Source organism: Dipteris shenzhenensis, chromosome 17, assembly GCF_047967505.1.
Source record: "Dipteris shenzhenensis isolate YYH24624 ecotype China chromosome 17, Dip_SZ_1.0, whole genome shotgun sequence".
Classification (NCBI taxonomy): Eukaryota; Viridiplantae; Streptophyta; class Polypodiopsida; order Gleicheniales; family Dipteridaceae; genus Dipteris; species Dipteris shenzhenensis.
In genome coordinates, this window is record NC_141612.1 from 16,916,746 (window position 1) to 17,060,924 (window position 144,179).

The 144,179-nt window shown below is 44.5% G+C and overlaps 2 protein-coding genes across 2 annotated transcripts in view; one reads left to right on the top strand and one right to left on the bottom strand.

The window, feature by feature from the left end:
• Nucleotides 1-12,527, top strand: part of LOC147891758 (protein CYTOSOLIC ABA RECEPTOR KINASE 7-like) — a 16,032-nt gene extending 3,505 nt beyond the window's left edge. The window contains exons 6-8 of the mRNA XM_087388998.1: nucleotides 338-470; nucleotides 575-661; nucleotides 12,020-12,527. Of these exons, the coding sequence (XP_087245124.1) occupies nucleotides 338-470; nucleotides 575-661; nucleotides 12,020-12,151 (352 nt within the window). The 3' untranslated portion in view covers nucleotides 12,152-12,527. The remainder of the gene's footprint in view (nucleotides 1-337; nucleotides 471-574; nucleotides 662-12,019) is intronic.
• Nucleotides 12,528-35,317: 22,790 nt separating this feature from the next.
• Nucleotides 35,318-113,613, bottom strand: LOC147891759 (SH3 domain-containing protein). Its single transcript, XM_087388445.1, has 11 exons — nucleotides 113,391-113,613; nucleotides 113,011-113,130; nucleotides 85,823-85,945; nucleotides 85,636-85,705; nucleotides 85,380-85,528; nucleotides 83,871-83,972; nucleotides 83,562-83,762; nucleotides 57,528-57,590; nucleotides 57,207-57,365; nucleotides 40,061-40,135; nucleotides 35,318-35,707 (listed from the first exon to the last, which is right to left on the bottom strand). Exons 2-11 carry the CDS (start codon nucleotides 113,068-113,070, stop codon nucleotides 35,582-35,584), a joined length of 1,128 nt encoding a protein of 375 aa, XP_087244571.1. The 5' UTR covers nucleotides 113,071-113,130; nucleotides 113,391-113,613; the 3' UTR covers nucleotides 35,318-35,581.
• Between the last annotated feature and the right edge of the window lie 30,566 nt (nucleotides 113,614-144,179).

Sequence of the window (144,179 nt, forward strand, 5' to 3'; positions counted from 1 at the left end):
TGCTGTTTGTACTCTGCCTAATATTTGCTCATAGAGTGTTGAGATTGCTCGAATGGTGTCCCAATTGTGCCCAAATGCTGTGTATGTGAAGGGATGTGCTTGGTGTAGGTTGTGAAGTGGACAAGGTAAATAACAAGTAGGTATCGTCAGCTCCGAGGGGTGGCGGTGGGATGGAGGAGTTTGTGATGCGAAAGCAAAGGCAAGGGATCCCATTAAAGTTAATGATAGGAAAGCTGCTAGGGCCTGATTGTATGGTGTCAGTTTGAGAACTCTTTTTGCATGGGTGTTGCGGTGTTTAGTATCTAACTTAAGTTCACCTGCATGATGTGCTTGTCAGGTATGCAATGACAGGGCAGCTTACACAGAAGAGTGATGTATACAGTTTTGGGGTGGTATTGTTAGAGCTTCTTACCGGAAGGAAACCTGTGGACCACACGATGCCTCGTGGACAACAGAGCTTGGTCACTTGGGTGAGGTTAAATCTTGGTGCTTCTGTTAATCAGGGCACTTGTTTTTTATGCCAGCGCAGGGCTATGCTACCATGAATAATATCTAAGTTTTGTCTTTGTTCTAGGCTACCCCTCGACTCAGTGAAGACAAAGTGAAGCAATGTGTGGACCCCAAGCTTAAGTCAGATTATCCTCCGAAGGCAGTTGCCAAGGTAATTTAATAAGGCCTGTGAAGATTTGTGACTTTGTGACATGCCTTGTAAAGGACTGAAGGGGCTGGCTAGTGGCTCTGCAGCAAAGAGAGTTTTGTCTAGATACAAAATTAAAAGTCACATTTTTTAATTTAATAGAAGATTTGTTTGATTTCAGGTAACGTGACATCGCTTATATATTAATTTGGGGATATTGGTGACAAATAGGACATGAAAGTTCATTATTGATTTTAAAGCATGTCATTGAAGGGTGGTTAAGATAGGCCATTGTGGTCTTGACAGATCAAAAGAATGGGGTCATTGTAAAAACTATAGGAAGAAAATTCTCTTTACATTTTAAAAAGCGATAGGCTGTGTGCATTTTTCTTGTATCATTCGGGATTCTGGAGCACTTGTCCTGAAGCTTGATGAATACAAAGGAATTATCTTTTGAATGAGGATTTTACCTGATTCTAGAGCTAGGGGATTGATTATGGAAGCAGTTATGCAAGCTACATTGATGTAGAAAGTGGAAGGTCTCTAATGTAAATGGATGGACTTATCTCTCAAGGAATAAGTACATGCCATTAGCTGGAATTGAGGGCAGGACATTTATTGCAGAAACAGTAAGGTAGAGATAACAACTATCAAGTACCCGTTGGAAGGGAGGGAGTGCAAGTTGTGCCTTCGAGAGGCACCAGCCATGGAGCTTGGGAGCCACAAACCTTGGTTACAAGCATGTGAGTGTCAAGGGAATGTGTGTGGGATATTCGGCTTAAAGCATGGGCATGAGAGCCAATGGTTGCTCATAAAACTGCTTAACTGTCCTGGAAATACATGTGGCAACCTACCATTGGTCTAGAGGAGACCCCATTAGTGAGTGTCTTCTACAAAAGCCGTTTTCTGGGAGTAGCATCTACATCAGTTGTAAGGTTTGTTTCTAGACGCAAAAGACATGGCTTTGTTTGATTGTCTGGAACAGTAGCCATCCATAGTGTGGCTGAATGTGAAACGGCTGCTGGATGTTATGTCAAACAATGTCATGCCCCACCTGTGAGCTCCCAAATGCAGACAGCCTGCATGATTCGTGGCATACTCTTGTCACGGATTGGCGCTGCCAAGTGGGCAGCACGTGCACTGCCACGTGCGCAGTATATCAGTCTACCACATGGACAGATCCAGATGCACGGATGGCTGATGTATGGGTGGCACATTGGCTGCTATATGGCAGCACTATAGGCTGAGTTGTGGGTGGCAGATCAGTGCAGATCTCGCTGCCACATGGCCAGCAAGCATGCCTATCCTTATATAGGTTGGATGAAAGGGCCGGGAGGGGGTATAGGGGGGCTATAAAGGCATAGAAGCCCTGGAAGAGACCCAATCCAGGTGCTGGTAGGGTTGTGGGGGCTAGGCAGAGTTTAGAGCCAGTCCTACGTACTAGGTTGGACAGCCTGCTTAAGTTGGACACCTAAGGGGGGAGGTCAGCCAGCTCTTCCTTATGTGAAGGGGATCTTATGCCCTATCTCTCAAGCCATGTAGAGCCACTGAAGCCTTACCAGAAGGCATGCAGCAGCCAGCAAGTAGCAGGAGGCAGTGATGCTCAGTTTTGCTCATAGATAGGAGCCCTTGGCTGTGGCCAGCCCTCTGGCTGCCTATGCCGGAACAGATAACGTCTTGAGATCTTACAATGTAACATCAAATGCGAATCACTCCGTGTGCTTGTATCTATAGAGAAAGAAAGAAAGAAAGATTTATTAACATCTGCTGAAGGCCAAAAAAATCTGTGCGACTAAAGAAAACCTAGTCGAATTATGGAGATACACCATCCATGGGGGACTGTGGGTGTCTAGCACACCACTCGAAAACTATTCATGAAAATGAAAATGAAAAAAATCTAGAAACGGATGGGCAAGATTTGGAGGGAGCTCCGGTCCCGTGTCTTTGGAACATATTAGAGATGTGTCGCTGACATCTTTGACTCCTCTATGGGATAGAGTCATGGGTGACATGAAGTAGCTTGGCATCGATATGCTGCAATGAGAGTACCTCAAATGGAGCAGGTGTTCATAGGGTTTGTGTCTAGTCTCCTGTTGACTAAGCATATTTGAAGATCGGGGTCTCAATCTTGATGTTTCCCTATTCAAAAGTTTGTGTTGACGAGGCCCGTGATCCATGGTATGTCTCATGAGTCTAGACCTAAATTGTGTGACCTCATGTGCAATAATTGTGGTGCCTCATGTGCAATAATTGTGGTGCATCTTTTTGATTTGGGTAGTCAAAGAATATGGTCGTGTATGTGTATCCCTTGTTGGAAAAGGCGGCAGATCGCCAAGTGTCACCTCCGTGTTGCACCAGGTGTGGGGGTCCCAATCCCAGCCCCATAGCCACGCAGTGCCTCCCCTTCACCCAAAAAGAGCCAGTTGGGATGAAGGGGAGGGGTTGTACCCTTATTTATATCCGAGGTGCACCAATGTTGGATTCGTCCCAAAGCTTTCTGCCATGTGTTGATTACACACACCAAGGGCCTTTTTATCCCTTTAATTCCATTGAGTCATCTGTGAGACTTCATCTGTGACAAATGAAGTCTGGCTATGTGTATGGAGGTATTATCGCATCCTCTTGAAAGTCCAGGATGCATGTCCGTTGTGGGAGATATAATAGCCAAAGAGTGTGTGAGATGTGTTGTACAAGGGGATCTATTAGTGGTTTGATGTGAGTGCCACGTGTCACCATGGGACTTATCCCATATGCACTTGGTGCTAGTATGTGTGTGTGTAGCCTAAAAAAACTTGTACTTCACTTGTCATCATTTGATGACGATGATGATGAATGAATCAGAGCCTTTCATGATATTTACATTTGAGTATCACTTTTCCTCTCTCTCTCTCTCTCTCTCTCTCACCATATTTCTAACATGGTATCAGAGTAGGTCAGCCCTGCCCTAACTCGCCTTGCCATGTCATCATCTTCTCCGACCTAACCCTAATTTTGCTCAGCTTCTTCTTGTGCAGCCGCCTCTAGCTGTCTCTTCCTCTCAGCTCATTTCCGTGTCATTCATCCTCCTCCATAGCCAACCACCTCTCCATTTCTTGCTGCCTTCATAGCCTTTTCACTTTTGTTTTCTACCTTTACAGCCTGTTGCCGCCTCCTTCACATCTTGTTGTCACGGGGACGTGAAGTTATGAACCGTGACTAACTTTGGCTTAGGGGGCTAGCCCAGGGGAAGCGACACTTCCCATAAGTCCCTAGGTGCACACACTAGGCCTACTTGCTAGGGGCAAGGCAAGGTTTAGAGGGGTCTTAAAGTTAGGCCTAAGGAAACCAATGTTACATTGGTCAGAAGGGTTAGGATTTAAGTGTGAGGGGCATTGGTTTGTGTGGGTTAGAGCATTAATGAGGGGGCCACGTGGCAGCCCCTCATGCATACCTACCCCCTTCCTCTCCTTCCAAAGCACAAGGTACGGGCTTTTGGACGGTGTGGGGCTTCTCTCTCATTTTCACACATCCCAAGGTTGTTGTATGGCCGATTACACGTACCCTAAGGTCATCTTGCCATCACGCTCTCTCAGGCTCATTCTCCAAGGCTTCTGTATGGCTGTATGGAAAGATGCACACATTTCTAGGCTGATTGTACGGCCTTTCAAGGTTGTACGGGATGATTCCCTGCTATACGGACATACGGATCAGGTTGGCATGTATCGTGAGGTCTAGTATGGGCTGGAAGGAATAGGTTGTGCGCATTCCAAGGCTCATAATTGTTGCACAGGTCTTTGCACGAGTTCCAGGGTATTTTGGCTGTTCGTACGGACTGTTGGCACGTACTTCAACGTCATATGCTGGCTGTACGGACTGCTACCCATCATTCAAAGCTCATTCCTTTGCTATACGGTTCAATTGCACGTACATTGATGTCCCTTGTTGGCTGTTTGGTCTCATTCTCTTGCACGAGATCATCTTCAGCTCTCTCTCTCTCTCTCTCTCTCTCTCGCCCGTGATCCTCCTGCACTCTCTCTCTGATTCCAGCCCTTCTCTCTCTTCCTTTCTCTCTCCAAGCTGCCTTTTTCCTCCTATTGTCTCTTGCTTGCTGGGATCTGCTGTTCTGGAGGTGTTTTGGAGTTGGATTGAAGTCATTTTGGAAGCTTGTTGTTGCTCCTTTATAGTTGGTCATGGACAAACGGTGAACGCCTTAGCTTTGCCTTGGCACGTGGGTACTAGTGTGTGCACTAGGATGGAATGCAAGTTATAGCCAAGGTTTGGCTTGGATAGTGGAATTGCCTGTGGGGCGGAGCACAAGGGTGAGCCCTTGTTGTATGTACCAATTTCATTCTTAAGGGGCGCCACGAGTTTGGGGCTAGTGTGGTGTCTTGTACTTGGTTTCATTGAGCAGGGACACTCTAGCCTCCATCCAGTTATTTCTCAAATTGTTTCTAAGTGGTATTGCTTAAAGTTAAGTGGTTGGAAATGATGCAATGTGGCTGTGATTAATGAATATGCAATGCAAGTTATGGTCTACTACCCTTTAGGAAACTGAAGGCCTGGTCGGCGCTTCCTTCAGGTCGCATCTGCACATGTGGAGGTTTTCAATGCCAAAAACAGCCTTTTATTGCTGCTGCTGTGTAGTCGATCACACTTGATAGCATTTTCTGCAGTACTTGAAGGCCTTTGAAGGCATTTTCGAGCAGTTTTTTGGTTTCCAGCATATCTACATCAGCTGTCTTTCACATTGGTGACCAGTGTCACAAGAAACGTTTCTAGTTTTTGACAGGTGTTTTGCCTAGAAACGTGGTAGAAATTGCAGTTTTCCATAAATTATATATACTTTATAAATATTTACCTCCAGATTCTCTCTCTCTCTCTCTCTCTCTCTCTCTCAAAAGAGCTCTCAAATTCACTGTTACAAAGAGAGGATAGAGAGAAATAGAGAGGCTGGAGAGGGTAGAGCGATGGAGAGGCTCCGAGAGTTCGAGCGACTATACCAGCTATGGTAGAGGGAATAAGAAGGGCAAGTAGAGGGTTTAGTAAGGGAGGGTTGTCTTGTTGGAAAGGTCACCTCCCCATCTGTAAGCCCCCAAATGAGGAGAGCGTGGGGGAGGGAGACCTAGGGCAGGATGTGCCCAAAGAGAGATTACCTGGATGTGTGGATCTGGGACAGATCTGGAGCATTCATGGTTGGTGGGGTATCCCAAGGATGAAAGATTGCATCAGGAGCAACTCATGTGCAGGAAGATGGCGGGGACACAGTGTCTTGGATTAGGCCTGGCATGAGGCACTCAGTGGACTGCAGCAGGACCCTATGAAAGGCGCGCTGACATCCGCATGTGTATGGAGCAGGGTACAAAGCTGTACGGATCTGTACGGGCTGCTGCAGGATAGTGTACGGAAGAGGTACGGTTAGGACAAGGCGCCGGCAAAAGGGCTGCAGCAAGGCGCAGTATAGTGGGGGTCTATGGGCAGGTCTATGGCCTGCAAGCAGGGCTGGCAGGTGGCAGGACAGCAGCAGCAAAGGGGCTGGACCCTGCATGGAACAAAGGGCCAGCAAAGGGCCCTAAATAGGGCTGGATAGGCAGCCAACCAGCCAACCAACTGGTCGGTTGGTTAGGGCTGCTACAGACCAGCCAGTCAGCCCATTTAGGGCTGGCTGGTCGGTTGGTTCAAGGGGGCCTTATATTATCACATTGAATACAAAATTGGGTGTCCTTATTAAAAAAAGAGAGTGTATGCTCTTTCCATCCAATCCGAATATCGTGGGTTTTAAACCACTCTATTACGATTAACAAGTCCACATGTTCCAAGTGCATGACATAGCACGTAAGAGCAGCTGTGTAGTCTTGAATCCGGATAGAAAGTGCTTTAATCTTGAGGTATCGTGGACAACCCCATCCTCTGCACAAGTTTGTAATTAACAAAATTGTGAGAGCTGCTCGGGTCAAAGAGAATGTGAACTCTTTGGTCCCTTACTTCTTCATAAACTTGGAAATGGTCATGGGAACCAAATAACGAGTTATTAAAAGTGCAATTACAAGAAAGTGGGCAGGTAATGACATTTACAGAAATACCTGTCATCAAAACTTAATTAGTTCCCTTAGCTTTGGTACGTGGACTAGCATGGAGCTTCGGTCCCGGCGCTTGCATCTGGTTCTTGCGCTTAGGACAATCATTCCGAGTGTGGCCCTGCTCCTCGCATATGAAGCAACGTCCTTCTTTCTTTAACTTCAATGTGCGGAGGAAATGGGCGTGATCATTCTTCGTCTGAGTTGAGTTCTTCTTGGAGGCGTTGTCTATAGACTTCGACTCCCTGGTATCAGTGGTAGACTGGAAGAACTTCCTCTTGTTCTTCCCACTCGTATCGGCAATGGTGGTTCCCTTCGCGTTGGCCATGGTATCATCATAGATGCGCGCATAATTCATGGCCTCTTGCAAAGTTATACACTTGTTCTTCTTAATCTGAAGCTTGTATGAGTCAAGAAAACCATCTACAAAGAAACCTAACAAGGTCACTGGATCCATCTTTGTAGCTTTGGTTTGCAAATCCCGAAACCTCTGAAGATAAAGCTCAAAAGTCAAATTCAGCTTGGACATATCGAGGGCTTTGAGCTTGCCTACGATATTGTAATCTTCCTCCTTCTTTAGAAACTCTTTCCTTAAGACCTCTTCGAATTCTATCCATGTTACAGGCTTGGGTCAGAGTTCCTTCCACCATAATAAAGTCTTCCCTGACATATACCTTGCTGCAAGCTGCATCTTCTTTCATTTGGGTAAGGGTGAAAGTGGAAGTGTACTTGCCACTTGTGCAACCGAGTGTCGACCACCTCCTTGGTATGAGACTTATGATCTCTGGGAAAAGGATCTGGAGTGATATTCGAACCTAGCACTGAAGCCAAAGCATCCACATGCGTGAGTGTCTGAACAGTACTAGTCAAAAGTGAGAGTGAAGTCTGAATCCCTTGGAGTTGTTGTGTCAACCCCGTTTGATTCGTATTACCTCGCTTGAACTTTTTTGAGCAGTGTTGAATTCACTGAAGGCAGTCTTCGTAATCAAATCGTCGTAGAGGCCTTGGTCATCATCGGCATGGTAGTTCATATCTTGATCACCCATAGCGAGCCCGGGGTCTACGAAATCAAACATATCTGAAATTTGATTTGATGAAGGAAGTAAACTGAGAGAAGAGAAGCAACATGTGGGACTGGAGCAGAAGGAAAGCTAGCCAGATAGGAGATGACGAAAGAGAAGAGAGGTTGGCCAATGGAAAGAGGTACGAAGCTGACGATCAGCCCAAGTCAGTGAACCTAGATACACCCGTTGGTGGCTGTGTCGTACGGACGTCTGTTGTAGGCCGTACCAAGTGACGGAATCCGCAATAAAGGCATGGAGAGGTCTTTACGTGCGCACAATCATAAGCTGGGCTAGAGTTGTGGTTTCTTCAGGCTATAAAGTGGAAGGTACATCTTTTAGAAAGCTCAGCTTTCTAAGAAAACCCTCCCTCCTAAACTTGGAGGGGTGGTGCTTTTTTTAGCATCTAGCCTCCTCGAAACAGCAGCCTTGCCGTGATCCCGCTCCACCCTATTACGCACCCCTCTACACTCTCCTGCATGGCGCCACCTAACCTCTGCATAGCCCCGACCGTACACGGGATCACCTAGGGTTCCCCTCAACCCATCGCTTGCGTAGTGGCTCCTCTCGCGCCTCTCCTACAACTCTCTCCAAGCTACACACCTCTCACTCTCTCTCACCTAACCTCTCTTATGAGCCTCGAATTCACGCTCTCTCTCTTCTTCCCTCCTTTCCCTATTCTAAACCACAACCCTTAACAATGAACCAATCAAGCACTTGCAGGGCAATGAACATGAAATTCGAAATTGAGGCATACTTGGAGAGAAATTCGTCTAGATTTCTCGTAACAAAGATTCCTATCTCAGGAGGTGGCTTTGATACCAACTGACACGACTCCAACACTCCTGAAACCTCTTATCTGCATGCAAACACAAGAACACACCAAACGTGAGGAAACTGAGCATGCTGCTCACCACCCAACTGCGACATCTACGGGATATGATTCCGAATTAGGAGTGTGCCATTCGAGCCACGATTTTTGGCTATCGGCACGAACTCCCAACCAGATCCTAACCAGCCTGGTGTCCCATACCACCAGGTGGCACTGTGGAGCCTGGGATCTGTTGCTAGGCTCCATGAGAACTGAACATCTCGGCCCCTTATATAGACTTGGGTCTCATGTGCCAAAAATAGCGAAGACCTCTAATTGGCTTGTACCCTTGCCACGCAACCCGAGAATCAAGCCTGCCTAGCCCTAAGCCTCCCCAGGCTACCTGAGCTAGTCTTGTGTACCCAGTACACGTCAGATACCAATCCGTGCACATGACACCCCTGCCTCTTTTGTAGCCCATGTGTTGCCCTCTGCGATGGAGTGTGGGTTGCGTGGGTCTTCTCCGCTCAAACCTCCCAACACATATCACAATTATCAGTGTAGATGAGCATGCCCATTATATGTGGATCTAACTCAATAGGCCACCATCCATTTATGTATATATCATAGATCGTAGCTTGCTACTTCCGTCCACGGACATGTGATTATGCCTCGATAGCATCTGGATTGGACAGATTTCACCTTTCGTGGCACAATATAGACGACATCCAAAGATACATGCAGGCAAGGTCCTACTTATGGGCGACTTCAATGCTAGGACCACGGATGTTAGAAACATGGTGAGAGAGAGAGAGATAGGCTAGGGAGAGAAAAAGTGATTCTCAAATGTAAACACTATGAAAGGCCCTCATTCATTGATCATCATCATCAAATGAGACAAGTGGAGCACAAGCCTTTATAGGTTACACACACACATACTAGCACCAAGTGCATATGGAATAAGTCTCATGGAGACACGTGGCACTCACACATGAAACCACTACTAGATCTCCTAGTACAACACATCTCACACACTCTTTGGCTATGATATCTCCAACACCCCCCTTCAGAGCAAAGAGTGCGAGACCCAACACACAAGGAGTAGACCGATCCCCCTCCACCACAATACTGCAAAGAGCAAGACCAACTATCTGACACCTCCCGTGTGATAGACTTCTCAGTCAACTTGCGACTGCAACCCACAGCAGAGTACCTCTTATTGACTCATATTAGAATCATTGCAGAGGGACAATTCTGTTGGAATGGCCACCTCCCCATTTGTGAGCCCCCAAATGAGGAGTGCATCGGGGGGTGGACCATAGGTGGAATGGCTTGCCACAGGGACAGCATCGTGGCTGTCATGTGGGCAGGGAACTCATCGTGGAGAGGGGGCTGCCACATGGGCAGCACCTCACAGGGACAAGACAGCCAGAGGCTGCCACATGAGAAGCACACGGGCTGCCATGTGGGCAGCTGTCAAGGCTGTGAAGAACCAGCCTTCTCGAGAATGCAATGTGTGCAATGCATGCAGAATTTGAATGCCGATTGGCCCTCCAATGGGGAAGAGCACCCTCGTGAGAGTACTTGTTTCTATTTTTGACCTACATGCAAGGGTGGGAGAGAGATGGTGGATGAATGCAAGGTGAATGAAGAATGCTACGTGAGATTCACAATGAAAGGGTGATACCCTTTCATTAATGTCCCTTGAAATCACTCAAGTTCCATCTTCCCATTTACACCTACCCTTGCCTATGACCCACGCATCTACCATTCAATGCACCTTAATGCACCCTTCCCTTCCTATTGCCCCTAGGACCTAGACACGTGTGCACATTTTTATTAATAGAATAAGTATCACATGTCCAAATTTGATGCTGTCTGAAGCAGTGGCTCCAGCTCGACTAGTCCTATCTACTGAGATATCCAACCGCCATAACAAATCGGTTGGTGTCCATCATAATACATATACATGTTACACCATTGGCGGATAATATATAATAATGTTTTACTGATTTCTCTTGTCATGACAAAGGCAGGGCCAGTGGGCTGACAGAGATGCAGCATGACGTGAATGTACGGGCTGGAACAGGCCCCCTTTCAGAGGCACAGAGGAGGCGGAACAGAGCTGGCACATGGCGCTGCCTGTTTCTCCAGCAAGGGTTTTGCAGTTCCTGAATCCTCAGAGATGAACGATTCAGGACAGAGGTGAGTTGCTTATAGTCTCGAGACTCGCAGCCTCTCAGTTGGCATATATGCTAATCTGCAGAGCTGTATTCAGAAGCCCCACTCAAATCTGTTAAAGATTAAAGGTCTTCTTACACTGACACTGAATCGTAACGGCCTTTACCCCTATGTTCCCTTGTTTCGAATATGCCTCTCTCTTGGCTCTGGTGCGTCTTGGTATGTATTACAAGATTTCCCCCCTGGAGAGTCTCAGCAAAGTTACCTGGTGAGGACGACAAGGTTCCATACTTATTCTAGAAGGCGATAGACAAAGCACTGGTTGTGCCTCAAGGAGTAGGGGGGCAGGGGGGGTCCCTCTAGATGGTAACCTTGCCATCTCCGTAGACTGCCCATCGCCCTCTCCCTTAATCCTCCGTTACCTCTTGAAACCCTCCTTCCTTTATTTGGATCTGCATTATGTCCTCATTGATGAAGATTGAGATCCCCTTCAGATTTGCTGGGGGGGGGGGTTTCCCTCTAGATGGTAACCTTGCCATCTCTGTAGACTGCCCATTGCCTTTCTCCCTTAACCCTCCGTCACGTCTTGATACCCTCCTTCCTTTATTTGGATCTGCATTATGTCCTCATTGATGAAGATTGAGATCCCCTTCAGATTTGCTCGTTTCTCTCGAGGCTGTCCTGTGGGCTGATTGTATCTTTTTCGTATCTACAATTCTAAGGCTTCAGGCTTTGTTTGTTCTCTGGGTGTCCTTTTCGAAAGTCTATAGAGAGAGAACATGTGAGATGAAGAGAGAGTACACATAGGTGTACAACTAAACAATCTTATATATATTTTTGTATCGTTAGGTTTAGTTTGGTATAGGGTCTCAGATGGCCAAATCAAGTGATAACCGCCACATGTAAAGAGGGTCTAAAACTTGGTTATTTTGGAGCAGTTTTGTGCAGTCCTTGGGACATTTGCACAAGCTGTTGCCTTTCGAGTTTCCTTCACCTCGGATCTCTCTCTAATACCTTGAAATTCATTAATGTGCAATGTGCGACAGTGCTTTTTTTGAAACCTTTATTTCTTTTACCAACTTTCCATACGAACTTCTGCATGATGGTGGGAAGCCTCAATATTGCCCTAATCTTTGGGGGGGGAAATGGAGTAGCAAGAGTTCCATGCTAGGGACATTTGGAGGTGCATATATAGTGCTCTGACAGTGAAAGTTGTGAATGCATAGTACTGCTTTTTGTTAGAACATAACTTAATGCAGTGTTTTCTGCTTTTCAGATGGCAGCTGTTGCAGCTCTTTGTGTACAGTATGAGGCAGAGTTTCGTCCAAACATGAGTATTGTTGTGAAGGCATTGCAACCTTTGTTGACTCCAAAACCAAATCCTGCGGCTGTTGAACCTCAGATGTAATGTTGAGGTTAAAGGATCTGCAACATTAAATGTCCACCAATTTTGTAAGCTGTTTTCGTCAGCAAATAGATGTACTATCTCCTGTCAGAGTGGACTTCGGGTGGTTGATGATTTGTTACATTTTGGGATTTTTAATATGAGCTATGTAAGCATCACAATGTATTTCAAAGTCAGCTTGTGTAACATCAAGGTAGAGGTGTCCAGAGCATAAGGGACGTTAATTGCAGGATGATTGTTGAGATCCTGGATATTCTTGTAAGATAATTTCTTTGCACGCACGTGACCTTGGTACGACAGGGTCCCATTTTTTAATGATGAATAGCAGATTTTTGTTTGTTTGCTTATAGAGTACTTAATTCCTTTGTCTATATTTCTTTTGAAGCTGTAGAGGTTTCTGAACATTTTTCTTTCCAGCTTTTGAGGATTGGTGAAGAGAGCATCAGATTTTACTGATAGCTCACAAGGCCCATGGATATGCATATAAATATCGTGGAAATCATATCGTGAGAAAATTCTACCTTCAAAAGACATATGCAAGAACTCCCTGCTTGTACTATATCTGCTCCTCGAATTGTGATGAAGCACAGGCTGCAAATGAAGGCAGCACGCCTGGGCTGATACAGATTACCTTGATGACCTTTTTTCTGTTATTGTTTCACAGAAACTGAGTTTCGCATGAATATAATATAATTCAGATAAGCCTCAAGGGGATACACTATGTTTAATGCTAGAATTGTTGATATAAGGCCCAATGAGAATATTCTTTGTTTTTTTGGGGGTGGGGTGCTACTTCCATGCTGCTGCCCTCTGCAGAGCCTTGGTATATTATGTCCGATTTTTAAAGTGTACTGGCTTTTCCTCAAATTCTTTAGACTTTGCCTTCATTGTTTAGAGTAACTTTTTTGAGAAATCAACTTGCAAGCACAATTCTTGTAGAGACTTCGGCTTCATTGTTAAGAGCAACCTTTTGATAAATCACAACTTGCAAGCACTGGTTATCTAATTTTGGCTTATAATATTTATCCAGTAGCTAGTCTGCAGTAAGAAAGACCCGAGAGTGGAAGACCCTTGGATACATGAGCTTAGCCAGTGGCTAACTTGCATTGAGAGACCCTAGAGGGTGAGGTCGTGGAAGACTCTAGCATGATAATTGACTATCAGGCTGAATGCACGGTTTTTTAAGAGGTTGGAATGAGTGTTTGGACAGTGATATTGACCAGAGCATGGCATGGCTATTCCTATTGAGCTAATATGGGGCCTTTCCTTGAAATAGAGAGGACATGTTGCTGGGCAAGGTCAGGTGATGGACTGGACTTGTGATACTTAGTGAAGCAGTGGAGGATACTAGTGTTGAGTTGTTGGAATGAGTGTTTGGACAGCGATGTTGACCAGAGCATGGCATGGCTATTCCTGTTGAGCTAATATGGGGCCTTTCCTTGAAATAGAGAGGACATGTTGCTGGGCAAGGTCAGGTGATGGACTGGACTTGTGACACTTACTGAAGCAGTGGAGGATACTTCTGTTGGGTTGTGTTAGTGGCTCACATGTCCATGTGAAGTTTGGAACTTGGACGTGATATCATTGACACGTAGTATTAAGCCGGCCTCCTTAAAGATGATCGAAGGGAGAGGAAGAGACATGTGGCATGATGGAGGGCTACATGGTTACCAGATGGCCCAATCCAGTTCTCATCAAGTGTGAAATGTGACGTGATATGTCAGTATCAAAGTCTGCGCTGTTAAAGATGACTGGAGAAGACTTGCAATCCCCTTCCTATCTGGTGATTTTCTTACCAGTTGAGATTGATCAAGAAATTATCCAGTTCAGAGATTACATAGGGTGCAATTTTTTAGTAAACCATACTATAAAAATGTGACGTATATTTGATGGTGAAATGGTTTGTGGAAGGAGAGAGGAAGTTAAATGGCTTTTGGAAGGAGAGAAGAAGTCTATGACGTTGAGGTTTTGCTTCCATTGCGTGAAATCAAGTTTTGCAGAAACAATTTAAGGTAGTGCCTGAGCAAGTCCTATGGTCAAGCTCTGGTTTTCTTCGTGTACTCCATCAGTGAGTCTCCATCCTGTCTCTTACTCCCACCTGTTACCTCCATGTGCAGCCTCCTTGACAGGGCCTCCTTGTCCTTGTACTCGTGGGCGTGCCCTGGCTCCTCGTGTTGGCTTATATCCCATGATCCTTTTCTTTCTTCCACTCCTCTTCCCTTGGGTGGCATCAAGGGATGTTCTCGCCTTTTTTTGAGAGTCTTTTCAGCATTTCCCTTTTCTTGTAGCCCGAATTGTTGCACAATTTCCCCCCTCTTGTTCTTCCCTTAAGTGACTATCCAGAATTGTAACCTCTTGGCAGGTTGGTAGTATTATTTCTCTCTTTAAGAGAGAAAAAGGGGGGTGGGGGGGGCGGGGGGGTGGTTTATAGTGACTTGTGGATGTGGATGCAAGGCTAGTATTTATGGCTGCTTTGTTGACTCCAAAACCGTTCTTTTGAGGGTAAATAACCAAATTCAAAGCATCACAATTTATTGGCAAGGAGTTTTTATCCCAGCTCATCTTGATACAGTCTAATAGAGCTCCTACTTGTGCTTTAGGAGAGCCTAATGCATTTGGATTGCACTTGACATTTGTTGTTTCTTTGTACCATGGCTTCATGGTGAGTGACAAGAAAGTCCAAGCATTTCATGTAACCCTTTTGGGTGTCTCTAATTGCTTGCATCATGTATATGGTATATGAATTTTTGTGCTCTTGGTGCTCATTTGTCATCATCATCATGGAGGCACCCATGGCAAAAGCAGCCTTGATGGTCTCTACAGTGGAGGATGCTATGTTGAAGGTTGGAGTTGGGAGGACTTGGATGCTGTCTCACTAGGATAACTATGGAGACTACGAATGGAGGTGAGTGCCCCTAGGGTGTTAAGATATTATATGTTAGGTTAATAAGTTTGGCCACTTGGCCAAGGAATCACTTTGGTCCATAGGGTCCTCGAAGAGTAGAGGATAGAGCTCGTCCACAAGCTGGCTTGCCGGAGAGAAGGATCTTGTGGATACGAGTCTCATGTGGCACGAGAGGCCCTCGACATGTTGGATACCTTGACCGTTTCCACTTCAAAGGTGTTTGTTCCTCAAGCTTTTCCTTAAGTTGAGCTATTTTATCCTTCTTTGGGTTCTCATGTGCTAGAGGCAACTTATCCTTCCTTAGTTGTAGTTGAGCCCTCTAAAAGTGCCCTTCCTAGAATAGACCCTTCAGCATCACCCCTTGACATACATAAAGCTTTCTCCTTCCTCGTACTTTAACATGACACGACCCCAATTTATTATTTCAAAGGATCAAACATGTATGAAAAGAAAAAAAATTTGTCATTGGGAAAAACTATATTTAAAGGTTGGTATGGGGAAAAACACTCTCAGTAAAACGTCGCTATGGGAAAGTGTCTTAGAGTCACTATATAACGACCTTTTACAAGTCTAGCAAATGTCGCTATATACCAACATTTTATCAATGTCGATATATAGTGATCTTTATAAAACGTTGGTATATAGCGACACATTTTTAAACCCGCTTTGCTTATTGATGATTAGTGCCTCGCGTGCGCTAAACGTCGGCACTTAACCGTCGGAATAAGGCACGTGTGTAGTAGTGGTTACTCTAGTTTTGTTCATTAGCTCTGCATCTAGTTTATGTCGGCTTGGAGGCTATCGAGAATGCAGACCCATGGGCTAAATTTGTCGGGCTTCCTTAATCTTTGCTTGACATTGACCAAGTTAGTGATCCTACATAGTCTTTGTGTCTTGGTCCTTGGATGCACATGGATGTTTCATTGAATTACCTCAATGGCTTTGAGACCATCTTTGCATCCCTCAACTAGGGAAGGGTAAATTGATTGGGGTATAGCTTACACTACCTATTGCATTGGCTTCATGTTCTTCGCTTCCAGTGCAAATTTGTGGATCTTGTTTATGTTTGACCTATACGACCTTGTCTTTACAGATGATTATAATGAGTGGGATCATGGTGTGATTGGACGCTCTGGCCTCATGGCGTAGGAGGCTACCCTTGGTGTATGGAGTCGAGGGATATGGGGTTAGTGCTCATCACACTTGGGTTAAATGTAGTCACGCTTCTTGTTGCCTCAGCAATGACACCGACTACTCTTCCTCTAGTAGCCTCGGTAAGAACGCTGACTACTCTCCCTCTGAATGTCATCCTTAGTAGATGCGATATGTTCATTGGGATTTCCAATAGTTTATTTTGGTTCTCTCTTGTCTACCTTCCTTTCAAACACCCTTATAAGCATATCATATATGTATTTAGGACTTTGGAGAGTCCCTCGTCCACACTCTCTTCTAATATACTTCTCAGCAAAGAGTCATTTTGGGTTCCTCTTGTTTGCTTCATGAGTTTTGTCATTGTGAGCTTCATGCACGATATCCATGATTTTGGTTGGTAGTAGTGAAAATATTGTGGTCGGGCTTATATGTGGGCGGTGGATATCTTGAGTGCATGTTTTCCACATGATTCATAGGTGGTCACCTTCTCCCAAGCTAAGGCCCCTTGAATCTAAACTCTTTTGCAGAGCAGTTTTATACCCGAGTAGAAATATTGGATTGTTGTTGGAGACTACCAAATGTTCAAATTTGCCATGCAGGCTAAAGGAGACTCATTCTTAGAGAACCCTTTGTTAATGGAGAAAGGATGATGGGAACACTTCATCTTTTCCATCCGAGGAAGGGAACTCTAGTGTGAGTAGGATTTTGTTGCATCAAGAAACCATTAATTTTTACCTTTGGCACATATGGACTCTATGTTAGAGATTGGGTGTTATGGCATGAAGGCATCTTAGCAAGGAAAAATCATGTCTAAAAACTCACCTACCAAGGTAGCCTTGTGGGAGATCATGAGATCTCTAGCTGAATTTACCATGATGAGGAGGGGAGGTCTGGAAAGTCGTCCATGAAGATTTGGGCCTTAGAGAAATCTCCACAAGATGGCTAGGCTTTGTGAATGTTAGAGGCTACGAAGTTTGTGATTTTTGTCAAGCACTATGCCTTGTTCTCATTGCTCATTAGTCAAGGGACATCAAATACAAAGAGCAATGCAACATTGGTTCCGATAATCAATAGCAGTAGTATAGGCCTCATATCTTGTATCTTGGGCATCTCATTAATACATGCTCCTTTGTCTCCACCTCATGCATGTCACATAGAGTGCATAGCTTCAAGTCCTAGTTGTATCATGTGGTTGCAATCTCATGCCCTAACTTGATTTGAACCTCATGCCCCAACTTGATTTGAACCGGTTGACCCATGGCTATGCTATGTATACACATGTGATGTGGATTTGTAAATATTCAAGTGCCTGATGAAGCCTTCCTAAAGTGGTTGTGGTGTGGGTTTATGACCCTTTGAAGAGGAGGGAATATTCTTGTGGTTGTGATGGGGATTTATGACAAAAAAAAAGCTATTGGTACGCCAAGAGAACATAAAAAAAGGGATTTTAGATTCACCTGCTTGGAAAAACTATTGCTCCAACTTCACTAATGATGGATGCCCTTTGGTCATGCTACTTGGGTTGTTAGTTTTGTGATGAATGTGCTAGCTCTATAAAGATTTAGCCCTAGTGTACATAGGATCTGATGATCTCATCAACCCTTGCTATAGTTGGGCCTCATTGGTCAATGAGTCGTGAGGAGCCTTGCATGAGAGGTTCATCTTTAGAACGAGTGTTCGTTGAGAAGAGAATACCTTTAAGGATCTAAACGAGTATGGTCTGATAGATTCTAAACATGTTTCATAGTAGCTGCTGTTTCTTCAAGGGTTTGTGAGGTTTCGATGAGCTTTGCATGAAGGAGTGTTGTGGCTCATGAAAGATTCTTGAGAGCTTGCTGAGGGCACGAGACGTCTTGTGAGCTCTTGTCTGGTCGAGACTAAGAGGCAACTAGTGGTTATATTGATGGACGTTGTGAACAAAGACAAGGCTTCGGCTTCGGTGATCAAGTTCAACAGACGGAACTACTCCACTTGGCAACTGTCTCCCAGACTTTGGTACATGCAGAAGCGTGTATGGGGTATAGTATCTGGTATGAAAAGAAAGCAAAGGCTTGCGGAGGCAAACACTCATAAAATTTTGGCATGGGAGTAGAGAAATTAACGGCCGTTGTTGGAATGATGGGGCAAGGACTAGGATTCGGATATTTCCATCATAGACAGTAACAGAGAACTGTCAGATCCTGGAAACTTTATTTGAATTCCGTGTGAAGCATTCAAAGGCTACCATGAAGCAAGATCTATTTGGTTTGTAGATGAACGAGTTTGAGAGCCCGGGAACATATTTCAATCGGATGCAAAGCATCGCTCAAATAGCTTCAAGAGCTTGGATGGAGAATTGAAGACGAGGATAAGAAAGCAATACTTTTAAAGAGTTTACCCTCTAGGTATGCTAAAATTGGCAGGATTTTGAGGCTAGATGATGATATGAATTTTTTAGACTGCGTTGAACTTCTGCTTAATGAAGAAAAAAGAGAGGACCCCATATTTTTTCAATGCTAGTTGTGGCTACTGCAATAAGTCTGGCCACAACGAGGAACACTATTGCAAGAAATAGAGAGCCGAGCGAGGTAAATGTCTGAACAGTTCGAAAGATAAGGCTTTTGAGGAATCATGATCAAACGCATCAACTGACATAGCTGTTTTTGTGGAAGACGACTGGGCGCTTTAGGGCTCTTATGGTGCATGTTTGCACTCGTCTTGAGCTGTTATCTTAGTTAGCTCTTTTGTTATCTTTAGCTCTTATGATAGTGTTTCTTGCACGAGTCTTGAGCTGTTATCTTAGTTAATCTTTTCTTGAGCATAGCAATTGTTAGTAGGCTTTTTTTCTTCCATTGTTTCTTTCCTCCCCATATGGTTCAAGGGGGGATTGTTGGATAAAAGACCCTCATGGGGACTTTCTTATGGCACGTTGGACTCCTTGATGTAGCAGTTTGGATATGATTGGTCCATGCAATTCAAGACATGGTGATTGGCTATCTTGGTGATTATCCAGTTGTAAAATTTCATCGCCTACTTGTTTCGAATTCTTGTTATTGAGTTGTTGATTGCATGAGAATTTGGATCATCATTATACATGGGTAAACATGTACTTGATTGTTTAGAATTGTCATGAGAGCTCTAAATTTCTAACAACCAAAAGAGGCCAGCTTGTCAATATAAATCCCAAAAAGTGTATGAGATGGAGGTAATCCTTTTTTCTTTGCAATGGTGATGTTAGTTACTTAGAGTGATATAGATTTGCTTGTGAGTACCTAGATGACATCAAGAGCTCAAAGTCATGAGAGGAGATATGAAGGCGATAAAAAATCCACAACATAGGTATTTGTTTCCCTATATCGAGCTTTGTCTATGAAAGCTCTAAGTGAAAGTAGGGGTCGATGTGGAACGTTCCCATCTAAAAATCTTCTTGGTCAATCATTTGCATGTTTGCTTGCTAGTATAGTCAATGATGTGTATCCTTGAGTGCTTATGCTTACAACTTTGCCAACCACACTTACTTGCATTAGTGGGGTCCCTTGTATTGTTGATTCCAAGAAGTGGGAAAGCTTTTGCAAAAGCTCATTAAAAGAGATTGGTGACAATTGGAGAAAGCATTTCCAAACGTGGATCAGGAGGATTGCTTGAAGGCTTTCATGATCCTTGTGACAAAACTGGAGTACCTCAGGATCGATGGAGCGCTCTAAGGTGGATGGAACCTATGTGGAGACATGATGAAGAGAATGCTCATGACATGTACCTCAAGTCAATTAGATTCCAAGATAGATCAGCTTGGACTCATATATAGAATCTTGAGTGAGTGTGCATCTCTCTCTACTCAACAATACATGATAGGCCTCTTATATAAGGAGTGCCCTTAGAATAGTCAATCCTTTATGGGATCCTCTGATCCACATCTCTACATCATGTAGTCCACATCTTAGGGTGGCTACTTGAATTCTTTCTATACAATACCTTTGTCTCTAATATATGCTCATGGCACCACAACTCTCAACACCTCCCCTTGGTGCCATGATCCTTTGGCTACTGCAAGGTGGTCAGATGTGAGTTTACATTCCATCACCTCCCCTTAGTGCATGCATTGCTACTTAAGGTGGTTAAGTGTGGTTTTTATATGTCCATATCTCCTCTGAGTGCTTTCATAGCTACTCTCAGGTGGTCAGGTTTGATTTACAAACATATGGGCTGAAGGTGGCAAGGTTTTGCTTCTCAATACTTGATGTCGATGGCGTTCTCTTCTTTGCTTGATGTAGCTTGATGCATGATGCTTTGTTATTCCATGTGTCTTAATGCTTTATGTGTGGATTCCATGTTCTGTGCTATGGTCATCTCATGCACTTGTGCTTTTGGCATGCTTATGACAACGATGTGTGCATTCATGCTTTGATTTGTCATTTGTTGTAAAAGTCTTACCAATTGATTTCTTTCAATATTGGTAGTGTCTAATTGCATACAATGATTCTGAATTGACAGACGCGTAGAGCTAAAAAAAGTGAACACTTTTTCTTTTTGGAGCGCGTGCAAAGTTTATATGGATTGGAAGTTACGGCTTGTCGAAGTTTTTGTTCAAACTGTGCTTAACAAGAAGCTGTGTGCTTAAAAGGAACATGCTGAGGTGGCATTTGACACATGTCACTCCATTGACCATTGTCAGTTTACATAACCAGGGTTTGGGTGAGGTGGCTTCAGCTGACGTGACCGGTGATGTGGTTGCCATGTGTCAATTTGGTCTTAACCATAAGACTGACCAAACCCGAGGTGGCTTGACTCGACCATGATCCAACCCTATCTACTAGTGACCACACCTTGGCTAACCAAGGTTAACTGTACTTAACCAAAGTAAAGACTTATCCTGCCACGTGTCAATCTTTGGGGACCTTAGGAAACTTTGTAGATGGAGCTTACTAAACTGCGTCGTCATCGTCGGAGCTTTCTACTGTGTTACATAGTTTGATTGCTTCGCTGCTGTCGGCTATGGAGCCGCTGGGACGACGGAGAGGCTTATGGAGCCGCTTTGGTGCCGCGCATTGGAGGCACAGTTTCGGGTTGCTGTTGGTAGATGGGTTGAATGGCTACGAGACTTTGTAGATATTGCTACTGTTGGATTATATTGTGAGGCTGGAGTCGCTGAGGCATTGGCGCTACTTTCTTGAGGAGCCAGACATGGGCGAGGGAGGCGTCCGGTTGTTTGGACAAGGAGCTGCTGGGTAGTCAAGCTTGCTGGATGCGCCTGCTGTAGGTACTAGGCCCACATGGCTGGTTGACTCGCGTGGATACGGCGCTTCTTTATTGGGATGGAGACCTTCGTTGCCAGAGCTGGCCACCAAGTAGGAGCCGATTAGAACTGCCGTTTTGGATTTGCGTATGTTGAGACTGCAAGTCGGCTCGTGAAGGGAAGGAGAGGCGGTGTGTGCTTTGTGTGTGAGGCACTGTGGGAGCCTGAGCGTCTGCCGTTTGCTAGAGCATTGTCTGCTTGGTTGTGTGGTTGGCCAATGGCTGCAGGCGGCTCGTAGACGCTTGCTGAAGGTCAATGGAAGAGCTTAGAGTCAGCCGTAGGCTCCACGTTCTGTATCATTGCAGAGAGTCAAGGATGAAGAGGTCGTTCTAGACTTGAGGATGAGCCGCCTTGTGTGGCTAGTGCTAGATGTAGGAGTTGCAGGAGCTGCAGTCCTGCTTGCTTGTTGAAGCTTGATGCTTGCGGAGCACTCAGGCAATGACGGAAATCTATGACAAAAATATATCTCTCTCTCATTGAATCTCCCAAGAAGCACTCAAAGAACTCGCTTTTCCAAAATTCTCTCAAAGAGATCTCTTTCTCTCAACTGAAATCTAAGAACAATACAAGGAATCACTCAATCTCACATAGACTGAAATTTCTCTTAGAATGAACGAAAATTTTCTATCAAAGGATGGATGAAGATATCTCACTGGAAGTGGACTCTTACAGAGAACACTCAAGAGAACTCTCAATCTCACAATCTATCTCGCACTCTCAAGAATCGCAATGCCTCAGTGGAAGGCAAGGGAGCTCTGATATCATGACAAAACTGGAGGGCCTCAGGATCGATGGAGTGCTCTAAGGTGGATGGAATCTATGTGGAGACATGATGAAGAGAATTCTCATGACATATACCTCAGAGAGTGCCCTTAGAATAGTCAACACTTGTGGGATCCTCTAATCCACATCTCTACATCATGTAGTCCACATCCTAGGGTGGCTACTTTAATTCTTTCCTATACCATACCTTTGCCTCTAATATGTGCTCATGGCACCACAACTCTCAACACACCTTGTCCTTGCCATGTTGTAATTACTTAATGGCATCTCTTTCAGTGTGCTCTTGTGATGCAAAAGGGTACATCTAGTCAGGAAGGGGATATTCTTTGGGTTGGGTGTTGGTTAGGGAAGCCATAGGGTAGGTTAGAAGGTGTTAGCATCGGCTTTCCAAAGAATGGCTATTGTAATAGGGCATGGTGATCTCTTTTCTAAGAGTCTCCCCCATTAAGAGTTCTACTTGTATTGTAGAAGGAAATTTTGTTTTGTGCGTCACACTAAGCATTGGTTCATTTTCTAGTCTATGGTAGTACTTGTAAAGGGTTGGTACGAGAGTGTTCTAGATGAAGGATATGTGTGTCTTATAAGGATTTAAATAATGAGATTAAAATGACATAGTCTACTACATTGTGACTACCTCTATGTGGGATTCATGTATACCCCCTATTATCCTAGCATCAACATAGATTGGTATATGCAATGATCTTGTGAGTAGTGCACATTTTGAGTAATTTTCTCATACTATGTATACGACTGTGGCTTTGGTGGGTATACCTTTTGAGCTACATTTAACTCCTCTACTCCAATCTCTGTCTGTGGAAGCAAGATGCAATTAGTATTCTTTCTGGGATATCTCTCATTTTGACATTCAGGGCCCCAAGTAGTAGGACCTTTCGTTGATGTGCACATTTCAGGATGTCCTCATAAACTGCAAAAAATCATTGTATCTATTCCCTTCCCATGAAATTCATGACAGTGTGAAATATTCGTGAGGGACAGTAGCATGCTGAGAGAGAGAGAGAGAGAGAGAGAGAGAGAGAGAGAGAGAGAGAGAGTTGCATCATCTGTATGGTGGGGGTTTTCTATTCTATATGCAATAGACAATGAACCAGTGTTATGCTCATCGTTGTCTTCCAAAACCACATGGGTCATTGTTTGCTTGGGTGTAGCCATTTTTGGTAGAAAGGCATCTTGCATGACCCATAAATTATGCATTGCTCAATGGAATTTGAAAAACTTTGTCTTCAAGTTGTAGTACACATTCTAATAATGAGACCAAAAAAATATGGAATAGAGATTTGGAACAAGACCGTTAAAGCATTACAATTACTGTGTTGCATGTGAAGCATGCATCTTGAAGAGTATAGAATATAACAATTTATTCAAAAACATAAAATTTTTGTTCTACACATACATGCAATCAAGTAATCATTTGAAAGGACTCAAAAAGGGCCTCATAAAGGAATTCATTAAGTGGTTAATCCTTACGGGGAAAAGTGATGGTAAGAGGAGAATTGTAGGTGCATTGAAGCCCATTAGATTTAATGTGGATGGTGGAGATGCGTGGAGTAGGCATCTGATGGCATGTGATTGACACCTCTTCTAGACCCTAGATCCTTCTTTTTCATAAGGGCATGTGATTGATGCCACCCCTAGAGCGTTGAATCACAATTAGATCCAATGGCTCCCCTATAACAAGGTATTAGCTCCATAGAGGCCATGTGACAACTGCGTGTACTCCACCTGATCATAGGGGATCTCAAATTTGATGGCGTGCACCACGTGCCATTTTAAATCCATTTGATTAGCTTTCCATTGCACAGTAAGCGTGCTCCATCACCCAATGCCAAATTACAACCGTTATATCTTCATAAGATCTAATAGCCCATAGCCGTGCCTTTGAAGCATGCCAGAGCATCAATTCTCCATTGGATCAACATCCAATGGTGCACATGGAGTGCCGATCTTAATCCATGATCACCATTTCATTCAACGGCTCAAGTTCCCCTTTGCCCAGTGCCTCAATGTGATCATTAGAACTCATTGAGATCTAATGGCTCTCTTTCATACCCCCAACTGCCAGCATGTTTTACTAAGGAGACCTCCTTTTTGCACCATTGGATCATATCAAATCCAACCACGTCTAGAAAGCCATGTATCCTCTAAGGGTTAGCAAATTTACTGTGGTGATTTGCATAACTTGGAGTGGGGACCAGTCCCTTCCACTTATGAGGAGGAAAAAACCCTCCATTCTTTTAATGCTTGAGCTTCCTCATTGGTTGAGAGCTTAATCACGTTTGTTAAGGCCTTAATACAAGGGGCCCTTTTCAAGCCCAAAATTCCCCTAACGTTTTTACATAACATATCAATATTTTGATAGGGTTCTAGAAATTAATAGATGTGTAATTAGCAGCACTTGTCTCGTGGTCCCATGCTAATAATATTGAGTCCCATGCAGTTTCTTTATTGCTAGCCTAGTTGAAATTTACACTGGAAAGTGATGATTTGTGTGTGCCAATATCCTTTTGTTAGCATTATAAGGGAGCTCATAGAGGAAAAGAACACACAATAAAGTCTAGTCATCATAATCCTTTGTCCTTTATCTCTTAGAGTTTTCACTTACAATTTTGATTAATCCACTTTTTAAAACTCTTTCTCAAAGACTATTTCAAATTATTTTAACATTGCCTACCCATTCATTGAAGGATTCTCAAAGGTTTAATAGATTTCAATTCACACCTGTTCAAATGCACTCAAAGGAATTAAAGATCAAATGCACTCAAAGGAATAAAAGATCAAAGTGAAAGGCTACATTTATCCTCATTTGAAAGTTTGTCATACTTTTGGTTTCAAATACCTTTAAAGCATCTCATCTCCCAGTTTGAGCTAACCGATTCCAAGTCCTAAATGGTTTCGAGAGTCTAGACACAAAATGCAGTCACTTATGCATGCATCTCTTATTCATAACAAGCATCCATGGACCATGCACTTTACTTGGCCCCCTTTGTTTGATGTTTGGACCCTTTTGATAGTGTAATTGAAATTTCCCTTCCAATGTGTCTCGTTACAAATTTTAGTGCGCTCAATATAAGGACAGTCCAAATTACAACATCTCAAATATCCTGCATATCTACTTATTTGGACTATTCCATTGAAAGAGTCCTGTGTACTTGTGGAGTAAAGTGTCCAAACATGGCCATCAGACTTTTGGTCCATGCCAACCATTGGAGATCCATGAGGAGAAGGTGGGAGCTCAAATACAACATAACCATTGTACATTATTGGAAACTCCCCAACACCTCTTATGTACTTTCAACACTTAAGAAAGTAACATGCAAAGCACTATGGAGTGGTAGGCTCTCAAGCAAGCTGAGCACACTCACCGTGTTCTTTGATTTGTGAAGTGTGATTTGTTGTTGAAGGGTGACTAAGGAGAAACTGCACCAGACTTTGGCTCCATCTTGAACCCAGAATCTTCACCAACAAGTGCCATTGGTTGATGAATGATCCCAACATCCTCCTTTTTAGTCTCCTCTTGAAGAACAATGTTGCCATCTTGTAGCCCAAAGAAGTCTTAGTGAAACTTAGCAAAAAAGAGGCACCATCCTAGCAACTAGCTGCCCTCATCTCCTTGTCCTTATGATTAAAGCACTCGCCCATCTCTATCAGTAGAGTATTTTTGCATATCTCCTTGTACCTCTTTGCTATCTAAGAGTCACTCTATTACTCTCACTAAGTCTTGCCCAATCTCTAACTCTTATTAAAGTCTCACACTCTTTCATTTACTCCCACTCCCACTCCCACTCCCACACAACATACTCCAAAAACTCACAATCCCTTACTAACTATTAGTAAAGTCTTGCTCCCTATAACCCTATGTCTCTCACTAAGTCTCTTTGCACCACAAGTCACTAAGTCTCCCTCCCTCTCACTCTCCCTTGCTTACTAAGTCACTTAGTAAAGTCTCGATCCCTCTAACACTACCTCGCTATAACACTCCCTTGATCTCAAACTCTCTCAAACTTAGACTCTCTCTAACTCTCTCTCACTGCCTTGTATTTTCCACTCTTCTCATGCACCGTTCCTTTCACGCATCCTCTTACGCTCCCTCTTCCTCTTCAAGTCTCTCCAAAACTCATGATTCCTCTCCATAGATCACGCTCCCGCTTCCTCTGCATCATTCACTCTTCCTCTCCAAAGCTCACATTTCCTCTCAATCCCTCACCAGACTCACAGTCCCTCTTCCTCTCCTCACTCTCCATGCATCCTCTCATGCTCCCTCTTCCCCCCACTCACTCACTCATACTCGTCTTTCTGCTTAGATATTCCCTGCCCTCTCATCTTAACTCACTCTTCTCTGCTCGCTCTCATTGACCCTGATCCCCATTCTCCCACAATCTAGACTCCATCCATCGGAACTTGATGATGCACCCTCCAACCCATCATTTTGATCGTTTTCTTGGTGTAGGATTCCTCCAATAGCTCGGCTTGCTTGGTGCACCTTCCTCACATCGCTCAACTAGCAATCCCTCCCTCTACTCGCTAGGCTTGTTCATTGCATCTTCTCCATTTTCACAAGCTAGGTGAATCTCTCATAGATGTCTATTTCTACACTTCTTAATGGTATTTTTCATGAATCTAGGAAAGGCAAATAACCTCAAAAACTTAGCAAATACCTCCCCAAGAAGACCACGACATTGCGGGCTTTTGGCAGGCCTATTTGCTCAGTTTTCTAGCATGTAGCAAAATTGTCTACCATGACACTCTAATGAATTTTTTTTGTATTATGTGGGCGCTTGAGCTGGATAGGGAGAGCCAATACGAGGAAAACAAACTCCAAGAAAACAAAAAAACAGGAGAAAATGGGTCTCTAAGGAGGCCGCGAATAGCTTGGCTCGCTTGGTACACCTTCCTCACATCACTCAATGGAAAGCCCTCCCTTTGCTTGCTAGTCTTATTCATTGCATCTTGTCCATTTCCACAAGCTAGGTGAGTCTCTCACAAATGTCTATTTCTACACTTCTTCTTGGTATTTTTCATCTAGGAAAGACAAACAACCTCAAAAACTCAGCAAATACCTCCCCAAGAAGAACATGATGTCGCGGGCTTCTTTCAAGCCTATTTGCTCAGTTTTTTTGCATGTAGCAAGCTTGTCAGCTAGGACACTCTAATGTTTTTTTTTGGTATTGTGTAGGCACTTGAGGTGGATAAGGAGAGCCAATGCTAGGAAAGAGAAGTCCAAGAAAACAAAAAAAAGGAGCAATTGGGTCTCCAAGGAGGCCGTGATATCGCGGCCTCTTTAGAGACCCACTTGCCTTTTTCTTTTGCCCTTTTTTTGGATATGATTAAGACTGTATTGATCTATTTTTAAACGGAAGGATCTGTCAAATAGGCACCCAAAAATTTTCATACAGGTATCCAAGGAGGCCGCAATGTCATGGTCTCCTTTTAAATCGATTTGGCATTTTGTTTTCCCATTTGAGGTATGGGTCTAAAACATACATTTTACCAAAGAACAAATAAATAATCTCTTTTGTTGTGATAATGTCAAGGTTATGAAGCAAGAGATGAGAAGATGGGGTCTTTGGGAAGACATAAGGAGTGCCTTTGAATGGGCCAAAAAAAGGGCAAACAAGTCTCCAGAGAGGTCACGATGTCGCACCCTCTGAGGAGTGGTGTTTGGCCAGTTTTTTCGCCCATTCAAAGGATGACCCAAAAGCCCCAAAAAATGCCAAAAGGGGCTTGAAAGTCCTCCTAGGAGTGCTATTCGACCATTTTTTTCCCCATTGAAAGGCTATGCCAAATGCCAAGAAAAAATGGCAAAAAATGGCTTGAAGGACGCTGCGATGTTGCGGAGTGTTGTTTGGCTTTTTTTTTTGCCCATTCGAAGGCTAAGCCAAAAGCCCAGAAAAATGCCAAAAGGGGTCTTAAAGGCGGCTGCAATGTCACAAACTCCTGAGGGTGCTGCTCACCCATTTTCTGACCCATTCAAAGGCTATGCTAAATGCCAAGAAAAAATGGAGAAAGCGGGCTTGAAGGAGGTAGCGATGTACGGCCTCTTAGGAGTGCTATTTGGCCATTTTTTTGCCCATTCAAAGGCTAAGCCAAAATCCCAGAAAAATAGCAAAAGGAGGCTTGCAAGAGGCCGCAATGTTGCACCCCCTTGGGGGTGCTACTCAACCATATTTTTTTCCCATTCAAAGGCTGTGCCAAATGCCAACAAAAAATGGAGAATGGGGGCTTGTAGGAGGCCATGATGTCATGGCCTCCTAGGAGTGTTGTTTGGCCATTTTTTTGCCCATTAAAAGGCTGAGCCAAAATCCAAAAAAAAAGGCAAAATGGGGTTTGAAGGAGGCTACGATGTCACAGCCTCTTGGGAGAGTTGCTCGGGCTTTTTTTTTTCCCATTCAAAGGATGTGCCAAATGTTATGAAAAAATGGAGAAAGGGGGCTTGAAGAAGGCCGCGATGTTGCGGCTTCCTGCGAGTACTGTTTGGCCTTTTTTTTGCCCATTCAAAGGTTGAGCCAAATGCCTAGAAAAATCGAGAAAGAGGGATTGAAGAAGGCCGCAATGTCATAGCATCCTAGGAGTGCTATATGGCCATTTTTTTGGGCGATCATTGGTCATGCAATAAAACAAGAACAAAAAATTTAGTTGGCAACTAGCTTGTTATGTGTTTGCAATCTATGTGTTCAGGGAGCAGCCTCCTAGGAGTATTGTTTTACAATATTTATGGCCATTTGCTTGACTTGAAAGAGCTGGATTTAGCCTCTAAATTTCTTCGGAACTCTTCCTTAGATCCATTTTTGGTGGCTTGGAAGATGCAGAATTAACAAGGTTAAGGCAGATTTGAAATCCTTAAAAGAAAGTGAATGGAGGGACCAAGGAGATCGTGATATCGGGGTCTCTTAATAGCCCAAGTTGGACATTACTTTGACCACCTAACAGGATCATACTTTGTGCAGAAAGGGCCTCCTTAAATTCTAATAAAGTGCCAAAAACTTAAGCAAATTAGGTGTGAAGGAGGCCGCGATGTCATGGGCACTTGTATGCCCTGTTGCAAAGAAATTTGCATCTCAAATTTATTATCTAAATCAACTTCAAAACATCTCAAATTTACCATTTTAATGGCATTGTGAAGATTTGTTTATTTCTTGTGGTTGTTTGTGTCAGTGTTCCTCTAGATGATACGGGGGAGAGTACAACTCCTCCACCTAAAACAAGGGGGAAGGGTAAAGAGAAATTAGTATCACCTCCTAGGAAGAAAGAGAGAGGAAACTGAAGTAGACAGTCTAGCCTAATACTATTGAGGGTGAAGTAGATTTGGGAGTTGAGATGCCTGCGAACACAGAGGATACTACAGATCTTCATGACACTGAGGGTGGAGGAGATGAGGTTGATTCAGTAGTTGAGGATATAGACTTGGATCTTGTTAGTGGGGGAGATATCATTTCAAAGTGTAGGATCCTTAGCTCAGACGAGTGTCCTAGGATCCCTCTTTGTAGACTCATCACTTATGCTAGAGTGAGAGGTTTAAGGAGTGATGTGGCTACACTAACGAGTGCATTTCAGTATGATGGGTATCTCCCCGAAAAGGGAGCATTCATTATATTCATTTGCACGAGGAGTGGGGAGTAGATGGTGGTTTCTCCAACAAAAAGATACTCTTGGTCTCCAATGTTGAGAGAGCAATGGCATGTTCAAAAAAGAATTGGAGCAGATGCCAAATTTGCATTATCTATGTAATACGATCTTCTATGTGTGGGAAGGAAACCACATGACAATGGCATGGATGTCTGTCATTGAGGAGTCTTACAAGGAAACAAGGGCAAGACACATGCGTGTTATGTGCACACTGATAAACCCATGGAAGACATCTGGGATTGCCCTACTGGGGTGAGCTTGCAAAGGATGAATTCGTAAGACTCAAATTATTGTTGCCTATTTTTTCATGATTTGTTTTACCTTTTTACATAAACTACTCTTGGAATTGGATTGATGCAGATTGAATGAACATGTCATAAAACCGAGTTTTAGGAAGGTTCTCATTAATGCCAACAACATTTGCGAATGTGACACTCATGAATTTATGAGCACATTGACCTCATAGGAACATCAAGTCATTATTAATGCCAGGAACAAGGAGGTGAAGGGAACTGTGGGATGGTATCCTCTTAGTAGAGGGTATGTGGCACGTCTAGTTTTCCGAGTAAACAAGCTACTTGTGCCTCCTTTGGTTTGAGTTTGTTTTGTTTTTGGGTACATACCAACCACTACAATAACTTGGTTTGAGTTTGTTTTGTTTTGGGTATGAACCAACCAATACAATAACTTGGAATTATACTTTGTTTTTTGTGTATGAGCTCACATAATCTCTCCTACTTCCATCAAATATAGGTTGAATTCAACACATATGTGAAGAGATCACCTGAAAAAATTACAAGTACAGCTCCTACTGAGGAGAGGGCTGCTACAGAAAAAAAGAAATTGATGGGATTCAATGAAAATTTTCTGATCGCATGGGAAGAGTAGGTGAACTTTTCCTCGTGAAAATGTCAGCATTTCAGACTTTTTCTATTAGTGCTCTTATTGTAAACTTAATCGGGCATAGGTCTTGAATTGTCTCGATCCACAATTAGGGGATGTTTTGAAAACAAAACTCTTTTCATTGAATTTCAAGGGAGCACACAGGGTGATTACACTACAAAAAATTAAGAGTATTGCCCTCGCACCCCTACAAGTAGAAAAAAAATTGAATACCTGTCATTGTTTGAAGCGAGTTCCATCATAAGGAACATGTACTCGATGCCTACTTCTGACTTTCCATATAGAGGGTGAGTTTATGAAACCTATGTATTTCGTCTTCCACTTTCATGCTTGGAATATTGGTTTATGCTTTATTTCTTGGTTTGTTTAAAAATTAAGATGGTTGGCTCAAGAGGTATTTCTAGATAAAGATCAAGAATCACACAATAGTAGTGCTTAATGAATTATAGGCTGTGGCAAACATTGTCCACCTTTTTGCCCTGCCTTGAGAATATCCTCTAAGCTAGTATTACGATGACATTAAACTAGAGGGAAGGAAACACATGTTCACATCCCTTAAGATAAGGGAGTCTAGTCAGTTGCGGGTGTTTCAAATAATGAGAATCTTGTTGCAAAAAAAAAAAAGCTTGACCAAGCAACACATAGGGTAGTCTTCGGGTACAAACCAATTTCACTAATACAGTGTCAGATCCAGGGGGGAGGAGGGGCTGAGAATAGTATTGTGGAACTACAATGGTACCTTTTGGTCCAACCCTAGTGTTTTCTTGGCAACATGCATCGACAGAGACATGATCTTCTACACCGAGACCCATGAAACCCTAGAAAGAGGGCTACCGAACGATAGTGATAAGATATATCTGGGAATCAGCCCACAGGAAGGAGAAGAGAGGAGATAGTGGAGTACAGGGGTCGGGAGGTGTGGCTGTCCTTTTTAGAGCACATCTAAGACCACTCATATCTGTGATCCGGAGAGAGGAGCATACACAACATATGTGGGTGTGAGTTTAGCTACCAGATACATGCCCGATTTTCATTGCAGTGTGTTACTTTCCCCCAAACACATCATCTTATGTGCAAGAAGTCACCACTAACAAGCACATCCCATATGAGACTATTCATGATGACATCACATAGCTTTTTAGATGGACACTCTTCTCCTTGGTGACTTCAATGCATGTACTGAGAATAGATAAGTTGGCCTGCTAGATTTTGATGAGGATACCCTCATAGTACCAAAGATGGATGCAACAGAGCTGGGGATTGTGAGGCAGTCGACAGATGTAGATGCACCAATGATAGCATATGGGAGGCATCTACTCGAGTTGGGGGCTATCAATGACTTGATCATATAAAGCGGGCTCCGGAGATGGCCATCATTTGGTGGGCTCAGTTATTTCCCACATGGCAGGGGGAGAAGTACAGTGGACTACCTGTTGGGTCCACTAGCCTTTGCCCCACGGATACACGATTTGATTGTGGCTTCTCCTCCACTTGGCGCAGACCACTCATACCTTGTCTTCTATATATCTGCCGCCATGCCAGCCATGAGGAGGGACCCCCCACCACCCACTCGCTTTTGGATCCATTTTGACTATGGTCTTGACCCAGCTTCTGAGCTTCAAGTCTTACTTGGAGAGGGCATGGACCTCGCACATGCATCAGAATGATACAGGACGCTACCACCAGATCCTTCCCCACAACTTGATTTGCACGTGTCCCAAATGGGAAGATGCCCCAGAACCCTTGGTTTGACAACGAGTGCAAAGAGATGAGAGCCCATCTCACACGTGAGCGAACGCTGGGACATTTGACTTCACCAGAGACACAGCGGATGGCATAAGAAGCAAGCTTTCCTCATACACAAGATGGATGAGGTGATTGGATCCTTTTGCGGAGGATATCCTACCACGGGATGGGGGATCTCGCCCATCCCCACAGCAGTCTGGCATACACGTATGCATGCTCTCTCTATGATGTCCTGGGTCAAGCACCACCTGATATGTCCTCTATGCCTAGACCCACTATGTGTCACTTGTTTTCTGCATAGAAGGTGCGAGCTGCTCTTCTCCGACTTCATAACCGGAGATCACCAGATCATGAGGGACTACACACTGAGCACTTTGCACATGGATAGGAGGTCTTGACCTCGATCCTAGCACAAATATTCAACCATGCCATATGCCATGGCTTTCCATCTACTTGAAGCACCACCACCATAGTACTGATACACAAGGCAGGTGATTCCATGGACACTGGGAACTCACACACTCTTATGATTAGCCACACCCTAGCTAAGATATATGGGTCAGTACACAGAGGGAGCTCTTGGGCAGGCACGTTTTTGGAGACATCACTCCACCCTGGACCACATTTTCACCTTGAGGGCTATCATTGAGGAGGTAAAGTCGAGGCATCACAAAGTCTCACTTGCTTTGAAGACTTTCGTAAGGCATTTGATACTGTCCCACATTCTCGCCTAATCAAGAGGCTAGAGGAGTTGCAACTCCCATAGATCATGATTTGGGGGGTCATGAGTCTATATGAGTCCGTTAGAGGGAGGGTACATGCCCCAAGAGGTCTATCAAACTGGGTTGAAGCACTATCAGAGTGAAACAAGGTCCAGTGAAGGCTTCATAAGGAGTCATACCTTGTATCGCTTTGGTAGGAAGCCGATGTAGTCATGAGGAACTAAGCACTATCAGAGTGAAACAAGGTTGCCTCCTCTCACCGACTCTCTTTGGGCTCTTTATGCATATTGCTGTGCAAATCCTTTTGCAACTAGTCTAGCTTTGTATCTTTGAATACTTCCATCTGGATTGTACTTCACTTTGTAGTGCAAAAACAAAACATAACTCATACAAGCCACTAAGGGCTGAAGCAAAGATATCAGAAGAGTATCAGGTGCTCAGAGCTAACACTCCTAGTACATGCCCAAGCTCCATATATACAAGTAACCTGGTGGCACTCTGATGAGATGTGAGGACCTCTCGTATGTGTCTACTGAGCGCTCTCTCGATGCGATGGAGGGTGATATCAATCTCTAGATCCAATGGACTACATCAAGGGTGGCGCCTCATCTCTGGCGGTCACCTCTGAGAAGGGTTGAAATAGATCGAACCTCGACCGTGCGTGCTTTAGTCCCTCCCCGTGTCGCATGCGGAGTGCATGTCTCGTCTAGCAACATCGTGGCGGAGACTCCCACTGCTAATCCATGATGCTCTCACCTCATCAAGCTCCTCTCCCTCAACACCATCCAATTTGGAGAGAGAAACCACTAGAGTATTAGAACTACCTCTGGAAGATAGTGAGAGGGGGACCAAAACGGACTCGTCAAACTTAGCACCAACGATTCCCTTCCTAAACGCCTTCCCTCACTAAATCCATAGCCACTACCAACTAAGATCATCTCTTTTATTCTCAATCCTCAACAAACCAACATATTTCAATCCACAAACAACATACACAAGCCAAATCACTCGAATAGTTGGCTAATGGGACGACCACCTATCGAGAACCTCTCCCCCCTAAGTTTGGGTACTCTCCTGTAGGCGACAAGGTGGTGCCTCTGTTTAATTTTCTCATCTCAGACATCAACATCGAGTACGGATGCTCACTCTATTGGCCCCACCTCTATGGCTTTTATTGTATCTAATGTTTTGTCTCATAGACCCTTCGATCTTCAAAAACGTCAATAAAATTTCTCTCATATCCAATGCCTTCCCAAAGCAACCTACTATGTCAAAACCTAGAATAACACTTTCTAGTAGACAATACATTGTGATTTTTACATATGCTATTTGTTGTTGGAATCACAGTTGATAACTTGACTAAGCTAAATCAAACTCTCAAAGCTCTACCAACAATGAGCAAGCTGCAATCACACCAAGCATGCGATCAATAGGTCAACAACAAAGCCCTTTTGGAGAGCAATGATAGAAATTCATTGCTTTTCAAGGCAATTTGTTGATCACACATTGGCAACGCTTCTCAAGCAAGCAAGACAATCTTAGCAATTTTTAATGTTAGTCGTAGGGCTTACAAGTAGACGAAGATTAGAATAATTGAGGTGCATGAGATGATAGTATCAAGAATCTTCCCACTTACAATGTGATAAAGGATCCGCCCTAGCCTATATTTTTATTTAAGTATTACTACCCTCACATATCTTGCCCTCCTACACTAAAGGTCTAAACTTGCAAATCAAAAAAGGTCCCATAGGTTAACCTTCTCTTTGATTTCATCTCGAGCTTGTCACCTAAAACTATGGCTCAATGATGAAGTCCATCTTCCTCGACCCCAATCTAATTACACATGTGCATGATCGGATTTAACTCCATGCTTACCTTGCATGGCATTGGATATGCAATTAACAAGCTATACAATATACAATGTTAACTTGCAACAAGGTCATCTCCAAAGGCAAAGCCTCATGCAAACTAGTTTATAGAATTTCCACAAACGAATCAGACAAATTTATAGAGTAAGGAATGCAGCTTTACACAATGAAAATTATTGTAACATCAACACCTTATGGACTGTAATGTTCAAGAAGCCACCACCTCATATTAGCCCGGCATGCTTCTGTTATTACAATGATACAATGTCCCTTACATCCAAGAAGATTAAGTCAATAATATATTAACGAAGAAGATGACAAAATTTGAGAGCATAAGAAACTCCAGTCAACCACCTGACTACAAATAATACCAGCCCATAAGCTACTAAGGACAAGCTATGTGAGACTACAATATCAAGGCATTCTTAATGAATAAAACCATTACAGAAGTGAGCCAGTCTCGACTACTTTGCTTGCAGGAGCCCGTTGCCGCCTCTCTACATGTGTAGTTGGGAACCAACCACATTTACCTTTGCTTTCTCCCTCTGACCAGCCAGTGGTGGAAACCTGAAACTATACACTTCAGATCTCTCTCTCTCTCTCTCTCTCTCTCTCTATATATATATATATATATATATGTGCGTGTGTGTGTGCGTGCACACATACATACATTGAGATTGATTATATATATATGCACGCCCACATAGATATATAAGATATCAATATTGGGTTTGGGAAGGGGGGGAGGGCGAGGGGGGGTTCGCAGTCCACGCGCGCGCATGCATGTAAGTATCGTGCACACGCATGCGCGCACGCTTTTCAGTCAGTACCAAGGAAAGCTTGCAAGCTTGAGACAGAACACAGAACAAGGCCACACTGGGGGACAATCAAAGGAATGGCTGTGTGTACTCTTCAGTCGACTCTCAGTGGAGCCAAGTTAACACGTCCTTCTCGAGTGAGCAGCATGAGACAGATTTAGTCACATCCTAGTGGTCATGAAAATTTCCTTCTAGAGCAAGGTCATACGAATGCTATGGACACACACATTCCCCAGGTCATGGGCAGTAGAAAAAAAGACCTCAAGCAGCTTGATATCAACAGCATGCATCCCAACAGTGGTTACCGATAGGCTGCTTTCAGACCAAATTTCCTTTTTGCTACCATTGTAATGCTGTCTTTGATACGTAGGTCATATTGGGCCTCAAGCAAACCTTAACACGACGATGATCATCATCACCACAGAAATCATAGAAAGACACAAGCATAATTCACACCCATGGGAGGTTAGGAGCATGCCTTCATTTTTCTCTTCCAAACAATTGTTGAAAACAAAAAAGATAGAAACCATACCTTACAAAGCTGAAAATAGAAAAGAGTAGGTTACAACTTAAACAAATTTGCCAGGAAAAAATTCCAACCCCACTCCCAAGGCAGGAACTTTTGGAGTGTAAACTTTGAAAGAACATAAAGCAGGTTCAGATCCTCGTAACATCTACCATGCTCTAGGCTAATCATGTACTGAGATGCCAGGTCTGCAGCTACTTCTATGCACGTGTAGAGGCTGCATTTACAGCAAGAATCGAGTTCCAAAAATTACATACAAGAGAGGATATCTGCCTACTTCTCCAGGACTACAAGATGATTGCAAGGAGCTGCCAGCTGTAGTTTGTCTGCGACCTATTCTTGCTGTGTTTCCAAGATCCTCAGAAGATACTATCCCCTTTCAAGTATCCTTTCAAGATTCCCAAAAAACAACACAATGGCGCCAAACAACAAAACTTCGAACACGAGGAACGCACCTTCAAACATTTTTGAGAACTTTGGAACATGTTTGTGGGAGTTCCAGACAAGGTGAACATCCCGGATGTTTGGACTGCTAGAAACGCACGTCCCCCCATTTCAAACGAGGGAGCACCATCCCCTAGTAACTATGCTGCCCCGTGAAACATTTTTGAGAACTTCGGAACATGTTTTTTGGAGTTCCAGACAAAGTGTGCGTTCCCAATGTTTGGACTGCTGGAAACACACGTTCCCCTATTTAAGATTGGGGAGTACCATTCCCTAATAACTATGCTGCCCCGTGCACCATCTCCCCTCTTTTAACGGACTTCTAGAAAATTGACATGATTTCAAGCACATGCAAATAGTTTTATGGAGTGTCCATTTAGTCCCACAACCCTAGTCGTCAAGTTCTACAGAGGCCTTATGCATGACCTATACAATTGCTAGCAAACCATATATGAGATGCAAGCTGAGAATCAAAACAAACCGGATAGAGTTCACATCCATGTTCCTCCTCCCTCCCTCTTAGAAGCTATGAAGAAGAAAGGAGGGCTGTAGAGAGAGATGACACCGTAAGGTGGAGTGGGATGGACAAGGAGGCACGAGGAGAGTTAAGGAGGACGAGGTAGGAGACTATAGAAGAGTAATGTGGCATGGGTGCGATGGGGGGTCGAACAGAGGATCAAGCAATAGACGATGCATTGGGTTGAGAGGTGAAGAGACTTGGGGATCCACAGGGAGAACTAGCCTCTTTGTGCTCGTTTCCAAAGAGTGTATTGTCTATCTTGCCAAGGAGTGAAAGGTAGATGCTCTGTAGGCTCCTTGCCAAGATCCCATAGTTCCAGCATCTATATATCTACTCCTATGTAGGAGCTTTTGGAGGAGCCACCTTTGTACATCCTGGCTTGCACTCGTTGCCCCATTCAAGCCCACTTCCATGCGTTTTTCGTTGCATACTTTCTTATCTTCCGTTCTTGAGCCAAAATTCAAACATTTTCTTGTGGATCTACTCCATGGTCAAGGGCCATTGTTGTTGAAAGACACACTGCAAGATGTGGTAAACTTGGGACTGACGTGTCGATGCTCCCCCTATTCTATTGAAATGCAATACCTATGAATTAGAGACAAGCCTCGTGCCGTCTCTTTGTAACAAAGGCACTGCCAAGAAGACGTGCTAGTGCTACCTCATCACACTCACAAAGACCTCCCAGCCTTGTAAATGGAGTGAGTGGTGAAGGGGCTAATGGAAACTAAGGAGAAAGAAAAAAGGGGGAGTACAAAGCGAGAACGGAGGAAAAGAGAAGAGAGGAAGCAGCAAGAACCCATGGGCTTCCCCGAGGAGCTAGGATTGATGAAGAAAGAGGTCCATAAGGTGCTAAATGACCCAGCAAAGAAATGGCGCAAGGGCGGGCGGCAGCCCCAGTCCAAACCAGGTCATGAAAAGCAGTCCCAAGGATGACTTTTGAGAGCAGGTGACACTAGCGAAGGTACACGAGTAAACCCAACTGCCCAAGGAAAAAAAATCCGGGGCAAGTGTACGAGACAAGGGTAGCTACTAAGTGACGAGTAATTGGTGGCTACTAGGTGATGAGCAAGTGGCTGATCAAGAAACTGGCCCAAAAACCCAAGCTAGTGAGGTGCAAATAGAGTGGCAAGAAGCAAGAGCGAGGGAAACCAAGAAGGGAACGCGATAGAAGAGGAATCCTGGACAGAACAGACGAGGAAAAAGGGACAACGGCATGTGCTTAAAGCTGTGGCGGGAAAAGAAAGAGCCAAGAAAAGGCTGGTGATGCTGAAACCACTACACAAGCAGCAAGAAAAGGACGGGGCAAAAGAAGGTGGGGGGGGAGTGGGCAGGTAGAGGAGCAAGCAAAAATATGCCCTGAGAAGGAGTTGAAATGGGCTGCGTCAGGGGTGGTGAGGGGCTAAAGGGAGCTCAATTGAGTACACATGCATAAATGGTATAAGTAAGAACACAACGCGCGTGCACACAGGCACCAACAAAGGGCACCTAAACCTCACCATAAATGTGGCACCTTGGAGCCCTTTGTCCAAGATAGATTGGATTAGGTTTTATCCTAAATTCAAGGCACGTAAATGATCCAAGCTATCGAGATAAAACCTAATCCTTGAAAATGGGAACTAGTCCACCCCCCATTTACCCTTTCTGTCTATTAAGGGACCAGAGGAAAAAGAAATAATAGTAGGAAAAGGAAAGGAATGTGACAACCCTAGACCTCAGATCCGGCCTTAAACAGCCTCCATCAAAGTAAAAACAAGCCACATACAACAAAGCACAGCATCTCAAACTAACCGCCAAACAATAGAACTCCAAGATGTCACCAAGAAAATTTGTCATACTCTAATAGACCCACAATCCCACAAAACAACACAAAAGCCTTGAGCTGACTTGCCAACCTACCTTGCTAGAAAACATTATCCGAATTTGATCAACAAGACCATGATCAATCCCTATTGCCCATATAGGCTCAAGCTCCTATGAATGTTTTTGCACTCTCCTTTCCAGTAGGATCAAATGGATTCACCTCAATTCTTAGGCATAGGGCCTTTCATCCTTTGCAAAAACTCTCTACCTTTAGGATATCACTAGCCTCAGGGTAAGCTACTAGCAACCCAATGTTAAGTAGGCATTGTAACAGGTGAGAGGGACGGGAGTGTGGAATTCAAATGGAGCTGGTAGGGGAAAGGGGAGGACATATTCCTAGGAAGCTTGTGGATGATAGGATCATATTATAAAGCTGGGAACATTACACACCATAAAACCAGTCAGCCTCAAACACATGCTTCAGTGAAAATATGTCTTTCCAAAGGAGCTTTGTTTCTTCTCACCTACATCCCATAAAAACAATTCATTGAATAGCTACAACACTCGTTCATGTCCATCTTCAATTCATTGCATATTCTGATAATGATACTAATAAAGGAGATACAGAAGCCTCAAATAACTTAAAAAAACAAAGAGCTGAAAAATGACAATGCAACAGGAGTAATTTCATTAGAATCTATAAACAATGGGCTCAAACAACACTAAAAATTTTCTTTTAGAAAACGCTTGTCTAAAATGACATGGTCTTGCCAATACATTCAACGCCAAAAACAAAGATTAAGATCTAGCACCTGACGAACTACGACATAGTCACCAATCGATAAAGACAGCTCTCCAGGTGTTTCTGCTTCAAAGGGATGGACGACCTGCATACAAAATAGAGACATTTTGAAGATGGCAAGTGCATGAAACACGTTTCTTGTTGAGATTAAATTAGCCCTACAAAACATAAGGCATAGATGCAGGGATCAGATTTAATGCTGTGTGAGATACTTCCCAGACCAAAGCTAGATAGCAGCCAGTTCACAGCTTCATTTGATTGCACATAGGTTGCACACACAAGCATGATGCAAACATGGACAAATGTGTTCTCAAGCACACATCAAAAACCTTGCTCTTGTCAACATCAACATTATAGAGCACTCGAGCCATAAAAAGAATTAGGCATACCTTAACATGTCAATTTGAGAATAAGACGTAGTCTGCTTTACCGCTTCATTGTTATCAATGAGAGTATTATAAAGAAATGGAATAGACTAAAGCTTTAAGAGAACCCCTCAGCAAAATGGGTGGCTGAGAGAAAAACATAGAACAATTTTGGAATGCACGGGGGCTTAAGGTGCAAAAAAAAAAAAAGGACTGAAGCTGTAAATACAGCGATATAGAGCACCAACAAAAGCTGTCAGTGGAATGACAACCTGAGGATGCTTTTATAGGCAAAAACCCAACTATTAAACATCTCAAGATATTTTATAACCCTGCTTATGCACATATTCCAGATGAGAAGAGAAAGACAGATCCAAAACCAGTAAAATGCAAGTTTGTTGGTTAGAAAAAACAACTAGGTTGTATGATATCCAGACTATCTGCATAGTTACCAAGGAACGCCATTTCCCCTTCCGAAAAGGAGCAAAAGCCATTCTGTGAACGCACGGGAAACTGAAACGTCCCCGGAACACCTTGATATCCGCACCCCGTCTGTCTCTCGAGTCTTGTCCATAGTAGGTGAGGAGTTTTGAAACGCCAAGTTTCAGTAAGTTAAAAGGGAAAGTGGATGATAGGGAAGAGCAAAAAGGCAAGAAGCCTAAACCATCTATAGGATTAATGCCTGATGTTATCAGCGAACAGCCTAATGATGATGCTACAGAGCTTTGCAGGGCATGGGGCAAAGTCAGGGATCAGATGTCATTGATCTTCTTTGACCCAAGTGCTCATGCAAACTTTATTTCTCCTAAATTGGCAGGCAAACTTGGAATCCATGCAGAGGAGATGGGACCTATGAGTGAAGCAAGATTGGCTTGTCCTGGCTTTAGCACTCCGGTTACCCCTATCGTTGGAAAGCTCCAATTGCATATACAGAGCTTTGTGGACAGCGAGGAATTTTATATAATGCCTCTTGAGGGCTGTGATGCTTGTTGGGAATGCCTTGGTGTCATAGGGTACATGCTTTGGTGGACACATACAATCGGAAGATTGTTAGAATTATTATTATATTCTAGGCAGTGGCCAATGTAATGTAATAAGTGGGTTAGGGGCACTTTTCCCTCTTAGAGGTTTTTCCCCCTAACCACAGTCTAATCCCTAACTACGGTTAGTGATTAGATAGGGTTTTGTCACTTAGACAAAACCCCTCATGTCTCTTTTGTACTCACTTCATTTCAGTCCACTATTGAGTAGACCTACGTTTCAGGGTTTTCTTTGCAGGTGGACATTGGAAAGAGTTTTTGTCAGGTTTTGTGCATAAAGTCATTGTTTGGCTTAGTTTTTGAGAGCTCATTTGGAGCTTTGGTAGACAAATTGCAAATTTGGGGCTTTCAATCAATTTGCCCTCTTTCGCTTGCAATTTCACCCCAAAATTTGAGGCTTTTGGTTTTGAACTACAATTTCATGCATTTTATGGGGTTTCAGTTCGGATGCAATTTGGCAATTGAAAGACCATTTGGGAGATTTGCAAGCAGTTCTGGACTCAGTGTGAGTCAATTTGCAGACTTTTGCCATTTTTTGCATATTTTATTTGCAGATTTTTAGGCAACTAGCAGAGCATTGTGCTGCATTTCGAGCATTTGATAGGCTGGGACAGTATTTGTCACTGTGGGCAGATTTTCTTTGGCAAGTTTATCTGGCTGAAATGGCTCAAAACAACCCCAATGAGGTGTTTGGAGTCCTCACACAGGAGGATAAGTTGGGTGGCACCAACTACTCCTTGTGGAGTTTTATGGTTCGCAACATCTTGGTTGGCAAACATCTTTGGGATTATGTCAATGGAGATGCAGCAAGGCCAAATTCTGTGCTACACCTGTCACTCCTACAGCTGGAGGCGGGGTAGAGGTCAAAAAGCAGCACAAGTGATTGGAGCTGCTGCTCCAGGGACTCCCACAACAGAGCATAAAAGATGGGATTCTAGGGATGCGCAAGCCCTATCAATAATTTCTCTCTCTGCCAAGAGGTTCATTATTCCATTCGGTCATGCAAGACCTCAAAGGCAGCTTGGGAGATATTGGAGAGTATGTTTGCACCAAGAAATGATGCCAGACTTTCCTTTCTGAAGAGAGAGATTTCTCACATGCATATGGATGAGGGAGATTCCATGAATACTCACCTCACAAAGCTTCAAGATTTGAGGGAGCAATTGCTGAATATTGATGAAGTAATTCCAGATTCTGAGATGATTACCACCACTCTGAATTCTCTTCCTGAGTCCTATCTTGGTTTCCACACCTCGTTGAATTTGTCATTGAGGGGGGGCAGCAATCTCCTCTCTTTTCAAGACTTGGTACGACTTCTGTTGCAGGAAGAGCAGACACGAAGAAATATGGCAACATAGGTTGGCGAGCATGCCATGCTTTCTAAGTTTAAGCCCAAGGGAAAAGGGCAACAAAAGCATAGCCCGCACATCAGCATAAAGCTGATTCAAGACAGCCCTCTTATAAGGCTAAGGGTGATGCAGAGAAGCCTAGGAAGAAGGGCATTTGTCACTAATGCAAGAAGCCAGGTCATTATATTGGTGAATGCAAGAAGCGCATAGCTAAAGAAAAGAAAAGGGATTCACGTATGGTTGTGTTAGATGCATCAGCTCCTCATTCACATGATGGGGGAGATGTTACAGCTAACTTTGTGGAAGAGCACTATGCCTTTTTGTTTTGCACTTCAGATTTTTCAGTGGGTAGTTCAGATGCTACAACCACTATTGAGAATGACCCTTATGCATTCTTGACTTGCAGTCATGATCCTTCAAAGGATGCATGCTCTCTCAGTGTCAATGAGACACCGAATACTTGGTATTTTGATAGTGGTGCTTCTAAGCACATCACTTCTAAGAAGAGCCTTTTTGCATCTCTGCATCCTCCACCTACTAAAAAGAAGCTGACTTGTGCAAATAATTCTTCTTATTCAGTGGGTGGAGTGGGGGACATCATCCTCACATCCATTGATGGCACAGATTTCAGAATTTCAGATGTTCTTTATGTGCCAAGTATAAAGAAGAATTTGCTTTCAGAGTCCTCTCTCAATAGAGGAGGATTTCAGGTTATATTCGATGATGCTAAGTGTGCAGTCAGAGACAGAGAATGACTATGCTTTGATGTTTTCTCGCACTTTGTATCGGGGTCTTTTTCAGCTTGACATATATGAGAAAAGATCCAATCTTGCACTTTTAGTGAGCACTCCCACTGCTGCGATGCAGAATGCGGAGTTATGGCATGCCAGGTATGGGCACATGAGCTGTGGCAACTTAATGATACTTCAGAAGCATGATATGGTTGATCATTGCCTCCTTTGGAGTCACCTCCTCATGCATGTGAGGGTTGCATCCTTGGCAAGATGCATGGATTTCCTTTTAAGAAGGATGATGCAGTAAGAGCTACTCGAAAATTACAGCTCAGACACAGTGATGTCTGCGGTCCCATGAGGACACTTGCTTTTGGTGGCTATCTCTATTACGTTACATTCATAGATGATTTCACTAATTATACTTGGGTCTATGGTCTTAAGGCAAAATTAGAAGTGTGTATGCATTTCAAACACTTCAGATAGAGGGGGGGGATATATGTCTCATGAGTTTGAGGCATTTTTGAAGGAGAAAGGCATCACGCATCAGCTTACAATGAGACCTACACCTCAGCAAAATGACAAAGCTGAGCACAAGAATCGCACTCTTATGGAGATGGATAGATGCATGCTTACCAATAAAAAGTTGCTTAACAGGTTTTGCCTCGAAGGCCTCATGTGTGCAAATTATGTTTTGAAGACAATCACTCCCAATGAGGCATGGCATGGGAGAAAGCCTTCAGAGTTTTTGGTTGTGTTACATATGCCCACGTGCCTGTGGAGTTTCGACATAAGTTGTCAGATAAGGCACTTAAATGCATTTTTGTTGGGTATAGTGCACAAAGCAAAGGCTATCGTCTCTACGATCTTGCTTCACGCAAGATTTTTGTGAGTAGCGACGTTATATTTTCAGAGAATTCAGCACATACACATGTTGAATTTACTCTTCCAGCTTCTTCAGATGATGTTTTTGAGGGGATGCTTCCTATAGCATTTGGTTCCCCATCTGAGGCTCGTGCTGAAAATCAGAATTTACAGCAACCTCCTCCTGATCCACATGCCCCGATTCAGCTACCTCCACAGCGTGTGGATGAAGTTGCCAGGCAAGAGATTCAAGACACCTGCTTTTAGTGGCTATCTCTATTATGATACATTCATAGATGACTTCACCAACTACACTTGGGTCTATGGTCTTAAGGCAAAATCAGAAGTCTTTATGCATTTCAAACACTTTGTGGCTATGATTGAGAATGAGACAGGACTCAAGGTGCAGACACTTCGCACAGATAGAGGGGGGGAGTATATGTCTCATGAGTTTGAGGCATTTTTGAAGGAGAAAGCCATCACACGTCAGCTTACAGTGAGTCTTACACCTCAGCAAAATGGTAAAGCTGAGCGCAAGAATCGCACTCTTATGGAGATGGATAGATGCATGCTTACCAGTAAAAAGTTGCCTCACAGGTTTTGGCTTGAAGGCCTCATGTGTGCAAACTACGTTTTAAATCGGGCTCCCACAAAGGCTTTGAAGACAATCACTCCCTATGAGGCATGGCATGGAGGAAAGCCTTCAGTGAATCACTTCAAAGTTTTTGGTTGTGTTGCATATGCCTACATGCCTATGGAATTTTGACACAAGTTGTTAGATAAGGCACTTCAATGCATTTTAGTTGTGTATAATGCACAAAGCAAAGGCTATCGTCTCTACGATCCTACTTCTCGCAAGATTTTTCTTAGTAGAGATGTTATCTTTTCAAAGAATTCAGCACATACACATGCTGAATTTAATATTCCAGCTTCTTCAGATGATGTTTTTGAGGGGATGCTTCCTATAGCATTTGGTTCCCAGCTGAGGTTCATGCTGAAAATCAGAATTTACAGCAACCTCCTCCTGATCCACATGCCCCGATTCAGCCACTGGTTGATTTTGTACCTCCACAAGGTGTGGATGAAGTTGTCAAACAAGAGATTCAAGAGATACACCCAGCCAAAACAATCTCGAATTGGTTGCTACAGACTCTCAAGGAGAGTAGGCTTGAGGCCCCATTGCCTGGCAGGACTCATAGTGCAGTAAGGCATGTAGGGGGGGCTCTTTCTGAAACGAACATTTTCTAATTCTCTTTAGTTTCGTCAATCACGGGCAAGCAAATTCTCAGGCGATGGCATCACGAATTTCCACCCAGCCAATTTTGCGGATCGCATGTTACTTAAGATACGTAATTTTTCTCTCATGCCTATCCACAAACCCACAACTCCCTAGATGGTTCCCTCTGCCACATGTCATCATTTTAGACCTTTTTACTTGGTACACCAATTACCCCTCTCTTGGGGCACAATTTAGAACATTTGCCCCTTGGCATTTTTACACATTTAGGTGCACCTAGGCCTTAGCACTCAGAACCACCTAGTCAATGCCATTACACCCTCACCTAAGACCTTGGCAGTTACTTCTCTTGACCATTTTATTTACGCACATAAAATATTACAAAAGTCGGTCATCTAAGAGAAAATGCCCACCGATCTTTCCGAGGTCGTGCTATCTCGGCTAGAGCATAACATTCCTTCCCTCTTCAAGCATCAACGTCCTTGATGATGAAATCTGGGAACACTCTCCGTAACTGGTATACGGATTCCCAAGTAGCTTCCGATAGAGGTAGACCATGCCATGCAACCAACACCGTGGGGATCTTCCGATTGTGCACTTGCATTGTTCCTCGGTCCAAGATTCTTGTTGGTTTGCGTCTTGCATTATCCTTTATCTCCTGAAACAAAACAACACCTTCGATTAGTGAATCACCTATATGCAAAAATTTCTTTAAACGAGAAACATAAAACACCGGGTGCACCTTACACCCCTGTGGCAATTCTAATTTATAGGCTACCTTGCCTATTCTCTTTAGAATTAACCACGGCCCACAGTATCGAGGTGATAACTTAGCAGACTCTCCTGAAGTTCACGACTTCGAGTGCGAAGGAACTCTGAGAAAAACTTTTTCTCCTTCCTTAAATACTCTTATAGACCGGTTTTCATCCGCATACACCTTGGCTCTATCCATAGCCTGGCGGATATTAGCTCTCGCAAGTGCTAGCATCTCCTGCATCTGAACTACAAAGTTCGCGGCACTAGGCACTTTTTGAGGTACTCCAACTATAGTTGGATTTGCTGGTCTATAACCATAGTTCAGCTCAAACGGACTAAACCCTGTAGAGGAATGTTTTCTATCATTGTAGGCAAACCCTAACAATGGCAACCACTTGTCCCATGTATGTTGCCTCAATGACACATATGCCCTCAGCATATCCTCTAAAGTCTGGTTAACTCTCTCCATCTGACCATCCGTCTCAGGATGATCTCCACTACTCATTCCCAACTCAGTCCTTAGTGCCTCAAATACTGCGGTCCAAAAATGACCGGTAAATCTGACATCTCTGTCTGACACTATGGATCTAGGCAATCCATGCAGACGAAATATATGTCTAATAAACAAATCCGCCACTTGCGGGGCACTAACAGACTCCCTAGCCGGAATGAAGTGAGCCATCTTGGTTAGACGATCAACCACCACAAGGACAGAATCATACCCTCCTTGTGTCGTAGGCAGTCCTACAATAAAGTCCATGGAAATACTCTCCCACTTACCTAGTGGTACTTCCAAGGGCTGTAAAAGTCCGGGTGGCTTCACCCGCTCGGCCTTACTTACTTGACACGAGAAACACCGTGTCACATATTCATGAATATGCTTTTTCATCTTTGGCCAAAAGAAATCTCGCTTCACGAGATCATATGTCTTCTCGACTCCTGGGTGTCCCGCACATGGGTTATCATGGCACTGTTGAATGACTCTCTGCCTGAGATCATTCTAACTAGGTACTATAACATGCCATTTCTGGTATATCTTGCATATGTTTGGCCTTTTCCGGATGCCAAGTCATCCTTTTCATTTTCCCCAGGTTGTAACACATGAGCTTTAGGCCATAAGCTCTGGACAAACTCGTCCACCTTTTGAGTTTCTCTGATCTCGGTCATTAGAGCACTCTCTAATACCGTGAAACTCATATGGTGCATAATGCGAGACAACGCATCAGCAACCTTATTATCTTTTCCTCTTCAGTACCGAATCGTCAAATTAAACTCCTACATGAGCTCTGCCCACCTAGCTTGGCGGCCCCTCAAGTCAGGCTGTTTATAAAAATGTTTCAGAGTATCATGATCCACATCCACATAAAACTCTGAACCATACAAATAATGCCTCCATGTTTTCAAAGCATGGATAACAGCATACAACTTCAATTCATGAGTTGGCCAATTCCTTTGAGAGGGAGAAAGCTTCTTGCTTTCAAAGGCTACTCGCCTTCCCTCTTGAAGGAGAACTGCTCCTGCCGCAATGCCACTTGCATCGGTTTCAAGGAACAACGGTTTCTGAAAATCAACTATTTTTAACACCGGTCCTGTGACCACAACTTGTTTTATGGTGTTAAAATTTTCTTGTTGATTCTGTCCCCATATAAAAGGTACTTTATCTGAGGTCAGATCAATCAATGGCGATACTATTTCGGAATACCCTTTGATATGCCTTCTATAAAATTGGACAAATCCCAAGAATGATCACAATGCGGTCAGACTCCAAGGGATTCGCCAAGTTAGTATCGCAGCCACTTTCTTCGGATCCATTTATACCCCCTGTGGAGTAATTATGAATCCTAAATATTCAAGCCTAACCATACACAGTATAGTTTTCTTTTTATTTACATAAAGACTGGCTTTCCTCAAAATACTGAACACTATTCTCAAGTGTTCACGATGCTCAGTAATACTTTTACTGAACACTAGAATATCGTCAATAAAATGTACTACAAACTTTTCGATATACGGACGTAGTAAATTGTTCATAAGCATGACGAATGTCGCTAGAGCATTGGTAAGTCCAAAGGACATTACCAAAAACTCATAATGACCAAACCTACTTCTGAAAGCGGTTTTATGCACATCCTTGGCTCTAATCCGGATCTGATGGTAGCCACACTTAAGATCTATCTTGCTGAAAATCACGGCTCCATGCAATGCATCTAGCAAATCATCAATCCGAGCCATCGGATACCTATGCTTAACACTGATATTATTCAAAGCTTTGTAATCTATACAGAGGCGAAACGTATCATCCTTTTTCTTCTTTAATATCATTGGCGAAGCAAAAGGTGAGAAACTTGGTTGAATCTGCCCCAACTTGAGATATTCTTCCAGTTGTCTACGCACCTCCACCTCTTCAGTAAAACTCATTCTATAGGGAGGTCTATTTACAGGTTCCGCCCCCTCAGTGCTAGTCGATGCATCATCAATCGACTCTACCGATGCTATACACAGACACAGAAACTCTTTCGGAGTCTTCCGAATTTCCATGGCTGAAATCAATGGTCCTCGAGGTAAATCCTTTTCACCTTGTAAAACATATTCTACTCCGTTCATCTTGAACTGGTAAATATGCTTTTTCCAATCAATGGCTGGATTTTTCCAAAAATGCCAAGCCATGCCTAGGGCTATATCTGCGTGAGCAAGTCTGGTCAGTTCAAAGTCCAACTTCTCAACATAGTCCTGAATTCGAAGTTCCAACTGGGTAACCCTTTGGTCCCATACTTCAGTTGAACTTCCGTCCGCCATCCTGACCGTATAAGCATAGTCAGACGGACTAGTTTTCAACTTAAGCCTCTTAATAAGCTTCGAGTTGATTACATTGTGTGTTGACGCTGAGTCAAACAACACAATCACATCATGACTGGCTACTTGCCCTTTCATTTTAATCAACTCGGGCTCATCGAAAATCGTATACCCCGTTGCTGCGGGCTTTGAAAGGATGTTATCAAGTGCACCGCTTACTAACTTAGTAACAGACACACTTAACAACACAGGTACTAACCTCAAAGAAGGTCCCGCCAATTGCATATGCATATGTTCCGCATTGGGACTCTCCTGCATTTCCGCGTCGCATTCAGATATTATCATATTGGCCGCGCGACGGTCTTTATTCAGTGAAAATCTTTCCACTGATGTCGCTGAAGGCAGCCGAAGCATAATCCTTCTTTTCTAGCTTTCTCTTTTTGCTCAGGGGTCAACGAGGACTTTGACCAAGCCCGCGCTGCCATTGGAGTTATTTTTCTTTTCACCCCAACGGTGGTACTTGTTTTTGCTGGTCCCTCAACCGGCTTCACCTGCTTGGTTTGGCCACTTGGCTGCAAGACACTTGTCTTTGAAGTCCATTTCCTCTGAAATCCCCCTTTTCTCGGGTACTCATTTTGAGTCCCTGCCTGCACAAATCCACTAGATCTGCCTCTGGCATCCTCATAGTTCAGGGCCACTGCAATAGATTCATCTAATGTAGTCACATATTTAGCCCGAACCTCCATCTTAATCTTATCGTTCAGTCCATAGATATAGTCTTTCAACTGAACCGACATAGGGAGAGGGTCTATTATCTTCATAACACATTCCCTGAACTTGTCAATGTACTCTGCCACCGACAAATTCCTCTAGCGAAGGTTTCTATAAGCATCCCAAGCTCGGGACTCTTCGTCAGGTGAAAGAAAGTGTTTCTTAAATTCAGCTTTAAACCCTTCCCAGGTGGTAGGGGCAACTTGATCTTTCTGTTGCTTTATCCACCATCTATCCGCTGCCTCAATAAACAGGTGAGTGGCCTCACGGATTTTCTTTAGACTAGATCTGATTTCACAAATGGCGAAGGTTTCTTTCCACTTGTGTAACCAAACCTCGATCACATCAGAACTGCGCTCGGTCATCGGACCAGCGTACTTCTCCGGTCTATAGTTGGCAATATTAGGCACCTTGACCTTCGCATGCTCTGATGAGTGTATACTGGGCTCTGGCTCTGCTGGAGCTTTGCCCTTGTCAATTCTAGATGGCCTAGCCGACAAGGCTTGCACCATCTCCCTAATCTCATTTTGACCAACGTTCACTTGAAGCTGCTGGTTCATGATTTGCTGTAAAGCATCTTCTAATACCGAAATCCTACCCACCAGAGTAGGTGTTGTGTGATGGGACACTTGTTGTGTAGACCGTGCTCTAGATTCACTAGGATTCACCCTGGAATCTTGTCCCTCTGCCTCCATTGTTTCAAAGGGATTTTTTTTTTCCCAGATTTCCCTTTGTTGTACAGGAATAATAAACTGCAACCTTTGCTGTACACGAATAAATCGCCTGCAAACTGGAAACTAAAATTCGATATAGAAGAAGAGAAAATTTGCTCCCTGGAGTAAATCGTCGGAGGCACACCGAGACCCAGAAATCACTCGTCACTCCTCCTGTTGAACCTTGTTACGCTGGTTTTGGACCACAGGTACAAGTCACGATGCTTTGAAATCCTCCGGCCTGTGCAAAACGGGAACATCTATTTTTTTCCGTCTGCTGTTACGCAGATTTATCACCCCGCTCCACATATCGCTTCACTCCAACAAATCCCGCGCCTGGTGTAGACCCTCCGCGTTGACGGTTAAGCTACGTCCCTCCACTCTATCAATAATTTGATATTGATCTTGGAACCACCGGAGGTCGACCTGTTAGGTAACGCTCATCGAAGATCTCCCGCAAAACGAACTCAGCCACCACGCTGTCCCCACGCCCTGCTGTTCATGTATCACGTCGCATGTCAGCGCCGATTAAATCTCACAAACCGTTCTAGTTCTGTGATCCATCAAATCAGCCCGTTCGTCCAGCGTGAAGCTCTGGTCTTTCGTCCATCCCTTGATCTCTACCATGTGCTCTGATACCAAATGAAACAAACATTTTCTAATTCTCTATAGTTTCGTCAATCACGGGCAAGCAAATTCTCAGGCGATGGCATCACAAATTTCCACCCAGCCAATTTCGTGGATCGCATGTTACTTAAGATACGTAATTTTTCTCTCATGCCTATCCACAAACCCACAACTCCCTAGATGGTTCCCTCTGCCACATGTCATCATTTTAGACCTTTTTACTTGGTACACCAATTACCCCTCTCTTGGGGCACAATTTAGAACATTTGTCCCTTGGCATTTTTACACATTTAGGTGCACCTAGGCCTTAGCACTCAGAACCACCTAGTCAATGCCATTACACCCTCACCTAGGACCTTGGCAGTTACTTCTCTTGACCATTTTATTTACGCACATAAAATATTACAAAAGTCGGTCATCTAAGAGAAAATGTCCACCGATCTTTCCGAGGTCATGCTATCTCGGCTAGAGCAGAACACTTTCAGTTGAGACAGCTTATGCAGGTACTCTTCTTGATGAAGAAGAACCTGACTCTTTTGAAGAAGCAAAGGATAATGTGCATTGGATGCATGCCATGCACAATGAATTGCAGTCCATTCAGAAAAATCAGACTTGGGATGATGTGGATTTGCCACCAGGTAAGCATGCCATTGGTACCAAGTGGTTTTTCAAGGTGAAAAGGAAGCCATATGGATCCATTGACAAGTACAAGGCAAGGCTGGTTGCCAAAGACTATGCACAGAAGAAGGGTATAGATTATGAGGAGACTTTTGCTCCTACATCCCGGATGACCACCATACGGTCAGTTATTGCAATGGCTGCAAATTTTGTTTGGAATGTCCATCAGTTGGACATAAAAACAACTTTCCTTAATGGGGACTTACAAGAAGAGGTTTATGTCAAAGAACCTCCTAGATTTAAACTTTTTGGCAATGCACTCAGGTTTGCAAGCTTAACAAAGCTTTATATGGGCTGAAATAAGCCCCACGTGCATGGTATGCCAAAATTGATGCATTCTTGGCAAGTAAGGGGTTACATAATAGTCCCACGGAAAGCACCCTCTAATCAAGAAGGATGGGGGGGATATTTTGGTCATCATTCTTTATGTAGATGACATGCTGCTCACAGGGTCAAATGAGGAAATAATTGCAGATTTTAAAGCTGAATTTGACACGACAAATTTAGGCATGTTAAATTTTTATTTGGGGATCCAATTTATACAAGACAAGTGTGGCATCGTTAAGTCTCAATCCAAGTATGTGCATAAGCTCTTGGATAGGTTCAACATGCATGATTGTAAGCCTATAGCCACTCCCATGGAGCCGGGGCTGAAGCTTACTATGTATGATACAGGTGAATCAGTGGATGTCACACTTGTAAGCCGTTGGATGCCTCATCTACTTGTGCAATACACGGCCCGATATTCAGTATGTAGTATCTCAAGTGAGCAGATATATGCACAACCCAAAGACAACACATTGGCAGGCTGTAAAACGCATCTTCCGTTATTTACAAGGCACAAATTCTTATGGCTTGATGTTTCCCAAGGGGGGTGACTTGCAGATGCATGCTTATAGTGATTCAGATTGGGCTGGAGACTATGATACCAAGCAGTCCACTAGTGGTAATTGTTTCTTTTTGGGCAAAGCTTGCATTTCTTGGTTGAGCAAGAAGCAATCTACAGTGGCTACTTCCTCATGTGAAGCTGAGTACAGGGCGGCTTTCACAGCGACAGTTGAGTGTGTTTGTCTGCGACGTTTGTTCGCTGATCTTCGTCTCTTTTTGGAGGGTCCTTCTCCAATTCTCACTGATAGTCAGAGTGCTATAGCAGAGCCAAAGAATCCTATGTTTTATGCTCGCATGAAGCACATTGAGGTTCATTATCATTATGTCAGAGAGAAGTTGAATGCAGGGGAGATCAGTATTATCTATGTGTCAACACATGACAATGTTACAAACATCTTTCACCAAAGCACTTCCACATGAGAAGTTTGAGGCATTTTGCAGTGCCCTAAACTTATCTCCTTTTGGTGATTGATCACCACCTTGTACACCACATTGGCACTGCAGGGGGTGTTAGAATTATTATTATACTCCAGGCAGTGGTCAATGTAATGTAAACTTTTCCCTCTTAGAGGTTTTTCCCCCTAACCACAGTCTAATTTCTAATTACGGTTAGTGATTAGATAGGGTTTTGTCACTTAGACCAAATGCCTCATCTCTGTTTTGTACTCACTTCATTTCAGTCCACTATTGATTAGACCTACATTTAGCTCTCACTCTTGCTCTCCTTGTTTCTCACAAAGATCTCCCTGGAACATAGAGGGAAGAAGCATGTTTTGGATGCCAAACTAAAGGGAGAGTCAGTCCCTCTTGTATCTGCTTCAGCTATATGCTCAATAATGAAACATCATATTTCTACGTACTTAGTTTTTGCAAAGGATACTAGGTCTCATGATCCACAATTTCTAAGCTTTATACCAGCCTGCCCTTACTCATTTGCTTATAGTAGGCATTCACTCACCCATGAGCAACTCGTAGTGGAGGCTGCAGATGCTTTGTACCACAGCACGTGGATCACCGTACAAGAACTCCTACCCCGTACTGTCGTACCTGACCGTACAATTCACTGACCATATGTACAAATCCCACACAACCTACCATACCAACTGCGCTGAGAGCTTCGTACATAGTCTGTACAAGCAGCAATTAAGGCTCCGTGCACAGCCCGTACCAACAGCGATTAAGGCCCTGTACACAGTCCGTACCAACAGCAATTAAGGCCTCATACACAGCCCGTACTAGCTCATACTTGCAGCCCGTACCAGCCTACGCTTAGGATGCCGTACCAGCCCGTACATAGGATTCAATACCCGTCCGTATGTCGCCATACCAGCAGCATTAATTGCTCCTCCCGTACCGTTGTACGGACTATATGCCTTCTCTCCGTGGAGGCGCCAACCTTCGTAAGACCACCTCCGTTCGTGATTCTGTCCCCCCGCCATCCTTTTCTGTCCAAACTTTTACCCAAGGTCTTCCTTGGGCTTCCTTTCCAAAAGGGGCTTGCATGGGCTTGCCACGTGGCAGCCCATGCCTTGGGTTGCCCCCAAGGGCTTCATTTGCCCCTAGGCCCCCTCTAGTGGGGCTTCTTTACAAGCCTACCAATGTCCAACTTGAAAGGCCTAAGGTTTTTGGGCCCCTTTTTGGCCCTAAACCTTTCAGTTGCCCCCAAAGCACAATTGCCTAGTAGAAACTTGCACACCCACATCCCGTGACCACGTCATTTAATTACCGGGGTCAAGGCCACATGTGAGCATCAAAACTCACGCCCTCCTGACATACCTCTCTCTTGAAACCTGGCAAGCATCCTCGATTGCATCTAAATGTTACAAGGATATGCAATAACTAAAATACACTTGAATATACCATCATAAAAGCATGTATTACCATTGAAGACAGCATATATGATTGTTCAGAACCTAGGATAACAATCCATATAAATTGTAAAAACCAACTCATAGTGACTAGTACACTGATCATAGAAGTCCTAAGGTAGATATACTGTCAGTAAGCAGTACCTCGGGTGAAAGAAACAATATCACCAAGCGACCTCTAGATATCTGAGCCTGTTTGTAACATAGAGACAGAGGTACTACGCCTCTCTTGAGCATTAGGCAATGCTCCAGGCCTATGCTCTGCTGAGCCTGAAGGAGCCACAACCAAGGTCGGCTCCAACTGAAACGCATCTAGATAGAGTTGTAATAACTGAGGTGTATCTGCCAGATCACCCTCTTCCAACCACTTTGCATGTAATGGAGAATAATTTCTGAATTTTACCAAGTAGCGGTGGGAAACTATACCTATGATCTTCCTTTCCTTATGTACCAAAATCTGCTCTGGAACTAGGATCTCATCCAATTCCTCAATCTTTGGTTGCATCTCATCAAGCATATCCTCTAGCACATCAACCTTGAAAGGTTTAAAGAGACTCACATGGAAAGCATTGTGAATCCTCCAGTGATCTGGTAGCTTCAACCTGTAAGCTACATCACTTTTCTTTGAAATATGAAAAGGCTTATGATATCTCATGCTTAGTTTGGGAAACAATTGTCTCTTTTCTTTTCTTCCTTGCTTTTTCAAAACACAAAAGAACCCAATCACCTTCATTAAATATCAATTCACGACGGTGACGATCAATTGCCTTCTTTTGCTTTGCTTGAGTTTTCTGGAGAGCCTGCTTCACCTTCTTATATGCCACATCCATGCTTTCAACATACCTATCAGCTTCAAAAATCTTATCCTTTGTATGCAAGAAAGGTGGAACTTTCCTGCCTCCTTCCACTATTTCAAAAGTAGCTTTCCCAGTGAAAATATGCATAGTATTGTTGTAAGCAAATTCTACTAAGGGTAGAAACCGCTCCCATTGTGTCTTACGCTCAAACACATAACATTTCAGCAAATCAAGAGCAGTCAAATTAGCCTCTTCGGACTGCTCATCTGATTGAGGATGGAAAGAAGATGAAAATCTCAGCGTAGTGCCCATATTTTCGAAGAGCCCTCTCCAAAAGAGACTCGTCATGCGCAGATCGCTGTCACTTACGATAGATTGAGGCATCCCATGGTATTTGAAGATGTTCTGCATGAACAACTTTGCCATATTATCCGCTGTAATTGTTGTTCCTTTGGGCGGCTTGCAAGTATGGGGTTGATAGGTTGGCTGTTGCCTCAGGATGTATACCCATAGCTGGGCAGTATTAAATGCCAACTACCCGGGAGTGGGTAAAGTAATGACCAGCATAGTACATGCTTGGTAAGAAGAATGCACACAAAAGTTATGCTTTGGGTCATGCTGTCCAATGAGCAGTGGGCTGTGTTTTTCAAGAATCTTGCTTGGTAGGGTGATCACAAGGTATGCTCGCAGATATTGTTTGTGCTTTTGAGCACCGGGGGCAGTTCAATGATAATTTCACCCATTGTTTGGGTATTCCATTGAGCCAGTGGACACTTTAGATTGTCTGGGGAGTGTGTGGCCTTGTTTGGGCTGCTAGAAGGCACTCTCAAGTTAAATGCAGGTGTTTGCACTGAGTATGGATGCCTATGGTCACATGGTTGGGATAGCAGAGCCCCACAGGGCTAATGTGTTGTGATACTGATGCCTCGGAGTTAGAGAAGAGCATTGAATGCGTGTGAGTTGGTACTCACTGTGTAATCTCTTTGTGGCACTCTTCAATTGATAAAGAAATACCGAAAGGGGCACCAAGGCTTTGGGGCCAGTCTGTGTCTTTGTGTTTTGAGCAAGAGTGCTCTAGCTCCCCCTTTCTGTCTGTGGAGTGTTTGCTGAGTATTTTATTGTGAAGGCTTTTGTTTGGTTAGTGTTTTACCACCCTCTTGTTAGCCTTGAGGCTGGTTTTACCTTCCCCCTTTTGATCGGTCAAGTGTCCCATGGATTGCTGACCTCAATTTTGTAACAGAAGGTCCTTTTCTTTGGGGGGGGGGAAATGGAGACTGTATGGGCGTTTTAACACCCACAAAACTAACGTAGCATTCTTGAATATATGCAAGCTTACGTAGTGTGTCAGAAGGTCAGAAGAGAAGATTCATCGTAAAGATACCCTTCTTTCCTACATTCAAGCAATTTGTCAAAACTAATTTCAAGTTATGCCTGCAACCTCTTTTACTTGAACTAGTGAGCTCACTTTGAATAAGCCATAGGTCCCTGTGAAAAAATCAAAACAAATCAAATCAAATACATAGACAAATCTTAAATTTGGTATCTCAATCAGCCCCATTGCTAGAGCAGATAAGTGACACACAGCGATACAACCCAAGCAAACTTCAGAAGCATAAAAGTCAAGGATAATCGTTTAAACAATGAAAGAGTCTGAGACCGCCTACAAGAAGGTATCTTACTTCTGCAAAAAAATACATCGCTTTCTGAGTCAAACTTGCTCCAGAAGAGAAATCTGGCCCATTGGATTTGACATCGTCATATGATGGTGGTGGTATATAGGACTCAGGCAATGCACTAATTGAAGGAGTTGATTCACTACGCTGACGCTCAGCAACCATCTGTGCATACCAGAGCTCAAGTAAACACAAGTTCTGCCTAGATTTTTCCGAACCAAATCCAATTCCTTAAAAGTCGTAAATGGACAGTCTTGGAATGGATACTATAGCATTAAAAAACCAGCCAGAAAGTTAGGTAGAGATCAGTAGTCATCTGTCACTGACCTGTGAGTGCAGCTGATCAAGAATCTCTGCTGCCCGCTGATGGTACATCCGCTCAGCTTCCACCTGACAAAACTCATCAATATGGCTCATCAAAAGTTCCCAATAGACCACATCATTTTGCATAAACCTCCCTCCCTTCCCATCTCTCTCCCCGAACGGAGAAAAATCCAGTCTGTACATTCATGACAGCATTGAAACAAGCTTGGCACAATAAATGGTGAACCAGATACACTCCTTTAGGGTCCCTTTCCTTTGCATTTTGGGGGAGCATTCAGATGCATCATGTGGAGGTACTTCCAAGGTGGCTGCAGGCTGCAGCAACTCCACCAAAGCTGCTTTAAAAGGTTCAAAACCATGCGAATGTAGAAGTAGAGATGTTTAAATACAATGCAAAAACAAAAACATGAAACAATAGGCAGAGATGCCAAAATGATCAAACCATAGTAATAAAGGAAGATGTTAGAAAGGGTTAGTATGCAAGCCAGAAAAGCTTATATTTTGTAAACAAAAGACGCCCGCATCTTGGACCTAGTGGGTTCTTTGGAAACAAACCAAAGGGAGACACATACAACGACACGCTCTCATGTCTTTTTATTGAAACTTAAGAAGATATCTCTTAGAACGGGGCTCACTCATGGTAATGAGAGAATCACCGTCCTCGAGCCACAAGTTCAATGCTTGTGCAACGGAATCCTTGTGGGAAATGCAAATTTCCTCGTGGGCTTCAAGACCAAGAATGAGAAACTCGAATCAATTTGACTACATGAAATTAGACTAGTAAAAAAACAAGGCAACCTAAAGGAACTTGGAAGTCACAAGAGGTAATGACGAAAATAAAAGAGTTCAAACAGCCAACGAATCACAAGTGAAGGAGACTTTGTCACAGGGTAAAGTGGTCAGAAGGGGACAGAACATCCCATTCGTAAGAAATTTGGAAGAGGGACTCTGCCAATTCAAATCACCCCATATACAAATTGCAATTTTGAAATTACGCCCCTCATAGTACATTTCAAGAATGTGGAAGCAATGCTTGCTATGCAAAGGACGAGAGCTTATGTTTGAAGGCATCATAGGTCTACATCATGAAGATATCATGGGTCACATCAATAAAGGCCTCAACCCCCCACAAGTGAAGCATGAGAAGATGTAGATGGTTTTAAAAAATGAATGCTAGGAAAGATGTAAATTGAAAGTGTACAAAGACAAGAAAGATATAGTTTCAAAGGACAAGACCAAACATAGGGTCTATGAGGTCATCAACGAGTTTTCAAACATTGCTCGTTATTCAAAATCACCCGAATGTCCACAGACTCAAGAGAGAACATCCAAACATGCACAAATACAAAGAGGATCTGAAACCGGCCTTCAATAAAATCAAAGGGCAGTAAAACTTACAAGTAACCAATCAACTCTTACACATTAACAATTCAGCAAAAGTATTACCAGAAGATTGGGAGCTAGAGTGCACCTGCACCAAGACAAAGAGAGAGATTGATCCCAAACCTTGGCACCCCTTTCGACATTTCTTTAATTAAGTCAGAGGCCCTGAAATCCAAGCTACATAAAGGATACAATCCTTCTTACAACTAGCCATATCCCAGTGGGCATCCACATACCCTGCATAGCCCTTACTGTTCACTACTCTCACCACTCCTGACAGTAGGTCTCCATCCCTAGTCCAAGAAGCTTGCACACGTGACACACCCCGGAACTGTTACTAGCACCCCACTCACCACTCAGTTCCCCACAGCTGTCACTAGTTCCCAACTAGTCATCCATCTGATCAAAGCAGAGAAAGAAAGCATACACAGCTTTCTTCCTTGTCCAGGACTGCCATGACCAATAGTCTCTCACCCTATGGGTCGCACATATCCTGATACAACAACGTTGTTTCCAATAAGAGAACTGGCATCACAACACAACAAACACTATGGCAGTCACACCTGTACCATCCCTCTCGAGGTTCCGGGGATACTTCCCATTCCAAGCATGGATTCTCGACCCATGCCTACTCAGCAACGAGGCTGTACCAAAGATGTGCCGTCTGGCTAGCAACCACTACCTACATGTGACCCATCCCCTAAAGAAACCAAAAACATATTCCCACACGGAACATGTTACTTGCCAAAGCCAACAAATAGAATTCACTATGAATTCAATCTCACTTGCATTCAATGCTCTTCACACCTTAAGTAGGCATCAGTATCCCAAAAACCCGGAGTTGTTGCTAGCAGCCATACAGGGTCACACAACTCCCCGAATCCCTGCAGGTGTCTACTGCCTCACTGAGACACCCAAGCAATGCATAAGAGCATCATTGACCTGCCCACAAACTTCAGAAGCATGAATTTGAACTGCAAAAATCCACAGTGAACCTCTCCGCCAACTAGACCTTTCCAAACACGGTTCAAAGAACTATACAATCAATGTTAAGCATAAGTGAACTTTTAAACAGCCCGGAGCTCAAACCAAGCTCATCCACGAGCTAATGCAACCCACTCTCAATGATGCATTATCATGCATTTACTTCAGCATAACCAGACCGTACAACAACGAAGTCCGAGTAAAAAAGAGAGAAAGAAACGATGGAATACAACCAGCCCCTTCCGGAGCAATTCATGGGCTGTGAACTTGGCCCTATGAGCAGCTAAGACCTCCATCAATGGAGCTGACAACCTGGGAGACTCCTTAGTGCTGGCTGTTCATGGTACAAACAACGCACAAGTCCACTACTGGGCCAAACCTGCTGTGCAAACAGCCCAAGACCTCAACTCTGAGCAGCCTTGGAGACCTTGACCAGTCCATGTACCAACCTTCATACGTTCTTCTTGCCCAGAAACTTCACACAACTCTGTACGTAGCCCGTACATCGTACCGATGCTCCGTACAATTGTACAGCTGTTTCCTACACAATCGTATGGTACCACCACGGAAAGATGTGCTGCTCCAGCCAAAGATCGCATGCAGACCGTCCAGCCCCTGAAGCCGTACAACCACTTCTCCACGAAGGATCCCGCATCTTTCCTTTTCCTCCTCCCGTGAACTTACGTGCGCCATTTTTCTTTCGTAAGGCCTTCTGAGGCCTTCTTTTCTAAAAGGGTCTGCATGGACTTGCCACTTGGCAGCCCATTGGCCCCAAGGGCCTACATTTGCCCCTAGGCCCCCTCTAGTGGGGCCTTTTTTAAAAAGGCCACCAATGACCCACTTAAAATCCCAAGGTTCTTTGGGTCCCTCTTGGCCCTAGACCTTTCATTTTCCCCCAAGGCACAAATGCTAGGAGTTCTAGCATATCAAGCAACCCTTGCCCACGCCCCTTGTTTTCTCGGGGTTCTGAGGCCAACATTCATACACCAGAAATCACGCCCTCGTGACACCCCCCTCTCTTGAAACATTGCAAGCGTCCTCGATTGCATTCTGAAATACATGGGAATATACCACCATTAGAGCATGTATCACAAACTGGCATAGCATATATGATTGTTCATAGCCTCAGGTAGCAAATTGCAATCCATATACACTACAAAAACCGCATAGTGAGACTAGTACTCTGATCATAGAAGTCCCAAGGAAGATATACTGTCAGCAAGCGGTACCTCGGGTGAAACATACAATGTCACCAAGCGGCCTCCAGATATCTGAGCCTGTCTATACAAAGAGACCGAGATTCTACCCCTCTCTTGAGCATCAAGCCATGCTCCAAACCTACGCTCTGCTGAACCTGAAGAAGCCACAACCGAAGTTGGGTCAAGCTAAAAAGCTTCCAAGTAAAGCTGAAACAACTGAAGAGTATCTGCCACATCACCCTCTTCCAGCCACTTTGCATACAAACCAGAGAAACTCTACCTCTGACTTCCCTTCCCTTATGTGCCAATACCTCCACTGGAACTAAGATATCATCAAGTTCCCCAATTTCTGGCTACACACAGAAGGCATATCCTCTGGCACATCTCCTGAAATTGTTTGAGAAGATTCACATGTCAAGCATTATGAATCCTCCAAAGATCTGGTAGCTTCAAGCAGTAAGCTACAACACTGATCTGCTAACATACAATGCAAATCCCTACAAAAACATCCATCTCTTGTCACAAAGTTGGACAAAGAAAGTCTCGACTGCTTTCAATAAAACATCAGTACGTTGATGCCGTGCATGCTAGTCGGCTTGTAGCACCAAAGACGACCATGCATCTTAAGGAATCCATATCTCAAAGTATAATGCAAATGCTGCTGTCCATCACACAACTGATCCTAGAGCCTTCCAAGCTTGCCATCCTCTACATACTAGTCCTTCATTGCATCCAACACAAGACTCATATGCTTCTCAAACAACTTAGTCTGAGTGAGGAAAGTATCTCAAGGTCTGATGATCTGTCTGTACAGTGAAATCAGCCCCCAGCAAGTAATGCTCCCACGCAGAGAGAGCAAGAGCCACAGCCAGCAACTCTTTCTCATATACTTGCAAATTTCTTTCAATATACTGCAACATTCTACTCTCGTAGGCAACAACCCATCCATTCTGCATGAAAATTGCACCAATGTTGTTCCCACATACATCACAGTGGACAGCATAAGCCTGACCAACCTTGCCATTACCCATAGCAAGGTTTGCTATACCAGCCCCAGTGCCCTGCATACCAAGCATGCCTATAGGAGCTCCGATAATGCCATGCATTCCATTTTGCATTCCTAGCTGCATGCCAGACTCCAGTGTTGGGAGGACTCCTGTCCACTATCCCAATCCTCATCACTATGTGACATACTTGGGAATTCTCCATGCTGCAATTCAATTACAGCAAGCAATACTTGCACTAGAGACAACCACAAGTTCACCTCCTTAAAGAAGCTGGTAATGTCTCCTCATCAAAGCAAGCACAAACTCACCCCCTTGAGAAAGTTGGTGATGTCTTGGCGACGGAACCATCGAACCGGCCTTCAACAAAATCAAAGGGCAGTAAAACTTACAAGTAACCAGTCAACACCATTACATTAACAATTCAGCAAAAGAGATTGGGAGCTAGAGTGCCCCTGCACCAAGACAAAGACACAGATTGGCCCCAAACCTTGGCGCCCCTTTCGGCATTTCTTTAATTGAGTCAGAGGCCCTGAAATCCACGCTACATAAAGGATACACTCCTTACAACTGGGGCATTCCATATCCCAGTGCGCATCCACATACCCCGCAAAACCATTACTGTTCACTACTCTCACCACTCCTGGCAGTAGGTCTCCATCCCTAGTCCAAGAAGCTTGCCCACAGTGTTGGGATATCTCAAGGTGTATGCCTCAGGCACACCTTATGTTTCTATGTGTGAGTGCTAGAGGCACAGTTAGGTGCCCACAAGCACAGTTAGGTGGTGGAAAAGCCACATAGGATGATTGAGTGAATCTAGGAGCAGATTGAGGAGATGATTGTGGAGCTTTGAGGTCATCAGTGATGTCAGTGACCTTGTATGAGGTGCCTACTTAAGGACCTCTTTCTTCTTCATTCTATAAGCAAGTATTCTGATTTTGTGTCCACTCTACTCTTTCCTTTCAGTGTTCCAACATGGTATCAGAGCCATTTGATCCCCGTTGAGCCCATTTCTGCCACATCATCATCTTCTTCCTCTTCTTCTTCTTCACCATCTCTCCCTCTTCTTCCAAAAATTTGCTTGAGCTTGTTCTCCTCCGATTCTCACCCATTTCCCACGCCCTTCCTATTGGAGATCCCTCTTGTTGGGGCGAATTTCGGGCTGCAAGCAATTGAAGAACTACACGCTCTGCTGGTCGCCATTGTACGAAAGTCGTCGAATCTTCTTCCTGCGTTTTCTTTGCGCCTGCTCCGTCTTTGTCTAATTCCTTTCAGGGCAAGCTTCTCCATACGTAGAGCTACCTTGTGCTGAAATCTGAGCAGCAATGGCTGCATATTGAAGGAGAAAACAGAGAAAAACCAGTCGACTTTGTTCAAGAAGGTGAAGGCGACCTGACGCGTTTTTTCGCCTCTCCTTCCCAGAGGATCTACTGTGGTATACCAGCTTTCTTTTGCCTCAGAAAGCCCCCTTTCTTTTGCTTTGAAGAGTGTGCTATAAGCCCTCCAAGTTCAGCTCTCTAGTTTTGACAGTTTTGACAAGCTTTTGAAAATGATGCTACATAAAATGCTACTCTAGCATTTCTGGTCTTTTGAAGTTTTCAATAACTTCACTACAAGTGTTGCTTCAGTTTTGTTTTGACTTGCTAGACCTGGTTTTGATTGGAAAGTGTTTATTTCATCCACTTCTATGAAGCATGTAAAAGGAAGCATCATTGTTTGAAATCTAGTCACTACTATTTGCTACATCAAGTGCTCATACTTTGGAAGTATTTCAGTTATTTTTGCCTTGTAAGAGAGATAGACACTGCCCAATATCTGGGTTAGACCCTCTCATGGCTACCTTATATAATCTTGAGAAGTTCAATGGAAAGGGCTTCCATACATGGCAAATGAAGGTAAAATTTGCATTGATGCGGGAGAACTTATGGGGACTTGTCAAACCTACTCCTACCGCTTCTTCTACGGCCTCCAATGCTGGACAATCTTCAACTCCGACACGACCGGCAAGGGATCCAGCAAGAGAAGAAAAAGCATATGGTATAATTGCTTTAGCTTTGGGTGATGATTACATACATCATATCTCTGACTTGGAGTCTCCTTCGGAAGCTTGGCAGAAGCTAGACATGATTTTTGGTGCAAGCTCTCACATATCTAAACTATCACTTAAAATCTCTTTCTTTGAATTAAAGATGGCAAGTGATACTACTTTAGCTGCTCATGTCAACTATATGCGGAGTCTTATGACTCAATTAGCTTCTATCAACTCTCCTATCACCCCTGATGATGCTATGGCAGTGTTACTTAAGAGTATGCCTGAAAGTTTTGATCACATTGTTAGCACTTTGAAGAATCTTCCCAATCCTAACCTTGAAGGCATTATCTCAGCTCTCCAAGAAGAAGAAAGGCACATGGAGCTAAGGAAAGGCAATGACACTGCTTATGTTATGAAATTCCAGAAGGGCAAGTATACTCCTTGCAATCACTGTGGAAAGACAAATCACCTTTCAAAGGACTGCTTCAAAGTAAATCCATGCAAGCACTGTGGCAAAAACAACCATAGTGAGAAGTTTTGCAGAGCCAAAGCAAAGACAGAAAATGTAAATCTACTTACAGTGAATGAGCCTCCACAAGATGTGGCATCCTTTGAAGATTATGCATTTTAGACTCATCTCTATGTATGCTCCAGATCTCTCTTTTTATGTCAAGGTACTCAGCCTGGATAGTCCTCCAAAATGAATGAAAATAAACTATTGTGTTTTGTGTGTTTTGTAAACACCTCTGGTCACCTTATGATGTAGGCCATGTGTATGTTTTGTTCCATGGTACCTCCTGCAGACATTGTGTGCATGTACATGCAGGGGAGATAACCATTGGAAGGTCTGTTTGTATCCCTTTTTGTTTACCTTACACCCAAGGGAACCCTTGCTAGCATGAGAACCTAGCCATAGATTTATCCTTGACCACCATGAGATGGCATGAGAAACTATGAGACTAGATGTATCCTTGACATAGCCTGAGGCATTTCCTTGAGGGGGGGTTTGTTGGGATATCTCAAGGTGTATGCCTCAGGCACACCTTATGTTTCTATGTGTGAGTGCTAGAGGCACAGTTAGGTGCCCACAAGCACAGTTAGGTGGTGGAAAAGCCACATAGGATGATTGAGTGAATCTAGGAGCAGATTGAGGAGATGATTGTGGAGCTTTGAGGTCATCAGTGATGTCAGTGACCTTGTATGAGGTGCCTACTTAAGGACCTCTTTCTTCTTCATTCTATAAGCAAGTATTCTGATTTTGTGTCCACTCTACTCTTTCCTTTCAGTGTTCCAACACACAGCCCAGAACTGTTACTAGCAGCCCACTCACCACTCAGTTCCCCACAACTGTCACTAGTGCCCAACTAGTCATCCATCTGCTCAAAGAAGAGAAAGAAAGCATACACAAGCTTTCTTCCTTGTCCAGGACTGCCATGACCAATAGTCTCTCCCTCGCACATATCCTGATACAACAACGTTGTTTCCAATAAGAGAACTGGCATCACAACACAGCAAACACTATGGCAGTCACACATGTACCATCCCTCTCGGGGTTCCAGGGATACTTCCCATCCCAAGCATGGATTTTCGACCCCTGCCTACTCAGCAACGAGGTTGTACCAAAGATGTGCCATCTGCCTAGCAACCACTCCTTGCATGTGACCCATCTCCTAAAGAAACCAAAAACATATTCCCACACAGAACATGTTACTTGCCAAAGCCAGCAAACAGAATTCACTATGAATTCGATCTCACTTGCATTCAATGCTCTTCACACTTTAAGTAGGCATCAGTATCCCAAACACTAACCCTGCTAGGCCCTGCTCTCCCACCCCACTGACAATAGGCATCCACATCAATGCAAACACCTGCATAAGAACCCGGAGTTGTTGCTAGCAGCCCAAGCGAGGTCACACAACTCCCCAAACTGCTGCAGGTCTCTACTGCCTCACTGAGATACCCAAGCAATTGGTAAGAGCATCACTGGCCTGCCCACAAACTTCAGAAGCATGAATTTGAACTGCAAAAATCCACAGTGGACCTCTTTGCCAACTAGACCTCTCCAAACACAGCTCAAAGAACTATGCAATCACTGTTAAGCATGAGTGAACTTTTAACGAGCCCGTAGCTAATGCAAGCTCATCCACGAGCTAATGCAACCCAGTCTCAATGATGCATTATCATGCTTGTACTTCAGCATAACCAGACCGTAAAACAGCGAAGTCCGAGGAAGAAAGAGAGAAAGAGGCCTCCTCTACTACTCAACCCTCTTCTATGTCCAATGATAATCAACAAGATCATGATCATCATGCTTGGGCTTCGAGTGTTAAACCTAAACATTTTATCATGTAGGACTACAGTCCTAATTCTAATTGTCTTTGATTCTATGGATGAGGGTTTCATGGATATATACAATACATTTAATAAGGTTAATCCGGAAATACTATCTTGATTGCATTACCATCCATCGTTCCCTTGATGAAGTGATTTGCAGAGAATGTAGTTATCCTCATTTTTAGGCCAAATGCCAAATGAGAATGATCTATCTTACTGGCTTGATTTAGAGCTTGGTGTATCTGGAGTGGATGGTGTGTGTTCAGTATAGCTAGGGGCTCTTATGAGATCCATGGTTTAATCATATGCTATAGTAAAATTGCCTTTGTAATCCAGCTCATGCAAACCATCCAGACAGAATCGAGCTCCTGCGAGCTTCCCTCTCCCCCTCGCTAGCTACCTCCACTCCCTAGCCCCCCCCCCCCCCCCCCGCCGCGACCACCCCCCGCCCCCTGTCTCTCCACCCTCGCCTTCCGCTCGCCATCCCCCTCACCCGCCGCCTCGCTCACCGTCCCCCATCCCTCCGCCTCGCTCGCCGCCTCCCATCCCCCGCCCCCTGCCTCTCCGCCCTCGCCCGCCCTCGCCCACCCGCCCCCCTCGCTCACCCGACCCGCCCCGCTCCCCGCCTCTCCGCCTCCATCCCGCTCCCCGCCTCACTCACCCGACCCCCTCGCTCCCTGCCTCCATCCCGCTCCCCCCCGTCCCCCGCGCCCTCACCCGCCTCTCCGCCACTCCGCCTTCCACCCCCCCTCGCCTCCATTCCGCTCCCCCCGTTTTTTTTTTTTTTTTTTTGGGCCCTCCGATTCACCCCTCCGCCCCCGCCACATCACCCCCGCCCCCCCGCCCTCCCGCGCCACCCGCCTGCCCCGTACCCTTCACCCCGCCTCGCCCGACCCCCCCCCGTTCACCCACCTCGCTTCGCCCGCCCCTCTGCTTCACTTCCCCACCCCGCCTCCACCCTCCGCCTCCGCCACCATCCCTTCCATACCCAGGCGCCATCCTCCCGCTTCGTCTCCCCTTTTGGGGTGGCAGCCTGTTCTTCATCGGAAGCTTGCAGTTAGTCTTGGCGGTATGGCGGCCCCCTGCCCGGATCCGGAGGCCCAGTCGGACCCTCCCTCTCCAGATGCCTACCGCGTTATCCTGACAGAGCAACAATCATCGCGTGTGCAGGAGGTTGCCACTGACTTTGCCCGTACCTCTGTTTACGGTAGAGTCATTGGACACTCTCCCTCCAGAGCAGCCATCAGGGACTGGCTCCAGTCCACTCTCCTGCTAGAGGATGGCCATATTGAGGAGGTGGCCCTCATGGGAAGGGGCATCTTCTGGCTCAAACTCTCCAATGAGAAAGCTGCGAGCAACCTGATTGCCGGTTCCCCCACATCGGTGGATGGAAAGATTATCATGATAGTCCCGTGGTACCGTGGATTCAGCGCAGCAGATTTTGATGTTCGGTTCCGTATACCTCGCCACCCAGTGACACTAGTTTTTCCAGGGCTTGCTGCTGAGCTGCGGCCGATTGTCAGGGACTTGGGCTCCCATTTTGGATGGGTTATGCACGACACCTTCGCCGATGCGGTGACCACGGCAGGAGCCCCCCGTGTCCGAGTGGCTGTGGCAGACCCTGCGACCCTCCCTGCAGTGATCGAGATTGTGACAGATGCCGGCAGCATCACCCAGAGCATGATAGTCACCGGACAGCCAGGTCAGTGCCTGAGGTGCCATGGCTTTGGGCACTTGGCGGCTGCGTGCCCACGCTTCGCCAGTTCATCTCGACCCCCCCCGTCCCCGCCTCCTCCGCCCCCGCCCCCCCCGGACAGTCACGTCAGGAGGAGCCGAGGCAGGCGAAGTCCGGTCCAGAGTTAGTGGGTGGCTGGACCGAGGTTAGAAGGAAAAGAGGAAGGAACAAGAAGATCTCGGATAAAGGCAAGGAGGCAGAGGTTACCCTTCCGGCAGCAGCACCCCAGAGACCTGACAGGTAGCTGCCCCAGGGACCTGGGAGAGCTTCTTCGTCGACGGCAGGCCGCCCTTCACAGCCTCAGATCCCCCCCTCTCCCGCTCCCCCGCCCCTTTCCACTCAGTCCCAGTCCCCTCCCCAGTTTCCCCTCCCTTCACCCGGCCTGCAGCCTCAGCCTCCGTCTCTTCCTCCTCAGTCTCCTTCTCCTCCCTCTCAGCCCCAGCTCCAGAGGAGTCCCCATCCCCCCCCTCACTCCGCTCCCCTCGACTCCTCTACAGTGTTAGCTGCACCCTCGGCTTCCCAGTCGAGGGCAGCCCCCGCTCCGCCTCCTCCACCTGCTCCGCCAGTCGCCTCCGTGGAGCTCGAGTCGCCTACCCCTCAGCCTCCTCCCCCTCCCCCCCCGCTGGCAGGTCACCCGGAGTCTACACCACCACCGGAGCAGGCTTCCATGGCCGCTAGCCCCTCAGTGGCAGACTCTAATGGGTCTCAGCCTCAGGAGAGAGCGCTTCCTCGAGACTTTTACAGATCAGGCCCCTGGGACTACTTGGACGTGGCCGACCTTGGGACCTTCCCGGCTTATCTCGACATCAGCATCTTCTTGCTCCGCAAAGGGGCGGATGGGAAGATTGTCGCCTTGGCCCCTAGGGATGGCCCTAGCTTCGCCTTCACGTTCCTCAGCGATGGCACCGAGACCTGGACAGACGACTCGGTTTGGGAGGCGCTCAGAGAGCAGACACACGCCCAGGTCTGTTCCTGGATAGGCCCGTCCGGTGGGCAGCTTCTCGAGACTCAGTGGTCCGAGGGCGATGTGCGCTTGCGGTGGCGCTGTGCCGCCAAACGCTTCCGACTGATTGTGATCCTCAGACCTACCCCGTCATGGCCTCTCCCCCAGGATGTCAGAGCTTGGTCCCATCAGAAACTCCGCACCTTCTATGGGATGACCACTTCAGAGATCTCGAGCTGGCTCGAGAAAGCATTTGTTCATGGCACCAAAGGCCTCTCGCCTTTGTTGAAGGTGTTGAAGGACGGGCAGGACGATCCCGTCTCCCCCTCCAAACCTTCTCATAAGCGGCAGCGCCTCCACTCCGACATGCCTGATTCTTCATCGACTTCGACCGCGAGCAGACAGTTGTTCGCAGCCCCCCATCCCTCGCCATGAGCCTACACCTCGTATCCTGGAATGTGAACGGGTTTCACTCTTCTGGCACCCGTGGTCCCAGGAAGCTCATTTTGCGGCAGGAACTTCAGCCTGCAGTGATTGGTCCTTTGGATGTACTTCTGCTCCAAGAGCACAAGCTCTCTGCGGCTCATTCCCGTAGCTGCGGGAAGGTTCTCCCTGGACGTTCCTACACTTACTGGGAGCCCTCGATCGGCGCACAGGGGAGGAGTGGGGGTGTCTGTACCTCCGTGTGCGAGCAGTTAGCCCAGGGAGTTTTCGGTCATGGCACGTTGATCCCAGGCCGAGCCCTTTGGGTAGGCCTGGATTTGGAGGGATCCAAAATTGGAATACTCAACATCTACGCTCCTACAGACCTCCGATGCAGAGCCACTTTCTGGAGGACACTTACAGGGATTCTTCCAGTCATGGATTCCTGGATTGTTGGAGGTGACTTCAACAATCTGGAGTCATTGGAGGACCAGCAGGGCAGAGGTCCGGAGTTTATAGGTATGGCTCAGGCAGAGCAGTCAGCTTGGGACTCCTTCATCTTCGCGACAGGAGGTAGGGACAGCTGGAGAGACCCGTCCTTCCGGCGTTGGCACGGGAGCCTGGACTTCTCTTGGGGCTTCCGCAGGGAAGGAGGCAGACTCCTGGAGAGGCTTGATAGATTCTATGTCAGTGATTGGGCCATCAGTAGAGGCGGTCAGGCGGGTATAGTTCCAGGGACGACACTTTCCGACCATGCGCCGGTACTCCTCATTAGATTCGGCAGCCCAGACCCTCCCCCCCCGGTCATGCAGGATCCCCGATTCTATTTTCTCGAGGGAGGACGTGCGTAGCAGTATTTGCAGTCTTTGGGACAGAGATTGGGGGGAGTGCACGGATTTGGTGGACTCAGTTGCGCAGGCTCTGCAGGAGTCCAGCCAGATCTGCCAGCTAGCAGCCCTACAGGTTCGTCAGGAGTGGTGGAGTAGAGAGAGAGCTCTTCGGAGGGACCTTGCATCCATTCAGCGACTCCAGCAGGCTTCCCCGGGCTCGGAGGAGCTTCGGATCCAGGCCCTTCGAGCCAGAGCCCTCCTGGAGGAGACACTCCAGCGCCGCTCAGAGTTTTCCTATCACGCCTCTCTCTCCTTCTGGGCCCGGAAGGGTGATCGGATGTGCAGAGAGTTCTTCAGGACGCATGGCCAGAGAGCTGCAGGTGATCAGCTTCGGAGTCTCAGGACAGCGGATGGTCACATCGTTACGGATTCGGGGGAGGTCCTGGGGTTGGCCACTGACTTCTACAGGACCCTCTTCCAGCAGGAGCCGCTTGCCCCTCGTGCTAGTCGTGCCCGTGAGGAGGTGTGGAGGCACATTCCATCCCTGGTCCAGCCTAGCATGCAGGCGATGTTGTTGGCGCCATTTACCTCGGATGAGATGCTAGAGGCCTTGATGGCTATCGACGGACAGAAATGCCCAGAAGAGGATGGGCTTCCCCGAGCTTTCTTCACTTCCTTCTGGGACCAGATCCATCAGCCCCTCCTTGCAGCTCTGCAGGGGATTTTCAGCAGCGGTTTGATGCCAGAGAGCCTCTCTTCGGGACTGATTTGCCTCATCCCGAAGGGAGGAGATAGACAGGAGATCCGCCAGTGGCGTCCGATCACTCTCCTTACTACCGCCTACAAAATCCTCGCTAAGATGATCAGTGCCAGAGTTCGGCCTCTACTCCCAGACCTCATTCATGACACTCAGACAGGCTTTGTCCAGGATCGCAGTATCTTGGATAATGTCTTCACCTTTTCAGAGGCGGCGGAGTGGGCTCAGCACAGTGGATCACACCTTGCCATTCTACTTCTCGACTTTGAGAAGGCCTACGATCGCGTGGACTGGGCCTTTTTGGAGGGGACTCTGGAGCGGCTAGGTTTCCCCGCAGGATGGATTCAGGGTATCTCAGCTTTGTACAGGACAGCGTCTAGCAGGGTCATCATTGGAGGCAGGATGGGTGAGCGCTTTAGCCTGGAGAGATCAGTGCGTCAGGGTTGCCCCCTTGCTCCTTACCTGTTTCTTTTCTTCGCCGAGGCCATGACTTACTACCTCCGGGCGAGGTCTACCGGGATCCGAGGGGTTCGCCTTCCACTTCGGGAGGACACGGAGCTTCTGGACTCGGAGTACGCAGATGATACAGCCCTTTATGTCCAGGATGATGAGAGGATGCTAGAGAGGGTGCGGATGGCCTTGGAGGTCTTCTGTTCGGCCGCTGGTGCGAAAATCAACTGGAACAAGTCAGTTGGTTTTCTCACAGACCCTGGGGCGTGTTCTCAGTGGGGGCGATTTCTGGGTTTCAGATGGATTCCACGAGGACAGACAGCTAGATACCTTGGCTTCCAGGTTGGCCTAGACATCACGCCAGCTCAGCAGTTTCTCCCGGTGCTAGACTCCATCCGACGGAAGCTGGCTTTCTGGAGTACTGCTAAGCTGTCTCTTGCAGGTCGTGCCCTGGTAGTTAACCAGGTCCTTCTAGCCACGGCTTGGTATGTGGCTTCATGCTGGTGCTTCTCGAGATCCAGCGTGGCACAACTCAGGAGGTTGGTTCGGAACTTCCTTTGGTCTGGGGAGGATGGTCTTAGAGATACCAGAGCCAGGGTTGCTTGGCAGACAGTCATTCTTCCGCAGGCTGAGGGTGGCCTGGGGGTTATCGATCCAGAGCTTCAGAGTCAGGCCTTGTTAGGCAAGCTTGTCATCCGCGGTTTGACCCCAGGGGGGCAGACGTGGAAGATGTTACTTCAGCAGGGAATAGGCTCTTGTGTCCCGCGCCGAGGTGGAGAGTGGCCACCATCCCTCAGGTGGATCTTCACTTCTGCCCCGCTCACTCAGCCCCGTTCTCCACTCGTTCGTAGCCTCCTCATGGTTTGGAGGCGGCTTTGTCTCAGTCTCATACAGTCCCAGCCCAGCTGTCAGGAGGAGATCGATCGCCAGCCGCTCGTCTGGAATGGGCAGGTCAGAGACGCCGAGGGCCTTCAGTTGGGGGAGAGATCGCATATCAGGTGGGACGGCTGGATGAGGGGGCCAGTCCGGTCCCTTCGAGTTTGGAGGGATACGTACAGACATCTGGAGATGACCGATCTTGCAGTCGCAGCTGGAGGTGCACGTGGAGTCCAGGCGAGACGCACGGAGATTGACGGAGCGATCCCAGCCGCTTGGTTGGCTCCACCTGAGCCTCAGGTCCTCATGCCTGGAGACACCCGTTGGCTGGGACAGTTCACCCCCCGTGGCATCCCACTGGTGGTCGCAGGACGTTTGGATGACTCCTCTATCGCCTTCTTCGCGGTTTCAGGGGATGGACGACTCAGGAGAGAGGATGCTCTCATCGACCCCCTACTCCCGTGGCAGAGGGTTAGGGTCGTAGGCCTTCTGGGGAAGGTCTGGCGTACCGACCCTAGTATCGAGCAGGACCAGTTGCAGCTTTGGCGTCTTTGGCTATGGGAGGGGCGGGCCTTGTCAGAGCTTGAGTGGGACCCAGGAGAGTGGTGGTGGCCAGAGATTGTGACAAGACAGGGGCCGACTTCCTTCTTCGCTTACAGCACGACTCTGGGCAGGCGAGTTCTCGGGAGGATGCAGAGCCGCCCCCCCACCCAGCGACCTAGCTGGTACGCACAGGGTATTTCCAGGTTCTTTTTGCAGGCATTCTGGAAGGCCTTGTGGGAGAGCTGGCGACCGCGGAAGATCTCATACTTCCTGTGGCTTCTTGCCCACAAAGGTCTTCCAGTGGGGAGCTGGTTGAGGCAGATAGGCCAGGACGGTTGCTGTCAGATTTGCCATGCGGACGAGGAGTCACCAAAACACTGCCTGTGGAGCTGCACGCGCGCCCAGGAAGTGTGGAGGTGGACCTTCGGGATTCTTACCCGCGCAGCACCAGAGCTAGGAGTGATCACTTGGGGCGCGTTCTGTTGGTGCAACACCGCACCTGGTCTTCATCACTTGTTCGAGGCATGCCAGCAGGACCCCACCTTCCTTATCACACAGGGAACGTGGGGGCCGCTCGAGGGTATCCCACAGCACCTAGCAGAGGCTGATACAGGAGTTCGGGAGAGGCAGCCACTCTGGGAGATTATCAGTAGCATTACAGGATGGCACATCTGGACCTCGCGCTGCGCGCAGATCCTCGGTGGCACTTCCTTATCGACTGCCCAGATCATGGTGGAGATTTGGAGTGAGATTATTCATACCCTCAGAGGCCAGTGGGACCAGATTCAGGGAGACTCCCGGGCTGGTCAGGAGAAGCGGAGACGCTTCCTCCAGGCTTGGGACACACAGAGCCTCTTCTTCGAGCAGACTACGCAGGGCCTTCGGTGGCACTACTCACCACCCCGATGGCTGTTCATTCACACTCAGCATATCCCTCCGTGAGAGTATGATTTATTATGCTACCTTTTAGGGCTGCGTCCGGTTTGTGAACGCAGCCCGTCAGCTATAAGCTGACCTCTTGTATTTTGTTCTCGAAGTAATATAATTAGCATTGTTTTTTCGGGAAAAAAAAAAAATTGCCTTTGTATTTTGGGACCTATGTTATGTAATGCCCAATATGGGTTGAAGCTGTTGATTTTTCCAAATTTTTGGGCGATGCTTTGCCCACACTAGACTTGCGTCCTCCTTGGAATGATGGGATTGGGAATCATTTTTGTATTCTTTTGGCCCCTTCCGGAGCAATTCATGGGCTATGAACTTGGCCCTATGAGCAGCTAAGACCTCCATCAATGGAGCTAACAACCCGGGAGACTCCTTAGCGCTGGCTGTACAAACAACCCACAAGTCCACAACTTGGCCAAACTTGCCGTACAAACAGCCCAAGACCTCAACTCTGAGCAGCCTTGGAGACCTTGACCAGTCCACGTACCAACCTTCGTACGTTCTTCTTGCCCGAAACTTCACACGGCTCCATACGTAGCCCGTACATCATACAAATGTTCCGCACAATTGTACCGCTGTTCCGTACACAATCGTACGGTACAACCACGAAAAGATGTGCTGCTCCAGCCAAAGATCGCGTGCAGACCGTCCAGCCCGTGAAGTCGTACCACCACTTTTCCAATGACCCACTTAAAATCCTAAGGTTCTTTGGGTCTCTCTTGGCCCTAGACCTTTCATTTTCCCCCAAGGCACAAATGCTAGAAGTTCTAGCATAAGCCTTGACCACGCCCCTTCTTTTCCCACGGTTCTGCCCACATGCACGCCAACATGCATGCACTAGAAATCACACCCTCGTGACAAGATCCAAACATCCAAAGACACACAAGGGTCCATGCCTCCTAAGCAATGATAGTTCTATTCAAGGATTAGAACCCCTTCTTAAATGCCCAAGGCAACTCACACAAGCCATACATGCAACAAGCCTTTCAAATGGATGAACCACACACACATACGCATATGGTATTTAAAACCAAATAAATAGTGCAATCATGCAAGTGACTCTAATAAAACCAAGAGAGTGTATGCATTTCTTTTTCACGAGATTCTTCCATTGCATACACCATATACATACTTCCATTGCATGGAGAAACTAGCTAGGTGTCTAGTTTCTTCTAACACTATTAAGAAACATGCAAAAAGGATTGTTATTCTCACTGATGTTGCTCAAGAAGAGAGCTTTACATGGTCATCGTCTCAAAGGAGCTCGCGGAAGGTGTGGGAGCTATGTTAAAGCAAAGCCATGGCATCAGAGCTTATGACAAGAAGAGCGCTTTACATGGTCATCATCTCAAAGGAGCTTGGGACAGAGGCGAGAGTGGTCATCTCGTTGGGATCCATGTGATCTAGCTGAAAGAACTCCGTGATAGAGCTCTGAGAGGGATCAATCATCTCTGAAGTCAAGAAGTGGTACCTGACGGGCCCTTGTCCTCGCGTTGAAGTCCCCCACTAGAAGGACTTCTCCGCGGCTAGAAAAGTCAAGGATGGACTGATAAAGGGCAGCAAATGGGGATGTCTCATCATCACCTTGAATATCTCTGGCAAAGTGGGAGGTCTCCAGGGGGAAGTAGCAAACTGCGACAAACAGATCCTGGCTGTCCATGTGTCATATCCAGATCCAAAGAAATCTGAAATGTGTATCTCTCTGCTCTATTGAAATGATCCCCCAAAGTGTGGATCTGAAAAGGACTGCAACCCCACCTGAACCTCGAACTCCTCCTGTACCCCTCGTCTCATCTCTGTAGGCAAACTCCCATGTATATCCGCTGACTATTGGAAGAGGGCGCTGTGGACTCTGATGTGTCTTTGCATAGAAGACTATGTCGTGGCCTGTATAGGATTCCGAGAAGTTCCCTGGTTCTGACCATAAGGTACCATTACAGTTCCAAATGGTGCAGGACAGGGTCTTGGATATCTGAGTCTTATAGACCTTGCTTCCCTATGTAGGGGAGGGGGCAGGTGTCCTGCGGGGGCCTGTAAGAAGTCGTCCCTCTCGTACCACTGCCCACTTCCCCTCCTTCCGGGCCTGATCCCGCTGCTACAGCAAAGAGCGCCTCTCCTCAACTTGTAGAGGTGTGAGGTCCTCATCCATAGAGATCACTGGCTGATCTCGAGGGACTGACCTGCGTCGTAGAGCTGAAAGTTGTGCCTGAGTGTCATGAAATCGTATGAGAGCAAGTTCCATAAGTATGTCAATCTTTGCTGTCAGGGGTTTTGTATCTTCTACCCTTCGTGTAGGAGGCTACCTTAAGAAATGGATGATGGAGTGGCCCAGTGGGCATATTTTTAATTGTAGGAACATTTCTCTAAACCAAGTCTATAGTCCATATTTTTGCGATATGGTCAGAGTAATTGCAGCTTTTCATTAGTCCTACACTCCATCGTACAAGGCTCTAAGAACTAGGATTCTGTAACGGGAGAAACAAAATATAGAGCAGGCTTTGGTTGTTGTCACAAAGGAATGGAAGAGTTATGGTGTGTCCTTGAAGGATAAGACTAAGTAGTGATTGTAAGTCTTTACGAGTTGTTCAAGTGTCAATGATAAAGATTGTGATGCAACTTTTTGATTGCTTGGATGATAGCCAACATTACCTCATCATAAGCAGCATAAAACTTTCCCTTCTCATCAAGCTTCTTGTTATTTTGATGATGCCGTAACTTTGCTTTAACACGAGTGGCCGACAACACTCTATTGCCGACTTCATGCCTCCACGGCCTCATCCATCGTGATATCTTGCTGTTGCTGGGGATGATGATGATAATGATGATGATGCTGAGATTGATATATAGTCAACCATCGACATGACTATGTTGTACTTACGACTTAGTACTGCCATTCTGCATTTTTGCATTTGTTGCATTTTGCATTTTGCATTGGTATGGATGCTCGTTTAGTAGCTCCACTACCACAACTCGTTGTATCAGAATTTTCACAGTCTCATAGACCCATCGGTCTTCCGAAGACTTTAATAAAATTTCTTTCTTTCTTCCTTCCTTTCCCAAAGCCCGGTGTAGTGATATCAATAGAAGATGAAACAGCACCTAAACAAGTAGTTGCACTGAAATGATGTGGCCTCCGCAGCTTCTTGCTTGGAGGTGGTGCACCTAAGGGCAAATAGGGCAAACACTAATGCCTTTGCCTTAAATTCCCAACACGCTCTTGTACTCTAACACAACTACCCATCTTGGGTTGCCCACAATAACAACATTTCCACTTTTGTGATCCTCCTACAAGTTGCTCTTCGACATTCTCAATATCAACCTCCTTCCACGAAGGGGATTGAGCATCAAGTCAAGGAGGAGCCATCACTCCAAACTCTGTAGTAGTAGATACAATGCACAGTGCAAGCAATCGGGATTGCATGCATTGCGTATATGCAACTTGTACAAGATGAAGCGTGCAAACAGTAAATCTTGTGTACGTTAAAGCAGCACAAAAATAGAAAAGGAGTCTTGAAATCAATATCCATAAAATGAAAATTATTATGCACTTCTCAAAGACACTTCTTGCGTTGTTGACGATTTGCCTTACACACCTACCTTTTGAAGGACCCAAGTATCACACATAGGTAGCTAGCTACTGTCATGACTACTCACCACAGTAGATTGCCTTGGACTCTTGGAATCCTACCTTATGCTAAGGTAGGTACCGAGGTACTGTAGTCTGTAGATTGCATGCAGATTGTAGGCTGCATAGTTTGTAGCGAATGTTGCATTAAGGGATTTGGGACTTGGGCAGCAACGATGTGGATGAACAAAGGATACTTAGAATGATGATCATGGCACCATGGCTTGCTCTTGGCCCTTGTGTGAGGAGACGAATATCCAAGAGCAACATGGGTTTGCTTTCGACTATGCCTCACATTGAGTAGCGTGTTGAGCAACATGAGATGAGCTTTACTCTTGGGTGACATGACGAACATGCAAGAGCAATGTGTGCTACTCTTGGGCCTATTATGACGACACCACATGTGGATGTTTGCCTTCAGCTGACCCTCAGATGACAATGTGCTCAACCATGGCAGTGCTTGAGCGTCATGACTAAGCAAGGTAAATCCACCTTGAGCATGAAAGTGACAATGAGCAAGGAATATTAGCCTAGAACGCCATGAACGTGTCCCAAAGTCGTGCTAAGCACGACCAAAACAACCAATGGAACGTTCCATGCAACAGTTTGTTACAAAACACCATGCAACCATCTCATAAGTACAGAGTTCTTCACAAGATCAAACCAAAAGAAACGTCATTTCAATGCTAAATCATGAGCATAAAGATCATTACCCTAAAGTGGTAATGACTCGATTCTAAACCTCATCTTACATCAAGATGGATCCAAATCTGATGATACTCGAAACATTAAGTCTATCTTATTAAAATATTTAGCTAGTTGTTACTGACCAGAGAGCTCAATAATGCACGGCATTGGATACTTATGTATACTTTTAGAAGATTAGAATATATCTAATCTAACAAGTTATTAAACAAGCAAAAGAACAAACTTCAATCTTACAATTACCTTTTAAGCCTCATTAGTCACCTTCCATCATACAAATAACCACACGATATATCGCAATATATTGATTCAATACAAACTTTCCCATACTATATAATCCCATAGTCCCCATGACTTTTATTTTCACTTTCTAGTAAGAACTCTTTGAGAAAAGCTTTCTCAAATTCCAACCAGATACTTGTAACTCGATTATCATCATGTAAGTTCATCCACCTGTTAGAAATCAACCAATAGAGGGTACGCACAGCGGAAGACTGATAGAATAGCCACAGTGTGTGTGGTGAGTGGAATCACAAACTTCTTAAACTTATGTGCTTCAAATAGATGTACACACTCATCAATAGACAATGATTCCGCTAAATATAGAAGCTACCAAAAGAATATATTTCCGTCCAAAACTATGACACAATACAAAGAGAGATAGATCCAAAGTCCACCAAAGTGTGGTCCTTTGATCTTACCACCATGTACTTCTACTATCTGCCGGATTTCTCTAAAACTTGAGCCCGCGTGCTCCACCTTGAGCATATGTAGACTCTTCGTCCATATCTCAGCACCTTGCTGCCCTAGAAGCCAGCCTGGGTCTCAGCCTCACTCTTGAGCTAATTCTGCAGCAAACAGTTGCCCTCCTTCACCTCCTCCTGGATGTAGGCCCAAGGATGGTGCTTTGCTGCTCCTTTCTGCTGTTATAAGGCCCAAGTGCCTCTTTTTATAGGGGCTGAGCCCCCCCCCCCCCCCCCCCAAACCAACCGACTACAGGGGGAAAGTGGCTGACTTTCTGCCGCCCCCCTCAGCCAACTTTTACTGGCCCCTACTGGGCCGACTTCTGCAGCCCCCTCCTGCCCTATATAAGGGCTAAGGCCAGGCCCGTTGGGCCCCAAAGGGCAGCCCACATTGGGCCCTTCCCTTAGGTCAATCTAAGGCCAGTGTGGCTGGCCTGCCATGGCCACCACCCCTGCCTTTTTCCTTGTCCTGCAGCACCTCTTCCAGGCCCATAGCCTACACCAAAGATTGTGCCACCTGGCTGGCCTTCTCCAGCCGCTTCCTGCCACGTGTCTCTCTCCGTTAAGAGCCGTACAATGGCACCTACTGTCCCAGATCTGATCCACGCCCATATGGCAGTCTTTATCCTGCCCATGTGTCTCTTTTCTGGGCATGTGTTGCCCTAGGTCTCCCTCCCCCAAGCTCTCCTCATTTGGGGGCTTACAGATGGGGAGGTGACCTTTCCAACACCACCACTTACATGATTGGCTACCTAAAGACAAACTAGCTTTCGTAACTTGCAATCAAAAGGGATAGATTTCAACCTATGAAAATCTTGTCAATTACGGAGGAAGATATAAAGGGTTATCGTTTTTTACATCATTCTCCTCTCCGCTCCTCTCCACTAAAATAAGGGTGGTTTTATAGACTCTTTATAAGCACTATTGCAACTACTCGAGAGACAAGTGATGTCACCATTAGGCAACAATGGAACGCGAGCACTATTGCAACTACTCGAAAGACAAGTGATGTCACCATGAGGCAACAATGGAACACTACTAGGTATAGATGTTTTAAGGGCTATTTTTTTAATATCCATTCCCGCTAGAGTTTTAAAGACTTGATTATCAAGTAATGAAGTTAGCGTTTTAACTTATTCATCTAGATTTTTCCTAGAGAATCGATTTTAATCTCAAGCCTTCAAAATCCCCTACACCTTTGGGATTCATTGTAGGGAATACCATACATGTTGGACATTAAGCTCAACTTTCAAGTTCCCTTTCTATTGGTTGAAGACTATAGGCTTACTATAGTCAAATAAACACAATGCCTACTAAAATACGTCAAATAAACAAAAGAGAAAGGAATAAGAAAGGAAGAAGGTGACGAAGCAAAAATAAACAAACAAATCAAGAAACAAAATCGACTAAAAACAGGAATCAAATCTCTCTCTCTCTCTCTCTCTCTCTCTCTCTCTCTCATTTAAGGATGGAAAAAAGAATTTATAGAAATTATTTAAAACATTAAAAACTAAAGGAACCACTTACACTTCCCACAAAGATGCGAAGTTAGGAAAAAAGATGCAAAATTATATTCCTAACTGAGAAAGCACATGCATGCTCAATCAAAATCTCTTTTGAAACTAAAAGAAAAACGCATTGTTCAGCTCCCCGCTTTTGTTTTCAGCTTATGTTCAATCATTCTAAACATGCCTGAGGCAGATACATCGTAGATAAAAGACTTCATATCTAAGATTGTGCGACTTTTTTCATTAATTTTTCTTGGATTATACCTCCTGTGTATTGGCAAAAGTTACTACGTTGAGCGATAAACGACTCCTTAGTTGTACAAAGGTGGGAAAACCTATGGAATTGGAAAGGAAAAAGAAATGACTCCATATTATGCCGAATCAAAAATGTTTGAGTCAATGTGAGGCATTTTTATAATGTGTAAACCACTATATTCAGGTTGTTCACGTTTATTATATATATCAACCTCTAATCCTACGGCAAATTGAGAGCGCCTAAGATCTAAGAAAACACAAGAATCCCATCTTGAAGTGCATTTGAGTTCACAAGAGTCATGAGGATAGATGCTTTCTCCAAAAGCACTTGGTCTTTGTACATACAATCTTGAAAGTCAGGAAAATCTGAACAAATAAATCATCTATAAAACGCCCAACTTGGCTAAGCTTATGTAAAATGATAGGGCAGGTATTGATGGAAATAAGACATTGCATAATCTCAAATTCATACGTGAAAGGATAAAAGTTTGCTAAAAAGACAGCACAATTAGTGCCATAGGGATTCCTATAATTTGTTGAAACAAAGCATCACCTATTGTTATGTATAGTTTATCTAAAAGAAAATCTATCCAAGAGCAAACATCTTTGACACTTATGACCTTTGTGTATCTTCTCTTTTTAGAATCAATGTCATGATGTTTATTATTTAGCCACAAAAAGTCAAAACATAAAGTTGTTTTCTCAACTTTTGGCACTTAGCATCTATCTTTGTCAAATCTCAGCTTAAACTTCAGCCATAAGCTTTTTAATTCTAAACTTCAGATCTTTGTATAAAGCATAGTAAAATCGTAGATTAGCCCTTAGCCCTAGTATGGCCTTGTAGGCTAGTTATGACTAGTCTCAGTCAACCAATTGACTTTGGGACCATATGTTGGCCACTATTGTACTTTCTTTATTATCCATTTGCAAGTACTTTCAGTTCTTTCAGATATGTTTGCTCTCTTGCATTCCATTTCCCCTCGTACCCGACAGTGGTCTCAGAGCTGTTTGTTCTGGATCCATCTTGCTCCCCCTACTTGTACAACATTTGGACACTTGGCTATAGACTTAACCTATACTATAGAAAGGAGGCACGTCCGACCCTTGTAACACATCATTTACAACATGCAATTACATATACAGTTCCAAACTAGAATTTCCTGACAAGTCTCCCATACTTGTCCCAAGCCTAAGGCTTGTGGCTTTAGTGGCCCTACTAGTACATGCTCAATACTCCCTCCTAATCAATGAGGTATTTTGGATATCAATTAATACAAGATTTATTTGCTACTTTCATGATGATACGTTGTATTGATATCGATAATACTCCTTTAGATAGTAGTTTCTCTATTTCTGTTGTAGAGCTACTCGCTCACCTTTACTCACGGAAACATCCAAAGCTCGAGTTCTTAAGCTATCTGGCAATAAGAATTTGTTTGATAGTACACATTACTTCAATAGTTTGTTTGGAAGAGGCAGCAGTCATTCTTTTGATCTTGCAAAAGGACACCTTCAGCACTCCATTCTCTTGGACTGCATCATTCAGGTTGCAATATAGAATGATGACATTAAGACACAAAGTATAGCTTTGAAAGGTCTGTTGGCACAAATGGTCGCTGCATTAAAGGCCAATGTGAAAACAAGAAAGCTTAAATCACAATCTGGTTTCAAAAATAAACCTTTGTAAGACTAGAATATATCCAATCGTACAAATTCAGATTTATGTTGTTCTAAAGTCCAAGATTCTACAAAGAAAATAAAAGAGAAACAACAGATTAAAAAAATGAGGTAACACAAAATTTAAGCCTTTAATCCTAGAAGGACCAAAAGAGAAAAAGAGAAGAGGAAAGTTACAAAGAAAAAATCAAATAAAATAAAAGTGGAGAAGAGAACAACACTACCAAAGACAAGAACTAAGTAATGATTGTTGAAATAAATAAAAGGATCACAAAAAAGTGTTGAGAGAACCTAAAACAATAAGTAAAAGCTCACTTTTTAAAAATGTATAAAATAATAATAATAATAACAAATAAATAAATATAATGAAAAATAAAAATAATTAAACAAAATGAAAAGAATAAAATTACTAAATAAAACACACTATTGAGAACTTTTAGTTGTTGGGGCTTCGCACCCGCGTAAGATATTTCGATATAGCTGGACAGCTGATCACCACTTGGATGAAAATTCAAAGAATTTGCGAGTCCAAAGGTAAAGGGAGAGCCTCCTCCGAAATTGTTTTGAATAGATATAGACTTGAATTCTATTGTAGAGAAGATAGAAGAGAATGACTGATTCGTTTATGCAAGTTGGAGGCCTATCGACTCAATAGGTAAAAACATGAGGAAGTTGAAACCAATGGCCTTTGGTGTCTACCGTCTATCACTTAAAGCAAAACCCAAGGAGTTTGAGAAGAATCAAGAAAAGGGAAAAGTGTGGACATGAGTAGTTTACCAAAAGGCGTTGCTTTTATTCAAGAATTCAAGAACCAACATTGATGTAATACAACTTATGTCACTTTGATTGGCCATCATGGCATGATGTATATATACTGGCATCTGACTAGTTTTGATAGACTTCTTGAATCAGTTATGGATAGTCTTCTCAATAACAATTTAACCCTAAATGTAGGACATGTCTATAAATTATCATGTTATGCGTGCACGCACACGTATACATGCCCACCTGCCCCTCTTTCGTATCTTAAGTTCCATGTTCCCTTCAAGACAACTAATGACAAGTAAAAGCCACCGAATTAATTCTCACCATGGCAATGAGTCGCTGAAGAGTAAGGCGTTGTTGTTGAGCTTCCACAGCAATCATAGCAGCAGCTGCTTCCTTTCCCAAAGTGGCCATTGCTGATGTAAGCTCCGAGAGCTTGTTTTCCGCTTGTTGTAGTTTGAAAGCATTGTCAGGATTTCCACCAGCCTCCTTGGATTTCAATTGTCTTCTTGCAACCTCAATTGCCTAGTTCCCTCGATCATGTTTTAACCAAGACATAAAACCAGATTCCAGATAAATAATAAGCCACATGATTTTGTTCAATTCAATGGGGAAAAACAGCACTATTGACACCTGAGCTTCTGCTTCTTGCCGCAATCGATCATAGCGCTGGCACAAGTGCCTTGCATCCTCCAATGGAGCACCCATTACCATAGCTCTCAATGGCTCCGCAACCTAACAACCATATGCACATCTCTAGATCAATACAAGTGCCATCATGCAGAATAAAAGCAAACCTTTTCACAAGCACCACCAATATATACGAGGCACGCAAAAGATCCCAGAAAATACAACTCAAAGCAAAAAGGAAGGAAATATAAAAAATTACTTGATATCACTTCAACACCCAGCACATTACAATGTACTATCTCAGGTCCAAATGACTCACTAAAAAGACACCATAGACAATTTCTCTTGCTAAGCAACCAGAGCCCTCATCTTCTAGTGCCCAAAATCACAGCCTTCGCAATGTTGGAATCTGCTATTTTAAGAAAGTGAGGGTACCATAGATCTAGCTAAACAAGGAGCAAGGATAGATGCCTTACACTTCACCCATCAAGTGTCTCAGAACATTGGAAGTGATCTCAACAGCCAAGGGCCTTTAGATGTAGATTCCTATATGATATTGTCCAACATAAAAAACCTCTCATAGACCCATGAAAACAAAAGAGTAATGAGGGATTGCACAATGGTGTCTGCACTCAAGCACAAGGTTACTGACAGAAAATAGTTACCCACCAGACTGCACAAATCTTATCAGGTCATACAAGTGCCTCTATGTTGAGATTGACAGAGCGTTGCACTATTAACTAAACACGCTCATCGAGGCAGAGAATCTCATGTAAAATGGCCAATTCACTTAATCCCAATTAAAAATGATCTTAGAGAGTGAACCTTGAACAGACAATGCTTTTTTAACACAAACGAATACTAAATTACAAAACAGTTAGAAATGTTTAAGAACTACAAGTGGAGACAATGAATTAGAGATATTTAGTACAGGAGACTTTACAAAAGTTTCTCAATGTAATGAAACAGAAAGTAAGCTAAGTTAGTGCAGGTAGCACTAGGAATTTTGGCAGCTTAGGGCTAAAAAAGGAGGATGTGGGGGAGGACTACACAAACCTCGCTTCTACTCATTGTATACACGTTGGTGTGACCTCTAGACTCCCAAAATTACTTCAAGTTCTCATGCTCCCTATATTCTCTCATGTATGATCCAAACGAAGAGATGCACCTTGTACGATATCATGCCAGCAAAGCTTGCAGCTAAGCCCCTACACATGGATGTCTCATTCTAGATCATTATTTACGTTGATAGAGTTAGCATATTTACGTTGATAGAGTTAGCAAGTATGGTCAGGCAAAGATGGGCAGAAGACTACCATGAAGGGTTTTCTGATCATCTATGCAGCTGACAGTCAGTGGCAGGAATTAGAGATGCTGATGTGCCCAGAACCCTAGATGGTTTCACTCAAGACATGTCCATTGATCATTCATCCATATAAGTATTCCCTACACGCACCCTCTCTTCATAGCAAGAGATCTGACAACATCAATTTTGTAAAGAATGGAGATTACCTGAGTTCCAAGAGCACGATGCAAAGTGTCTCTTTCTTTCTCCATATGGAGTACCGAATTACCAAAATAGTTGGCAGATCTTGCAAGACTCCCAGCAGCATTAGGTCCTTCTGTTGCATATTTACAACAATCTTCTGCCAACTTTGAAGCTGTAGTTCAAGGAATAAACCAAATAAGCACAAGTCAAAGTTTTACCTCTGCCAATACTTAAGGTATCAATAATAATTACAGTTGATAGGCCATCATGAGAACGTACAGACTTCAAGCTGTTTTGATCCCGCTGAGATAAAGCCTTCAATTCCCCTGACAATCTCTCTTTGAAAATGCTGCAAGACAAACAAGCTGTGAACCATTATGCTCAAGGAGAAAAGCAGGGGGGAAATAATTTTAGATAGATTAGAGACATGCATGTCATAATCTTGTCAAACACATGCAAAACCAACCTTGCCCGCCCTCGTAGATACATACAGCCTTTCCAGTTGCTGATGTCTTTGAAACTCTGCTTCATCAGTGATAACATCAGCACCCTGTGAGCCTGTATAGCCTGTAAATTGCTTCAGGACAGCCTGAAAAGCTCCACCATATCCCAACCACGTCATTATGGTGCCCATTAGTAGATACGCACTTCCTTTACTCATATTTTTCAACTTGAACACTCATATGTTTATCGCTAATAATGTTTGAAACGATACTTGCACGAAAAAGCCAGTATGTTATTAAAGCAAGTGAGTATCCATTCACATTAGGGATATAGTGTCACAGTGATAGTGCTTCTCTCTGAGTCAAGAAAGCTTGAAATGCATAACCATAACTTACGAGTATCCCGCGACCAGAAAACTAAAACTAATCAAATAATGATATAGTCATGGGCAAATAAAGAGCATGACTATTGCACTAGAAATACTACCGAAGAGAACTTCTAATGCTGTGAAAAAATTAGGAATATTCCATGAAGTCAACCACAAAGGGCTAAACTGCAATGTATACAAGACACATAAACCCCCTTTAAAGGCACAAAAGAAAGAGTTACTGCTTCGGATTCCAGGAAAGTCAGTTATTCATGGCTTGAGGGAGATGAGACTAATGTACAAGCAGCTTCTGCTGCCGCTTGCTGTCAAAACAAGTCCCAACATTATTTTTCAATCAACTGCACAGCACTGGCCTCTTGACAAAAGACAATAACAGGTTGTAAATCTAGGATAGAGGGAGGGGACACATGCTCTTGAGAGAGCTGTGTTAGTAGTACCCATCTAGGGCTCTTTTGGCATGCTCACATTACAACCTCTCAGTGCTCTCTCAAGGGGGAAGGGGAAAGATTGCTTGGCATGCAGAAAATTTGCATCCAGCCTTCAGTTAACTAAAGGGCAGTAAAGCGTAACTATCCTAGTATTCACACCTTTTACGGCTGCATTGCATCATTCCCAATCCCTTCCATTAGTTAATTGCCACTGAAAAAAACTTAGAAATAAAAAGAGAATAACTGGATGGAGGCTAGAGTGCCCTTGCTCAAAGAAACATCACACGAGTCACCCACTAGCCCCAAATGCCTTGGCGCACCTTTCAATATTTATTTAATTCTTCTGAAAATAAAAAATGCTTTACAACAAGGGCTCGCCCTTGTACTGGTGATTCCTGTAGTTCCTCTGTCAGACCAGACCTTGGCTTCAGGGCATCAAGCTCAAGTACACCACTAGATTCCACCTGTCAGGGCGAAACTAAGGCATGCCTCAGAAACTGAACCAACTGTGAGCGGCAAGACTTCCATACACTTCCCAAAAACCTCAAGCAGCCTCAAGGCATCCAAACGCAATACACTGCCCCTCTGGCACTCTCCCAGGCACACCCTCTGTAACTGAGTGTCTTCTCAAGCCTATAAGGTCCAGAGGAAGCTCCAAACAACAAATGCACCGCAATGAACTTGAAAATTGCAAATGGAAAGCAAAGGGGAAGTCAGAACGACTGTAACCGCTGTCCGTGGAAGAGGGGAAAGCTCTGCTCTCGCACCTATCCTCTGTCCCGGCAGCCAGCAGAGTGCAGGTGATTTCCAACCATGGGGGTAGAGGGAGAAAAAGGGAGAATGTGAAGACTGGAAGCTCAGAAGAAAGGGGATGAAAAAGTTCAGGTGTACACAAGACCACCGGGCAGGAGGAAGCAAGTCCAATCAGCAGCCAAAACACCTCGACGTGCGTGCTAACAAATCCGGACAGCAGCAATTCCTTCCATACAGTCCGTACAGCAGTGAGCGGTGCATTAAATGCACCTCGAACTGTGCGCCAGCAGTCTGTACTAGTTTGGAGAGGCGCCTCTTATGTACCAACAATAAAGAAGACGTGCCTGTAGAACCGTACAGACTGCCTCGGGACGCGTGAAGAAAGCAGCAATTAAGGCAGCATTGAAATGCGTGCCTTTTGTACGAATCCCTACAGCACCTTGAGAAGAGAGAGCTTTGAAAAACGTACCCAACCAAAAATCATCACTTTTTTTCTTCCAAAGTTCAAACATTGGGGAAGGATGGTAGGTGGGATGCATGTGAGGTTGCCACATGGCACCTCATTAATGCTCTAACCAACTCTACCAATGACACACTTGAATCCCCGTGGGCCCAACTTTTGGACCCCTCTAAGAATGCCTTAGTTTTAACCTTGGTCCTAGTGGGTGCACCTAGAATGTGCCCCTACGAACTTCTAGGAAGTTGACACTTCATTTAGGCCAATCCCGACGGCCAAACTCGTCTCAGGTTTGTCTATGGACGTAGCCATACATGACTTTTCATGCCCCCATGACAATATTGCTTTACCTTATAGAGTTTAAAGAACAGAACTGAAATGTACAATCTTGCTTGAAAAAAATATATACCTTTGTAAGACTAGAATGTATCCAATTGTACAAATTCAGACTTCTGTTGTTCTAAAGTCCAAAATTCTACAAAGAAAACAAAACATAAAAACGAAAGAAAAGAAAACGAGCTAACAAAGAAAATTCTAAAAACAAAAGGTGGGCATACCTAGCAAGCAAAGCAATGCTTAGGTCATCATCAATGCCCAAGCATAAGCAGCTATACTGGGTTTCTAAAGACACGCTGTGTCTCTTGGCAAACCCAGTGCTTACAATAGGAGGAAAAGATAACAAGAAATAAATAAGAAAGGAAGAAGATGATTAAACAAAAATAAACAAACAAGTGAGTACAAGTACTCGTGAGCACTACCTTAAGTTTTGCCAAATGCAAACGATTGAGATAATGGACAATGCAGCCGCTTGCTAATGCAAAGAGATTTGCAAATTATGAGTGTGTGCGTGCATGCGTGCGTGTGTGTGAGTAGAAAGAAAGATTTCACCCAAAAAAAAAAAAGTGTGTAGAAAGAAAGAAAGAAAGAAAGCTTATTAAAGTCTTCGGAAGACCAATGGGTCTATGAGACTCTGAAAAACCCGGTACAACGAGCTGTGGTAGTGGAGCTACTAATCGAGCATCCACACCAATACAAAATGCAAAATGCAAAGAATGCAGAATGGTAGTACTAAGTCCTAAGTACAACATAGTCATGTCGGTGGTCGACTATATATCAATCTCATCATCATCATCAGGACATCAGGGTGGATGAGGCAATGGGGGCATGAAATCGGCGATCGAGTGATGTCGGCCACCCAGAGGTGCAGCTCTGGCACGTTTCCTGGTCGTAGCTCTGTGTCTAACCAAGAGCTACTGTGACCCCTGTCGGTCGGGCTCCAACTCTAAACAGGGAGGGGATGTCCCCAATTGTGATATGTGTGTCAACCCTCTGTCTGAGCTATCGAGTCACATGCTCCGGGTCACGATCATGTCAAGGCCTCGTCTCGCGGGGTTCCATGTGATCTGGCTGAAAAAACTCTGTGATAGAGCTCTGAGAGGGATCAGCCAAGGAAAAAGTATGTTCTTGTATCCGTGCTCTAAGTATCCTCTGGCGGTGTCTGAGTATCTCATGAATGAAACCTGCCAAACATCGCTGGTTTGGGTAGGAGAGGAACCGGGCCAAAATCCTATAGCTATCTCTGAAGAGGTAGTAGAAACACCCTCGGATCTCATAGTAAACAAGACATCTGAAGATGAAGCGCTCCTCTGTCTCAACCTCCTGTATGTCGCACAGTGCGCATATGCGCCTCTCCCTAGGTAGTCGCTCTACTCTGCCACTCTCGATACGAAGTCTATGTGAAGAGACCCGGAACTGCCCAAGAGAGATCCTCAATGAGTGGGGTAAGTAAATCTGCGTGTATCCTGGTGGGTCAATGAAACCATCCGCTGTGATATGTAAGAAGTGATCTCTGTAGAAGCTAAGCTTCATTGGCAGTTCACTTGGTCCCAACCAGGTCCAAAATGTGAGTAGCTGTAATAGATCCTCTGCGGATAACCTAGTTGACCCCATGTGATAGGAGGAGAGAAAACGGAGCATCCATGCTATACTGGAAGGGAGGTAGTCTATCCATGTGGAGCCCTAGTCGCTCAAACCATCTCTTCGTGCGTGCATACTAGCACCTCTGGTCCCCTCCTGCTGCAAGTGCCATAGAAGAGGATAGTGCTAGCCATGGTAGCCTGCCACGCCCAGAGGTGTAATCCCCATACTCCTTGACTCGGTACAGATACGTGATGACCTGAAATGCAGCATCTAGCTGTAATGGGGGTCACCCAAACTCAGCTTGAATGATCTGCCCGCTGTCCTATAAATGCCCCATTTAGGGCGATGGTAATTGACGGGGTGGGAGTCAACCTGGCTCGCTGAGCAGCTTTTGTAGAAATGATGTCCTCGGAACTCCCTAAATCTACGAGGATGAGGACTTTCTGGCCGCCGATTTGTCCATAGAACTGGAACATGGTGGGAAATTGGTGAGAGTCCCCCTTTTGCTGATCTTCTTCAATCTCCTCTATAACCAATGAGGTTGTCTGGGCCGTAGTTAAAGCTGTAGAAGATCCATTGGACGTGGACCCATTGGCTTGCTACTTTTTGAAATGCGGGCAATCTTGCTTTTCGTGCCCCTGTTCATGGAAAAAGAAGCAACGGTTCTCTTTGGCATAGGTCGTTCGGGTGGCTGCATCCAAGTACCCTCCATAGCCGTTGCTGTCTTTTGCTGGCCAGTTCTTCTGTTGCCCCGTGCTGGCCTTCTTTCCTCCATCTATGGTGGAGGACTCCGAGGGCTTCTTACTGGTGAACGGCTTGGGTCCTTGACCCTTGTGCATGAGCTCAAGTTCTGAGCAAGCTCATATGCACCCTCATAGTTCTGTGGCTGAAAACTAGGGACGTACCACTGAATGTATGATCGCAGCCCATGAAGAAACTTGCTCAGCTTTTGATTTTCCTCGAGCTGCAACTGTATGAACACCTGAGTGAACTTATTGGCATAATGATTCACTATCTCGGTGCCTCCTTGGCGTAGCTCATAGAACTTACCCTGGAGCCTATCCAAGTACTGCAGTGGCAAGAATCGTGATCGAAGATCTTTCACGAATTCCATCCAGCTGTAGAAAGGTGTCTCCTCGTCCGCATCATAGTGGTTCTTCTACCACTTGAGCCACCAGGTGATCGCCTCGCCTGTGAGGTGCATGGATGCTAGGATGCACCGCTCGTTGTCCTTCGTAGGCATCACTGAAAAATAACTTTCGAACTGATTGAGCCATGAAGTCAACACTAAGGGTTCCTGCTTACCATCGTACAGTGTGAAGTTGAGCTTCCCTAGAAAAGAAGGCTTGGCTGGAGGTGGAAGTCTCTCCTTTTCTCCCCCCTCTGGTCGAAGTAGAGAAATGAGAAGCTGCCGATCCCGTTCTTCCTCTCTTCTCAAGCAGTACGTTCTCGGAGCTAGCCTCGCGGTCTTGGAGTTCCTTGGCTTCTCGAGCCTCTCGATCTCGTTCGTCTTTTGCTTCTCGAGCTGCCCTTTCGGCTTCTCAAGCTTCTCGATCGCGTTCTTCTCTTGCTTCCCGAGCTGCGCTTTCAGTTTCTCAAGCTTCCCGAACACGTTCTTCTTTTGCGTCCCAAGCTTCCCGATCGCGTTCTTCTTTTGCTTTCCGAGCTTCCCAATCGTGTTCTTCTTTTGCCTCCCGAGCTAGCCTTTCACGCTCTTTGGCAGCTTGCTCACGATCTTCCCGCATCTCCTGAAGCTGGGTCTATTAGAAATGACCCAACAAAGGGTACGCACAGCGGAAGACTGATAGTAATGCCCAGGGGCTCACACAGTGTGCATGTGGGGAGTGGAATCACAAACTTCTTAACTTATGTGCATAAAATAGATGTGCAGACTCATCAATAGACAATGAACCAGCCAAATAGAGAAACCACCAAAATAATATATTTCCATCCAAAGCTATGGACACAATACAAAAGAGAGAGATCCAGAGTCCCACCAATGGTGTGGTCCTCTGATCTTACCACAAGATACTTCTCCTATCTGCTGGCTATCTCTAGACTCGAGCCCGTGTGCTCCACCTCGAGCTTCTATAGACTTGGTCACCGTGACTTGATCTCTACACCTTGCTGTCCTGGATGTCAGCCTAGGTGTGCAGCCCTAACTCAGCTTGTATGCAGCTCTTCAGCCTCCTATACACCTCCTGGATGTAGGCCCTATAGGTGCTGATCTGCTGCTCCAGTCTGCTGAGGCTTTGCTGCTCCAGATGATATGGAATGAGGCCAAGAGCCTCTGCTTTTATAGGCCCCAAGGGGCTGGCAAAAAACCGACCAGTCAGGCTGCCTATGGTCGACCCAAACAGGCCGACCAGGCCCTGACCTGGTCTGCCTATAAATCATAGTTGCCAAGGAACACCGTTCCATAGCTATGGAACGTTGGAACGGCGTTCTCTTTGCTGAGCTTGAAGAGAACGTCTGTGGAACGTCCAGTCTATGGAACGGCTATGGAACGTTCCCCATCCCTTGTGGAACGTCTAGGGAACGTTCCCTAAGCCATTCCTTGCATGCAGATCATCCAGATGATGGAGATGATAAAGAGGGGGAAGACGGCAGCAACCACAATGCTGCACATTTAGATTGATCATTGATGTTGACAGTGTTGAGTGGATCATGCATGTAGCAGCTAGTTTTCTAAGTTCTAGGAGCCTCAGTAGTAGGAGGTCTCAGTCTCCTTTTCTTGTATCCAGATTCAAGATTCCAAGACTCAAGATAATCTCATCTGCTTGTGCCTTGTCTCTAATGGACTTTGCTTTTGTATGCCATTGGCAAGCTATAATTATTAATCTAGATTCTATTATCAATGATTATGCATGAATCACGATTCATCTATAAGATTTAGCATTGACTTTATGTCCTCAGTCTTGAGTCCTTACTCCAAAAGGTTTTTGAGTCTTGGATTCTCAGTTTAAGCTTTCTAATGTATAGAATCCTATGTTTGTTTATGGGTATGGTGACATGGTGTTCGCTTCCCGTTCACGTTCCCTAGGATTTGGGCGTTCCCGTTCCCAAGGGGGTCGACGTTCCGTTGACATTCACGTTCCATAGTAACTATGCTATAAATGCCCCTTTGGGGCTCTCTTTTCTAGGGCCTTTGGCCCACACTTCAAGGCCAGGTCCAATAGCTGGCCTGGTTGGCTGGCTCCAACCAGCCCTAACCAGCCAGTTCTATGGCCGACATTCCTGCTGGTTCCCCCCGCCATCAATGCGCCATGTGCTGGCCTTGCTGCTGCAGACACCTCTTGCAAGCGCCTCTTCTTCTGGATCACCATGCAATCATGCTCCTCATCAGATCCTTTCTGCCAGGGCAGATCCAAGATATCCTGTTTTGACAGCTGCCCACATGGCAGATTGTGTGCTGCCCATGTGGCAGCCTCTGCCCTTTCTGTGTGCTGCCCATGTGGCAGCCCCAGTATCCCCTGGTCTACCTCCCCCATGCACTCCTCATATGGGTTCTTACAGATGGGGAGGTGACCATTCCAACAGGGTCATCCGGGTGAAGAGAGCCTCGGACTGTTGTTACTGCGTCTGCATCATAGCCTGCAACATGGCTATCATGGCAGACATGGAAGTGTCTGCAGGGTTCTGTGGTGGGGGTGGTGGTGGAGGCACTGAACCCTCCCCCCCTGTGTTGGACTGCTCACTGGTGCTCATGGTGTCCTTACCGGATCTTGTCTGGACCATAAACATTGGGGCTGTCCCTGACTGAGCTGATCCACCTGACTTCTGGAAACAAACTTTCCCCTCAAGTCGCAAGGTGTAAAGACCTATGGGTGCCAGCCCGATGCGCGATGAAGGGAGGGAGGGAGCGGCTAATGGAGTATGGTACTACCACTAGTCCGGGGTAGGGACAAAACACCCCCAAAAAAAAAAAAAAAAGGGATAACTCTCTGTCTCAAGAAAGAATCTGAAGCCCCTCTGATACCAATGTAGTGGGAGATAGACTATCCTCACTCCCTCTCTTGCTCAATACTAACTACAACTGCAAGATGATGCACTCAATAAACAAAGTGAGCTGTGGATGTGAGTGAGAGAATCAGAGGGAGAGAATGTAGTGGACCTCCGAAGAGGAAATAGATACAACTGAATAATGAATGCCCAAAGGGCTGTATGAAGGGGCTGAAACCCTCATTGCAAAACTGGAAGACTAGACTACCTAGAGGAGGTGAATCCTCACCAGATCCCTGAAGAGGCTGAGGCTACCTTGTTGGTCTGCTGCGGGGAGGCCTGACTCTGCTCCTTTGAAGGCTTGAAGGCCTGAGGAGTGGATGTGAAATTAAGGCCAAGGGGCTGCTTTTTATAGGCCCCCTTGGGCCTCAAAATAGACCGACTAGAATGGCCGACCATACTGCTGCCCACCGACTGGGCTGATGTGGCACGGACCAGTCCACGTGGCAGCCAGCTGGCTGCTGACGTGGCACCATCGCCGCGATTGCTGCTGCGCGGGCTGCTGCTGTGCTGGCTGCCTGCGTGGCAGTCCAGTATGGCCACAGGCTGTGGATGCCCATGACAAGTTGGTACCATGCTCTAGGGGCCTGTTTCAGCCCATACAAAACCTTCTTCAAATCTGCATACTTTAGAAGCTGAACTTGGAACCTGGTGGCTGATCCACGTATACCTCCTCCTCCAGGTTCCTGCAGATTTCATATCCATCTGAAAAATGGACCACCCATGATGGGCCCAGCCAAATGGTCACCATCCAAGCCGTAGGAGCAAATGTCTCATCAAAATCAAGACCTTCAGACTGAGCATACCCCTTCACCACAAGCCTGGCTTTAAATTCCCATCGGATTTGAACTTCAACTTGTACACCCATTTGGTACCAATCACCTTCCACTTGAAAGGTTTGTTCATCAAATCTCAAGTGTCATTCTTCAAAATGGCTTCCATCCTCCTTCATGGCAGCCTTCCATTTTGGAACATCCTTTGCCTCCTCAAAGGATCTCAGCTCGTCAATCAAAGCCACTAAAGCATAGTTCGCGGAGGAATTTCTCCAAGCATTACAACTAGACTAAGGTATATCTGTTACCCATGGTTCATGCAAGGTCCTCAAGTACTAGTTTGATATCTTTTCCTCCGTCGATGGTGTCTTCGGAGATGGCTTTGGTGCTTCCTGCTCATCCTCTGACTCCTCGGACTTTGCAGCCTTCTCGACCTGCTCGATTGTTAGTTTGGGTACTTGTAGGGGTGCTACTGGAACTTCCTCTTCCAGTTGGGACATCATCTCTTCAAATACCAAATCCCTACTGGTGAGAACCTACTTCAATCATGGATTGAAGAGATGACACGCTTTTGACTCCTCACTATAGCCAGCGAAAATACACTCTAGAGTCTGTACTCTTGGAATCTAGCTTCGCCCTCTCATCCTTGTGCACATGTACGAAAGTATTAAAACCAAAATTCCTCAAATGCGAGATGGTATGTTTCTTACCATAGTAGGCTTCATAAGTAGTCTTGTCTTCAACAGCCTTTGTCTTCGTCTTGTTGAGGATGTGAAACGATAGTGGTCACGGCTTCACCCCAGTAAGCTTTTGAGAGGTTCTTTCCCCTCAACATGGTCAACCCATCTCCGTGATTGTCTAGTGCTTCCTTTCAGCAACTCCATTTTGTTGTGATGTGCAAGCTGTAGTAAACTATCTTTTGATTCCATGTTTCTTACAAAAAGCATTGAATTCTGTTGAAGTAAACTTCCCCACAATCAATCCGGAAAGCTTTCACAAACTTCCTTGTCTCCTTTTCTACCTTGCTTGGTCTTCCATTCCTTGGATTTGTCAAAGGCTTGGAACTTCTTGTCCAGCAATACACCCAAATATCCGGCTGTAATCATCAATGAAAGTAAGGATAGAGAACATGCAAACGAATTTGTAGACATATGCCCGCATATGTCATGCCCGCATATGTCAGAGTGTACCAACTTCAATGGCACCTTGGCCCTTGATGTAGCCTCCTGTGGGAATCCCTCTTGACGTTGCTTGCCCTCCGCAGCAAACTCTATCCGGCCCTGCTATTCGTGAAAGTCCGTCCACCGTATTCTTTTTCTACATTTCTGACAATGTGCCATAATTGATATATCCAAAGCGCTCATGCCACAGTAGCTTCCATGGTCTCCACAAACCAATAATTCATCGATCTCATAAAGCCCATTCTCTTCAACTCCTTAAGCCACTCTGTGGATCTGACAACAAGTCCCTAAAACAACACTATCATCTTGTTCTTTGACATTTGACTCACGGAAGGCAAGCTCTTACAAAGTTTTGGAACATAGAGCACACCGGAGATTACCTTCACAAATCACGGCTCCTGATTTGGCACAGAATGGTATACTACCAATACCCTTCACAAGGCATGTCCCATTGTGCCCCACTGTCACATTTATCCGAATGTGCACCTTCCATGGTCTTAAACTATTCCCTCTTGTTGGAGATGTGTTTTGATGCTCTGCTGTCAACATACCAGCCCTCCTTGTCTTAACTCACTGTATGAGCTAAACAATAATCAATGAGCAAGAAGAGCTCACCAGTCACTTTCCCTGAACCAAACTGTCACATGCACCCCTGCATTTGGGTACAAGGTGACACACTAGCTACATCGACAAGTGCATTATAGTTCCCAAATAGGAGATTTTGTCATATGATGTGACCCCTTTGTGAGCCCTTGTCCAAGGACAGTCAGGCACAAGCTACGTAGCTCAGTCTCTCAGCCTTAGGTCAAGTCAGTAAGTCAGTTCTTGTTCGCTAGTACCCACTGGAGAACAGTAGGTTAAGTGTTTCCATCTTATAGTTTAGGTCTTAGCCTAGGTTAGGAGTCCCTTTAGGGTCCCCAACGGCTAGACAGGTAAGCAAGGAAGGCAGCCTGCAAAGGCTGCCCAAAAACTCCCCTGGCAAATGAGCCAGGGAGGGCTTTCTACAGACTGGTTGTAGGCCAACCAGTCTGTAAAACAGACCGACTCAGTCAGCTGTCTACAGACTGGGTTGGCTCAGTCCAGCCCTATAAAAGGGCCCCTTGGCTGCCCAAAAACTCCCCTGGCAAATGAGCCAGGGAGGGCTTTCTATAGGCTGGTTGTAGGCCAACCAGTCTGTAAAACAGACCGACTCAGTCAGCTGTCTACAGACTGGGTTGGCTCAGTCCAGCCCTGTAAAAGGGCCCCTTGGCTGCCCTTTTTCCTCATTCAGTGCTCCTACCTTCAGCTCTCCTACCAGCTCCACTCCAGCCTCCTTGTGCAGCCCCCGAGATCCTCAGTTCTGGTCCTGCTCTAGCCTCAATCCCTTGGCCATCAGTTCAGCCTGATCTGAAGGTGTCCACGCAGCACAACAGTTGGAGGTTTGGACCAGCAAACGGAGAGAGGTTTGGACACTGTTTCCTCAGCTTTTCTCAGTTTTCTTTACACGCTACACAGCCTGCTTCTTAATTCTAGTTTCTCAGTCATTCTCAGCTCTCTCTCAGCATCTATTACTCTCAGCTATCACTCTCTCACTCACGCAGTAACCCTGCATTCCGGTAGACAACACACGCCTCTCCCTTGCCTTGCAGAAGCGTCCTGCATCGTTAGTGTGACAGCATCAAGGTCTCGGTACTGATCGGCGTTGCCTCTCAGGTCTTTGGGTCTGCTATACGTGTGCACAGTGAGCTCTTCAGAAGCGCATTCCGTGCTCTCTTGAAGAGTGTTCTTTGTATTTCTCAGTTCTCCAAGTATAAAGCAAATTCTCCCCTAATTGGGGGAGGGGGTCCTCAATGGGTACAGGGACCCAATCGGTTGTCGACTCTACTCTCTTTCTACCCTCAACTCCTTTCTCTCTCTATGGTAAACAATGCTCATTCCTCGCTAAAGGTTTAAAGAAGGTCTTGCTGTGAATTACACGATCAGATTACCGTTGCGTGTTACACGAACTTCGACCACCCCTTGGGCCTAGAATCCCTTTTCTGCTTCAAGTCTGTCTCCTTTCAGTAGTCCTTAGCATAATGGCCAAGTTTCTCTAGTAGAACCACTTGACCTTCTCCTTCTCTACATCATCTCCCTTGTTGTCCTTGGAGCCTTTAGACTTGCCTTTGCCAAGCTTGTCTTTCGCCAAAAGTGCCTTGTCACCTTCTTTGTTGTGGAGCTTCTCCCGAGCCTCCACTGCGAAAGCTGCAAGCAACCTGATTGCTGGTTCCCCCACATATGTGGCCAAGCCTTGCTGCTGAGTTGTGGCCGATAGTCAGGGACCTGGGCTCCCACTTTGGCTGGGTAATGCATGACACTTTCGTCGACGCGGTTACTGCGGCAGGAGCCCCCCAAGTCCGTGTGGCTGTGGCAGACCCTGCGACTCTCCCTGCAGTGATTGAGATCGTGACAGATGCTGGCAGCATTACTCAAAGCATGGTAGTCACAAGACAGCCAAGCCAGTGCCTGAGGTGTCATGGCTTTGGGCACTTGGCTGCTGTTTGTCCACGATTCTCCAGATCCTCTCGGCCCCCTCCGCCCCCTCCCCCCCCCTCCGGGCAGCCACGTCAGGAGGAGCAGAGGCAGCCGGAGTCCGGTCCAGAGATGGCTGGCGGCTGGACCGAGGTCAGAAGGAAAAGAGGAAAGAATAAGAAGATTTCTGAAAAAGGCAAGGAGGCAGAGGTTACCCAACCTGCAGCAGCGCCTCAGAGACCTGACAGGCAGCCGTCCAAGGGTCCTGGGAGAGCTTCTTCTTCGACTATAGCCCGCCCTCCGCAGCCTCAGGTCCCCCTCTCTTCCGCTCCCCAACCCCCTTCCACTCAGCCCCAGCCCCTTCCCCAGTCGCACCCCCCTCTTCCCGACCCGTAGCATCAGCCCCCGCCTCTTCCTCTTCAGCCCCCTCCTCTTCCTACTCAGCCCCAGTCCCAGTTTCAGCCCCATCCCCCTCCCCCCGCCCCTCTCAGCTCTCTTGCAGTGTCAGCTGCACCGATGGTTCCTCAGCCGCGGGCAGCCCCCACTCCCCCTCCTCCGCCCCCTCGCTAGTCGCTTCCATGGAGTCTGAGTTGCCTACCCCTCAGCCTCCTCCCCCTTCCCCACCCCAGGCAGGACACCCCGAGTCTACACCACCCCTGGAGCAGTCTTCCCTGTCTGCTAGCCCGACCCCCTCAGTTGCAGACTCTGGCGGGCCTCAGCTTCAAGAGAGAGAGCTTCCTCGCGACTTCTACAGATCTGGTCCCTATGACTACTTGGATGTGGCCGACCTTGGGACCTTCCCTGCTTGTCTCGACATCAGTATCTTCCTGCTCCGTAAAGGGGCGGATGGAAGATCGCAGCCTTGGCCCCGAGGGATGGCCCTAGCTTTGCTTTCACATTTCTCAGCGACGGCACCGAGACTTGGACAGACGACTCGGTCTAAGAGGCTCTCAGAGAGCAGACGCACGCTCAGGTTTGCTCCTGGATAGGCCCGTCGGGTGGACAGCTTCTCAAGACTCAGTGGTCCGAGGGTGACGTGCGCCTGCGATGGCGCTACGCCTCCAAGCGCTTCAGATTGATTGTGATCCTCAGGCCCCCTCTGTCGTGGCCCCTTCCCTAGGATGTCAGAGCCTGGACTCCTCAAAACTCCGAGCCTTCTACGGGATGACTACCTCAGAGATCTCGAGTTGGCTCGAGAAAGCGTTCGTCCATGGCACTAAAGGCCTCACACCTTTGCTAAAAGTTTTGAAGAACGGGCAGGACGACCCCGCCTCCCCCTCCAAACCCTCTCAAAAGCATCAGCGCCTCCATTCCGAAATGTCAGCTTCTTCATCGACATCAGCCGCGAGCAGACAGTTGTTCGCAGCCTACCAGTCCTCATCATGAGCTTACACCTTGTCTCCTGGAACGTGAACGGGTTTCATTCTTCTAGCACCCGTGGTCCTAGGAAGCTCATCTTGAGACAGGAACTTCAGCCAACAGTGATTGGTCGCTTGGATATACTTCTGCTCCAGGAGCATAAGCTTTCAGTGGCTCATTCCCGTAGCTGCGGGAAGATCCTCCCTGGACGCTCTCACACTTATTGGGAGCCCTCGATTGGTGCACAGGGGAGGAGTGGCGGTGTCTGTACTTCCGTGTGCGTGTTGTTTGCCCAGGGAGTTTTTGGTCGTGGTACGTTGATTCCAGGCCGTGCACTTTGGGTTGGCCTAGAGTTGGAGGGTTCCAAAATAGGAATCCTCAACATCTATGCTCCCACAGACCTCCGATGCAGAGCCACTTTCTGGAGGACACTCACAGGGATTCTCCCAGACATGGATTCCTGGATTGTTGGAGGTGACTTCAACAATCTGGAGACTTTGGAGGACCAACAGGGCAGAGGACCAGAGTTTACAGGTATGGCTCAGGCAGAGCACTCCGCTTGGGACTTCTTTATCTTCGCGACAGGAGGTAGGGACAGCTGGATAGACCCGTCCTTCCGCCGTTGGCACCGGAGCTTGGACTTCTCGTGGGGCTTCCGCAGGGAAGGAGGCAGACTCTTGGAGAGACTGGATAGATTTTATGTCAGTGATTGGGCCATCAGCAGAGGTGGTCAGGCGGGTATAGTGCCAGGGACGACACTCTCCGACCACGCGCCTGTGCTCTTATCATTAGACTCGACAGCTCAGTCCCTTCCTCCCCGTTCGTGCCGGATTCCCGATTCCATCTTCTCGAGGGAGGAGGTGCGCAGTAGTATCGGTAGCCTTTGGGACAGAGATTGGGGCGAGTGCGTGGATCTGGTAGATTCGGTGGCGCAGGCTTTGCAGGAGTCCAGCCAGATTTGCCAGCTCGCAACCCTTCAGGTTCGCCAGGAGTGGTGGGGCAGAGAGAGAGAGCTCTTCGTAGGGACCTCGCCTCCATTCAGCGACTCCAGCAGGCAGCCCCGGGTTCGGAGGAGCTTCGGATCCAGGCCCTTCGAGCCAGAGCCCTTCTTGAGGAGACTCTCCAGCGCCGCTCAGAGTTTTCCTATCACGCCTCATACTGGGCTCGGAAGGGCGACCAGATGAGCAAGGAGTTCTTCACGACGCATGGCCACAGAGCAGCAGGTGATCAGCTCCGCAGTCTTAGGACAGCGGAGGGGCACATCGTTACTGATCCGGATGAGGTCTTGGGGTTGGCTACCGACTTCTACAGGACTCTTTTCCAACAGGAGCAGCTTGCCCCTCGTACTCGACGTTCCCGAGAGGAGGTGTGGAGGCACATTCCAGCCCTTGTTCAGCCCAGCATGCAGGCGATGTTGATGGCACCGTTCACTACTGACGAGATGCTGGAGGCCTTGATGGCCATCGATGGGCAGAAATGCCCTGGCGAGGATGGGCTCTCTCGCGCTTTCTTCACCTCCTTCTGAAATCAGATCCATCAGCCCCTCCTAGCAGCCCTTCAGAGGATTTTCAGCAGCGGATATATGCCAGAGAGCCTCTCCTCGGGACTGATTTGCCTCATCCCGAAGGGAGGAGATCGACAGGAGATCCGTCAGTGGCGCCCGATCACTCTCCTCACCACTGCCTACAAAATCCTTGCCAAGATGATCAGCGCCAGAGTTCGGCCTCTACTTCCTGACCTCATTCATGACACTCAGATAGGCTTTGTCCAAGATCGCAGTATCCTGGATAATGTCTTCACCTTCTCAGAGGCGACGGAGTGGGCTCAGCACAGTGGGTCGCACTTAGCCATCCTACTTCTCGACTTTGAGAAGGCCTACGATCGAGTGGACTGGTCCTTCCTGGAGGGTACTCTGGAGAGACTAGGATTCCCAGTAGGATGGATTCAGGGTATTTCAGCGTTATACAGGACAGCTTCTAGCAGGGTCATCATCGGCGGCAGGATGGAAGAGCGATTTCGTTTGGAGAGATCAGTGCGTCAGGGTTGCCCCCTCGCTCCTTACCTGTTTCTCTTCTTCGCCGAGGCCATGACTTACTACCTTCGGGCGAGGTCGACCGGGATCCGGGGTGTTCACCTTCCCATCAGGGAAGACACGGAGCTCCTGGACTCGGAGTATGCAGATGACACAGCGTTGTACGTTCAGGATGATGAGATGATGCTGGAGAGGGTGAGGCTGGCCTTAGAGGTCTTCTGTTCGACAGCCGGTGCGAAAATCAACTGGAACAAATCAGTTGGTTTTCTCACAAACCCCGGGGCATGCTCACAGTGGGGGAGGTTCTTGGGTTTCAGATGGATCCCGCGGGGACAGACAGCTAGATATCTCGGCTTTCAGGTCGGCCTGGACATCACACCAGCTCAGCAGTTTCTCCCGGTGCTAGATTCCATTCAACGGAAGCTGGCTTTCTGGAGCACTGCTAAGCTCTCTTGCAGGTCGTGCTCTTGTAGTCAACCAGGTTCTCCTGGCCACGGCATGGTATGTGGCCTCTTGTTGGTGCTTCTCGAGATCCAACGTGGCACAGCTCAGGAGGTTGGTCCGGAATTTCCTATGGTCTGGGGGGGATGGTCTCAGAGATACCAGAGCCAGGGTAGCTTGGCAGACAGTCATTCTTCCGCAGGCTGAGGGTGGCTTAGGGGTCATCGATCCTGAGCTTCAGAGTCAGGCCCTGCTGGGCAAGTTGGTTATCTGCGGTTTGACCTCGGGGGGGGCAAACGTGGAAGATGTTACTTCAGCAGGGGATCGGTTCTTGCGTCCCGCGCCGAGGTGGAGAGTGCCTACCGTCCCTCAGGTGGATCTTCACTTCTGCACCGCTCACTCACCCTCGCTCCCCGCTCATTCGTAGCCTTCTCATGGTTTGGAAGCGGCTCCCCCTCAGTCTCATACAGTCCCCTCCTAGCTGTCAAGAGGAGATCGACCGCCAACCGCTCATCTGGAACGATCACGTCAGAGATGCCTTGGGCCTTCAGCTGGGGGAGAGATCACATATCATGTGGGACGGTTGGATGCGGACGGTTCGAGTTTGGAGGGACACGTACAAACACTTGGAGACCGTTGCTCTAGCAGCCGCAGTTGGAGGTGCCCGTGGAGCTCAGGCGAGACGCACAGAGATAGACGGAGCGATTCCAGCCGGTTGGTTGGTTCCACTCGAGATTCAAATCCTCATGCCTGGTGATGACCGATGGCTGGGACAGTTCACCCCCCGTGGCATCCCACTGGTGGTTGCAGGCCGGATGGACGACACCTCTGTTTCCTTCTTCGCGGTTTTGGGGGACGGCCGACTCAGAAGAGAGGATGTGCTCATCGACCCCCTCCTCCTAGTATAGAGCAGGATCAGCTGGCGACTCTGGCTTTGGGAGGGGCGGGCCTTGTCAGAGCTTGATTGGGACCTAGGAGAGTGGAGATGACCAGAGGTTGTGATAGGCCAGGGGCCGACCTCTGTCTTCGCTTACAGCACGACATTGGGCAGGAGAGTTCTCGAGAGGATGCAGAGCCGCCCGCCACCCAACGGCCCAGTTGGTATGCTCAGGGTATCTCCAGGCTATTTTTGCAGGCCTTCTGGAAGGCCTTGTGGGAGAGCTGGCGGCCGCGGAAGATCTTCTACTTCCTTTGGCTACTCGCCCACAAGGGTCTTCCAGTGGGGAGCTGGATGCGACAGGTTGGTCAAGATGGACGTTGTCAGATCTGTCATGAGGACAAGGAGTCACCAAAACACTGCCTGTGGAGCTGCACTCGCGCCCAGGAAGTGTGGAGGTGGACCTTCGGGATCCTTACTCGCGCAACACCGGAGCTAGGTTTGATCACTTGGGGCGCGTTCTGCTGGTGCAGCACCGCACCTGGCTTTCATCAGTTGTTCGAGACAGGCCCGCAGGACCCCACGTTCCTTATCACACAGGGGACTTGGGGGCCGCTCGAGGGCATTCCGCCGCACCTGGCAGAGGCTGACACAAGATCTCAGGAGAGGCAGCCAGTATGGAAAATTATTAGCAGCATCGCTGGATGGCACATTTGGACCTCGCGCTGCGCGCAGATCCTCGGTGGCACCTCTCTTTCGACTGCCCAGGTCATGACCGACATCTGGAGTGAGATTATACACACTCAGAGGCCAGTGGGACCAGATACAGGGAGATTCCCGGGCTGGCCGGGAGAAGCGGAGACGTTTCCTCCGTGGTTGGGATACGCAGGGCCTCTTCTTCGAGCATACTTCGCAGGGCCTTCAGTGGCGCTATTCACCACCTCTCTGGCTGTTCATTCACACTCGCCTGATCCCTCAGTGAGAGAGAGCTTTATATTTTTGTTTCCTTTTTGGGCTGCGTCCAATTTGTGAACGCAGCCCCATCAGCTGCAAAGCTGACCTCATGTATCTTGTTTTCGAAGTAATATAATCAGCACTGTTTTTTCGGCAAATAAAGCAAATTCTCCCCTGATTGGGGGAGGGGGCCCTCAGTGGGTACAAGGACCCAATCAGTTGTCGACTCTACTCTCTCTCTACCCTCAACTCCTTTCTCTCTCTATGGTAAACAACGCTCATTCCTCACTAAAGGTTTAAAGAAGGTCTTGCTGTGAATTACACGATCAGATTACCGTTGCATGTTACATTGGTATCAAAGCTTCGGTCTGTATCCAACTTGACTACCGCGAGTGTATGGTTGTGTTGAGATCCAAAAGGGACACACAATCAAGCGCCATGGAAGCGTCAAAAAAAGATTTCAACTTCGAAGACTTTGAAGAGGAGAAAGACTACCAACAAGATACGCTTCCGCCAAATGCTCAAGAAGTGATGGCGAACCTTCTAGAGCAGAATTGGGTCCTCCTGCAGCAACTTGAAGAATATTCATCCCAGCTGGAAGAAAGCAGAAGACAGCTGGACCAGACAAAACAACGTCTGGAGGAAAAAGAAGCAAAAAAGCCGCTGAAAGAAAGAGAAACCACAGATTTTCAAAAAACTGCTCTTGTTGATGTGTGAGGAACACAAAAATGAGGAGGCACTGCGACGCGCGGAGCTCACCCAAGTAGAGAGGCAACAAAAGCTAGACCGAGAGGCGATGCTTCTCCAACACAAACAAATGTTAGCCACTATGCACGCAAATATGAGCGCAACAGCCGTCTCCGCCACAGCTTCGCCATTGCAGTGGACGGGTTCACGCCCGGCTTGCGCACACACCACGCATAAGACCATCCATTTCACTTTTTCAGTTCAGAAGGCCATGTTTACGCAGGATTTTATATTGACTCCTTTGATGGGGTGCGACATGATCCTCGGAATTCAATGGTTTCGTGAGCATGTTCCGACGCGTGATTGGCAACAAGACACCTTCAAGATTGTGGAAGGTTTACCTGAGCCCGCCGTGATACGCAGAGATCGGAGCATACCAAGGATTCCATTAATCTCTCATATTCAAGCACGTCGCGCCACCCGCAAGGGTGTCACTTGTCTATGTCTAGTGCCAAATCACTGTAGTTCAGGCTGCTCCTCCGATGGGGCAAGCAACGGTGGATCTACTCCAAGAGTTCAAAGACATCATGCTCCGGGACAATCTGCCACCCCAACTGCCTTCCAACCGACCGGAAGACCATCGCATCGATCTACTTCCAGACTCGACACCTCCAAGTAAGTTCCCTTATCGACTTTCAAAGTCTATGGAGGAGTTAGAGCAACAATTGTCTCAATTACTGTGCGCAAGGTACCTTCTTCTTCGCCTTTTGCTGCACCTATTCTATTTGTGGCAAAGAAGGATAAGTCTGCACTACTGTGTCGACTATAGAGCACTCAACAAGCTTACAGTAAGCAACAAGTTTCCTATGCCTCGCATCGACTACATATACCTAGATGAATCCAAGAACATTCCCAAACTCATCCTCTAAAAACACAAACTCATCGAGTACATCTTGAAAAGACTCAATGGTGCAAGATTTTTTTCAAAGATTGACCTCAAAAGTGGCTACCATCAAGTCCGAATTTTTGAAGCTGACATCCCAAAGACAGCTTTCCAAACTGAGCGAGCTCATTACGAGTTCGTCGTCATGCCCTTTGGTCTGAAGAATGCACCACCAACATTCAATAAGATGATGTCCCGGGTATTCACAGAGTATATTGGGAAGTGCTTGTTCATCTTTCTCGATGATATCCATATCTTTTTCGCGACAGCCGAGCAACATATTAAGGGTGTGCGATGTGCCCTACAATTATTACGTGATAACCAGCTACATCTCAACGCAAAGAAAAGTGAATTCGGATTGCTGGAAATTCAGTATTTGGGCTACATCATTAGTGCTCAAGGGATTTGATTGGACCCTGAGAAGATCCAAGCTATCACAAGTTCGGCTGTCCCCACGACGGCCCAAGAGATCCGATCCTTTGTGGGTTTGTGTCAAGCATACAGCTCGCACATGAAGGGTTTCTCAACATACGCAGCCCCTCTTACAGATTTACTCAAGGGAGTAAAGACACGCAGACAAAAAGTTCAAGTCACAAGCAAAGCTTTGCAGGCCTTCCACGACTTGCAACGATTGGCCACGACAGCACCAGTTATGAAGATCGCCTCTTGGGATGATCCATTTCTGATAATCACAGACGCTAGCAATGTCACCATAGGGACAATTTTACAACAAGAGGATAGGCCCATGGCATACTATAGCAGAAAGCTTAACGATGCCGAAAAGAACTATTCAGTGTATGATAGAGAGCTCCTCGGTGTCATCCAGGCATTAAAACATTGGAAGCATTTCCTATACGGACGGACTTTCACAGTGAAGACAGATCACCAAGCCCTTAAGTGGCTTCAGACAATGCCTAGTACGCAATGGAGTGATCGGCAACAACAGTGGAGTCAGATATTCCAGCAGTTGGGGGAATGATTGAGTACATTCCCGACAAAAACAACCCCGTTGCAGACGCTCTCAGTCGGAAAGGTTCCATCCAAACCATTGAGCGGGCCACTATGCTCGAAATCAAAGGAAAGGATCTTGATAGCATGAAGGCACAATACGCGGAGTCCGCAGAGTTTGGCACGCAGTTCCAGTTAGGTACGACGCTTGCTCCAAGCCATTACTCATTAGAGGACGGTTGGCTTTTCTATAAGAAAAGGTTATGTGAACTCAAAGACAAACGACAGTTGCTTCTTCATGATGCCCATGACGCCCTTACCGGTGGTCACAGAGGTATCAACGAGACTTTGGAGAAGAGCACTATTTCTATTGGCCAAAGATGCGGAAGGACGTATATGGCTTTGTGCAAAATTGTCAAATATGCCAAAAGGTCAAGGCTTCCCACAAGAAAGCGGTAGGCTTACTTATGCCATTGCCAATCCCCGACGATCCATTCCAAGACATAGGTATGGATTTCGTGGGGCTACTTCCAGCATCTGCAGGCACGCGCAATACTCAATGTCTTACTATTGTTTGTCGCTTTAGTAAATATTGTATGCTCATTCCCTGCAAACAAACGGCTAGCGCTGAAGATGTAGCTCGTTTGTTTATCAAGTATTGGTATCCCATTGGAGGGTTGCCAAAGACCATCACATCCGAAAGGGACTCCAAGTTTACGTCTAACTTTTGATGAGCCTTGTTTAATAATTTTGGTACTAAGCTACAGATGTCCAGCGCTTTCCATCCACAATCGAACGACGAGACGAAAAAGTATAATGGTATGGCATTTGATATTTTGAAATCATATTGTCATGATGCTCAAGGAAAGTGGGAGCAGTTTCTTCCGCATATGCAGGCCATTCTAAACAATACCTATTCTTCGAGTATTGGTCGCACACCTTATGAAGCGACGTTTCGACGACGATTTACCTCACTCCTCACCCGGATGGTGTCTCCATCTCTTGAAGCCAACAAAACCACCGAATCCATGGCAGAGATTATGGAGTCCGTGAAAAGCCGCGTCGCCAAAGCTCAAGCATCGTATACACGCCAAGCTAATAAATCCAGACGAGATGTCCAGTATAAAGAGGGTCAATGGGTGTATTTACGCATTATCAAGCAACGATTGAAGCAGGTGGGCAAGCAATGCCCTAAGCTGTCCTTTAGGAGCTTCGGACCATTCCATTCCCTATTATTCAAAAGATCAACGATGTCTCAATGAAGTTACGCCTACCAGACAGTTGGACTATGCACAACGTGTTCCATGTAGCTTGGTTGAAGCCATATTTTGGACCTCCTCTTTCAGAGATTTCCGACGAGCAACAACTTGAAGTTCTTGATGAAGCCGAAGTTTTGCAGCCAAAACAGATCCTTCTTCATAAATTCAAGCATGGGTCAAGACATAGGATCCGTGAGTTTTACACCAAGTTCCGTGATCGAGGTACCCATGAAGCAATGTGGTTGGACAAAGATTTTTTCCAAGAGTTTCCCCAGATATTGGCGGACTACTTGGAAGTAATGAACCTACCGCCGAGTTTAAGGAGGGAATGTCACATGCACCCCTGCACTTGGGTGCAAGGTGACACACTGGCTGCATCGACAAGTGCATTATAGTTCCCAGATAGGAGATTTTGTTGTATGATGTGACCCCTTTGTGAGCCCTTGTCCAGGGACAGTCAGGCACAAGCTACGTAGGTCAGTCTCTCAGCCTTAGGTCAAGTCAATAAGTCAGTTCTTGTTCACTAGTGCCCACTGGAGAACAGTAGGTTAAGTGTTTCCATCTTATAGTTTAGGTCTTAGCCTAGGTTAGGAGTCCCTTTAGGGTCCCCAAAGGCTGGACAGGTAAGCAGGGAAGGCAGCCTGCAAAGGCTGCCCAAAAACTCCCCTGGCAAATGAGCCAGGGAGGGCTTTTTATAGGCTGGTTTTAGGCCAACCAGTCTGTAAAACAGACCAACTCAGTCGGCTGTTTACAGACTGGGTTGGCTCAGTCCAGCCCTATAAAAGGGCCCCTTGGCTGCCCTTTTTCCTCATTCAGTGCTCCTGCCTTCAGCTCTCCTACCAGCTCCACTCCAGCCTCCTTGTGCAGCCCCCAAGATCCTCAGTTCTGGTCCTGCTCTAGCCTCAGTCCCTTGGCCATCAGTTCAGCCTGATCTGAAGGTGTCCACGCAGCACAACAGTCGGAGGTTTGGACCAGCAAACAGAGAGACGTTTGGATGCTGTTTCCTCAGCTTTTCTCAGTTTTCTTTACATGCTACACAGCCTACTTCTTAGCTCTAGTTTCTCGGTCATATCTCAGCTCTCTCTCAGTATCTATTACTCTCAGCTATCACTCTCTCACTCATGCAGTAACCCTGCATTCCGGTAGACAGCACACGCCTCTCCCTTGCCTTGCAGAAGCGTCCTGCATCGTTAGTGTGACAGCATCAAGGTCTCAGTACTGGTCGGCGTTGCCTCTCAGGTCTTTGGGTCTGCTATACGTGTGCACAGTGAGCTCTTCAGAAGCGTGTTCCGTGCTCTCTCGAAGAGTGTTCTTTGTACTTCTCAGTTCTCCAAGTATACAGCAAATTTTCCCCTAATTGGGGGAGGGGGTCCTCAATGGGTACAGGGACCAAATCGGTTGTCGACTCTACTCTCTTTCTACCCTCAACTCCTTTCTCTCTCTATGGTAAACAATGCTCATTCCTCGCTAAAGGTTTAAAGAAGGTCTTGCTGTGAATTACACGATCAGATTACCGTTGCGTGTTACACGAACTTCGACCACCCCTTGGACCTAGAATCCCTTTTCCGCTTCAAGTCTATCTCCTTTCAGTAGTCCTTAGCATAATGGCCAAGTTTCTCTAGTAGAACCACTTGACCTTCTCCTTCTCTACATCATCTCCCTTGTTGTCCTTGGAGCCTTTAGACTTGCCTTTGCCAAGCTTGTCTTTCGCCAAAAGTGCCTTGTCACCTTCTTTGTTGTGGAGCTTCTCCCGAGTCTCCACCTACAAGCTACAGCAATAAGGACCAAGGTTCTCAAAAGTTAGAGGCATGTTTCCTCTCTCCTATTGTCACGGTAGTTACAAAACCCTTGAAACTCCTTGGAAGCATACCAAGCGTAAGCAACACAAGCTGTCTTGAGTCCACTTTTTGACCAACTAATGCAAGCTGGTCTCTCACCATCTGAGTACCGTATCTCCACCGTCCATGCTCATGTTGAACTATTTATGATTGAGAGAGAGGATCTGGAACGTGTTGTATGTCTCGTACAAGTCCTCCAGAGTGGCCGATGCCTCAGTCGACATATCTGCCATCTGGATAGGAGGAATCACAGCATCTACCATCGTCCATAGATCAGGAATCACAGCATCTGCCATCGTCCATATGATCAATGCAAGGGCTCGGGCATCTTTGAGCTCGTGTAGATCTATAGCAAAGACAACTTTTCCAGACACATCCTTGATGTCTGCTCGCTTCAAATCCACCCCCATTGTGATCTTCTAAAGCTTCCTAGCCAGTAGAAGGCTACGGATCTTCACCTTCCAAATGGGATAGTTTGTCCCATCAAGCTTTCCTATCTCTCCGAAATTAGGGATCATCGTAGAAGGCATCATCATGCGCACAGTAACCGTAGGAACGAGAGAAGTACCACCCCCACCACCACCACGACCCTTCTTCCCAAGGATAGCTTCTGAAATCATAGAGTAATGAACCCACCAAAATAGGCTCACCACACACCTTTCCTGAATCGGGGTCGCCTTCAAGAGTGGAGGTTCAGAGTGAAAACTGGAGCTGCAAAGTTGACTCTAATAACATGTCAAAAAATCAAGATAGGAATCACTCCAACCTCACACTCAATGGAATATAATCAGCTCTATCCAAACACTCAATGATCTTACTGATACAACTTCACTCAATAGCATTTGAGGGGGAGGGGGGAGAGAGAGAGAGAGAGAGAGAGAGAGAGAGAGAGAACTCAGACTTTATTCTTCTACAAGGTGTGGGCAAAACAAGATCAAGGTGAGCACACACATCCATGGGCACAAAACATTGCTGAGAACTCTTGATCACTCGCCGAGATAGAGCACTGCCTGCTGTAGAGGATTCAGTGCAACGGATGAAGTGAGTGAGGGGGTATGGAGGTTTACATAGGCTGGTGTCCAGCCCAAAACTGGCTGACTTGGCCTGCTGCACCACCGACTGGCCTGCTGCTCTCCACCAACCAGACCTGCTGGTTCAAAACTGACCAGCAAACCTTGGTTAAACCCAGGGTTTGGTCACGAGCAAAGGTGCCTGCTGCCAGGCCTATAAATCAGCCCTGGCAGCCCAACAAACCCGCTGTTTGTGCAGCCTTCTGCCCTGCCATCGTGTGCTTACTGATCATGGCAGATCTGGCCATGCAGCTCCTGCCCTGATTGCTTGCACAATCTTCTGTTTCAGGCACACTGACCTCTCAGTCTAATGACCCTGTTGTCCTCCTCATATGGGGGCTCACAACTGGGGCAATTGACTTCTAACATTAGGTGCACATTTGATGCCTTACTTTTCTTTTGCTCTTTTAAAAGAAGAGGGATGAGAGGGAGAACATTCACATGACATATAGAGAACCACAAGAAACACATATACCTAGATGAGTCCATGAACATGCCTCTAAAAACACAATATAGTGCAGTTTCAATCTCATGGTATAGGGTTGAAAACCATAATCTCCATCACGCATAGCAAGGACTAGCTACTATGACATCCCCACTGACGTCATCAGCGCCCAACAGTGGGTGTAGACCATATTATAAACATATGCTCTCACACAAACAAATCCACACACCCACACATACTTGAGCATCCATTTATACACAATCTTCATACTGAGTTTCTGTCGGCACTCTAGAGGTGAAGGGTAGACTCACCCATGACAAAGGCTAGCACTAAAGGAGAAGGCTAATCAAAAGGTAGTCCTAAATCTCTTCATTCAAGCTACAACTGCTTGTAAACACTAAATAATTTCATTTTAGTCTCTCCCAGACAAGCATCTAAATCTAGCTGATAGGGCAATGCAACCACCAGAAAAACAACCTGAAACATCCACATTCAACCTTAACTAGTCCAAGGCTCAGAATTCAAGTCTGAATTGAAATAAGTAACAAGGTAGTTGTAAGACTGCATCCTCAAGCTTACGATAAAGCATGCTGAAGCCCTCCCCCTCATCATCAAGACGAGGCAAACTCAATGATCCCTCATGTCCAACAAGCAGTGCCTTTTAAGCTATGAAGGACATAGGAGATAGACAACTGTCCATGAGTGTACAACCTCCAGAATCAGATGTACACAATGAGGATGGACAAACATGACTCAAAGTATGACCATGGCATAAAAGCCAAGGTTCTCTCAGACTGTTGGTTAGAAGATGGACACGAGTGCAGCAGCTATGCTCCTAATAAACAAGCTTCCACAAATCTTCAAATATCTTGTGACCACACAACGGCTTTAGACTGTATAAAGCCTCTCACCTTCGAGGAGATGCGACAAGAAGCAGAAAAGTGTGAGGATGGATGGAGAAAATGAGACGGCTTTCTTTGTTCTCAAACAGACCAAATATATTGAGGGACTGTTGCAGAGATCCAAATTTCAGGACTGCAGCCCATTTCGACTCCCATGGAACCAAGGCTGAGGCAGCCCATGCATGATGCAGGTGAACCATCTGATGCGGTTACATACAGGCAGGCTGTTGGATGCCTCATTTATCTCTTCCAGATATTCAGTTCAACTATCTCGGCTGAGCAGGCATGATGCAAGTGAACCATTTGATGCAGTTACATATAGTCAGGCTGTTGGATGACTCATTTATCTCCTGCCCTGTCCAGATATTCAGTTCAACGTATCCCAATTTGCAAGGTGCTTAGTCTCTTGGTCTGTTCTATGCCAGATGGGTGACTCTGAGTTGCACGCTTTCAATGATTTAGATTGGGCTGATGATTATGATACCAAACACTCCACCAGCGGCAATTGTTTCTTTGTTGGCAGTTCATGCATTTCTTCGTTGAGCAACAGTTCCCAAAGACAAATCAATACCAACCCATCTACAGATGAATATTCTAAACTTATTCAGCCTTATCCTTCGCAAGCTTCCTACATTCCCAAAAGCATTACGTTTGTGGTGTGACCTTGGGCACAAAAGACACTACTATGACTTTAGAGCCGAGCCTCTTAAAATCGGTTCAACACAACTACCAAATATTCCTGGACTGGCCACAGTCACACATACTGGCTCTGTGATGCAGATTCCAGACTCTTCTTACTTGAGTTATCATACCTCGTATTTTGTATGGTGATGCCTTAGACACTTCTCGGTCGACCTGTGACGTACTGGCTTTCCACTGTTAATCTCTCCCAAATACAGATGCCCAGAACACATACACAATGGCAAATATATAGATGCATTTGCGAGTGTCCAAGGCCTGATGGCTATTCTATGATGCTAATGGCCTATTCTTTCTTCAATAAAGTTCCACGATCTATGCGATTCCAATTGCAAAACAAACAGAAAATAACGGAGGCTCGTGCCTGTTGTTGCTTCGCCACCTGCTCCCGCAATTTACTTGCTTGTTTGCGAATTGCGTCCATATTGCTCGATCGGGAAGCCGCAACGCCACGCTCATAAGCAAGAGAATGGCGCGCTGAAACCTGCGCGCAGTCCGACACACAGGAATTAAGAATCCAGCATTCTCCCTCGCCGTAGCGTGTTTCAAAAAAAAAAAGGGGGGGTTGCGGAACAGCGTGAGTGCGCAACCGTAAAAAAATCACACAAAAGGCGCACGGGTCCAGAAATCACAACAAGAGGCAGGAGTGCACAAATGCGATCTACGGTAAGTGAAGTCGGATCAAGGCAGCAAGGGCGAGATGCGGGCGAGTAAGGAAGCAATGATGATGATGATGATAAGGACCTGGAAGAAGCGAGATGAGCGAAGCTAAGATGTCATGTGGAGCAAATCTGAAGGGAGGGAGGCAAAATCTGGGGATGATGCGAGTGAAAATGAGGAGCAAGAATAGGTCAAAGCCGGTATGGAGAGCTCCGAAGCTCTATCAGAAAAATCAGGCAGGAACAAGGACTCCTGTACAACATAGACGAAGATGATGATGATGATGAAGAAGAAGAAGAAGAAGAAGAAGAGAGCGGGAAATATAGGTACCCTTGTAACTAGCCTTAATGAGCACTATACATTTTCTTTTTTCTTTCTTTTCTTTTTTCTTTTTTTTTTGGCCTGCCTTGGAAGTCCTAAGTTAAGGCAGCGACTTTTGGTAGAAGCGAAATTCACTCATTTTTTAAGTATTTCTACCAGCTTTTTTGTGATTTGTTTAGGCTCCTCTTCCTTCCCCCTTTCTCTCCTCTTTCTATTTCGGTCCCCCTTTTTCTCCTTCTTTTCCTCTTCACGGCAGGCCACTTGAACGTGGTCCAACTTGTTTTTTTATTTTTTCCCTTTCCTTCATTTTATTGGCATGCCTTGGGGGGTAGACATAGCATTCATACGAAAACGAGAAAGCAAAAAATAGTGATTTTTGGAAATTCAAAAATATGATTATTTGGACTCTCCACGTGGCGAGTTGGTGTTGGCTATCATTTGCATGTATGCTGGTGATTTTTTGGACTTTCCACATGGCGAGTTGGTGTTGGCTGTCATTTGCATGTAAGCTGGCTTCATATTCTTCTTTGTCGTCGTGAGATCATCTATCTGATGGTACATGGCAGCAAGAGGATCGATAGGACGAACCAACTAGCTATGGCAACTACCGAGATCGATCAAATGCATAGAATTTTTGAATTAAAACTTGCAGGCAAGCAAAGAAGAACGTTCAAGAAAGCTCGCAACAATGCATTGTAATTCTTTCACCGTCATCACCACTTTTCTTTTCCGACATCCGAATCAACGTTTCTTCCTCTTCTCCAACTATTGACAGTACCTTTCTGCCTCCCCCTACCACATCTCAACACGTTTTTCATCATTCTTTGACCCTCTCTCCCTTGTCGCCTTTAGTTACAGTCCCCAAATCGTTCTTTTTGGAAGGCATGCGCAGTTATTATGGAGGTTGCAGCAAATTTCACATTAATCTCTGCTTATGGATGGTTGCAAGAGATTTCATGTTAATCTCTGCTTATGGACAGTTTCACAATTTGATGTGTCTCTGCAGCCAAAGAATATCCATATTGATTGCGCCGAATAGGAGCTTTTGTTTTGGAGCCTAGTGCCATCTAAGGCTTTTTTCATGCGTAAAGTAGATATTGCTATGATTGAGGAAATCTTCTCATGTCCTACTTCTGTGGTGGTTGATTGTGGCTATTCAGTGCTTGCATGCAAGGAGAACATCAGCGACGCCCAATGGATCAAATTCAAGCCACCATTAGCTCGGCCTCTCTAATGGTGAAATCTATGAGAAAGAAGAAGAGGCCAAGTGACTCCTTCCTGTCCAATGTTATATGTGGTATTATGCAAAATATTTATTTATTGGCCCACTACAACAACATTCACACATGCCCTCGCCTGCCCGCCACTTCACGGGGCGTTGCACTTCACCGCCCTGGCACAAAACAATTGGATTAAATTCATGTGCATTTGCCATTGGTAGGACCACCCGAGGTGTGGACAACCCAAGAAAAGGAAAGGAGTGCCCTTTTGCTCACTAGCAAGGGGTTAATCTTACTGTCAGGGGGGTAGAGGCTGCCCATCTTATGGGTGCTCCTCTTCTTGTGCACCCATAAATCTGAGGACTTGCGGCAATGACACAAGCCCATGCCCCCTATTTGTCCACACTTGGGCAGTAAATATGTAACTGACAAAATATATTTATTTTTAGTGTTTTATTCTTTTTGAACTCACGCACGCACACATATGGAAGTGGGTCGACGTAGGCTTGGGACACATTTACCTTAAACATCCCCCATGGGATGTGAATGTGGGCAGTCGCTCTGAAGGGCCATCAACCTATCCCCTACGCTCTTGCTGCTCTGCAATGCAAGCATAACATTGCCACCTCGCCCATCCTTCTCACTCCCTCCAGGCCCCAATTGGGCCATCCAATCACTTCCTATGGTGAAAGTATGACACTACCACATTTTCATTATTGTGCCAACATAGCACAAATTACAAGTGCATGCAAGCCTTGTGCTTCATTGAGTAGCATAAATTGTGTAAATTTTTCACAAGGAGCATTGAGTTCCCAACCCCATCCTAGCCCTATTGTTTCATTATTGGTAAATAGAATAAGGTGATTTGAGGACTATGTAAGCACATTGACTAGTGCACACAACAACTATCAACTCAAACAAGCACACCACTCCATATCAATTTGCTCATCTGAATAATCAATCTCAACAACAAGGTCCTAGTTGAGCACATCCATTGATTTATTCTTAAGCTTCCCTTCGCATCCTACCAACCGTCATTATTAAGTGCAACTAAGACATCAATCTTCATTTACTTTATCTTCAAGAGATAGGGTTCCATCAAAATGACACCCTCTCATGACCTCAACCACCCTCCTACCACTGTGCATCACATTGTTTTCCTAACTTTTATCACTCCAAAAGCAATATTGAGAACTCTAGGCTATCTTTTTCTCTAGAAATAAGTACACCTAAGGCAAGGAATCTAGCAAGATCTAAAGTATATGTTGCAACGTAAAATTGTTTATGAATGTTCAAACTAAATGGCATATGAATGAATGTTCAAACTAAATGGCATATGAATCTTTCTATTGATTAACTTTCCATTGTCTAAATGATATTCTAACATGTGTCATTGTCCATTTTGTGATGTTACGTGACATGTTATGCTCATAATGTATGCTCTTTCAAATAAGAGATTAACTCCAACACCCTCCCAATTGCTTAGCAAGACATGTTATGCTTATAAAGTGTGCTCTTTCAAATAAGAGATTAATTGTAACTCCCTTCCAATTGATTAGCTAGACTTTTCCTTTACTTAAGCTACTTGTATGCCTACAATTGCCCATTTGTGTGATGTTTCATGGCCAATGATGCTCCTAAATTACATTATGGCTTCTAAACAAAAGAATAGTTACAATGTTATGTTCACTAACTAAACAAACTTTTTCACTTTGCAAGATATCTTATATCATCTTTCACCACACACTCCCTACATAATCCTTGTAATCATAGTTACGTGCACCTCCATCCCAGTGCATCCCAACCCTCAATCAATTCACTTGACAAGGTTGAGAAACTCATAAATATGTTCATGTGCTTTTGCATGCAGTATGTTGGTACTAGCATATTGTATTGCATTGGTGAAAATGAACTATTGTAATTTAACGAACGAGTTTTACATTGGGTGAATTTGAGCTAGTGTAATCTAGGCATCTACTTTGTGGGATTTTTCATCATAGCCTAATCGTACCATAAAATTATATGTATTTTCTAAGTATGTTTAGCAGAAATCTCCATGCTCAATGCCAAGTATACTCTAGAGAAACCCCAATGAGCAATTCAGTAGCATATTTGACCCATGATTGTGTACTTCATAAGTCTAATCCATATCCACATATTTGATAATACATCTATCCTTCTCTTTTGAGTAAGGTTACACTCGAAAGAAAATGAGAATCCTTTTCTCCCCATGCTCACAATACACTAAAACTATAGCAATTCCTTGTGGAAAAAGTGCAAAAATCATCTCACCCATGTGCTTTTGCTTGAAACATGAGATATTCTCATTTACTAGTGAATAAAATCCTTTAAGTGTTGAGCATCCCTAGATTAAAAAACAAGGGGGTAGATCTTGTCATAAGAACACCATTTTTATAAGCCTATTTTTCTAAAAGACAGAAGCCATAGGAAGCCCTACTTTCTATGTATAGCAAGTGGAAAGTTCGCCTCCCAAGGAGTCTCCTAATATTGAAACAAAACAAGGAAGCATATAACTTTATTCACTATATTGACATAATTTGCATGAAAGGAAATTTATGCAATTTAAAATTCAATATAGAAAAGTAATACAAAATTTCCCTTTAATGTACAATCCTATTGGATAATCAATCTTGATTTTAGAAATTTGAAAAGGCTTCTTGAACACTAGAGCCTATAATATTTGCATCTTAATAGTGATTTCTATTATGGATGGCCAGAGTACAAATATGCAACCAAAATAAGCAACCTAGATGGTCAATATACACTCGTTTAATGGTTTCAATCATTGCCATTGTAGACTTTAAGTTCTTTCCTCAAAAGTTGGGCATTTCACTTTCTTAAGTTTTCAATTTTCTCTTTCTACCTAACTGATAAGAGTTAACATACAACTCTAAATGTTTTTAAAGTGTTTATAACATTCTTTTTTGATAGTTTGACTTTCTTAATCGAAATAAGGTATGTTCAATGGCTATCTCACTCCCACATACCATAAGTTCCTGGGGTGCCAACTCCCTTTAGTAAGAAATCCTATCAAAATCTTGAGTATGAGATGAATTTAACAATATGCCATGAGTAGAAATTGTTCAAATTAATATGGTTGTGTTCTACACTAAAAGAGCTTCAAATATGTCTTTACACCTTGAAATTTGGGTAACACATGAAAAAGTTATATTAATTTGAAAGGAGATGGGTTTACATATTTTAGTGTATTTTTTGTTTTACCCCCCCTCATCTGACCCCCCCCCTTGGCCTCACATATTATGAAACATATGTACAAATCTTAAAATCTTGCATATTTTTCAAGGTACATACCTTATATTTTATGGGAGGGGGGGCCATGATATTTTCATATTTTTCCCTTGCATATTTGAAAATTTTAAAGGAAATCCATGCATATTATATATGGACCTTGTTCCCCCATACCCTAAATTTTGGACGAGGGTAGTAACATATTACATATTGAGTTGGCGCCCTAGCATAAGTGGTGTAGTAAATGTTGATGTTTATGTTACCATAGTACCATTCATGCAAAGATGCATTGCCCTTTACTATCTCGAGAGCATATCCATGGAAAGGAGGAAGCACCAAATGGTTTTCAATAGTCAAGATGTTCCTATAATTGTAAGGAATGTTAAATCAAGGTAGAAGAGGAAAGGTTGGTAAATTGAGGTTAGACTATGGGACCATTGTGTATTGCATGCCTCGTATTTGAAATAACAAGTCTATGTACCTCAAGGTGCCTTCTCTATCTACGAGTTAATGTTAAGTAGAACTTTCCAATGACTTTCCCCTTTCCATAGAGACCATACCATAATATTGGGATGACACTCTATTGATACTCCTTGCATACTCTATTGATATCATAATATTGGGATGATAGTCTATTGATACTTCTTGCACAAGTAAGTTGACCTCTAATTGACTCCTTTTAATTGTCAATGCTACTTTTGAAACTTTATTCATGGGAGAACCTTGTCTCTGTCTTCAACTTTTGTACCCTTAACCAAAATCAATTGGGAGATCAATATTGTGAAAGACTTTTGTACCCTCAACAAAGTCATAGCCATATTATAATGAACCCTATGGCAACAAGGGACAAAAGCATGGCCTACAACAACCAAGATTATATCATTGTGTGTGGAGAGTAGCAGCAGCAAATCTTATAGGACGGGGATAGCCAAAATCAAAACGATGTGATCATGCTTGCAAAATCAAGATCCAGAGAGAAAAATACTAAAAGCAGAGAGAGAAAGACTAAAAGCCTACACTTTTTGAGGACCTCTACAAAAAGCGTAGAGACCCCAAGAGGTCCCCTACAAAAAGTGTAGAGACCCCCAAGAGTTCTCCTCCAGAAGAAGTCCCACCCTTGAGGTTCCCTACAAAAAGTGTAGAGACCCCAAGAGGTATGCAACAAAAAGTGTAGAGGCTCCCAATCTTAAGGTGTCCTACAAAAAAAGGCCCAAGAAGAAGTGCGCTACAAATTGTGTAGAGACCCCAAGAGGTCCCCTACAAAAAAGGGCCCAAGAAGAAGTGCTGTACAAATTGTGTAGAGACCCCAAGAGGTCCCCTACAAATTGTGTAGAGACCAACATGTATAAATCTCTCTCAATGGAAAGAAGCTCCCACTCTTTGGGGTTCAGTGTCCAGTCTACTTTTGTGTTCATGTGCTTGATCTCCTAGCGTCCATGCTCCCTTATGTTCTAGCATGCTCTCACTCTTGCACTCCCTTCTCATCCCATCTCCTTCTCCTCCTCCTCTCTTCGACTCCTCCTCTCTCCTCCCTTCACCAAACGCCTTTGCCTTTTCCATGTGCTACCACTCCATGCTTTGTGTCATAGCACCCCGCTTGAGGCCCAAACACTTTTCACCACCACATGCCCTCGGGCGCTATGTGCCATGACCCTCCAGTTAGTGCTACAAATGCCCTATTTTGCCATGCTCACCACACAATTGCCACCTATGCCACATGTGAGCCGCGTAATTGCTACTAAGCACCTAGGGCATTGTGCGTCCCTACCACCAACCTTGACATTATGGCAGTGCTGTCACCATCCTCACCTCTATTGTAAGGACCCCTCTTGCTAACTCTGCCATTCCATGTCCATGTCATCATCCTCACCTCCTTAGCCTCTGTTGCACACCCCTCCCACCAACTCCACTGTTGCCACCAAGCTCCCAATCTTACTCCAGTAGTTGTTCTAGTTCAACAACTCCAATCTAAAGAACTAGAGCCACAATATGAATACAAAGTAAAATACAGTGTTATGCCATTTGTATTATGCAATGCCCTAACCACTTTTCAAAACACCCCCTTCAAAGTATTCCTCATTCAATATCTACAAGTTTTTATACATGACTTGTGCATACATTCAAGTAAAAAGGATCACTTGAGATGTCTTGAAGAGGTTTTGAAGAAATGAAGAGAGTACGGCATCTCCTTGAACCCTCTCAAATTCCAATTCTTGGTTACGCATGGGGTAATCCTTGGACACATAGTCTCTAGACATGGGGGTGCTACCGACATGGATAAAATTAAGATCATCATGTAACTACCACCTCCACAATATGCTAACGGTGTACAAGTATTCATTGGCCATGCAAGATACTCTACAACATTCATCCTTAGGTATGCCATGATTGCAAGACCCCTGTATAAGCTACTAGTAAAATTCATCTAGATAGAAGAATGTTCCCAAGCATTTGACATCCTCAAATGGGGATTGATCTCACAACTCAAGTACTAATGGCTCCAAAAGGGGAAATTGAATTCCATGTGCATACTGATGGTTCCAACTATGCAATAGGGAGTGTACTTTGTCAACCTGGCAAATACAACAAAGACTACCCAACACAATTTGCAAGCAGGCAATTGAATGATGGAGGTAAATTACACCACTATGGAAAGAGATGCCTAGAAAGTATGAAGAAATTTTGAGATTATGTATTAGCCATTGACTTTGTATTTTACATTAATCACCAACCATAAAGCCTTGTTGTATCTCGTTAATTGACCATTTACCATAGGTCAAATAATCGTATGGCTTCTACTACTGCAAGAGTTCAATTTCAAAATAGCGATGAGAAAAGGAGCTTAGTGTTACATGATTGAGGACAAGAGAAGAGCCAAATGGAGTAGAAGACTTGCCAAATGCACTAATTTTCCAAATAGATGATATCCTTGATTGGTGTGCGATCTCATTGGGTATTAAATGACAGGAAGACCACCCCTCGAGCTGAGGCTAGTGGATGTAAGAAAATTAAGTGTAAAAGCTACTCCTTACCAACTATTGGAGGTCAACTATTCAAGCACAACGAGGATCAAATTCTAAGAATATCAGTTATGCCCCATGAGATCATGCCAATATCAGAGAATTCCATGAAGGCATAGCAGGAGGTCAATTTTCTGGTGAAGTAACAACAAGAAAAATTCTATTGGTAGGATATTGGTGGCCAACGCTTTGGGTGCGAATGCCTATGACTATGTAAAAAGATGTGATATATGCCAAAGAAGAGTTAATTCCCAACACAAAAACTTCAACTTTTAACAATAATTACTGCATAGAAACCATTTGAAAAATGGGGGATTGATTTTGTGGAACCCATATATCCAGCTGTGTTGCTACAAAGGGAACACAGGCACACTATAACGCAACAAAGTTCTTATATGAGAATGTGCTTACATGTTATGGATGCCCAATTGAAATTGTGTCAGAGAGAGGCACTCATTTCATCTATGAGGTAATCAAGGAACTTTTGATGGGCCTTATGGTTATCCATAGAATAAGCACAGCCTACTATCCCCAAGGTAACGGACAAGTAGAGCCCACCACAAAATACTTTACAATGTCTTCGCCAAGATAGTGGAACCAAAGTGTTATGATTGGGAAGGAAAACTAAATGTAGCCTTATGGGCATATCAGATCACACTCAAGGTCAGTATTGGATTTATGCCTTTTCAATTGCTATACAGACTTGAAGTAGTGGTCCCACTGGAGTTTGTCATACCTAGCCTATGCATAGTAATCTCGAGGGGTTCACCTAACATATATGTAAGCTACCACATACATTCAAATTAAAGGGTTTTTTAATTGAAAAATTTAAGGTAAATTTACATAATTCATTTACAGGAGGTTTTTAATTAAAATTTAAAAAAAACTCATAAGTTTATAAAGAAAAAGGGGTTATTTAATTCATGAAATTTTTAAAGATAGGGGGCTTTTTAATGCCCCTTGAACTCACGTTATACATAGGGTTTCTTAGTAGGTGCACCCCCCCAAGATAGTAGTCTAAGAACACATGGGAGACCATGAGTCCCTCCAAGAAAAGTAGTATCAGTTGGAGCATACAGTGATGAGGTTAACAACCTATCATGCCATAACAACAGAAAAGCAATGAAGGAAGGCATGGTTTGATATAAACCAGAAAAATAAAGAAATCGAGGAAGGTGACCTAGTTCTACTCTAGAACACCAAAGTCCACAAGGTCAAGCTCAAATATCTAGATCAAGGGACTTACAAAGTCAAAACGATGAATCAAATTGGAGCTGTTCTATTAGAAACACTCAATGGAGTCTAGCTCACCTCAACAATCAACATGAGCAAACTAAAGTGCTCCTACATCAACATGCAAGCCACCCCTTGGTAAAAATGAAGATTTGGGAGTCCCAAATCTTCTTAGCTAGCATTACATTATATCACGAGCACTCACTTGCATTTGTACATAGATACTATAGGTAGCTACAAGGAACCTGGGACCCTAGGTATGGGTTTAGGCTACCCTATGGACTTCCCAGCAAATAAGCATATACGAGGAAGTCCCACCTCACTATCCATGCATAAAGCACTCACACGTTTTGAGCAATCGGGAATAAAATTACACAAATAAAAGCCCCAAGAGAAAATTATTTCAATCTACTCATGGCACCATCATCAAAAGAAAAGAGTAAATTTTATCAACCAATCACAAAAGAAACATGCACTATTGACACATGGCAATAGATTGTCAAAGAGATCTCTAATGCATGTATGCAAAATACCAGGTTGAAGACAGCTCGATAGAATGGGGAAAAAGGCTACATCACTGCTATCAAAGTGACTCCATGTCAAAAGACCACATCCTCAACATTGAGACTAGCCAAATACTAGGAGAATTACAAACAAAGTTGACAACCACCATCCAAAATGCAAATCAAGGTAAGGTAGGGAAGAAGTAGGAATAAAAGAAAAGACATTGCGGCTTGTATGGTTGAGAGTCTGCATATTCAACATGTTAGTAGATGCATGCACGTTCTACAATCTAAGGGACTAGGAGAATTTCTTGAGAAGCTACAATCCCTCTTACCAACACCTACTATGATGGAATACATCACTCAATTCATAATGCCATATCAAAGTAGACAGTTGGAAGCAGATAAGTTTGGCATAGTGGCACATAATCAAAAGCCTATACATATCTACTTGAGCAAATTAGAAGTGTAGAATGCTTTTGCATTTCTAGATCTAGAAGAAGAGTGTCACATGAAACATCTCGATGCTAGATTCTCAGAAATTCAGGATTGGTTTCCACTTGGCACAAAGGCACAAAGGCACAAAGTGAGGGAATACGTCATAATAGGATCCTAGACCTAGTATGCAAGGAAGCAGCCAAGTTTGTGGCTCAAATTTAAGAAACACTACATATCTATAAGACCTCTTACACTCCTTAGTAGGAAAATATTATAGGATTCGGCGAGGCAGATCTCCCCAGTATGCAAGGAAGCGGCAAGTTTATGGCTGAAATTTTAAACCACAAGGGAGTAAGAAATTCATATCTATGAAAACTCTTGCACTCCTTGGTAGGCAAAAATTAGAGCACATATCCATGTTGCTAACAAAATATATATCAAGCACCCATAATTGCAAGAGTTACATTGCCTATCTAGTAGCCATCATCATTGGGGCAGAGATATAGTAAGAGGATACCTCTCCATGTGGTATAGAAGACTACATGCTTTGTTATTATCTCTGTATGGGAAATAGCATTCCAACCCACTCTCAATGAAATTAAAATAGAAGGTGGTCCACCAAAACAGCAGGTACAAATACTGAGTATGATAATGAGGAACTCCACGGAAAAATGATACAACTTAGCTTAGAATTGCTACCACAATGGCCACCATAAAATGGCATCAAAGAGAAAATGTAGGATGCAATTGCACTTCCCATGGAGTTAACTGGTGGACTAGACAGTACACCTTGTCATGTTGGACAAGTCAACAATGTCATTGACCTTGCTATTCCACTGACAAATGTGCAGAACAACTCTAAAGATAGTCAAGGACAAGATACAACATGGATTCATGGGACCAAATTGTATAAGCAATATAGGCAAGGCACTCCCACATCTCAAATCATAAATCATCACAATCAACACTTTCAACAATTGTCAAAATTGTTTGGTAGTATGGCATCAAAAGAGCAACAATGTGAATTGGAAAGACAAATGATTCCATCACGCAAACAAGATTGCAAGATGCACAAATATAGATTCAAATGATTTTAGATCATGAAAGAGCATATAAAAATTCTTAAGAGGGTCTAGAAGAAAGTAGGCATGATACAATATAAAATCATAGCGACCTACAACAACAACAACAACTACAACTACAACTTTGAGATGCCTCGAACAACAATGAATTTTTAGAGAATTCAATCTATCAATTGCATTGTGATGAACATAAAAAAGAAATAGTACAATTATAAGAAATTCTAATGTAGAAAGATGATGTAATAGATGCAGCATAAGAAACAAACATCAAGTTGCAGGAGAGTCTCAAAGATTATGTACACCCAAGTTCAGGCACTAGAGAAAGAATGTATAACCTCAAAGGAGCAACTAGTGTATGCCAATGTAGAATTCAATGCTCAAGTCTAGGTGTTAATGGCTACCTATACTAGATGATCAATTACTAGCACAAACCAATGCAACTCAAATGTTTAAGAGCCTTAAACTTGCCTATACCTCCCCATTTGGCAAGTATAGGGAGAAATGCACAGAGTTGCAAGGATAGAAGGCAATAATCTCAAATTGGAACTTCAATTACTAAATCAAACTAATGAAAATCTAGAGGATCTAGCACAAGATCTATTGCTACAAAGTGCACCATAGCGAGACCATAGCATTGTGCCAAGAGCTTGTTGTAGTCCTAAAAGAAGACGATCATCTTGAAGGAAGAACTCAAAATTAGTGGAGACACTTGTAGCTCAAAATGTTACAATAGGAACATGCCAATGGTGAAAAGATTCTCCTAGATCTATGCCAAAAGATGGATGAGGAAGAGACCCTATCCGCAATTGAGAAGTTGTTGAAACCATTGATCGAAGCAATTCATAAATTCAATGCAACTACCACAACTAGAAAATATTTGAATCCACAAGCGAAAATAAGACATCTCTTACATTCAGATCCTATCACTACAACCCAATATTATGTGCATGGATTCCAAGCCCTCAAGAATATGCTAAGACAAGATCACAATATCCTAGGGAAAGTAATTGATTTCTACTTCGTGACCGAGTTCCAAAATATAGGTAGTCAACATGATCATGGCCTCTTATGGATAGAAAATGCACCTGTCTTTGAAATATCTTCAAATAGTGAGATTGAAGCATTTGCTAAAAAATACATTTCAACCAACATTTCACAACTTCCATGCAGCCTAAGACAAATCAAAACACACAAGCATCGTAAAACATGCTTCAAAAAAAAGCAAAAATGTCGATTTGGATACCCCTACCCTCCTATGTCCTTTGCTACCATTGCAACTTTCGACAAACAACAATGCTCTTGAAAACCAAATGAAGGTCATCAAGTCAACCTTGTCACAAGATACCACACTATCATTAAACTACGATGGCTACTTGGCTGTGCTATGAAACTAACAGAAGAAGAATTCATGTTGGCTCTACAAGCATCTATTTCATAACAAACGCTTTTCTTGAAAAGAGATCCAAAATACATTTACACTAACAACTTCAATCCTCATTTATCAAAGTTATGGGGTGCAAACACTAATGTACAATTCATACTTTATCCTTATGGAGCTGTCGCTTATTGTACATCTTACATGATAAAAATTGACAAAGAAACCATAGTGGCAGTTAAAGAAGTTCTATCACAAAGTATAAACTCAAATGCCCCACCTAATGAACACATTGGAAGAGTTGGAAAAACTACTTTCAACATTGGGGGCACAACAATCCATTCAACACTACATCTACCACTTATGGCATCCCACTGCACAAGCCTCTCAAGCAAAAAAATGCAAGAACTATCGTCACACCTCTTCAAAGACCTTCAGCTTGTTGACTTTGATGAAGCATCCTTGACTGGGAACAACACATTGGTTGCAGTCGACATGCATCTGCAAGAAATCAAACACAACCACTGCCATCCATTTGGAGGTGTTGATGTTCTCCTATGTGGAGACTTATGTCAAGCTAGCCCAACAAAAGATTCATGGCTATTCCTCAACCAATCAACACAAACATCAATGTAGACATCTTTTTGGAAAGACAATGTCTTGCAATATGAACTCAATACACCATGCTCCAAACAAATAACGAATTCATAGAAGTACTTAATAGAATTAGAACAAGGAAACATACAGTAAGCATACATTAATGAAAAATACCTAAGACAACCACTATTCTACACTAATGCCTCTAAAGACATTCACAACAAAGAAGTGTTCCACTTACTCAAACACACTCCTCATATTCTCGAAGCAATAGAAAAAAGACACAAGACATGCAGCAAAATAATAAAAATCCCTCCAAACCCATCAAACACAGTAGGATTGCACAAAACACTACATTTGAAGCCTACAATGATCGTCAAAATATGTTCCAAAAATCTCGGCGTCTCCGATGGCTTGGTAAACGGAGTAGATGGAATCTTTCAATCTTCAAACATTGTGGATGAATACCAAGTTGTTTGGATCCTATTCAACAATACAATAATAGGAAAACAAGCTCGCATCAATAACCCCTCTCTTTACAATGTCAACATTCCAAAGACATGGACATCAATACATCAAATCATGAAAGAATTTCAAGTAGGTAAAAAAAATCTCAACTCAGTTTCTCAAACGCAATTTCCCGTATAGCCAGCTACCACTAGAACAATCCATTGTTGCAAGGACTATCCATGGATTACCTTGCATTTGACCCATCCTTGATCAAAACACATGGTTTGACATACACAGCACTATCGTGTATATGAAACTTAGAAAACCTTTACCTCTTCTATAGTTGAGAGAATTTTGTTAAGTTATAGTAGCCCACATATTTAGAAGTTGTGGACTTATGTAGTCCTATGTATTGCCCCTTTTTAGGCCTCAATAAGGCCCTTTCATATCGATTTCAAATGTTAACTAAGTGACTTAAAATTCCCCTTTCTAATGTTAGCTTACTTCAACATTCTATATAAAGCTAATCTTAAAAGAGAGTTGTATATTCACAAAAGTTTCCCTTTTGTCTAATGATAAGAAAGATTGTGCACCATAAAAGCCAAGGTTCCCTTTTCCAGGACATTTATATTATTTGACTTTTGAAACAAATAGTGGTGTACACTACAATGCCAAGGCTCCTAGCCTTATGTCTCCTATCTATCATTTTGTCGATTATCACAAAAGCATTCATCTTCCCTAATATTTTAGTTTATTTCATTCCATCTTTAAACATCTTCACATAGATAATTAATGCTCATATTTTCACACATGAAAGATGAAATTGTGAGGGAACTACAAGGATGATTTTTTTAAAATAATGTAATGAGTAGAGATTGAGTAGTCATTTATGGGAAGAAAAAAGATTCATAGTAAGGAAAGGAGGCTATAGTCTCGCTATAGTAGTACTTAAGACCCTTGTTTAATAATTATAGCTTCCATGGACACACACAATTATTGATTGAAGCACATAGTTAAATTAGCTTAAATACTTGAGGACATCCCTTCATGATTGTGATGCTTGCTTGAGGTAAACAGACATTTTACATCTCTACTAACAATACTATTAAAAATTTTAAGCACGGCTATCAAGCCTTCTTCCTATTTCTATGCATGCATATTCTTATTGCTTAAAGAGTTGAAGGTTGTTGAAGCATATCTATATGAAGCAGTTGCATGGAAATAGGAAATAGAAAAATGGAAAGGGATTTGTTACTTTAAATATTTTGATGTGTTGTGAGTACTCTAAAGGCAATGTATTGAGGTACTTCTCAACCCTTAGCCTTAATATCATCACATCCTAAAATATTCATTGTCCACATATTTGAATGAATTTTGACAAAATAGACGTCTTCATGATTAAAAAGAAATAGCTAGGGAGCATATTCATGGAGGGAGACTCTTGACATGCTATTTTGGAACAAATTGTGTTGCTCAATGATAGGCGAGATAGACCTTTTACGGAGCAAAATTTTATGAGAAAATTTATGCTATGAGCAAAGCTTCCCAATTATTGTGAGATATTACTAAGGAAACAAAATTACCTAGAAGATGATGTATGGCATTGTGTCCTAGGGCAAATCATCAACAAAAGTACCCAAAAATTGATGTATGGCACTATGTGCTAGGACAAATCTTTAATTAAACATCAAGCCAATTCAAATAGTTTGACTTCCCATTAATGCTTATGCTAGCTTATGTGTTTTATTACTAGGGTGGAGGTACCCTCAAGTTGTGATGAAATCTCTCAGGCTTCTATGGATCCCATACAAGTCTATGTAGAACTCATCTACTTGCCACATGTGGATCTGATTCAATATTGATTACTTTAGATTTCTTGACATGAGAAATATGGATCTTTTTTGCACTATACTCCTCAAAGCAAGCCTCTCTCTTAAGAAATTGCTCTAAACTCATGCACGCATGCACGACATGATTTGAAGGTCAACTTGGTAAAACCAAGGTTGTGATCTTCAATACATCTTGGGCAGCCATACATAGAGAGCACTTCACTTTGCATGGGTTATCAGTGGGCAGAGATGAAGCACTTGTAGGGCCCACAAGCAGCCAAAGGATGTAAATCATACACAAGCTATCACAAATGGAACAGAGGTGGTGGAGGGACCAGAGAAAGTTAGAAACACCAAAAAGGGAGAATACACAAGCAACAAATCTGGCTTGAAGAGATGCTAAGTTGAAGTAGCTACCAAACTAGTTGCCTACAAGAAGGACTTATTGCTGAAGGGGATTACTGATGATGTCATCTAGGTGCACCAAGTAGGCCAATTGTAGTAAGGCAAAAGAGAAGAGGGAATTGGAGGAGCATGTAGGTCACCGTACACTACATTTGACATGGCAGGAGCAACGAAGTGAAGGGTATGATAGGGAGACCTAAACTTTCCCTATACGTATTGTAATCTTTGGGTTCAAACTTTGAAAAGAAGTAAGAGATGACAAACCCCCAATGAAACAAGACATGCTAAAGGCATGGATCACAAAATGAAAGACAACAAATGAAGTTCAAAGATCAAATCCAAAGACGAGGGTTAGAACGAAGGTTGAATAGCAGTAGACCATAAACCCAGAGAAGCATGGGGATAAGCAAGTAGGAAGGAGCTCTCAATGGTGTGAAACTAGAAGAAGACAACATCAACAAAACTTTAAGGGGTGAAACCTGATCAAACAAAGAAAACAAGAGGCCGAGTAAGCATGAAGGTGCGATGTCTATGTGAGACCAGAAAGCGGCCAACAATAATGATATTTGAGGAATGCGGCCTCAATGAAGTGAACAAGTTGAGGAAGTTGGCATGAAGACAAGACCATTGAAGAATGGAAGCACGAGAGTGCCAATGCATGAAGACACAATCTTTAAAGAGCCTTCAAATCATCATGAAGCATGGGAGTGCCAACACGACCTACTTTGCATGGAAGGGACCATATTAGGGCTCCCACTGAGGAGGTTAACAAAAGAAGACTTCATGAATGGATGTTCATGGAAGCGATGGAAAAAGGTTGAAGAATGAATGCATCCCCACGAAGGGAGCAAATTAAAATTTTGAAGACCAAAGGGTTGAAAATCTAATCATGGAATGCAGTAGGGAAGAGATGAAGGAGCACACCAAGACTATGCAACACCAAAATAAGGTCGATAATTAGGTGCTGATAGAAGACAACTCCAAGATCATATGTTTGCTGGGTACAATGTTGGTACCAAGAGGATCAACTACTGAAAGATGGGCCAAAAGCATACAAAAGAACCCAAATTTGATCTAGAGACCAAAGCCTGAAGGCAAAGGATGATGGCATGTGAAGGCCATCCAAAGGAAGCTAAAGCAAGGATAGTGGCCAATGCCAAAGGTAAAGGCTGATGATCAAACACTGAAGAAGGGTCAAAGATAGACTGAAGAACTAGGAAAGACCATGAACCACAGAAGCATCAGCAAACAATCCCATCAAATGCGTGAGACCAAAAAAAGGCTGGTAATGATGAGGACAAAGAATGGCAACTTTGACTACATGGCCATGGGATCAGGTCCATAAGGACATGGATGGATTTAGAGAGGGGGATGAATGTTAACACCAAAATGCGTAGGTGTAATTTGGTGGGTTGCTGGTGTATAGTTCTTATTTGCTCGGAGGCACAACCCCAAGTCCTACAACTTTTGACTGCTTTGAGGGAAATAGAACAAATGAGTTAATGCACAATCACGTGTAGCCAATTGTAAAACTATTTTTCTAGTAATTTTGGGGCCGTGATGTGATGCACTGGTGGGTGATATTTTGAATTTGGGGGCAAAACTTGCCCTCTTGTCGGAAATTTTCCTAGCATAATGATTGCCTTACTAGTGTAATAAAGAGATGCAATATTTCAAAACTTGCTATTCTGAATATTGTAGAGCTCGACAAATGTCACTACATGAGCAGCTCTGCCCTCCTTCATGTAGTCTCTGTGATGTATCTTTATACATCAAACTGTTCACAATTTGTCCTGTCATTTACTCACTACTCACCACTTATCATCTACTCATAGCTCACAACGTGTCATCTATAGTAGCTTGCCATTTGTCATCTATGTGTAGCTCTTTTGCACTGATCTAGATTTGCAACCACTACGCTAATGTTGGCTTGGTGCGACCACCATGCGGCTTCTTGGAAGTGACTATAGCTACTCCTAATTAAACCAAAGAAAATGTATTTACATAAATTGGCTGAGTCATGTGAGACCCGCATCGGAGTCCCACAATTGTTTATATATTTTGCATCAATTTTAAAGATTTCCTCGCAACAACCCGCTAGTTCTATTTTGGTGTGGTGGTTGCACAAAGTTAAACATTTTCCTTTCTTTAAAATCTAATTCTAAACAAAGGAAATACATTTTCCTTCATTTCAAAGTTAATTCTAAATGAAGAAAAATGTGTTTCCTTGTGCAACCACCATGCTGGTTCCTTTTTAGTGGGGGTTGCCGTTAATTTTAAACCAAGGAAAATGAATTTCCTTACAACCACCGCATTGGTTCCTGGAACTATTTCAATGTTGCTTGCTTAATCCTAAAACCAAGGAAAATGTATTTCCATGTGCAATCACCGTGTTGGTTCTATTTTATTGTAGGTTGCAATTAATCCTAAACCAAGGAAAATATATTTCCTTGCAACCACCGCACTGGTTCTTGGAACTATTTTAGTGCTGCTTGTAGTTAATTCTAAAACCATTCAAAAGTCTGGTAGCCCTTGGATCCTTCTAGATCACTCCCTATGCTCTCCTTTTTTTTGACTCCTCCATAAGGATCTTTGTACTCCTCACATAGAATTATGCCCTAGTGTTGTAGATCCAAATAATCATGAACCATCTTACTAAGCTACCTTATATTAATCAAAATTCGAGCTAGCAAAGTGGCTCGTAATTAATTGCATTAAAAAGATTTTGCCCAAAAAATGATTGGATGCAAGCCCGGCATGCAATCACATTTTCTGCAAGGTTAATTGTATTTTTCTAGATGTATCTCTGTGCAACCACAACGGTGGGTCATTGGAGCTATTTTAGCACTATTTTGGTCCTAAACCAAGGAAATTATAGTCCTACTTTATTGGTATTTTAGTCCTTGTTGTTGCAGTAAATACAAATGAGGATAAAAGTATTCTGAGGGCAAATATAAATGAGGGAAAATACAAATGCAGTAAATATAAATGAGGGCAAAAGTATTCTGAGGCATCGCGGTGACTGGAATAAATATTGAATAGAGGATCTTACATTTATAAAAACTTAGCAACAATTGCTAAGAGCCTTAAAGGCCAAAAGATTATATCTAGTGACCATAACCAGTCAAATATAAAAGTTAACAATAGTGCATACTGAGAGCCTCAAATTGAACAAAAAGAGATTACATAAATGTAATAAAAACTCACCAATTGCCGAGTCTTAGAGACCAAAACATTACATCCAGCAAGCCAAAAGATTGCTGAGAGCCTTAGAGGTCAAAAGATTACATCCAGCCATTGTTGAGTGGTTATGAGCCTCGTTTGAGCAAGAGGAAATTTGTATAACTCAATATTGCCACCAACCCGGCTTGTTGGAGCCAATGGAGGAGACGATGGAGAGGCCAAAGACCATGCACATTGCCAGGACTCAGATTACGGTCCCCCCAACAAGTTGAGAGTATTCTGCTATGAAAATCTTGAGGCCTTCAGTTGATGTCTAGGGGGAACCCATATAGCACAGCCATAAAGAGGCCAGACATGAGCATGTCTTCTAAGGTGGTGACATGCAGTTATGGGGGGAATCGTCGATCGTGGGAATGAAGACTGTCCACTAGTGCCAGCTTTTCTACTCCAGGTGAGTGCAATGCAATCACCTTATATGAGAAGGCAGATAACATTGGGATCACAGTGCATCGAGGGGTGGTGATAGTAGGCATGGTGAAGGTGAGTGGGTGAGCAGCACATGAGTAGAGGAGCAAATGAGTGATGAGAGTTGGAGGAGGGAGTGTGGAGCAAAGTAGACTAGGGGTGGAAAAGCTCTAATCACCTCTAATTTACTGCACTTGTAGTAATCATGCATGTAGGTGACCATCTATGGGCCACTATGGTGGCTTATAATTAACTACTAGCCCGGTGGCCATAGACATGTGTGATGAGAGCCACCACTACCTGGCAGTAATTACCACAAAAGTGAATCATGAAGCCTAATCACCTCTGATCACTCATTACCATCATGTACTCTAGTACTCTACTGAGCATGCAAGCCTGGTGACTAGTAATTTAGTGCACTCGTAGTAATCATGCATGCAAGCCCGGTGGTGGTAGTTGGAAGGTGAGTAATTGCGGGCCACTGCGGTGTTGGTAATTAATTGCCAGCCTGATGGAATCTTAGCCGCCACCATAGATGTGGTTGCTAATCTTAGATGCCACCACCTCTAGTGTAAGAGAGCATGGACACAATCACTCATTACCATGTAAGGTAGTACTGCTGCCTTGAATTAATCAAAATTCGAGTGAAGCACCATAGTGGCTCTCACCTTAATAGTGTAGTCGGGCTACAAACTTAAGCCTCTGCTATTCCATTCCCTTAACTGTTTCAGTCTTCTATCCCTCTCGATCATTTCTATCTCCCTTGCACTCTTCTTGCAACTTCTATCCCTCTCAACCATTCTATCTTCCTTGCACTCTTCCTGCAACTTCTATTCCCTCTTGTAATGGACCCTACATAGTCCAAAATCTCCTCACTCAATCTTTCCTCCCCCTCTGTAGCATAGTGCGAGAGCCTCTCCTCCCCTGATCTTGAAATTGTGACATATGGGAGCTCCTCACTCGCTCTTTAAAAGCCCAATTTGGATGCTCTTAGAAACTTCACCACCAGGTTGGTATAGGGAACGTGAAGAAGGGGCAAATAGTCTGTCAAGGTAAGAAGATTATCATCATTGAATGCATGATTGAAAATGTGCTAGGCATTCCCGGAGGCAATTTGCAAGCACACTTCTTCGAGAAGCAATGGAAGAGATAGGATATTCTAGATGTATACCCCAACTCTCAGATTAGTAAAGATGGTGGAGTCAAGCTTTCTAGCTTGCCAACAGACCTCCAAGATGTACTGAAGAAGACAATGCACTTCTTTCCTGATACAAGGGGAACCGTGAAGTTCTGGCAGGTTTAAGCAGCAGTAGAGCAACTGAAAGGATGTGATGTATCTTTCTCAAGGGCAATCTCCAAGAGCATGACCAACCAACTTGAAGAATTGTGTGGATGGCAAATCCCAATTGTCATCTCAGTCCACTTGAGTTGCAATGCACCTGATGACATCTACCCTCAAAGGGATTTTTGAGCAATACGATAAGAAGATGTCTCAGAAGGTGACTTTTCTACAAGAGAAAGCCACCGATGCAACAAAGGCAGCACAACTAGAGAAAATTCTCAGGGAGGTGTAGAAGCCAAGGTAGAGGAGGCACACACGAGGGCCTTAAAGGCACAAAAGCAAGTTGAGGCCACTACAAAGATGGTCGACATGGAAAGGCATAGAAGAGAAGAAGTAGAGAAGTGCACCAAGGTGCTCTGAGATAGGCTTGAAGAAGTGAGAAGTGATGGGGACATCGCAGACAAGGAGCTAGCAATGATGCAAAAGGAGCTTGAAGATCAGAGAGTCAAAAAGGAGGGTCTTTACAAATGGCTATGCAACATGCACAATGCATTGAACATTGAAAAAGACTAGATGATGGAGGAGCTAAAAAGGGAGAATATAGAAACCAAAGCAGTGATGCAAGAACTATGAGAGAGATTCAAGGCCAAGAAGGATGGGGTAGAGAGTAATTGGGGTGGAGAAGACAATGAGGAAGCTCTCCAGGCCAGGAAGGATGAAGAGAGTAGCCATGGTTGAGCAAGTTATAGTAGCCATGGTGAGGGTTGCTTTCTCGAAACATTGTTGGAAGTTTAAAGAGTAGCTTAAGGCCTTAAAACAAGATTATGATAGGGTTGTCCATGAGCTTGCCGTGGCTTTTGACAATTTTGAAAAGCAGTCCATTGTTGTGAGAGATTTCCAAACTAGAGTCAAAGTCTTGGAAACATCCCATGTTGATGTTTTTGAGCAATTTAAGCAGCTTCAACAGATGTTGAGGGATTCAAATGAAGCTATTGCATAGAGTGAGCAAAGAGTGGAGGAGATAAAGGAGAACATCTGCAGTCTTAGGATGAGGGAGGAAGGAATCAAGAAGCAACTTCATCATGTACAGAGCAAGATTATGGTATTGATGGTCACAATAGTTAAAGTGGATGCCTATCCTGTTATGTAACATGGTCCGAGATGCATGGTCTGCCATACCCCCATCATAGATGACTACATGATTCGATGGCTTGCATGCAACCACCTTGTGCACATTTTTTGCTTCGGGGTGTTTGTGCATGCAAGATCACTATGTAGAGAATGCCATTTGCCATTGCCCACGTCATGGACAAATCAAATGTACCTGCCTGCTACAACTATCTACGATGAGAAAGTAGATGCTCCAGTTTAATTTTCCATTTGGGTAAAAAATGCAAAAGAAAAGGAGCTCAAATTGAAGAAGGCTAAGTTTGAGCCTAATTGCAAGGGAAAGGAGCTTGAAAGGAGGAACCACGCGTCTTCATGAGAGGAGCAAGAAGCGCCAAGCCTGCAACCAGGAAGCTCAAATCAAGGAAAGAGGAAGCGAGATGGAGGGGCTGGGCCACTGAAGGAAGGAACCAGCCCCCTTTAAGAAAGGAGCAAGGAGGGCTGAGCTTGCAATTTGGGAGCTCAAAAAGGTGACCTGTTCAAAGTAATGTGGAACCAGCCCCCTGAAGGAAAGGATTCCTTGAGATGTAATATGAAGGAAAGGATTCTTTGAGATGTAATCTGTGTGTAATCTATTGAATTATTAATCTTGGCTAGTAGAGCTTACTTGGGCAATGTTTTCTCAACTATGTGACTAGATTGTCCTTTGACATGCCAAGGACCACATAATGTGAGACGGAAGATTGCAACTAGACAACTAATGTGAGACGAAAGATTTTGATTAGACAAATAATGTGAGACTAAAAGATTCCGATTAGACAACTAATGTGAGACAAAAAATCTCGATTAGACAACTAATGTAAGACTGAAAGATTTCAATTAGTCAGTTGTATGCAAGAAGAATGAGAAGGTCGGGCTCAATGAACTCTCTTCCTATTTAAGTGCAGAGTGCAGACACAACTAAGAACCCATTATGAAATCTAGCCCCAAAACACTATACAATGATCCCCAAAACTCTATACAATGATCCACCTACTGCGAATCTATGGCATGTCCAAAAGACTTTGGAATGCTTTTGTTCTATCTGAGAGTGATGTTGGATGACCTCCTTGCAGATGCATACTCAGAGAAGAGGAAGGAAAATAGCTACAAGGAGGATATGCTTGGGTGGTGGGTGTATGACTTGAAGTCGGTAAAGATAGATTTCCTTGGCTATTGTTTTTTTTGCTCCTTCAAGGTACTTATCAAGCTCATGATGTAGGTTTCTTTTGGCAAGAGATGGTGGAGGCACAAAGTTGTATAGAGCACAAATACCAGGATGAAAAGGACCCCAAGCAAAAGGAGGAGTTACTATGGGTGGACAAGTCGGCAAAGGCAAGCAAGCAATTGGTGGTCCGAGTGTGTACTGAGGTCTATGATAGTTCATCAGGCTAGCCTAAAGAGCTGGGAGATGCTTGCTATAGAGAGGTTGATAAGATAGTTGGGAGTTTTGAATTTCCTTGGCCGCAAAATGTCGTATTTTTGAAAAAGTAAAAATCTTGCATGCATTTCTTGGACTTGTGGACTTTCTCAGACTGCCATCATTCATGATCTATGGTGCTCGTAATACTTGATTTTGTGTCGACTTGCTTCCATGTTAGTACTTAAATGTTTTAAGTAGCCCAGTGATTGATATCTGATAGTTCAAGATAACCAATCTAAAGGGGACTGTTTTACTATAGCACTATGCAACAAATTTTAGGATAGCAAGGCAGTAGTGCAGGATAAGTGGTCGCCAGTGCGATGGTTGGTTGCACTAGGATATTAACAGCCACTAGTGCAGTGGTTTGCTTCTTTATTACAAGATGAATGGATTTGTGGATTCGTTATGGGATTTAATAAAACCACTGCGGTGGTTTAGGGATATACAAAAAACAAGCATGATTTATCATTTGGGATTTACAAAAACAATTTAATGAAACTAGTGTGGTGGTTGTTTGGGATATACAAAAAACAAGTAACTATGGGATTTAATAAAATGAGTGCGGTGGTTTTTTGGGATATACAAAAACCAAGCATGGGATTTATCATTTGGGATTTACAAAAATAATTTAATAAAACTAGCATGGTGGTTGTTTGAGATATACTAAAAACAAGCATGGAATTAACCTTTGGGATTTACAAAAACAAGTGCGGTGGTTAGTTTGGGATTTAGTAAAAGAAGCATAGTCTCAAATACATTTTTCATTTTCTAGGATAAGTGGAATACTGTTTCCTTTTATAGCAATGAGTGCGGTGGTTAGTTTGGGATTTAGTAAAAGAAGCATAGTCTCAAATACATTTTTCATTTTCTAGGATAAGTGGAATACTGTTTCCTTTTATAGCAATGAGACTACATTTTCTTAGTACTATCTCAGTTGTCCTCGTCCACTGCTCCAAGACACCCCAAGATGTGCTCATGCATGTCTAAATCCAATTTGAAGACACTCTCACCCTTCTTTCGTTGTGGCATAGGTTGCATCTGGAACTTAATAGCTCTTACTAGACGAGAGCACACAAATGTTTGTGGACTCTTATGTAGCAGTTGTAATTGCGGCCTCTCTTGGATGTTTTTTTGTACCAAAAAGCTCCGACTACTACTACATCCCACTTATCATAGGTTGTTCCCCAATTATCCTTAAATGCTTCCTCAACCTTGTGCTTAGGTTTTGTGCACTGCAACAGAAAGTATGGGTCATCTTCCTCATTGCCTGTAGGATCGCCATTGTCAAATACTTGGCCTTCCAAGTTTGCATTATGAGATTCTGTTTCCATATCCCACTCTATGTTGGCACCGTAGCCTTCTATTATGACTCTTCAGGGTCATTGTCCCATTCGACGCTTGTCATGAAGACTGGCATTTCCATTACGTCTGATTCATCATCCCAGATTGGTGCTTCTAGTTATATCATTTGGGCATCCCTTATAAAAAATTCACTAAAGCAAGCTGCGACAAAAGAGAAAATGAACCCGGTATCATGGTCTTCTTGCCATGAAAATGGCATCTCATGGCCATGATACTTTGCACAAGCCTAATTGAATTTAAGGCCCATGCAAAGTATCATGCTTGTTGGGGGTTTGTGTTAATGTAATGAAATTGCCTTGTGGAGGATGATAATGGCAATGATAGAGCCAAGTAGGTAGCTTGTTTGGGAGCTAATATGCTGAGTGTTTAGGATTGCATTCCCAACCTCTGAATGCATTCATTTGGTGTAGTGTTGGAATCAATGCTTTGCATCAAGGCAGTGTTCACAGCATCTATGGTTCCCCTGTCTATTTTCATTATGTATGATATGCAGAGGATGTGCAGTACGCTGCAGTTCCATGGGGATTTAGGATGAATTGTACATCTGTATTTGCACCCCATAACTTGGACATAGTTGGATTGAAATTATTAGTGCAAATATCTTTTGGGTGTCTTCTTACAAATAATGTCGGTTGTGAAATAGAGGATCGTATAGTGAGGATGTATTCTTCTTCAAATATGCTTAATGCACTTAGAAATGACAAGTCTAGCACTAGGTCTGATCGAATCAAATTACGTGCTTCCAGATTTGGGTTTGAAATATTAGGCAGTTGAGTTGGGTTTAGTTGCTTGAGGCCACAATCCATTAGTGGCTGCCAAAGTTTCCCTGCTAGAGATAGTGTTATGAAGAACCATGGGGGCCCTAGTTGTCTTAACATTGCAAATAGGTTTTTCTTTAGATGGTACTTGTAGTCAATAGAAGTTCTTAGGTGGGTGAAGTCTCAAAATCCTATGTTTGATTGCAGAAGTTTTTCAATATTGGTATCCAAGAGAGCATCCTTTACTCGCAAAGTTTTGCCCCTCGTTTGTCTTTCTGCATACACACCCAAGAAGATGAAAGGACTTGATGCACCAAAATTTTCATTGTTTTAAGGAAAAAGCTATCTATTGATAGTGCAAATCAACATCGACATTCATTAGTTCTTAACATGCAATGTTTTGGTATGAAGTGCGCTTGGGAATGTTGTAGTTGCATTGATGCTTGAAGAATAGTTTGGGATATGCTAGTTTCTCACATAATTTGCATTTGAAAATGCTTAATATATAAAGTCCTTCCAAGGGAGCAACAACAATTGTTTGATCTTCAAAGTCGACAACTTGCAATTGGCATCTAGATATGCACCAAACCCTACATTTGAAGCCAGGAATGATAGTTGAAATATGCTCTGAAAATTTTGACATTCCCGATGGGTTGGTTAACAATGTTGATGGCATATTTAAAGAATCACGCACAACCATAGAACCACAGATTTTTGTTTAACAATGAAGTCATTGGAAAAAGAGCACACTACAACAACTCAAACCTCTACAAAAACAACATTTCGACCAATTGGACTCTAATACACCCAATCACAAGAGAATTCCAAATTAGAAAGAACTACTTGAACATAGTCTCTAGACATCAATTTCCCATACAACCAGCTGCAGCTAGAACAATCCATCGTTCGCAAGGTCTGTCCATGGGTTCCCTCACATTCAACCCCCTCTTCATCAAGACGCATGGCCTTACATATACAACTCTTTCACGTGTATGCGACCCTAAAATTTTTTTCCTTGTTAACCCAATACAACCAAAACACATCAAAGTCGACATCAATGTTCTACAATAAATTTAATGTTTAAGAAGTCAATGACAATGGAATATAGATAAAAAAAACTTCTCTCACCAAACAAATAGGCAAATGTCATTGCAATCTCTTAAACACAAGAACACTAACTTCACATTATGAAGACATATTTAATGACAAAAGTCTCCTTAATGGCACAAAAATCTGCCTCCCACAACAAGACAAAGCACCTACAAACGTGCACACAGGCACGTTTACTCAACTAAAAAAAAAACTTACGGGTGCGTCTATTTGCATATCTAGAGACCCGCATCTAAAGGCACATCTATATAGTAGACAAATGTGCCTATAGACACGCATATAGATGCATAAATAGACGCTCTACTAGAAAATTTAAAAAATAGATAGATGCATCCTTAAATGCATTTATAGAGGCATTTATAAACGGTCTTATAGACATGTTTATAGACGTGCAAATAGATGCTCTCGAACAGACAGATGCGTATATAGATGCATTTATAGACGGTTTGATAAAGGCGCTACATGATATTTTTTAGATTTTGTGTGCTTGAACAGAATGCTGTGTATTTTGTGTATGCTATGTAGTTACAGGAATCCCATTTCCACATTGTGTAATTCAATTCTTACAGGCAACCGCATTTTAATTAGCACTGTTGCAAGCACATCTATAGCCGACAATTACAATTCCAAATAAAACATTACAACTCCAAAACATTTAGTTCACAAGGCATTAATTGATAGAACGTTGCACAAGAAAATTGAAAGCCAAAAAAATAAAAAGAGTATATAAATTCATAGCTCAAAAAGTGCTTGTATGTACACATAGCATAAAGCTAAGCCACGTCCTGTGGCTTCAAGTACAAAAAATAAGAGAAGTGTATATACAAGAGGCACGAAGCCAAGCCAGTGGCTTTAAGTACAAAAAAGAGTAGCTAGCACTACTTCTACGACTAATCTAAGTTCTCCACATCCTCACTCCCTTCTACGCTCCCTTTTGCGCTCCCTTTTCTGCCTCCTTCCTCGTCTTCTTCCTCATCTTCTTGTGCAGGGGGGACAATGTATATGAATGTATGAAAAATTAAATCTTTACTTATAATATTGACATTATTTAATTACTTTCAAATACCTCGAGGGGCACTCCAGTAGCCCAGATATATTGCTCCTCAGTAATCAACCCATCATTATAGAAGTGCTTCCATGTATCTCCTCTGCGATGGTGGCAGTGGTAGGCTATCTCGATAGGAGAAGGGTACCTGCCCACATATCAAGCTGCAAGATGACACAATTTGTGGAGGGGTTAGTACAAAGAAACAACCTCCTAATAAACTACATAAACAATATAATTTGAGATCAATACTTACAAATTGGGCTTCCCATGATTCAACACCCCTTGCTCCAAAATGCACGCTTCCATATTGCTCCATTTGGATCCTTTGTGCCTCCACGTGCTGCAGACTAGGTTCCTCCCTCGCTGACTTCATTGCTTTCTTCCACTCATGCTTATGAGCGGTGTGGGGCAGGCCCCTTAGTGGTTGACCTCCCTCGAGCCTGGCAAGCTCCGCTAGTGCCTGCCTCTTAAATGAAGATCTTTTATTGCCAAGTATCATAACAATCTTTGACTTGGCCCATTTATCTGTGAACTAAACATTGGGGGGGTTAGGATACCTAGAGCGAACAGCAGCGAGGGTCTCATCAGCTAACCTCTTTGGATGGTCTTTGTAGTGGATAAAGCAATCTCTGTAATTGTTAGCAATTACAGAGTGCATGAAGGCCATGATGTCCTTCCCCCATGCATCCATCAAGATGCCTCCTATTTGAGTGATGTCATAGAAGATCGTACCATCACCCGGAGGCACGTCTAAATCATCTGAATCATCCTTGTCCCCACCACCACCCCTCCCAAAGTACTATGCCATGCATCCCCCACCACTCTCTCTACTACTATGCCTGCTACTGTGTCATGTCGAGCTAGTACATTGGCCACTCGTAGGTGCAGACTACATAGGACTATGTGGACCACTCGTAGCTGGAGAACCGAGTCTCGACTGCACAGGAGTACGCTGATGGTTCTACGAGATAGAAGGACCTCCTGACGGCATGGGGGAAGGGGCATAAGATGGCATGGGGGAAGGGGCTCGCTGTGTAGCTGGTTAGGCTGTGTTGACTCCGATGGGGTAATCTCAGCTGGTGTGGGGTTGGGGTGGTATGGAGTCTATAGTGCCGACTCCTGGGGGGTATTTAGAGTACCCGTCATGTAGCCATATAACTACCCAGGACTGGGAGGGTGCCCCAAAAGATTATATAACTCCCAAAAGATGGTCTCCCGAAGATCAGGTGAGCCTAAAGAGCTTCCTGGCCACATGATGAACTGGAAAAAAGAAAAAAAGAAGATTACTGATGAGCTGAGAAGATAAAAAGAAGAGAAAAAGAGAGAAAAAGAGAGAAGGAAAGAGAGAAGGAAAGAGAGTAGAAAAGAGAGGAGAAATGAGAGGAGAAATGAGAGGAAAAGAGAGGAGAAAAAAGTGGGGATAAAAGAGAGGAGAAAGGAGAGGAAAAGAGAGGAGAAAAAGAGAGAAAAAGTGGGGATAAAAGAGAGGAGAAAGGAGAGGAGAAAAAGAGAGAAAAAATGGGAATAAAAGAGAGGAGAAAGGAGAGGAAAAGAGAGGAGAAAAAAAGAGAGGAGATAAGAGAGATAAATTACCACGAAAAGAGAGGGAAAGAGAGGATAAAAGAGAGAAGGAAAGAGAGGCAAATATAGGAAAAGAGAGAAGAAAAGAGAGGCAAATCCTTTTCTTGGAAGTGGAGGAAAGAGAAAGGAAAGGGAAGGGAAGGGAAGAGAAGGGAGGGGAAGAGAAGGGAAGGGAAGGGTCTAAAACTATCGGAGTGCATCTATAGATGCATTTATTTTTGCGTATAATAGCACGTCTACAGACGTGGCTATCTATTTCTAAAAACAGAGTAGATGCATCTATAGATGCACTCATAGATGTAGTTTTAGACGCATTCTCAGATGTAGTTTTAGACGTGCTCTCAGACACATCTATAGACACGTTCCGATAGTAAAAACTCGAAAAGGACATGCGCCCGACACAAAAGCACAACACTAGTACCAAAAACATTTGTTTCTTGGATACGACAAAGGATGAATCCAAAGAGAGCAACTTTCAAAGAAGATTAACGTAAAGAGACTTACCTTGGATAGAGGTATGGAAGCTTCTTGTCCTTCTTCAAAGTTGCTTCTCTTTCTTCTCTTCCTTATGCGCACCACAGAACAGACAGACACGGTTTTAGATGCGGCATTAGACGCGCTACAGAGCTTTAAGATTAAATATTTGATACAAGAGCAAAATTTTTGGATTGTTTATTTGTAGGATGTCTTCATCTTTAAGAAGTAGCTCTAGTGAGGATGAATCCCTCTGTATCTACAATCGCGAAATGTGGTTGGAGCAAGAAATCAAATGTATGTGTGATCGATGTCGAGGAAACATGTATCATGCATGCAGGATTACACTCAATCACATCTCAAAGTATGGAGAATGGGATGCGACCGCAAACATGGTAAGTGTTAAAGAAATAAGGTTGATTGAGATACCTATGGGTATTCATATGTTAGAGTTATGATCCCGTTTTAATTTGATACAGGATGCAATGCCACACCCGCATATGTTGCCCTATGCTTGTCGTGAGGAGGCAAAGTGTCGACGATATGAGGTGGGATCTTCAAGAGGGACCGTTACGGATGCATGGAGTGATGGTGATAGTAGTCCTCCACCATTACCTCATGAAGCCGTGGAGGAGGAGGTGTTTAATGATATGGTGCAGGATTTATATGTCCATCAATCCGAAGGGAGGGATGATAGCATGGAGTAGGATGATCTTTTTACTGCATCATCGACTCCACTATTTGAGGGGTGCACATTCTCTGTTCTACGTGCCTCCCTTGAGTTACTAAACTTGCAAACCATCTATGGATGGGAGCAATGCAAGTTTGAATGCATTACTCAAGTAAGCTTCAAAGTCTATTTGCTAGTGGGTTAATTACTCGAATGCTTTTCCTCATTTATGGTCTTCACATGCAGGCTATTGTGTAAAATGCTTCCAAGGGAGAATAAATTACAGACCTCAAGAGATATGGCAAGGCAACATGTGACCTCGCTTGGAGGATTAGATTGCAAGCGCATCCATGCATGGATCAACGATTATGTTTTGTTTCATGGACTACATAAGGATGCAAGAGAGTGTCTTGCTTGTGGAGAGGCAAGATATAGAGCAGATCTCAAAACTTTGGATGTGCCTCGTAAGGTTCTGTGACATTTTCCCATAATCCCGTGCATCCAACATATGTTCAAGTGCAAATCCATTGCAGAGCTCATGTCATGGCATTCCTCCCATCGATCAACCGATGACAAGTGGAGAACTCCCGCAGACACTCCTGCATGGAAGCATATTGAAGACACATGG

Excerpts from the sequence above, each read along its gene's own strand:
- LOC147891759 (XM_087388445.1), bottom strand. The coding sequence starts at position 113,070 with ATGGACGCAATTCGCAAACAAGCAAGTAAATTGCGGGAGCAGGTGGCG. Across the intron at positions 85,946-113,010 it reads AGGTGGCGAAGCAACAACAG|GCTGTCCTGAAGCAATTTAC; the intron begins GCACGAGCCTCC and ends GGAGCTTTTCAG. Across the intron at positions 57,591-83,561 it reads TTCAGCGACTCATTGCCATG|GTGGAAGCTGAGCGGATGTA; the intron begins GTGAGAATTAAT and ends GAGTTTTGTCAG.